The sequence below is a fragment of the Thamnophis elegans genome, chromosome 15 (genome assembly GCF_009769535.1).
Source record: "Thamnophis elegans isolate rThaEle1 chromosome 15, rThaEle1.pri, whole genome shotgun sequence".
NCBI lineage: Eukaryota > Metazoa > Chordata > Lepidosauria > Squamata > Colubridae > Thamnophis > Thamnophis elegans.
In genome coordinates this window covers 19073409-19195304 of record NC_045555.1, presented here as the reverse complement: position 1 = coordinate 19195304, position 121896 = coordinate 19073409, and the positions used below count along the sequence as shown (strand labels likewise).

Here is a 121896-nt window from a genome sequence, read left to right as displayed (position 1 = left end):
TTGAATATTCTGCTCCTTTCAATTAATTTCCTGGTTCTTTTAACTCTGGCAAAATGTATACAAAAATAAACTCTTCTTCTAGATGACCTGAATGTCAAACTATTGTCAACAAAGTTTAATAAAGATGTCCAAACAGAATATTAAAAAGAAACAAAAACAGTATTAGTTGATGACAGTAAAATAGCTAAAGGAGTCAGATAAATATGATGTATTGCAACTCTTATACAATAGGTAAATAATACTTGCCAGGAGCAGGAATTAAACAAAACATTTCAAGTAAAACAGCATTTATTTGTAATGACAACACAAACTGAAGTAATCAAGGGTTGTAAACAAATCCTCTGAACGTCTTCTGTTCATAAAACATACTAAAAGCGAAGGGTAAACATTAGAAGTCAAATTTCTTCAGCAAAAATTCTGCAGTAAAGTGTACAGATTACTCAGTTATCAACTACTTAAGACAAAAATAGAATCTAAAAATTTCTCCGGTATCAACAAGCAGCTCCAAAATTTGCTTTCCATATACAAAAACTTAGCAACTTACCTCTTCAGAGTTTTTGACAATAATGCTTTTTGAAACAGATACCAACAATAAGGTAACTGTTTTAAAGAGTATCCAGGTTCAGATTACAAAGAGATAGAAATATTATTTAACTGTCCAAATTCTGAAGTATAATTTACATGCCAAGATCATTGGTGTTCTCTGGCATCACAAACTTGCCCATTTCTTCTTTCAGTTTCTCAGAGGTTTTCATCTGATCTGGAAGAAATGAAGCACACGGCTCAGAGGACCACAGACAAACATCTAAACAAAATTGGCCTCCTTAAATGTCTGAAAATTCCATCATTTTTCGTGTGGAATTTAAGCTTCATTATTTTGAGATCATTATTTAATAGATCTTTTGAAATTGGGTCTATTACTTTCAGGAATAGAGATAAAACTGCTTCTTTTCACATTTGAATGCACATTTATTGCTATAGGGAAAAAGTCATCTGAAGAAAAACTCATCTCATAGCCATTTATTAAAATGACATGCAATGTTTTACCATTTCAAGATTTGACCCTTATTAAAGATGCTTACATTTTTGGAACATAATGTAGGAAGATTTGGAAACAATTTAATGCCTAGAGATGTCCAATTCAATGCAGAGGATGATAAGCCCCAGGAAACTGAGTCTCCAAATGCTGGCGCCCCCCCCCCCCCCAAATTTTATCTCACTCACTCGGAGGAAGCAGGAATTTCCTTTCCTTACAGCAAAGAATGTGTGGCAAGTATGTCTGGAATGGAAAATTCATCCAGAACTGGTCATGCACTTTGATGCTCTGCAGCCAAATCAACATTATGCCAGGTTATGTGGATATAGTAAGCTTTCCATTTAAGATATATTGGTTTGTTTATACAGAATTTCTTTCTGCAGTGTATAAACTCCATCTGTCATTTGATACATGATGTACAAAATCTCATTTTTGAAGCAGACCACCTGCTTTAAAGGGTACTCCTGTGCCCCGATTAGTCCATTAAGTGTAATCAAGCTGTATATGGCTATTTTAGTGTGTAAATGGAAATGTAATTGACTGGTGTACGGGTAAAGAGAATCAGAAGGAAAGGTTTGCCTGACCACAGCATCAGCAATATATCCCTTAGAACAGGGGTCAGTGACCCGTGGCTCTAGAGCTGCATGTGGCTCTTTCATACCTCTGCTGTGGCTCCCCGTTGCTCAAAATATGTGTCACAACCACCAATGTGCAACGCCTGCTGGCACGTAATTTATTGGGCTTTTTAACCCCGGTAGGCCAACCATGGTTAAATCCAAGAAAAGAAAAGTTTCAGAAGAAAACAGAATGTTTCATTCAACTACATATACTAGTTTTGTGGCCGTTCAGGAAATAGTCAAGCACAGGAAGGATTACATGAACAGCAATTTAACTGAAGTCTAATCTCCAGGTATCTCACCTGTGTGGTACTTACACATTTAAGGCAATTTTGATGCATGCAGTAAGGTGGAGAATTGAGACTTGGAGTGGAAAATTTTTATTTAGAAAACCTGATATTTGCTGGGGAGGATGAAACAGTGGGTTTGCAAGGATTTAGAAAAAGACCAATATAATTACTAGAGCCCAGCGAGGGATTGTTAGAAATAGACTCTGCCAAACAAATTTTACTCTAACTACAAGGTGATTAATATATCAAGAGAAAGCAATGGACACAATTGACCTAAATATTAACTAAGACATTTGATAAAATTGGCTACAGTCACCACCTTGTTAAAATGGAATGGTAGTAACCTTGGTCTTATTACCAAATACCGTATTTTTCAGAGTATAAGACACTCTGAAGTGTAAGGCGCATCAGCTTTTGGGGTGGAAAACAAGAATTTTTTTTTTGCCTCTGCCTCCCAGCTATTTGCCTCCTTGCAGCAAACAGCAAGTTTCAGTTTCAGTACAGCCTGATTAGCAAAAGCAGCTGATTGTTGGGCCTCCTGACCATCAGCTGTTTCAGGCTGCAGGGATTGCCATAGCCTATTGCCGCCGCCCCACACTCCACTTTGGGTCTCCGCATCCCATTTTCAGCCTCTGTGTGCCCCATTTTCCACCCGTTCCGGATGGTGGGGATTGGAATGGATCAAAAATGGGGCGCACAGAGGCAAAAAAATGGGATGCGGAAGCCAAAAATGGGGCATGCGGAGGCGGCAATAGGCAATCGCTGCTGCCTGAATTAACTGATGGCTGGGAAGACAACCAACAACCAGCTGCTTGTGCTAATCAGGCTGTGCTGAAGCTGAAACAGACTGCTCGCTGTTTGCTGTAAGGAGGCAAATTGCTGGGAGGCAGAGGCCAGCGGGTGGGCAGGACTACATTCAGTGAATAAGATGCACACAAATTTTCAACCTCCTTTGAGGGGGGCCCCTGCAAAAATATGTCTTATACTCTGCAAAATATAGTAGATTGATTCATATTTGGTTATACATGTGCTCTATGCATGCGCCTTCGGGGATCAATTTCTACATGGAGAGAGGAGCGCAACAGGGTACTTCAGGGTTTTGTCCCGAGTCCAGCGCTCTTCAACATTTTTTACAAATGATTTTGATGAGGGGATAGAGGACACAAGTCTGGGCAATTGCTAACATCTTAAAAGGCAGATCGGAGGTTGGGAGAGCCCTGCTTTAAAAGCACACTTGAGTGGTTTACAGTGTCAGCATATTGCCCTCAAAAATCTGGGTCCTCATAGCCGGTCAAGTTCAAATTTCTGGATGTGTACAGAGTTAGTCTACAATGCTACATTCTAACCACCACCACAGCTTCTATATAGCAATAGCAGTAAGACTTATATACCGCTTTGCAGTGCTTTACAGCCCCCTCTAAGCGGTTTACAGAGTCACCATATGGCCCCCAACAATCTGGGTCCTCGTTTTATAGACCTCAGAAGGCTGGAAGGCTGAGTTAACCTTGAACCAGTGAGAATCAAACTGCTGGCAGCCAGCAAAAGTAGCTGCAGTACTTCATGCCACAGTCCATGGCTCAGTGGTGATATAAACAGTGTGATGATAACTACTCTATATTGCACTGGGCAGCCCAACCAGCTTTGGTTGATTGCCAGAGTATAAGAAGAATGCCGAGGAACTGGAAAGAGTGCACAGGAGAGTAACAAAATTATGAAGGACTGGAAGATTAGAACTATGAATAGTTAAAAAAACTGGGTGTGGTCTGCGTAAAGGAGAATGAAGGGAGACCTGATACAGGTATTCAAGATACTTGAAGGGCTTTTCCCACAAAGAGGGTTTGTGTTACAGTGTCCACAATTTAAAGTTTATTCATAGGGAATGGAGCTGAAGCTGTGTAAAATTAATGTAATATAAAACTATGCCTCTTTTAATCAACCCAAATACCAGCTTTATGGAAAATGACTCCTTTAGACTTCACAAATTCTATTACCGGATCTTTAGGATGGGCAGATTTTAAAAAAATTAATAATTAAAAAAATATTAGACAATGGTTGCTTAATACATACAGGGAGAGCAATACTTGGTGGAGATAGGCCCAAGGCAGGGGGTTGGACTAGAAGACCTACAAGGTCCCTTCCAACTCTGCTATGGTTCTCGGCCCAAAACAGAATCTATTACATGATTCCCTCCATGTAAATGTAGTTCCATTCAGGACTACGCACTGATTGTGGTTGGTCAGCCAATTTACATCTATTTGTGATGGTAGTGTCCATCTTTACCAAGAAGTATCTGTGGTCTACTTGTCAAAGGTCTAACTTGAGTCCAAGTATCCTATTACCACAGAGTTTCTCTGGTCCACTAATTTAGTCACTTTATCAAAGAAGGATATAAGGCGTGTTTGGCATAGTTTGTTTTTAACAAACATTCTGACTTCTAATAACCTTGTTCATTTCTAGGGGCTCACAAATCTTATCTTTTACAGGATTTCCCCAGGTATTGAGGTCAAGCTTACATTACATGGAATGTAAAGGATGCATGCTTGTGTTTTTATTTTTATAATTTTAATGTACACTGAAGACGGCATTTAATTTTGTTGTACCATGTGCAATGACAATAAAGTAAATTAAACTAAACTAAGCTAATTGGCCTATAAGTGATGGGTAATCTTTTCCGGACTGAGTGCCCAAAATGTGTGTGCGTGCGCCCGAACCCCCAAAATGCAATGTGCGACACACACACCCCGCACGGCATGCGGTCCCCCACCCTTCACACATGTGCGGCAGACCTGATGACCAGCTGGCTGGCAAGAGGCATGTGCACATGCACAGTTGAGCTGAACTAGGGCGATGGCCCATGTACCCTGAGAGGGCGCTGCGTGCCACTTGTGGCACACGTGCCAAAGGTTCGCCATCATGGGCCTATAACTTCAATGGATCCATTTCCCCGTTTTTATACACTGAAACCACATCAGCTCTTTTCCAGTCTTCTGGTAGCTCTCCTGCCCATAGGAGCTTTGAAAGATTATAACCAGTGGCTCCAAGATTACATCTTCCACCTCCTTCAATACCCTGGGACCCAAACCATCTGTTCCAGGTGATTTGTACTCGTTCAGGGTGGATAGGTATTCTGCTTACTATTTCCTTGTCTGTCTTGATTTGTATACCTGTTCTATTTCCTTCAAGGCTGCTCTTGTTAAGTTGGGCATTTTTTTTTTCATTTTGTATAAAAAGATGCAAAAAGGGATTAAACAGTTTTGCTTTCTCCCTGCTACCGGGCACCTTCTTGCTATCTGCTTCCATTAGGGGTCCTATTGTTTCCTTGACTTTCTTCTTGTTCCTTGCATAATGGGGAGGGGGACCTTTCAATATGGTGTGAGCAGGACACACTCTGGAAGGAAGTCTGTACTGTGTTTACATGTAGTTGCTGCGATATATGTCAGAGAGCTAAATGTGAAATAATAACCTGGAGAGAGCAAGAGGATATTCATAAGCATACTGGTGCTCACCACATCAGTACTACATAGAATAGAATAGAATAACAGAGTTGGAAGGGATCCTGGAGGTTTTCTAGTCCAACCCCCTGCTTATACTGAAAACCCTACACCACTTCAGATAAATGGATATACAACATCTTCTTAAAAACTCCCAGTATTGGAGCATTCACAACTTCTGGAGGCAAATTGTTCCACTGATTAATTGTTCTAACTGTCAGGAAATTTCTCTTTATTCTAAGTTGCTTCTCTCCTTGATTAGTTTCCACCCATTGCTTCTTGTCCTACTGTCAGGTGCTTTGGAGAATAGCTTGACTCCCTCTTCTTTGTGGCAGCCCCTGAGATTTGGAACACTGTTATCATGTCTCCCCTGGTCCTTCTTTTCACTAAACTAGACATACCCAATTCCTGCAACCGTTCTTCATATGTTTTAGCCTCCAGTCCCATATAAGTTGATATTTAAAATGAATTTCTTAAAAGAAAGCAATAAAACAGAAGGCATACTAATATATCCAATACTTACTGATAAGGTCACTTCTGTCCAGCAGTAGCTCTAAATCTTTGTCAGTTATTACTTTTTCTCTTGAACCTTTAATCTCTCTAGAAAAAGAAAGGAGGAAATATTTTTATTAAGTTCCCTTGTATTTAAGGGCTTAACTTCTTGGCAATGACTTTAGCTTTCGTTGTGAAAACGCTTCCTTCGTGTACTCATTTGTTCCGTATGGGGAGCCAGTGTGATGTAATGATAAGGGCTTGGACCAGAAATGGAAAAATTCAGGTTCTGGTCTATCCTCAGCCATGGAAACTTTCTGGTCGGGCTGGTTACTCTGCTTTAACTCAACCCAGCCCACCTCACCTTACAGGGTGGATGTTGTGGGATAACAGGACTAAGCGCTATGTATGAACTAAAAAAACAGAAAAAATTAAATAAACCAGGAAGCAAGCAGATCATACCTGTCATAATCCCTGGATTGCATCAATTCTATTAACTCTTTGGGATCTAAGCAGCTCTTTGACTGGTTTATTCCAAATTTACCGCCTTTGAACTGATCTTAAAGGGAAACAAGAAAAAATATCTTACAATAATACAATACAATACAATACAATAGCAGAGTTGGATTGGATTTATTACATTTATATGCCGCCCTTTTCCCCGAAGGGGACTCAGGGCGGCTCACAATTCAATCAGGGAAGGGGGTACAGACAGGGGGATAAAAAAGACGAGACATAACAATACAAAATTTAAAAACACACAACAACTATACCATTCGAGAAGGGGGGCAAAAACTCTTTAGCCCCAGGCCTGTCGGAACAGCCAGGTTTTAAGGGCTTTGCGGAAGGCCTGGAGGGTGGTGAGGGTTCGAATCTCCACGGGGAGCTCGTTCCAGAGGGTCGGAGCAGCCACAGAGAAGGCTCTCCTCCAGGTAGTCGCCAGTCAGCATTGGCCGGCAGATGGAATTCGGGGGAGGCCTAATCTGTGGGATCTGATCGGTCTATTGGAGGTAATTGGCAGCAGGCGGTCTCTCAAGTACCCAGGTCCAATACCATGAAGGGACCTTGGAGGTCTTCTAGTCCAACCCCTTGTCTAGGCAGGAAACACTATACCCTTTCAGACAAATGGCTATCCATCTTCTTAAAGACTTCCACTGTTGGGGCATTCACAACTTCTGGAGGCAAGCTGTTCCACTGATTAATTGTTCTAACTGTCAGGAAATTTCTCCTCAGTTCTAAGTTGCTTCTCTCCTTGATTAGTTTCCACCCATTGCTTCTTGTTCTACCCTCAGGTCTCTTGGAGAATAGTTTGACTCCCTCTTTTTGTGGCAACCCCTGAGATATTGGAACACTGCTATCATGTCTCTCCTAAGTCCTTCTTTTCATTAAACTGGACATAGCCAGTTCCAGCAACCGTTCTTCATATGTTTTAGTCTCCACCCTAACCTTAACCCTAACCATCTTTGTTGTTCTTCTCTGCACTCTTTCTAAAGTCTCCACATCTTTTTTACATCGTGGCAACCAAAACTGAATGCAGTATTCCAAGTGTGGCCTTACCAAGGCATTATAAAGTGGTATTAACACTTCACGTGATATTGATTCTATCCCTGTTTATGCAGCCTAGAATTGTGTTGGCTTTTTTGGTAGCTGCTGCACACTGTTGGCTCATATTTAAATGGTTGTCCACTGGGGCTCCAAGATCCCTCTCACAGTTACTACTATTGAGCAAGATACCACCTATACTGTACCTGTGCATTTTATTTTTCTTGCCTAAATGTAGAACCTTACTCTTTTCACCATTGAATTGAATTTTATTATTCACCTTTATTGAACAGCAGTTATTTTTAAAATTAAATATACGGTATAAACTGACAATCATTTTTTAAATTCTAAAATAGAAGGATGATAGAAGTATAGTTATAGGAAATTAATACAAACACAAAAATTTTCCAAAAGGAGCTCCTTGATATTATATATGTATATCAGATTATTTGATATTGTTCCTGGATCTCCCAAGCCAAGAAAAATTAGTTTTTTGTAATCATAAACATGGATGCCAAAAATGGAAATTAGCCTCCTGCACATTCAGACTGTTAATATCCACTTTTCTGTAACCCCTCTAAGGTTTCAGTCATGGTGTCAGTAGAATGTCTGAAAGGGTTGCCAGAAGTAACAATGTATCTTGTTTTAACCTTGGTCAAATAAATCAACTTGATATTCCTTCCTTTTACTTCTAACAGTCTTAATTTTTAGTTCAATCTAAATCAGATTTGAGGATTTGATTTATTTTAATTTCTTCTTTGTCCCATTGCACTTAATTCTTTAAAATTTTAGTTAAGTGTCTTGGTAAACCCAGCAGGAAAAAATTATATGGGTCACTCTCTTTTGGTTTATCTTTTGTAACATATCTTTTGGACATAACATATCCATAGAAGCTAGCATCATTATTGACATTGTTGATATGACATTGTTGATACTGTAGCTACTTTTTTCTGATTCTGTTTTTCAAGTCTTCTTATATATTTTCATCATTAGAACATTTTAAAATTTTATAAATCTTTCCTCCACCTATAAATGTTAGTCTCCTCTAGTGTGCACTTTTGAAATTATGAATTGAATGTCTTTTAAAATTCTATGTTCTAGTGAGCAAAATAGCTTATCCCATCGTTTCTTGGATTTCAAACCTGTAGAAAATCACTGTCCTGCAATCTCCTTGTGAAGAGCAGCCATCCAGAACACACACCAACAATTTCCTGCCCTTTCCTTATCCAGAGAAGTTTGAAGGAACCAGACTACTCTCTAGTTCCTTGGTCTTTGCTGCAATTAGCAGAATTCAGAGGTACTGAATTTTTTGAGTTTTTACGCAACTACATTTAGCATCTGAGCTGCAAACTAGTCTAAACCTGACAACTCCAGTAAAAATCATCCATGCTTTGATTACATCATGAATATACTTATAAACTACTAGTTCTTAGGCTACCCTTTGAAGAATACATTCTGGCTTCAATTGGTTCAAAATGTAGCAACGTAATATTGAATTAATTAACTATATTAACAGTTTAGCCAGTTTAGCCATGATGCCATTCATTCTACAGAAACAATATAAACTGTTGCTTTTGATTTTTAAAGCTTGAGATGACACAGTCTAGCTGCCTAAAAATGTCTCATTATGAGCATATGGTCATTAATAGCAATAGCACTTAGACATATGCAGCTTTACAGCTCTTTCTAAGCAGTTTACAGAGTCCACATATTGCCTCCAATAATTTGGGTCCTCATTGGACCAACCTCAGAAGGATGAGTCAACCTTGAGCTTGGTGGGATTTGAACTACCAAATCGCAGGCAGCAGAAGTAGCCTGCAGTACTGCACTCTAACCACTTCGCCACAGAGGCTCTTTAAAATACGCAGGAAATGCCTCTCTGTAGCTGTCTGAGCTCCTGGGATATAGAAAGCCCTTATCAAGGATACTGGAGAAGATCTTCTCCTAGTTTGTTCCCAAGCTGTAAAAAATTCTCCATAGGACTAGAATTAGAACCCAGGGTCCTATTTGTTTGAAAAATGTTAGTAAGGGCTTTCAGCAATGATTTATATTTTATGTTTTGTGTTCTTTTTGACATATTGTCCTTGTAGTTTGTCCTGTTGGCTGTGCCAATAAAGAAACAAATAGCTTTTAAATAGACTATTAAAAGCATAATAATGTCAACAAGCAAAATCTCAAAGCTAGTGGTCCAACAAAAATTGTGAACATGATTTCAAAGAATTGTAGTAATTACTAACTTTTGTGGATAATGAGTTTCTCTAATTTCCTTTTGGCAGCAGCCCTCTCCACAATCTTCTGGTCAATTGTATTTGCGGTTACAAAACGATATACAACCACCGGCTTTGTCTGGCCAATTCTGTGACATCGGTCTTGTGCTTGAAGGTCAGACTGAGGGTTCTATGAAGAGAAAATATATGAATTTCATATTGAATGGCACATGAACATCAGATTTATCTTTTCATCTCTAATGTAAAAAATTCTTCTTAGGAAGAAAAACTTCTGACTTGTTAACCATTTGGGGAAAGGAGAGATGGGAACAACAAATTTTAGACTTATATCTTCAACAGTGTAATAATAACACATACCACACATCAAGGGAAGGGCAGCCGTGCTTGTTAAGAAGAAAATGCAGCTACTTTAAAGCATTTCTAATAGGCGCTAAATGCATGCCTCCACATGCTTCAAATCACATGTCAGCCATTGAATCTGAATCCTTATATAGCCTTTATTAAGATTTCTGAATACCATTTTATACGCTTCTTGATCTTTAAAGCATGTCAAGAAAGATTTAGTATTTTTAAGTGCTAGGTGGCCCCAAGAAATCTTCCAGAGGTATTTTTATTGGGTATTCTACCAGAGAAATATAGTAAAGAAGATTCATATTTGATTGTACAGATACTAACAGCACCTAGCATTGTATTTGCACAAAATTTGAAAGCAGATAAAATCCCATCAGAATAGGAGGTAATAAAGATATTAGACTGCAGAAATGGACAGGTTGACATTGAGAATAAAGGACAAAAAGGAATCAGTGTACTACAGGACGTGGGGGTGATTTTACGATTGGCTTGAAAAAAGATATAAATAGAAAGAGAAAGGAAGAAAACATGAAATAGACATCTCAGATAACACATTATCAAATTAAGAGGAGGGAAAATAAGAAAATATTAAAATGTAAATATACAAGCGGAACAATGACATAAATGGAGCTAATATTAGAAATAAAATGTAAACAGAGAAAATTATTTATATCAAAAGATAAAGTAGGGATTGCTGAAACGCTACCCCAAGAATCCATCAAAGAAGGTAAATGAGCAAGGGCAACAATGGAAAGGAGGGGGGATGAGGAGGGAAAAGAAGAAAGGGTAAAGCAGAGAAAGGAATGGTGGGGAATTAAGAGTAGAAGAGAGGGTAAGAAAGAGGAGAAGGGAGGAGGAGAGGAGAAAGAGAGGGGAAGAAGAAAGAAGGTTGTTGCAAAATGAGATGGAGGCATGGGGTGGCAAGAAAGTGACCCAAAGTGGTGTGTGTTTGTGTGTGTAAAAGTGAGTATAGAGACTATGATTAATAGACAAATATTAAATAACAACTGTAAGAATGTGTATCTATGAATGAATTTGAAAGGGAAAAATTAAAAAAAATTAAAAAAAGAAACCTTCCATTCTAAGCTAAAAGAGATCACAAGAGAGTTTAAAAGTATTTACATATCTACATTTTTATTTAATTCCAAGGACCTCCTATGTTTGGTTAGAGATGTTAAAGGTGCTTTGGGGCCTCCTAGCTCAACATTATTCATGCTTAATTATTGTTATTGTGACAAGCACAAGTTTTTCCTGTTCTTACATGTGCTTAAAAACATTCTTGGAGAAATTACAGAAAGGAATCTGGCATTTTCGGTATTTAAATCTTCTCCTTTGGCACCAAGCATGGATTCTGTTGGCTGTTAAATTGCAGAAAGTGGAACACGAGTACCGTTAGGGAAGGGATAGAACAAACTTCCATATGAAATTTTACAACTATGATAATGCCATGAACTGAATTTTTGACACTGTACCTATAGCTATAGATTCTCCCATACTAAGTGGCAACAGAAGAACTGAATTGTGTTAATTTTGTTATTCCTAATTATTTTGTCTGTTTTTGAAGTGTACTAAACTGAGACCTTTAATTAAGAGAATAAGAAAAAATGTAATATTCTCCAGTTAAATTTTGAATTTGAGAGACCAAGTCTTGTTAGAAACATTACATTGCATCTATTGTTGATAGAATTTGGCATGCTTAAGGAAAAAGCTACCGAACTCTAAATAGCATATCACTACTGGTAGTCCTTGACTTACGACCACAACTGAACCCCTAAATTCTGTTGCTAAGTGAAAGAGTTAACTGAGTTTTGCCCCATTTTATAACTTTTCTTACAAAAGATGTTAAGTGAATCACTGCAGTTATTAAGTTCATAACATGGTTATTAAGTCAATGGCTTCCCCATTGACTTTGCTTGTCAGAAGGTCGCAAAAAGTGATTATACATGACCCCAGAACATTGCAACTATCATAAATGAGGGTCAGTTGCCAAGCATCTCAATTTTGAACATGGGACCATAAGGATGCTGAAATGATCATGTGAAAAAATTTGATAAGTCACTTTTTCTGTGCTGTTGTAACTTCGAAGCCACTAAATGAACTGTAGTAAGCTGAGGACTACCTCTACTTACATTTAATAATAACTATATAGCTATATTTTTCTATTTGTGTGTGTGTGCGTGTTTGCAAGTCAATGTTGACTCCTGGTAACTGCCTGGACTGGTCCCTGAAATTTTCTTGGCTAGGTTTTCTGACCTGGATTGTCAATGCCTTTTTTCAAGAGTGACTTGCCAGCTTACTAGGTTACCCAGCTGGCTTTGTGCCTAAGGCAGGATTCCCAAACTCTAGCTGGTGCATTAACTACTACACCAAACTGGCTCTCACTAATTTAATTCACATTTATTCCAAGACTGTACCAGATTTCATAGGCAGGGCTTAAATTCCAAGTGGATTCTAAAACTGTACTCTATGGATGGAGTTGAATATATACTCTGTTGGGATCAGGATTTCTGTCAGAATACACAGTACTTACCCAGTCACTGTCATAAATGATGACTGTATCTGCTGCAGTCAGATTAATGCCGAGACCTCCAGCCCTTGTGCTCACCAGAAATATAAAAACTTCAGGGTCTGCATTAAAATTCCTCATCTATAAAAGAACATTGTCAAGTAACATAAAATAGGAAAATCAGCATGCTTGTGTCCTTAAAGGTAATAAACTGAAAAAAAATCTCTAGTCATCTTTTTGCTTCAACTACAAAAAATTATAGGAAGAACTGTATTTTGACATGCACCTAGATTTCACAATGTTTTGGAGGTTGAGAAGATTAAGAACATGTTAAAAACAGTGGAAAATTTAGTAGTTTTAAAAAATTCCCAATAAATTGTTTGAAAACAAAAAAAACAAAAAAAGAACCATCAGAGGATATATTTTAAAAATCGAAACAAATGAATGAAAATTTATCAAATAAAAAAGGGATGCAATCCAAAACTAATTTGAAATTATGCTCTTACACCTGCAATTATTCATGATAACCTAAATTTTGAACTAAGCATGGCTGAGGAATTCTGGGAGCTGAGCTCCGCAGTTTAAAATTGCCTAGGTTGAAAAACACTGATCTAAATACTTTTCAATGTATTTTTCATCAAAAAAGTATGTTTCAAGACAACCCATTAATCCACACTAATTTCCACACCATAATCCACACTAATTTCCAGCAATTCTATAGTAATAGACAGGGTGGATAAAAGTAGATAATCCAGATTTTTTTATTTAAATCAGATTTTTGAAAATCAAATTTATTTTAATAAAATACTTTTGGAGTAAAAATCTATCTAAAGATAGTTTTCTATTTAAGATACATTAATAATTTGATTTATTCATCATGGAAATGGCGCTATTTATATAGCATGGGGCTGTAATATTCTGCAATATTTACATTTTTGGTAGACTCATTCAATGAATCCAAGCTCTGCAAGCTAAATAGGAAATCTTCATTTTGTTTGCAAATAATAAGATTAAAGATTCTAACTACCAACAAGAATGAGCCCTTACAGTTAAGAGCACCTGTCATTTCAGATCCATCATGGCAGCGCCTGTTAGCGGGCATCCACTCACCTGCTGCCTGCCACATCCATCACCTTGCTGTGTCACCAGCCTTCCCATTAAAGTGAATGGGACTGTTGATGAGTCAACAGTGGGTCAGAGGAGGAGCTGCTGCAGGACAGACGACAGCTGCTCTTTAAACATTAGGATTTAAATCAAGTTGATTTAAATCAAGCCTTTTTACTAGAGATTTAAACCATGATTTACCATATTTTTCGGAGTATAAGACGCACCTTTTTTCCTCAAAAGAGGCTGAAAATCTGGGTGCATCTTTTAGAGAGCTCCTGGGGGCTGGGGAGGGCAGAAATGGGCAAAAAACAGCAGCACTCTATAAGCCTCCATAAGGCTTATAGGCATGCAATTTTTTTTGACAAAAAACGGGTCCATTTTTGCGAAAGACGAGCTGTTTTTTGCTCGTTTTTGCCCCCCTACCCACCCCGGACACTCTGCAAGGCTATTCATTCCTTTAAAAAAAAAATGGCCCGTTTTCATGAAAAACAGGCCATTTTTGGGATGTTTGCAGAGTGCAAAAACTTTTTCTTCTCCTTTTGGAAAGCTCTTTAACTGATTGATGAGAATTAGATTGATCAAGTGCTGTGCCAGCAGAAACAAAGTCTTAGGTGCTGCAGATTGTCAGTGATTTCCTTCTCCAGCACATGGATAAATAGACCTGGAAACATCTACCTACCTACCTACTTTCTCTCTCCCTACATACTGTATTTCTCTCTCCCTCCCTCTACCTACCTACCTACCCTCTCTCTTCCTATCTACTGTATTTCTCTCCCTCTCTATTTCTCTCTCTCTCCCTCTATCTACCAACCTACGTACTCTCTCTCCCTCTCCCCCTACCTATCTACTGTATTTCTATCTCTTTCTATTTCTCTCTCTATCCCTCTACCTATTTACCTACCTACACATTCTCTCCCTCCCTCCCTACTGTATTTCTCTCTTTCTCTCTCACTCTATCCCTCTATCTACCTACCTACATTTTTTAAAAAATTGCCTCTTCAAAACCTTGGTGCGTCTTAAACTCAGAAAAATACAGTAAATCGTGATTTAAATAAAATCTACCCTGATAATATACAACATTATCATGTCAAGAACATCTCTTCAAAATAGAGCAACAGGACTGCAGTCTTCCCAATAATTTTTTGCAGAGGTTAAGTTGAAGCCAAGTGGCTTACTCCCACAGCTTGTTTTCTTAATAGATCTTAGAAAAATTAAGCAAATCGGGTGAATGTTTCTGAGAAAAAGTCACCTACATTTTCTTCTCTGTCTATATAAGACATGCTTCCATCCAGTCGACTAAACTGGTAATCTCTCAGATAGCAGTAGTCCATTAAAATATCCAACATTTGGGTCATTTGTGAAAACAGCACCACCTAAATTGAGGAAATATTCCTTAGTTAATTTATCTCAAGAGGCATGAATTCAAAAGTAATTTATTTATCATTAAATTTATATTGCCACCTATTTGCCCATGGTGACTCAAGGCGGCTTACAGAATATAAAAAACCACATCTAAAAACAGTAAAAATAATAAAAAAATCAAATAAATTAATGTAATAAAAACATCCCCCACCTCAGCGACAGCTGATCACACGAGCCATTTAACAGGCTCTGTCCTGCTCTGGGTTCCCCAGGCCCGCAGGCAGAACCAAGTCTTCAGTGCCTTACGGAAGAATATTAGAGTGGGGGTCATTCTAATCTCCGAGGGAATGATGCTCCAAAGAACATCAATTCAAAAGTAATACCTTGTGTCCTCTCTTTTTTAGTTCTGGTAACATGCGATCCAAGAGTAATGTTTTTCCAGAATTCTTCACTAGATCCTCATCCACCTTCATATGAGAGGGGAAACAACAACAAAAAGCTACATTATGAATATAATATACATAGTGCTTTTAACATGCTGCTTTTCCTGGCCTTTTGAAAGGAATATTTGTAAATATGGTCTCATTTCCTTTATCATCAGAAAATAGCAAAAAAGACAATCTAAGATTCCAGGAAAAGTTTCCTTAGCTTGATGAAAGTTTTGCAGAATTTAAAAGCAGAGTGGATCTATGGAAATCTACAAAGCTGGATGGAACCAACAGAGGAGCTGGGACCTGGGTCTGGCAAAAGCTGGGAAATGCCAGTTGGTCTTACCTGAACTGCATGTCTCGAAGGATGGCGTGGGAGCAATCACAGCTGGGTATTGGGTTAGAGTGCAGTACTACAGGCTAGTTCTGCCGATTGCCGGCTGCCTGCAATTTGGCAGTTCAAATCCCACCAGGCTCAAGGTTATCTTAGCCTTCCATCTTTCTGAGGGTAAAATGAGGACGATTGTTGGGGGCAACAGGTTGACTCTGTAAGTCCGCTTAGAGGGCTGTAAAGCACTATGAAGCGGTATATAAGTCTAAGTGCTATTGCTATTTTAATCTTGTATTTTATATTTTAAATTTTATGTCATACAATATGCCTCATTTTAATTGTGATGTTTCTGACACAAATAAACAGATTCCAGAGATTCTAATTCTGGCAAGTATATCTTTTTGGTTAATAAACAGAATACCTGATAACTGAAATAATAGCTGTTAACAGAATTGATGTGGTCTACAAATATAAAATGTCCTGAATATTTATAAATATTTATAATTGCCTATTTACTGATGAATGGGATTGCTTTTATAAATGAAAACTTTCTTAAGTATAGGAAAATCCTTCACTTGGAATTAAGAAAATTGGATGACCTTGAAGGCAAGATTATATTTTTTTTATCAGTATAATTATGGAAGTAAAAGTGTAGACAGGAGGTATCCTTGACTGTTCCATGCTGCATGTGAACCATTCACTAAGTATTCAATTCTAACATATCTTTTTTTTCAGCATAATTTCTCTTGTTGCATCCAACAACACATACTCATGCAAAATATTTTACAATTCAAGGCAATTTACTTCATCATATTCTTTCAATCAATCCCAAACCTTTTCCTTCATTACTCAAAACCACTATCCAAAAATCTTTTTTACCCAATGTAGATAAAACTCTTTGTCAATTTACATATCTATGTTGTGATCTGGTAATGGGTTCGTAGACTGTTATCAAAGAAAAAACACTTATACTCAATTTTGGATATTTCACCCAGATCTGGGAAGCACTGCTCTAAATAAACAAATGTCCAATAAGATTTATCTTCTCCTAGTTTCTGCATGACCTGGAGGAGAACAGAAATCTAGTTTGCATATCCTCAAGTCTAGTGAAAAGCTGCTCTGCTCTTTCCCAATTTTGCCGTTTCCCACCTCTTTCAATCAAAATTCTGTCAAGCATCTTTCCAGGTGCACTTAATACCTTGGAGGTTTTCAATATCTGTTTGTGCAATACAGGGGAGCAATGGTGACTTTCTAATCTTACACTGCATCTACAGTCACAAACACAATCTACATATATATAAAAGCCAAGTACCACTCACTCACCACGAAATCTCTAGAACCGTAAAACCTACAAACTTGAAATTTGGCAAGTATGTTCCTCTTGGCTTCTAGGTGCTCGCTAAAAAGGATTTTTTGAAATGACCATCAGATCATTAGTATTTCTTATACAATAATTAACACACTCTGAAACTAAGGAGTTCTACTCCCCCTCTCCACTTGAAAAGAACTCTGTTCCAACTGCTAGTTGCCTCACATTTTGTTACCTCAGTTCAAATTGGCAGAAGTTCCACTCCTTCACTCAGGAGTGGTCTGAGGCTCCTTACAGTACTAAATGTCAGTACCTCACCAAAATGTCTACTCCTTCCACCTATGGAACTGCTTCCGAACTCAAGGCAGTGGGACCAATATTCTCTTATGTGTTTCAATCTCCGACCATCACTGAGTCAACAGATTGAACCGGATTTCTCCTGCATTGCCCGATCACATAGTTTTGTCACGAAGCTAGCATCCATATACACGTTAAATAAGGCACACAGCTCCCCCAGAATCAAACCAGTGTAACATTTCTCCAACTACACTACTTACACTTGCAGCTTACCATTTTGTAACTTTCTCAGTTTTTATCAATGCTCATTAGACATAAACAATGATTGTATTAGCCTCGGTTCCACTTTTTAACACATCACTGCTACTCGTGTAATCTAGAATATTTCCCTTTTTCTCTACACATATTATCTTTCTCTCAACCTTATTTTTGCAGTATTCTGTTACTTGTATTTTCCCCTCACCCAAACCTTTTTCCACTTCATCATTCTGATAACCATTATTTATACTTTCCTTTTAGCACAACTGCACATATCTCTGTTGTGTAATTATTTCCACTTTGTTCCATGCAGCTTCCGCACATTTCCTTGTATTCATTATTTGCCCATATTAATCATGATTTTTTTTTCACGTGGGGCTTAATATTTTCTCTTCCTGAAGTCATTGTACTTTCTCACTTTTAATTATTATTTTTTGCTTCTTTCCTTTCCCACATTCACATTCCCAGAGAATGATCTCTCCCATTTACAACCTCTCTTCAATCCTTACTAATAATGCTTTTATTTTTATATTCCTTCCTTTGCCTTCTGCATGCATAAACAGGATTATGCGTAAGTACTTCTACTTCTTTTGGCCGGCCAACAGCTTAACAATTGACTAAAGCTGTACACTATTTTTCAACAACACTGTCAAAATAGATCTAAACTAGACCCACAGCTTTATGTCTACTCGAAGAAAGAGTAAAGGTTTACCTTAAATTGCTGTGTGACAGAGTCCAGGGGATATTCAATAAGATATGGATGGTTGCAACACTTCCTCAGCAGCATCATAATGTTCTGCAACTTAAGGTTGATTTCTGAATCCAAAGGCATATCCACTGCAATCACTGGCCTTGCAAATGAAAGCAATTTGAAGTAAAGCTACAAGTAAAATCTATTAAAGATGTCAGTACAGTACTTCCCTTCAAGAGCTATTTCATCCAATTATTCTGCTTCAGTGCTGATTAATCTACAGCAGGTGTCAAACTCAAGGCCCGGGAGCCAGATCCAGCCCGCAAGGTGCTTAGATCTGGCTCATGGAAACAGCGAAGGGCTGGCCTGCAGTGCCTGTCAGAGAAAATGAGGACTGTGTGCAGCCCCCGCGAGCTGTTTTTACTGGCAGAGGGTTGCAGGAGGCCATTCAAGCTGAAAATGGAGCTTGCAAGGGCCACGCGCAGCCCCGACCTGAATTTTTGCTGGCAGAAAGTTGGCGGAGGCCATCCCAGCCGAAAACAGAGCTCAGGAGCCTGTTTTTGCTGACAGAACGCTCAGGCTACCACTGGCACCTCCTAACAAAAGTCATGCTGTCATACTGGCCATGCCCACCATGCCCCCCCCGAGGTCAAACACAATCCTGATGCAGTTCTCAATGAAATTGAGTTTGACACCTCTGATTTATAGCTACGTAGAACATTAATACAATTAAGAATGACATTTAGGTTTATTCTGAATTTCTTTCTCCATGTTATTTGGCTGCTAAAACATTTTGCAAATAATCCAAACAAACTGTAGGTTAAATACCTCTCTTTTTCAGCTTCTTCTTGTGTTTTAGTGAATAGTTCTTCCAGCGCATCAGGAAATTCATTTTCTCTGAGCTCACGATAATTAACTATTTTCCGACTGCGTCGCTTTGGCCGGCCTGTAGAAGTCAGCTCCACAACTTCTTCCTATTAAATGGAAGAACTCATTTATAGAAGTGTGTTCTTTGAGCAATGATCAGTCCATTTATACCTACGGGTCATTCACCCAGACTGCTACATTTTCCTTTCTACTCTTCAGTGGATGCCATCTCTGCTTGTTTATTCCTCACAATTCAGCTGAGTGACAGAGCAGTGAAAATTAGGGTGTGAAAATAAATAAGTGACCACTCAGATACTAGTTCTTGTTTAATGTATTTCTGGGATTCACTTTCATGAAAAAGAGAAAAACTAAAAACTGTGAAGGGGAAGAGTTGGAAATAACTAAAACATGGTCTACCATAGAATAATCCACGCTATTGGAATGCCCAGTGCTCATCATTGAAAATATTGTATATACCAGATTGTTATCCTGTAAGACTCTGGAACAGAAACATATATGGGAAAGGATGACTTTGTTTCCATTAGAAACAAACTTCTACAGCTTGTAATTATAACAAAACAGTGGAGACAACCTATACAAAGATAGAAATTCAAGTCTGGATATCCTGTTTTTCCAATATTTCCAAATATTTATCCAAGATAAATATTTGCTGTCCCAAAGATGTCTGAGTTTTGCAAAGAGACTGCCAGTTTACCTATATTTTTGAAGTAGAGAGTTTCTTAAGGGGCAGGGGGATCAGTTGGGGGGAAGAACACTTATTCCCAAGAGATTGCTTCTTCTATAACAGTAATGATGAACCTTTTCGGCACAGTGCCGATAAGGGGGCGCATGCAGGTGGCAACAAGTGCTGAAAAGGGAGCACTTCACATGTGTGCACTCATCTGGGCCACAACCAGGAAGATGAGTTGCCCAGGGGGCATGTGCATGTTGGAAAGTGTACTTCAGGGTACTGACGCACACTGATCAGATGGCTGGCATGCATGCTCACGCTGGAAAATGGACCATCTCTTCCGGTTTGCAGCACTGACACATGGTCACAATGGCCAGCTGATCAGCATGTGCGCTAGAAACCCGGAGGAATGAGCGATGCCACATATGCCAGGTGACATGACTCTGTGTGCCACTTCATGCATGTGTGCCATACAGCTCTATAATAATAAATACAATGGCCATATCAGCAATGGCTTCAAAGACTTGGGCATTAAGACTGAAACCAAAACAATAAGTACTAAGACATATGTTCTGACAGGGGAATATAAATTTGCAAAAAGTACACAAAAAAAGCTATTCCACTCATAGGAAAAGAATACCAGAGACCAAAGAGTCTCTGAAGCTTTCTCAGTCTGACAAAATATTCTTCCCTCAACTAAGACTGTAGTATCTTCAGATTGAATGTTCAAAGGATGCATTAACCCCTTCTTTTATTACTTGTAATCCAAAAACTAGGCTTAAACATGTGTGCAGAATTGTGATTAATGATCAAGACCTGTTATCCATCATTACAGAGATCCCAAAATAATTATTCTGAATTACAGGAAAAGAAATTCTGAATATTAAGAATAAAGTTCTACCACTAAGACTCATTAGACACTCTCATAAATTACTGAGAGAAGTGATGGCTTTCTTGCCCTAGATGTGTTCAGAGGAAATCTGGAAAGTCACCTTTTAATCTGGAATTTTATATTGAGCAGATTAACTTTAGTGGTTCAAATTAAAGTTGTACAAATCTATGGTGATCCAAATTGTTTATTAGTGGGCAACTGTATTGATGGAAAAATTGGTACCTGGCTTCATCACCCTATTATAATCTGTGGAATAATGACTGGAAAAGGTTGAAGCTATTTGTTAATTGACGTGTATTTGAGATGAAATGATAGACTAAGAAAGATTAATTGGACATTTCCTTATGAGGAAAAGTGGTCAGAGAACCAAGAATAACTTCAGAGAGATTTGAGGAGAGAAGCAGTTCGAATCCGCAGAGCCGCGTAATGGAGTGTGCTCCCGTTACTTGTCCCAGCTTCTGCCAACCTAGCAGTTCGAAAGCAAGTAAAATATGCAAGTAGAAAAATAAGGATCACTTTGGTGGGAAGGTAACAGTGGTCTGTGTGCTTTCAGCGTTTAGTCATGCCATGACCATAGAGACGCCTTTGGACAGCGCTGGCTCTTCGGCTTTGAAACAGATGAGCATCGCCCCTAGAGCCAGAAGCGACTAGCACACATGGGCGGGGGAACTTTTACCTTTGAAGCTAAGTTAAATGCAAATCTCATGCGATGAGGAGCCCCCCCCCCTTGAATTGCCAGAAGGTGACAGAGCCGAAAAGAGCATCTCCTGCAAAATTTAAAAGCTAGATAGGTTCGTAACAGGAGAACCAGTTCTTAATCATGATCTGAACCATTTACAGCTTTAAAAGTCAATAGCACTTTAAATAGTGCAATATTTAGATAGATCTTTCACTAATGGAATCAGATAACCTCTGTACTTTGCATCATTACCAGCTTACTTTTGAGCAAACTGCAATTTGAAGAAGATAATGGTGATTCTATCTTTACCCAAATAGAAGACAATGCCCAAAATATAGTTGCTTAGGGCCATTCCTAAGGCAAAATACTGAACCAAATACCTGGTTGTTTCCCAAAAGCTTTTGAATTGTCTTGTTTACAATGGCACTGTAGAAAATTTCTTGTTTTTTAACAAGAGGTGCATAGACCACAACTTCACGCTTGGGAGGAACTTCTACAGCTACATCTGATTTCAGTCTTCTCAATAGGAAAGGAGTCAAAATCTAGAGTAAAAAAAAATCAAAATACATTTCTATCCATTTATGATTATAAGCTTGCTTATTTCAAAAGAAAGCATTGTAATTCCAAGATTGCATGATGTGAGGTTTTTTGTACGTAATTTCTCTCAGTGGCATTTTTGACAGAAAATTCAGCCTTGGCAAAACTTCTTGTGCTTGATTTTTTTTTTTTTTTGTATAAACAGAAGACAAGATAAAAAGTTTCACTTTCATCAAAGCTAAATATTTCCATATAATAACCACTTCCTACTGTAGCTAACACAAAACAGAAGCAATCACAATCTTTGTGACTGGTGAAACAAATGACTCCATTATCTATACCAGTGTTGGCTAACCTTTTTTGTTGTTGCGTGCCAAAAGCATGCGCACAACAGTGTGCCGCCATGCCCAGTTTTGGGCCTAGTAGGCCTTTCCTGCACAAAAAAGGGCAGTGGGGGGCGATGCATACCCCACCCTCATAAACATCTCCCGCATGCACAAAGACCCGAAAATCAGCTGATTGGCAGGAACCACACACGTGGTGCTGAGCTCGGACGACAGCTCACGTGCCTGCAGAGAGGGCTCTGCATGCCACAAGTTTGCCATCACGGATCTATACTTACCAACCCATCTACCCTCCCATACCTCAACTATGCTTACACCATAGAAAGCTTCCATTGCCCTAGGCAAAGACTAAATCCTGAATGTTCAAGTACTGAGTATAAGAACAAAGTTATGAGGGGAAAAAAACCCTGAATTTCTCAGCAAATATATCTTCACTGTGAGGAATTCACAATAGGAAAGTAAGGGTGTCCGCAGATATATGTTAACAGTGGTATTTGCAAGTATATTAATGTGTGTACATATAGTTATCAATAGTATGGTTCAATAATAATAAAGAAAAGTGGCAATCTGGAAGAAGAAAAAAACAGATATTTTAAGCAATGAAAACAGACCTGGTGCAACATGTGCAAAATATTCTGTTCTCTTTCCTTAGCAACAATATCTTCAGCAATTTCAGAAATACTGGTAATATCAAACCAAGATTCAAAACTAGAAAAAAAAGTCAAGAAAAAATGAATTAAGAAGTGAGGAGCTACAATTTAGTTCAGTGCTGGGGAAAAAATAAAGTTTTGCAATGTGCACTGATTATCCAAAATGCGTTTTTTCTTATTCATATTTTTTTGCCTTTCAAGAAAGGGGACAAGAAACACAGAGTATGAAACTTTGTCCAATGACTGCAATGAAACTCTACTTATCATGTCTCCCCCCCCCAATTCTTGATGCATTTGAATTTTATATTTATTTTCACATGCATCTTCAGCTATAAAATCTAGAAGTATAATCTCAAAGAGTGCAACAAAATTCTAGACACTGGGGGATTTAGTTGGCAGATGGGAATAGCACACAACTCCGAGGCCAATTTCTGCAAGTCCAAATCGATGTACTGTTAATGAATTTGTTGGCAAGGATGCTTGATCACAAAGTAATGTTTGAAAATACAAGGAAACTTGAGAAATCTTGCTTTTATAAGCAAAACAAAGAAAAACCCTAACATCCTAAGGTGTTACAGAAAATAAGCCTTGTCATTTCATAGAAAAGTAACATAAAAAGAAAGGAGGGCTGACTAAGAAGTGAAAGCTCAAGAAAAACATTACAAAGAGGCAAAGAACTTTTCTTGCGGTATTATTGCCATTGTGCCGGAAATGGTGCAGAGAAAATTCTGGGAGATGTCCTTGATTTGTTGTCCTAGTACTGTGATGGTGAACCTATGGCACGTGTGCCCAGTGGCACGCAAAGCCATGTCACCCGGCACACGCGGCCTTGCCTGTTTGTCTTCTGAGTTTCTGGCACGCATGTGGGTGTGATGATCAGCTGTCCTTTATGTGCAGCAGTAGCAAAAACGAATGTGCATATGCACACCGGCCAGCTGATTGTTGGTTGTACATGCGCGCCAGAAAAAGTTCAGCTTTTCCGGAGCACGATCCCTTTGCGCACGCAGCAGTGCTGCAAACCGGCAAGCACATGTGCACCAGCCAGCTGATTATCAGGTGCACATGCACACTAGAATCCAGAAGTTGGGATTTTCCAGAGCGTGGCCCTGATGAGCACACACGTGCAACGTTTCCGTGCAACCTTTTTGGCACTCGGTGCTGAAAAGGTTCGCCATCACTGTCCTAGTATGTGTCAGACTGCATTTTATAACAGTGGAAACAATGCAACTTCAAGGAGGGCAGTCAATTCTTAGAACTGATGCCAATGTTCTGCTTTGCTACCGAAGATACTGCCTTTTTATATTTATATTAACTGTTCATGATCAGCTGCCTCCTAAATGCACAGGCGTAGAGGCTGTTAGTTTTGACAACTACGTTGCAGTTCTTGGGTCAAATATTTCTTATGACTAGGTAAGTCAAGGATGAAAGAGCCACATGCAGCGCCAGAGCAGTGGGCTACCGACCCCTGTCCTAAACAATGGCTTCTATGGCTTCTTTCTCCTCTATATCTATGACTTTTGTGTATAGAGATAAGTCCACAACCAAGAATGTATTTCTGTTTAGCAGTTTACCGGCCTGGAAGAAAATCCCTGTGAAAATAGGGTAAGCCACTGTTCTGAAAACAGATGGACTATCAGAGAGTAAATCTCTGGTCTTTCAGGTGTTGTTCAATACTGTCTCCATCAGCTCCATTAAACAGATGTAACAAATAAAGATAGGGTGTGGAAGAGAAAGAGTTGGATACCTTCCACACTTCTCCTGAAAAACATCTAATAACTCATTCTTGGAACTGTTAGAGTTTTATCCCTTTCTTATTTTCTCCTTTTGAAAGCATGTACAGTTAAAAAAAAACATCAACCCTAGATTTAAGTATAACTCAATCTGGCACAATCAATTCTAGTTACGATGGTGTTTGAAAGTTGAAAAAACATCATTTTAGATGTTTTTTTCTTACTTAAGAACTGATTTTTCTATTTAAATCCTGTGTAGTTGTAAAAATGTAACTTTGTATAAATCAAAGAAGCTATGGTGACCTCAGGAACTCTCTGGCATTGTAATATATGATTAAAAGATGGCAATTAAGACTAACCACATGGATTTGGATTTGTTGATATAAAATTAGGAATTTTTCCTATTGATACAGATAGTAATTCATGAAAGGTAATCTGCCTTTTTGCATATAATCCTTTGCAAATCTTTATTTGGGACTTCTGGTCTGATTAGCTAGTAGCCAAGAATCACTGTTTTAGGGAATTTCACTGAAGAAACTTTGTTTTGGATCTCTGTTGCTTTGTTTCATCCCTTAGTGGGTGATCTAGTCTTCTGTTACTGTAGAAATGAAGAGTTCTTATTCTATCATTCTAAAAATCATCACTAGAAACAAAACAGAATAGATTGGATTTTTTGTTTGTTTGTACTTATCCCTGCCTGGTAGTTCATGTAAATAAACATTACATTTTCAGCACAAACCAGATAATGTAACTGCTCAAGACAAGTCTCCCTCCATATCAGAAATATACTGTTTTTTTACGGAGTATAAGACACTCCCCCCACCACCCAAAAAAAGAGGGTGGAAATGTTGGTGCATCTTGTACACTGACTACAGCCATTTTTGGCCTCCTGAAACCCTCCCCCACGCGTCCCATTTTTGCGAAAAATGGACCTGTTTTTGCCAAAAGTGGCACGCAGATAGGATTTGGGAGGCCTGCAGAGTGCTCTTGGGGGCTGCGGAGGGCAAAAATGGGATGCATGATGGTGGTGGAAGGCTGAAAACAGGCCCATTTTTCACAAAAATGGAACGTACAGAGGGTTTGGGAAGCTTGCAGAGTGCTCCTGGGAGCTGGGGAGGACAAAAATGGGATGCGTGGGGAGTTTGGGAGTCCAAAAATGGGATGTGTGGGGAGTTTGGGAGTCCAAAAATGGGACGTGCAGAGGGTTTGGGAGGCCTGCACAGTGATCCTGGGGGCCGGGGAGGGAAAAAACTATTTTTTTTCTTGTTTTCCTCTTCAAAATCTTGATGCGTCTTATACTCCAAAAATATGGTAATCTTCCAAAGACTGTTCCCATGGATCTGCTCACTATCATATCTGGGAGGATTTCTGAACACCAGTTTGATTGCTCATTATGAGTATTCTTAGCCTTGGAGTGCTCAAGGAATGTTTGCCTTCTTTAGAAAGGGCCTGGCCATAGCACCACTTTTCTGTTCTCACAGTCCCCATTGCTCATTCCCAAGAAGCAAGCAACTGGACTGTTTTTTTGTGATGATTTGCCACCAGGGATGGTTGGAATATTCTTCACTCATTTCCTGTCCACTGAAAAGGAATAAAAAACCCTTTGGAAAAATCATGAAAAGTTACATCTCTCCTGAAGGAGGTTATATATTCATTTTCAGATGTTCAATTAATACTTATAAATCAATTCCAGCTACTTACCTTTTCAAGTCATCAAACACATCTGGAAGAAGGAAATTAAGGAGAGACCAAAGCTCAGATAAATTGTTTTGTAGTGGGGTTCCAGTTAACAGTAGTTTATTATCTGTACTAAATCGTTTTAATTCCCGAATAAGACGACAGTTCATATTCTTAATCCTATGTCCTTCATCCACAATCAAATATTTCCAGTAGAAATTCTAGAGGAATACAAGTCTTCTATTATTCCAAAAAGCAAAATTCCTCAATAAAGATTCAATTTCTTTGAAATGTATGTTCAGTTTAACGAAAGATTAAGTACATTATACTAGAATATCAAGTATGATTTTTCCTGTTATATTATTAAATCTGATTGTTTTCTATGCAAACTAATGATTTTGCATATTATATTATTCATAATTAGACTGGCTGCATCAATCATAGTAAGTATATTAATGCTTAAATGGCTCACATATTTTTATACTGATAAAGGATATTATTTGTAGCTCAGGATTGAAATAATCTTTGGTCTTTGGTTCTCTCTGAGAACTCTGGTTGTTTTCTTGCAGACATATATCATTACCCAAATAATGAACATCACCCAAAATAGGCAACATCATCAGTGCTTGTAAGGAGTGGGGTTTGCTCTCAGTTTATATTCTAGAGCACTGATGGCGAACCTTTTTCTTATGGCATGCCCACTCAAACCTTCCAACACCACCACCCCCGTGCGCATGAACACCCGACCCCTCCCCAGGCTCTGGAGGCTTTCCTGAAGCCTGGGGAGGGCAAAAATAGATTCGCCCAGCAGCGAATCATTTCTGAACTTCCGGCTGGGGACGTTTTTCGCCCTCCCCAGCCTCCAGAGGTTTTCCTGAACCCTGGGGAAAGCAAAAATGGCCTCCCCTGGACCTCTGGAAAGGCGAAAAATCAGCTGGCTGGTGTGCACATGCACACCAGAGCTGACAGCTGGTGTGCAACCAAGTATGGCTCCGCATGCCACCTGTGGCATGCGTGCCATAGGTTTGTCATCATAGTTCTTGCCTTGGGCTGGTCTTAGAGGTTCTTCGGTTGAACTATTTATTGTTGGCTTCTTGGCAGTTCCTTGATTGGGTTGTTTGCTTGATTGTTGCTGACGTTAATCTTGGGAGTTAATCTATGCTCATCTGGATGCTGATTGGATCTAATCTATTCAAAGCACCCAGATGAGCATAGATTAACTCCAAGATTAACATCAGACCCACAATAAAACAAATGAAACTCCAATCAAACAATTGCCAAACAAGCCAAAAGTAAACAGCCTAACCGAAGAACTTGCAAGACCACCCCAGGGCAAACCACCAGAATATAAACTGAGAGCAAACCCTACTCCTAAGTAGCACTGATGATGTTACCTAGTGTGGGTAATGAAACGTCTGCAAGAAAACATCCAAGCTCAGAGAGCACCAAAAACTCATTTTTATACTGGTTCTGACAGTGATGTGATGCATTTGATTCTGTATTAACTTGATTCTCTAAAAGAAAGCGACCACTATCTAAAAATAAATGACTGCACATCTACTGCTCCAAGAAACAGGAGACTTTCCAGGAAAGTCTCAATGTGTCTCAAACTCCAAATTTAATATGAAAAGTCACTTTAAAAACATTTCTAAAGACAAAATTAATAGCTCACAAATATGAGTGGGGAGAAAGAACGAGAATGGGATGGTATAAATGAAATGTGAAGCCAACATCAGGGCCACATCCTGGTCAATCTTGCACCAGGTTTGGTTAGATAAGCAGGACAGTTGTATTTCCAATTTTGGAGTGCTGAGTTAGTTACGATTCACTATTAGTTCTTAGAATAGATTAATTAACACTAATTTTGCATAAAATACCAACTACAATTCTGTAGTTGGTGAAAGTGCTAATTGAACAGCATTTTCTTACATTACCTGAAGAGAATGTCTATCTCTCATTGCAATTTCAAAAGACGTAATAACAATAGGATGGATATTCATTGAACTTTCTTTCCTTCGTATTTTATGAATGAGTCCACGTCGTTCTTGCTGGGTTCCATGGTACAGCATTATAGGAATCTAAAGTAATTTTGCAATCATTTTTGAATAACTCATATTTAAATAGTAATCAAAGATTATAAAAACATTTATAAAACATCTTGTTTATTTTAATTGATTTCATAGTACTTTTATTCAAAACCTTTAGTTGGGATGCTATTGTTTTCTCTGCAATCTTTTCACCCTTAAAGGCCTTGGAAGGATTAACAGGGATTCCCAATCTATGGACTTTTGTCTTATTAAGAGACTGAATAAGATAGCTAAAGTGGCTAGGTTTCGACAATATGAAGATCCTCCCTAAAGTGACTAGATTAGGACCACCCCTCTTAAGACAGGCAGTCTTGGCATGTGCCAAAATATTGCAATGGAGTTTGAAATGGGCAAATATGCCACTTTTACCTTCAAAGAGCGGAAAATAGTGAAAACTGAAGGAATCAAGATGCCCTATGGAAGTAACATCAAGAGTTTGGATGAAGACAATAACTGCAAATGCCTGGGCATCCTTCAAGGTGATAACATCAAGCACACTGAAGTCAAGAAGAAGGTTAGAAGTCGATACATCATGAAAGTGAAGTTGAAGTGGAACTTCAGTGGAGGAAGACCAGAAAAATAATGACTGAAACGTGTCCTTCATCCACACAGCGGTGCTGACAGGCTCTGTTTAGAAAGAAAATGGGTGGGCATGGAAGGGGGTGCATAGACAGGAAAGAAGATGTACTGAAGCTAGTATGTCATGAAAGATTTCTGAGTTCTGGAGAAACCAAACAGGCTTACAAGAAAGACCAAACAAAGAACAGAAAAGAGACAGACTGTGTGATCAGCCATAATAATAGTTTCTAGAACAAGTGTATCATTTAAAACTAAAAACATATCTCACCTCTGGTGTAAATCTTTTGAATTCAGCAATCCAGTTAGGAAGTGTGGATAGTGGCGCACATATCAGAAATGGTCCAGCAACTCCTCTTTCCACCATCAAGGCAATTGTTGCAATACACTGGATAGTCTTCCCTAAGCCCATTTCATCAGCCAAAATGCCATTGATGCCGTTTTCCCAGAGCATCTGTGTAGAAAAAGAAAAATACTGTATATATTTAAATTACACTTTTTCTTTTTATGATCCTGTAATCCCTTGCTTCGGGGTGAGAGGACATGTACTTCAGTTACACTAATGGATATAAATTGAAACATGAACACCTTGATGCAAAATGAACCCAAATAATAATTTAATCTGCTTTGTAATTAAATGAACATAAGACCCAATAATCAGGAAGATTTGATTGTTAAAAATAGCAAAGGCTAATTGCATGAGATTTCAAGTTTACAGGAAACCAGAGGATAGTTATTTTGTCACATTACATTTATGTACAACGTATATTTTACTATCTTTTAATGAACACTAACCATTTTTGTTGCATTAATCTCAAGCTGCATGCCCCTCCCCTTCCTTAAAGAATGCAACCATTAACTGAGTTGGTTTTAACTAAAGCTAGATAACAATAGATCTGAAATTGAAATTTCAACTTGAATTACCTAAGGCTCCAAACAGCTTGGAAATAATGGCTTCCATTGTACTACTTAGTAGTACGTTGTACTACTAAGACATACGTGAGTGTCTAGAAACAACTTTCCTTGCCACCATTTTCCAGAAGAGATCCTTAAAGCCGTATTTAAGAAGAGATTGGGCAGCCATTTGTCTGAAATGGTATAGGGTCTCCTATACCATTTCAGGGGGTTGACTAGAAGATCTCCAAGGTCCCTTCCAACTCTTATTTTGTTATGACTTATTTTTAAGCAATAATCCTGGAATGCTAATGTTCTCTACAGCTACATTAAGCAACAGTTAAGCTTTATCAACCATTTATTTGTACCAGAAAGATAAAATCTAAAAGAGCAATAATTCTGGCAACTACATAAAAGTGAATAAAGTAGATTGTGGTTGAAAGTTGTTTGTTTGTGTGTGTGTGTGCATACATGTGCCTTTGAATTAGTGTTGGCTCCTGGTGACTGCCTGGACCAGGGATCAGCAACCTGTGGCTCTGGAGCCACGCATGGCTCTTTCATCCTTCTGCTGCAGCTCCCTATTGCTGGTTGGCTCCACATTCATCGTGCTTTTGGTTAGGACAGTAGAGGAAATATCGTTCTAGGAGGAGACTCTATAGTAGGGGAAACGGACTTCCAATTGGCTCCAGAATTGAATAGGGGGCTTCTGGTTAGGACCTTTGTGGCTCTAAGTGTTTAAAATTGCTGACCCCTGGCCTGGACATTCCCTAGTTTGTTGGCAAGATTTCAAAAGTAGTTTGCACTGTGTTCTTCCTAAGGCTGAGATTGAATGGTCACCCAAAAGAGGTCCTGCCTAAAGTAGAAGTAGAAATCCGTCTCCTGTTTCTACTCTGGTTCATTAACCATTACACGGCTCTTGTTTAATTAATAAAATTGCTAACATTCAAAAACAACTAAAATAATTCTTCAAATGCCTACAACAAAATAAAAAGATCTTCACACTGGAAAAAAACCAAAATGTGGAGCCATGCAAGTCTTTTTCAATCTCCATCACATAAAAACCCATTTTCTCTGGTAGCCACCCACTTGAGTTCATTGAACTTCAGGTGAAAATATGGCAAGTAAATGCTGGAAGAATAAGATTGCATTAGTTGACTTAGTTATTCCAAGAAAATTGAATCTTTTTAGACAGTGGAATATTTGAAATCATTTTCATGATTAACTGCTAATGACCTAGCCAAATATGATTACATAAGAAAGTATAAATTCTTACCCTAAGCCATTCCATGCCTTCAACTTGATACCACCTCATCACTCCTCCAGTGAAAAGTTTTGGTTGCTGAAAAGGTACTGGCTGCCCATTAAACGTTCGTTTTGGGTCAACAAAATGCTTGGCACTATGTCGCATCACTTGTGCCAATCTATCCTTAATGATGCTGTTTGAATCCCCATTATTCTGGATTTCTTCTGCACACAGTTTGGGTGGATTGCTTTCAATCTATAGAAGAAAACACATAGGCAATATTATTTTTAGTGTGCAAGTTTTTATCCAGTTATGTAAGTTACTTCATCATTAAGCCAGATGAAGTCAATATTACCATACTTGTAAAAGAAACTGTTAATAAAAACTGGTCTAAATTCAAGTTGTGTTGTAAATTATAACATGAATTTCCTATGATTATAATTTATATCAGCATTCATGTAGCTTGGCACAATTGGAAAGATTCTGCATTTCATTGTTACGTGGTTATTATTATGAGAAAATGCAGCAAATGAAATATATATTTTTCCTTTCTGAAACAAATTATCTTCTCTTCCCTACAAAATACAGTACAGTACAATGGCCAAACTCAAAGAGTTTTCCATTGATATTCATAGCACTCAGAATTAACTAAAGGCACCTTTACACCTTAGCATTTCTACCATGCTCCTGAAAGCTTCCTCAGAGTAGACAAATTCTCATTTTCTTATATGACAGTAATGCAGAGGCTTTAGGCACTCTGCCTCTTACACAAACCCAATACTACAATGAAGTCATGTTTTGTTATATTAGAGAATGGCACTCCCCCAACCCTACTTTAAAATATTAAGCTTTAAGATGGCATTTGCCTTTTTAAAATTATTTTGGTCTTTTAATGACCCTGTCATTCAGTTGCCCCAACTCTACCATTGGGGTGGAGTTGGGGCAACTGAATGGAGCTGAGTGTTTACTGGCCGGATGCCCTTCCTGTTGCCAATGCAGAGTTCGCAGCTGATATTTACTCATTGCCCAGAGAAAGAAATACCTGCTGCTACCTAGGATTGAACTCATAACCTTCTGATTGTGAGGGTGAGAGCTCCACCTCTAGGACACTACGCCACTCATGGCATTTGCATCTATGTATCTAAGAAAATATCTTTAATTACTTTCAGGATCACAATCAGTTTAATATATGCTTCTGCCATTTCCTTTTTGTACTAAGGTTTTATGATTACAAATAAGTAGTAATTGAGTCAAGCCTGACTGCTGGTAACTCCATGGGGACATCCAGACTGCTCTAAACACACACACATACACAGTACATGTCATTTTTTGGTAGCAATATGGGGAATATTTTTACCATTGCTTTCCACTTGTTTTTAAGACGATTAGCAAAGAAAAAGAAACATGCCTAGTTGGTATTCTCTTGAAATTGTTTTGAATTCATAGTGCTTCTAAAGTAAATATTTAAAATTCTTAAATGAAAGTTTTAAAAATGAATATAAGGATAGCCGATTATAACAGCAATATTCAAAACTTGAAATATACCTGATCATTTTCCACTTTGCTTTTTTTGGCTGCTAATAAAATTTCCTGTGGAAAAAGGAAGAAATAAAGTTATTGAACAACTCACAACTGCGAGGTGGGCGGCTATATAAATTTAATAAATAAATAAAATTTCTCATTGAATCATTCAAAAGTAGCATTTTATGGATTTGCATTAAGCAATTTACCTCTTTTGAAATGACATCAGAAATATTGTATGTTTTGTCTTCTCGATCTCTCTTTCTTTTAACTATAAGAAAATACAGTATTGATTTCAGCACTCAGTTTCTAGATACATAACAAAATATTTTCAGTGCTTGACCAAACTTACCGATTTTCTGATTTTTCTGACCACTTAGTTTTTCATTCTATAAACCAAAATATTAAGAACAAAATAATTTTAATGTTAATATTTGTATACATAATAATTAACAGTTGTAATTAGATTCATCTTGCACAATTGATTTTAAGACTCCTGGCCAAAATTTTAATGTTATTTCTCTAAGCTAGGTTGCAAAATAGAAACAAGATAATGTATTGTATCTCTACTTGTAACAAAGTTGAATATTTATGATTTTTGTATATATATATTTAAACCAATTCTCAAGTCTACTTCACAGATAGTTCCTTAGACTAGGGATCTTAGACCAGCTGGCTGAGGAACTCTGGGAGTTGAAGTCCACAAGTCTTGAAGTTGCCAAGGCTGGAGACCCCTGCCTTAGACCCATTCTCTGCTCCCTTTTTCTAAGAGTACAATTCATGCATCTCAGAAATCTCCATGGGGCAGCAACCTGTTAGGCGGAAGGAACTGCCACTGTGGAGGAATATTCACATTACAAATATTTCAATATCACAGATTTGATTTGAGTATATCTATATATCACAATGCATGCCTTTCAATTACCCATCAAAGGATATGTAATCTGAACAAAGAATGCACATTTGGCATCAATAACAATTTGAACAGAGTATTTATTCAGTTATCTAACATTTAACGTTGATTTTACCTTTGCAGTGTTCAATGTTCCTTTTCTTTCAAGTTTTTCTTTCTTTTGTTGCTCCTAAAATCCAAGATTTTTACAAATCAGTTGTTTCTTTATGCACAGACAAGTGACCTTTGATGTATCTCTACTTTGGTATTTAAGTATTTTCATTTTAATAGCAAATACCTTACAGCCGTGATAGCGAACCTGTGGCACGCATAACCATATCTGAGGGCATGTGAGGCGTTGCCCTAGGTCAGCTTCAATTTGCATGTGTGCGCTAGCCAGTTGATTTTCGACCTTCGGGAGGGCAGGGGGAGGCCGTTTTTTGCCTTCCCCAGGCTTCAGGAAAGCCTCCGAAGCCTGTGGAAAGCCTCCGAAAAACAAACTCAATGAGCTTAACGGAAGTTCAGAAACGAACTTCCGGTAGGCTCTTTGGGCTGTTTTTTGCCCTCCTCAGGCTTCAGGAGGCTAGCCTGGGGACGGCAAAAAATGGCCCAATAGACCTACTGGAAGTCCAGAGGCTTCAGTAAGGCCTGTGCGCAGGAGAGGGGGAGAGGACATTGCATTATGGGTGTGGGCCCGCATGCATGTGCTATCACACACACCCCCGTCCTTTTGGCACCTGAGCAAAAAAACCTTTGCCATCACTGTCTTAGAGGTTTAGGTAGCACTTGGAATAAAGCATTCAATTTAACTAAGAGGTTTTTTTCTAGCATGAAACAGAATAGAGCTGGAAGGGACCTTTGAGGTCTTCTAGTCCAGCCCCCTGTTCAAGCAGGAGATCCTATACCATTTCAGACAAGTGATTGTCCAGTCTTTTCTTAAAAACCTCCAATGATGAAGCACTCGCAACATCTGAAGGCAAGCTGTTCCACTGGTTAATTGTCCTCACTGTTAGGAAGTTTCTCTTTAGTTCCAGGTTGCTTTTCTCCTTGACTAGTTTCCATCCATTGTTTCTTGTCCTGCCTTCTGGAGCTTTGAAAAATAAATTGACCCCCTCTTCTTTGTGGCAGTCTCTCAAGTACTGGAATACTGCTATCATGTCACCACTAGTCTTTCATTTCTCCAGACTAGCCAAACCCAAATCCTCCAACCAACCGTTCTTCATGTTTTAGCCTCCAGATCTTTAATCATCTTAGTTGCTCTTGCACTTTTTCCAAAGTCTTAACATCTTTTTTGTAATGTGGTGACCAAAACTGGTTGCAGTATTCCAGGTGTGGAAGCCTCTTACCAAGGCTTTATAAATTATTAATACTTCATGTCATTTTGATTCTACACCTCTATATATACAACCAAGCATTGTTATTAGCTTTCTTTGGCTGCCGCCACACACTACTGAATCATGTTTAAATGTTTGTCCACTAAGACTTTGAGGTCCCTCTCATAGTTACTGTTTTGGAGCATGATTTTGCCTAATCTGTACCTTTGGTTTTTTCCCCTGCCCAGTTGTAAAACTTCACTTTTCTCCACATTAAATTTCATTTTGTTTGATAGGGCCCATTGTTTAAGTCTGTCAAGATGTTTTTGGATCCTGAGCTTGTCTTCTGGGGTCTTGGTTGTTCCTGCCAGTATAGTGTCATCTGCAAATCTGATGAGATCTCCTTCTATTCCCTCTCTAAGTCATTTATGAAGATATTGAAGAGTACTTCCCTCCATGTGGATGTGGTATCATTAAGGACTACTCGTTGAGTACGGTTTGCCATCCAGTTACAAATCCATTTGGTACTGCTGCTGCTGTGTATCCCACATTTTTCTATCTTACCAAGAAGTAGGTTGTGGTGTACTTTGTCAAATACCGTATATACTCGAGTATAAGCCGAGTTTTTCAGCCCACTTTTTGGGCTGAAAAAAGCCGGCTCGGCTTATACTCGAGTCTACAACTGGATCCGGCAGTGCTGTTGCCTGTTGGAGGAGGAGGGGATTCCTTCCTGCGAGACCCCGTCCAGAAAAATGCGGGGAGCGGCATTTGTGGGAACTCCGGCCGCTGCCCACCCGTGGGGAGAGAGGGAAGAGCCCCGAGCGAGCCGCCTCGGTTTGGCAACCAAACCCATCCAGCCTTTTACCTCCCTTCCCCCCGCCCGCCCGCTCGCAGCCCCCTCCCCGGGCTGGCGCCAACTCCTCCCCGTGCCCGGCCTCCAGCCGAGGCAAGTCGGTGTCTCTTTAAGCTAGAGAGAGGAGGGGAGGGAAGGCAGGGACCAGCCGGCTGACAATGGGCCGGAGCGGCTGAGTTGGAGCAAATTCCGCGGCGGAGGCGGCGTCCCAGCTCCAGCGGCTCCGAGGCGAGCGGCTTGGCCCTTCCGCTGGGCGCTCGGAGATGAAGGCGCGCTGGCGCTGAGTTGAGCGGCGAGCTTGCCGAGCGCACGGCTCCGGGAAGCCCCCCTTCTCCTCCCTGCTGGAAGCCGAGTGAGCCCCGCCGCCCACGGACTCCCGCGGCCGCCCCAGGGCTTCGGGAGGCAGGACCCGGAGGCAGCCCAGCCCTGCCGCCGCCCCGCGCCCTCCACCCGCTGCGCGAGAGGGGACCCCGCTTTCCCCTTGCCGGATGCATCCCTGGCGGAGCTGAGCCATGCGGCGGAGGCTCCCGCTCTGGTTCCGGAGCTTGCTGTGCCTCTGGCCGGTCCTGGTGGGACCCGCGGCAGGTAAGAGGCGCTGTCGAGCGCCTCGTACAATGATTTATGTATGAGGTTTAAGTGACTGAGACACACTCCTGGCTACGCAGCAATGTTATTTCTGACTTAGTATACTATGAAATCCCCCAAATCCTCCCCACTCCAGGGGAAGGATACTATGAAATCCACATTCCCTCCCCACTACAGGGGTAGGATACTATGAAATCCCCCAAATCCTCCCCACTCCAGGGGAAGGATACTATGAAATCCCCCAAATCCTCCCCACTCCAGGGATAGGATACTATGAAAGCCACATTCCCTCCCCACTACAGGGGTAGGATACTATGAAATCCCCCAAATCCTCCCCACTCCAGGGGAAGGATACTATGAAATCCCCCAAATCCTCCCCACTCCAGGGGTAGGATACTATGAAATCCCCCAAATCCTCCCCACTCCAGGGGAAGGATACTATGAAATCCCCCAAATCCACCCCACTCCAGGGGAAGGATACTATGAAATCCCCCAAATCCTCCCCACTCCAGGGGTAGGATACTATGAAATCCACATTTCCTCCCCACTCCAGGGGTAGGATACTATGAAATCCCCCAAATCCTCCCCACTCCAGGGGAAGGATACTATGAAATCCCCCAAATCCTCCCCACTCCAGGGATAGGATACTATGAAAGCCACATTCCCTCCCCACTACAGGGGTAGGATACTATGAAATCCCCCAAATCCTCCCCACTCCAGGGGAAGGATACTATGAAATCCCCCAAATCCTCCCCACTCCAGGGGAAGGATACTATGAAATCCCCCAAATCCTCCCCACTCCAGGGGTAGGATACTATGAAATCCACATTCCCTCCCCACTACAGGGGAAGGATACTATGAAATCCCCCAAATCCTCCCCACTCCAGGGGAAGGATACTATGAAATCCACATTTCCTCCCCACTCCAGGGGAAGGATACTATGAAATCCCCCAAATCCTCCCCACTCCAGGGATAGGATACTATGAAAGCCACATTCCCTCCCCACTACAGGGGTAGGATACTGCAAAATCCCCAATTCCTCCCCACTCCAGGGGAAGGATACTATGAAAGCCACATTCCCTCCCCACTCCAGGGGTAGGATACTGCAAAATCCCCAATTCCTCCCCACTCCAGGGGAAGGATACTATGAAATCCCCAATTCCTCCCCACTCCAGGGGAGGAAATAAATATTCAAAAACATTATTGGTATCTATTTTTATTTTTGAAATTTACCGGTAGCTGCTGCATTTCCCATCCTAGGCTTATACTCGAGTCAATAACTTTTCCAGGTTTTTGTGGTAAAATTAGGTGCCTCGGCTTATATTCGGGTCGGCCTATACTCGAGTATATGCGGTACCTTACTGAAATCTAAATATACTATGTCCACAGCATTTCGCTAGTGTACTAATTTAGTCACTTTGTCAAAGAATGAAATAAGATTGGTTTGGCATGACCTGTTTTTCTAGATGTTCACAGATCGGTTTTTTGATCATCTTTTCCAGGATCTTCCCAGGTATTGATGTTAGACTGATTGGTCTGTAGTTTCCTGGGTCTATCCTCCCCCCACTTTTTTTAAGATGAGAACCACATCAGCTCTTTTCCAATCCTCTGGTAGTTCCCCAGTGCTCCATGATTTTTTAAAGATATGATACAATGGTTCTGAGATGTCTACATTGGAGAAAATATGGTCTAAAGTTAGAATCTCTATAAGATAGTTTGCAACAGTGCACCTTCCCATGAACATTCAAAAACTCTACAAAGAATCCTGTCTAAAATTGGATGTCCCATCAAGAAAGAGACAATATCATGCATATAATCAATTGTCTGGGTTGCAGCCAACCTACACAGGGCTGTCAGTAATGACAACCACCCCAAGAAAAATCACTATCTAAAAACCAGCCATTCTCACAGAATGAACCACACATTTGACCAAAATATGCAACTAATAGACCATGTGAATAGTAGACCAGCCAGTATTTGTGAAAGCCTAGCACTCAAAATAAGCCACAAACAGATTGATGGAACTACATACACCCTATTACCCAGTCAAATGCCTGATTCAAATTGTACACGATGGACTGATAAGATCTGCTAATCATAATACAACTGACATTATTCCCAACTAGCGGATACTTTCCAAGAAATTTCCCATCACCAACCAACTTCAAAGAATTCTATACAGAATATAATTGCTGGAATTGCAAGGTGAAACATCTGCAATAACCTTTAATTCTAACTTGATATGGATTTTCCCAGAGAAATCCAAGTAAAAGTATGAATAGTTCACGTCGGCAGACTCTTCTGAAATCTTAGAATAGCTCTTCTGTTTCTATTCTTTTTAGAGATCATAATGAAAAATGAAAGCTCTGGAATAACTTAACTGCCAGTAGAACCAACCTCCTGGTTTTAGAGCCAATTTAAAGCAAATGTAGGGCGCTTGTCCTGTTGCTACTGGGGAAAATAGGAAATCTATCGAATGTTTCCTCAGAATACAGTGCATTCATGAGAAATTGAGAGAAGCACCCAAGCATCTGAGATGACAAAGCTTCTGGGTAAGTAAGCGGATTTTAATAATGTTATATGGATGCACTGTTGTGGACAGAAGGAAACAAAGGTGACTTTGGAGCTACTGCTGATCTGCTGTTTTAGCAGGAAGTTTTCTTATGTACACTGAGAGTATATGCCCCAAAGACAAATTTCTTGTGTGTCCAATCACACTTGGCCAATAAAGTATTCTATTCTATTCTATTCCTTGGAGTTCAATATACCTTTCCACTAATTGAAGTACTATTGCACTTGCTATTGAAGATTATTTGCTACTAAGCAGTTTATTACAATTTAACCATTTTAGTCAACTACAATGCAATTGTTTCATTTGATTAATCAATACTACATACTAACTCACCAATTTATTATGCATTAAAGATATTGGTCTGTTATTCCAATACTTTTAAGTTGATTATTTGTGGGTGGAATCTAATCAGATTCCTGGAATAACCCAGATCAAAGGATATGGCTTTCAGGGCCACCACACCTTGGGTACCTGAAACAGAAATATTAGTGTGTGCTCCTGTCTGTCCTATCTGGGAACAACGTTGTGATCCTGAATCAGATGCATGATGGCCTGGCAGCCGCTCACCCATAATTACAGTGGCAGCTGAGGGGTAGAGAATTACATTCAAGGTTTACATGCAAGGCTTCTGTCAGGCCTGCAGCTATCCTTTCTTTTGGATCTTTGCCACTTTCTATTATTCTACTATGCATTTTCTATTGTGGGAAAATGAGAGAGGGGATGGCACGGAGTTAGATGATATCTAGTCATAACAAGATTCTTTCTAGAAAGCCAAGGTTATCCCTTGTCTTTGCACTTCTGTACCTGACCAGAACTGGATGGGTGGAACTGCTAGCATGGCAGTGGAACATTGGACCATGTGATGGACTTGTGGGTGTGGGGGCAAGATCTTGAACTTTCAACTGGGTGAGGAAAATCAGGAAGCTTTTAGATTTGGGTTTTCCCATATGTGCCAACATGGCTCTCTTAATAAATTGGAACTTTGAGCATACTTTGCCTCGGACTCTGATTTACTTTTGGATGCTATTTGGAACCCTGAGAGCTTGATTTTGAGTATAAGCTGTTTCACCTATGAATTCAAGGCTTATTGTAGAAAGATACTTTTGATCTGGCCAGGAATTATAATGGTATGTGGGAATGACCTTGGGAGACAGAAGACTCACAAACTGCTCAATCAGACAAATGGCATTTGAGGCCACCAAAGGAATGGAGGCCTGGCAAATATCTCACAAGACAGGTCCCTTAGATCCCTATTGGTACGCTGTCATTCTGGCAGGGGAGGGGGGTATATTTCAGGAAGAAAAATATTCCAGTAGCACTAAGTTCCTTATCAATCCAGGAGAGAACAAATAGGAACAAAAAGTGAGAATCAAGGCTATCATAGTAGAACAGCAATAAAATAGGACATTAGGATGAAACTTGGTTCTGCTTACACTGAAGGCAAGATAACAAGGCCATGAAGCAGAGGCTTTGTGACAATAACAAAACATAAGAGTTTAGCTGCTAGTTTAAGGAGGTAAACTTCTATAAAATGAAGAAAAATTAAAGCCAGACCAATAAATATAAACTGTTAGTCAGAATACTGTTCCCAGGAATCATACATAAACACAACCTCATGAGTTGGAATAAGATCTGAAAGCTTGTAAAATGAAGTCCCTGCACCCTCCTCATTCTGAGCCCCTTATTTCAGTAATTTCATAACAGCTTAAAAATTGGAGGGAGGGGGGCCTCTGTGACTTTTCAAGCTCTATTTGTAAGAATTTAGAACTGAAAGAAGTTGACCATCCAACTTAGGCATAAGCAGCTATTTATGGATTAGATATGGTGCTACATCTAGGTGGTTCTTTCTGACTTAGCTCAAAAGTCTTAGCAGCTCAGCATCAGCTTGCTAAGGCTACATGCACTCTTGCACACACATGAGTTTGTCTTGAGTAACTATAAGGACAAGTCTAGGCAACAATTTGAAAGTGGATTGCCAATGCCTTCTTCCTACAGCTGAAAGAGAATGACTGGCCCAAAGTTATCTGGTTGACTTCCATGAATAAGGCAGGACTGAAATTGAGATCTCCCTTTAACCTGAAGGCCAAACTGGCTTTCTGTGATGTATATTTGCATGTGTCCACAAATACAGGTGGATTCAGTTATATTAGTCTGAAACTATGCCATCAAATCAAATAAAAGTAATCAGAGCCTAGATATTGTTAATCACAATGACAAATTATGACTATATTATGAAAGCTTTATCTGAAATGCATTACTAGATAGATATATCTAGCTTCTAATTTTAAATGCTGCTAACCTCCAATTGTTGCTGTTCCATTTTAGTCAGCAAGAACTTTGAATAGATGTTGCTTTTTTCAAGCAAGTGTTGAAGTCTCTTGTAGCGCATTTCATTTGTGTCTCTGTCCCGATTCATGTAAGCCTATAAGAAAAAGAAATAATCAATTATAAATATCAACATTAACTGACTATACTATTGGAAATACAAAAGTTGCTATTATCTTTCACCAGTTAAATCTAAATGAATAGTTCAGCCCTACTATTTTCAAGGACCCACTGGAAATACAACTTTTTACTCAATCAGAGCAGCTACTCATCCAGAGCAGCTGGTCTGCTCTGAATTTTCTACATATATTTTAGTGCATGGTTTTATTATAGTAGATATATTAGTGTCAGGTAAATAAACATGCTATATTATTGTAATGGGAGTGTTCAGAGCATACCATATTTGATTTATTTTCTAGTCGCTAATATATAATTTCTCTGTTGATCATGATTGTAATTGTCTTTTATTTCTTTTTATTATTTGATGTAGCTGGTCATTGACTGAATAAATAAATAAATAAAAATAATAAATTTCCTAGTTTCTAAAATTAGATGTCAGGTTTCATCAAGGTAGGAAAAGCCTAGGCTTGCAAGCAGTTGGTGGAGTTAAAGCTTTCATTTTATTTGCATACTTTTTACAAGAATTTTACAAATAAACCTTTTTTTTAAAAGGGATCTTTTTATTTTGTACAAAAAAAAACTGGACCAAAATTAAAGTCTGGATAAAATTGTAGTGAAAAAAACCCTAAAAATAAGCAGCCTTTAACTCTTTATTTCACTCTAAAAATAAAGAGCCCAGCTCCCACCTTGCCTGCCCCGAGTTGAAGAAGGAAACTACCTGTGAGGAAAAACAACATTGAGGGGAATAAGGAAACCCTTCATGAAGAGAAACTCAAGACTTGCTCTCTCTTCCTCGTCCTAGAGGACAAGTTAAGAAGCTAAATTCCGCTTTAATGTTTTCGGAAAAAAGTTCCTCTGAATAGGAGCACTTCAAGGGCGAAACCAATTCCCTGGTGGTCCATCGTCCGTCTCCCCCCCACCCGGCATTGGAATGGGAGCGGGGACCGCCGCTTCTCCAGGGCGACGACCCCGAGGCTGCTTCCAAACAAGCCGACGCGCCACTCAGCGCGGGACCGCCCTCCTCCCGCGTAACCCGGCCGCAACACCCGGCCCGAGCCCGCCTTCCTCTGGCTTTAGCCCCCAGCCGCACGGCGGGCCTCCTGTCCCGGGGCGCGCACCTTCTCCATCCTTTGCCGCTCCTTCTCCCTGCCCTCCGCCTCCAAGCGCTCCTCCTCCTGCTGCATGGCCGTGGTGATGACCGGCGCTGCATCCTCCGCTCCGGCCGGCTCGGCCATCGTGGACTCTGCAAGGGAAACAAAAGGTGGGCAAAGACCGGCGGGGGCTTTTCCTCGCTTTCTTCGCCCGCCCGCCCAGCGCTCCTCTCTCTGGGCGCAAGGCAGGTGCCCTTTACCTGCACTTGGGACGCTGGTGCTGCTGCTCTCGGTCGGCATGGCTGCCCACGCGCTTTTCCCCTCACTCCGAACCGCACGAGAAGCGACCGCCCCAGTCCCGCCCACAGGAAAAACTGGCGCGCTTTTCGGCTCTTGCGAGAGGTCGGCCTTCCCTGGCGCGAAAGCTGCCTCCGCCTCCGCCGCCCCCCCAGGAGCCCGGAAGGAGGATCCGGACCGCGGGAGGGCGAGTAGGAAAAGAGGGGAGGGGGTCCTTCGGCGAGCCCCTTGCCGTCGGGTCTCTCTCTCCTGGGGCTCCGCAGCCGGATCCCACCAGGCCGCCTCTTTCGGTGAGAAGGGGAGAGGGCGGAGGAGCTCAGCAGGTAGTCCGCTTGTGGCTGAAAAGGAGGAATTCTCTAGGCCTTTAAGGACTCCGCTCCTGATCTTCGGAGAACAGCGGCCTTCCGCCCCGGAGGCATCCCTCCTCCCTTTTTAATAATAATAGTAATAACAATACTATTTTTATTATACTTTATTTATTAAACATGAAACTCAGTCAATTGAACATTCAAAAACGCATCACAGTTACCATTGACTGGTGCTAATGGTTGATACGGGTTTCTGCCACCATCCTTGGTATCAACCAAGTACCTTAAGATGTACGATGCTCCGAGTAGATTAGTTTTGCTATTCGGAGCATCGTACATCTTAAGGCACTTGGTTGATACCTAGGACGCTGGCATCAACCCTTACCAACCATTAGCACCAGGTATTTGTGACACATCTTTAAATGTTCGCAACTGAGTTTCATGTTTAATGAATAAAAGAAGTAATTATTTATTGTCAGTGCACAACATATGTACAATGAGATTGTTGGAGCTCCCTTCCTGGGGTCATCTGCATAGCAATTCGGCGTTTTTTGCGCTCTAACTAGACACAAGGACAGTTCTCCCCACCCCACCCCGCCCCATGCCATCACTCTGCTAAACAACTAATTCCCCAAACACTGAAATTATTTACTAAGACTATTACTATTATTCTTCCCATCTTTCCTAGCACCCATCTCCTTCCACTTATGACTATAACCATGTTGCTTGTATCTTTACAATTTATATTGTTTTGTTTCCTAGTATGATTTGATTGCTTATTAGTAACATGACTATCACTAAGTAGTGTTGTATCTCATGATTCTTGTATTTTTTTATCTTTATGTACACTGAGAGCATATGCACCAAAGACAAGATTCCTTGTGTGTCCAATCACACTTGGCCAATAAAGAATTCTATGCTATTCTATTCTAATTCAGATTAATGTTTGAATCCAATGCCTGCCCTGGCCCAAAGACAGGCAAAAACTGTCTTCCTGCTGCCATAATGCTACCAGTATTGTACGTGGGGAGGCATGTATTGTGATCATCACCTACAATTATGACAGCCGTAACTATGTTAAGGGACGCAGTGGCTCAGTGGCTAAGACACTGAGCTTGTTGATCAGAAAGGTCAGCAGTTCGGCGGTTCGAATCTCTAGTGCCACATAATGGAGTGAGAGGTTCCACCACAAAACCGCGGTAGACTAAAGCGCGCTTGACGAAAGCGCATACATGACGTCATCACAGCGCGACGAAAACAGCACGCTGTGATCGGTAAACTTAAAATTAACGCGTAAATCTAAACCTAACCCCCCCAAACCTAACCCTAACCCTTAACCCTAACCCTAACCCTATACCTAACCCTTAACCTAACGCTAAACCTAACGCTAACCCTTAACCTAAACCTAACCCTAACGCTTAACGTAACCCTAAACCTAACCCTAACCCTTAACCTAACCCTAAACCTAACCCTTACCTTTATGTGAATCGGCTTGCTTTAAAAGCACTTTTTAAAGCGCCCTTTTTTCTTCGCGCTCGTATTTGTCGCGCTGCTGATGCGGGCTTTAATCGGACGCACTTTAGTGGACCATGGTTTTGACGGGTCACGGGAGTAGAAAAATAGGAACCTCTTTTGGTGGGGAGGTAACAGCATTCCATGCACCTTCGGCATTTAGTCATGCTGGCCACATGACCATGGAGACATCTTTGGACAGCGCTGGCTTTTCGACTTTGAAACGGAGATGAACACCACGCTCTAGAGTCAGGGACAACTAGAACGTATATGTGAGGGGAACCTTTACCTTTTTAACTACGTTAAGAATTTTAATGGGGTGGGGGGAGGAAATAATCCACAGACCTGCTATTTCTGGTTTGTGCAAGGGTGGCAAGAAGCCTGGTTGCAATTTTTTTGTCCTCTTCCCTCCTGAAAACGGCTTCTTCCTCTCTTAGAGCAGAGCCCTGATGCTGAATATATTTGGCATGTGACTGTTTACAAATTATGTAGTGGTTCCCATGCATTATAACTGTTGTGAAGATACTTCCTTTGAAACTAGAGTGGACAACATGGCTGATTACTTCACAGGAAAAACATTTATTATTACCGAAAATATTAAAGTTGTAAGCTCAACATTATAGCTAGCATGCCAATATTAGCTATTGAACCATACAAGCATTTAACATTTCTTTCATGTTCATAGGAAGATCCTGAACCAGCAACGTTCACTTTGAAAGTGTTAATTGCTAAAATTGAAAGTGGAAACAATATGATTATCTCGCCTACATTAAGATAATGCTTGTTTTCATTTTCAACAACTTTCATTTTGGGGAATATCTTTATATTTCTGAGTTAGGTGTTTTTTTTTAAATAGCAGCTGACATTCTAGCAATTTATCTGTCCTACTGAAATCAATAAATACGGAATTTTTATATTCGTCTTCAACTCATGCAGATAAGTGCTGATACCATATCAGAGTTCTTCTATAATACACTCATGCTAAATTAGGGCTAATAGTTAAGCCTCAAGTGCGTCAAACTATCCTTCCTTGATTTATTCACGAAAACAAAAAAATTAAAACAAGGCCAAGAAATATGTTTTTAGCAAAGCTATGGTATTTTAGTGGCAATCAGGAGACAACAAATTTTGATTTACAAGTGACAGGATTTACAGAGTGCAGAAGTGACCAATTTTTTGCTTCATAACATAAACTTATAAAAATTACACTGGTAGAATTGAAGCAGTTAAAAGTGATTTCTATGTTCTCAGTAAATGAATATCAAAAAAATAAAAAGGGAATAGACTCTACAATGACAAAAGTAGTTAATTCATAGACTTGTGTAGCCTCTGTTACTTTTGAATGTTCTTAGATTATTTTAGTCCAAATGCATTGCTGAGGCATAAATTCTGTTTCAGAAGTTCAATAGCAGAAATCTTGAATTTTGCTTCCTGGAAAAAAGTCATGTATTCTAGAAGCAGATTAAGACCCTTCTTTCATCGCTTTTCCATTTTTTTGTACTTTGCTTCTGTAAGGGACAAAAAAAACATAGTCTTAATATAAACATTTTGTTTACATTTTAGTTGTAAATCTAGTAGCATAGTCAGTCATGTTTAAGAAGAAGGGACAACAAAACCTTGAAAGCAAGTACATTCAATGTAATTTCTTCATGTAATCAATAGAACAGGTTAGAATATCATATTTTATTTGGCCAAGTATGATTAGACACAGAAGGAATTTGTCTCTAGTGCAGAAGTTCTCTGTACATGCAAAGCAACTTATGTCAAATTACAAACTTATTCTTAAAATTGACTTCATTTCTTAAAAGAGTTAGGAGTACAAGAAGTCCTTGACTTACTGACAGGTTGCTTAGCAACTATTTATGATAGACCTTCCCAGGGCCACTTGTGGCCCAAATTCAAAGTTCTAACACATCCCCCTCCCCATTACATCATTACGTTTTGGGTGCTTGGCAGCTGGCCTGCATTTATGGCTATGCAGTATTCTGCAGTGAGAATGGGTTGTGATTTACGGCTTTTTTTGCCTGAGACATTGGTTTCCGGCAAAAACCGTCCATTACGGACAATGGATTTACCTAATGACCATGGAATTTGCTTAAAGATCACAAAAAGGTTGTAAAATCAGGTGTGATCCCATGACCTGCTTGATGTCCAACGTTACTTCAGAGACAAATTCAGGGCTCAGTTACGGTTATAAGTCAAGGACCACCAATAATGCTTTTGAAGGAATATATCCAAAATTTCCTTGGTTATCTAAAATTTTCCTATTTGTTGTAAAATTAAATTTCTTGAGACAGAGGGAGAGAGTGAGGGGATCAGCTGCCATGTGCTTAATGTGTTGTTTCTTGTCTGTTTAAAACTTCTGAAACTTAACTTCTGAGTTTTGGAGTTAAAAACAGAAGTGTCCAGGGAAGGCAGGTGTAAAAAATAGTCTAAACTAGCAGCCGCACCTATTTGGATGCCCTTGGTTAAGAGTGGAAACACAGCCATATCCTGTCATAACTAATAATGTATAATATATAATAATAATGTAATAATAAAGTAGGGAAGAGAAATTGGGAGAGATGAGAATACAAACATACAAATATATAAGAGCTGAACTGATTAATCAGGAGCTTGAAATACTAGAAAATGTATGTATGAAAATAATCTAAATAATAATATAAAGGAGAAAAGCAAATTGTGTACTGATTGGATCAAATCATGATAAAAATCTTATCTATATAATAGGATGTTAGCAATTGTCCCAATTTTGCTTTAATTGGCCTTTGCCTAAACTCTTAATCTATACCCTTCTTTTAAGGGAAAAAAGCATTTGGTATGAGATCAATGTCACAATGTATTATCCTAATAATAATGAAAATGTAATTTGGGGCTTTTAATCTGTTGGGCAAGATACTCAGTACAAAGCTATGTTTCTCAGCTATTGTTGTATATTGATTTTTGCTTTGAATTTATTTCAGGGGAAACTAATAAGAATCAAAAGCATTTTTTTTCCTTCTTGTTCACTCCTTAAATTATGTCTGACTCTGCTGTACTTTGCTACTTTGTCCTCTGCTATCTCCTGGAGTTTGCCCAAATTCATGTTCCTTTGTCTTCCAATATTTCAAACCAGTAGTGGACACAAGTGACCAGATGGTATGGTCACCGTCCAAGTCAAAAAAAAGATAGCTGTTTTCAGCTTTGCATCAAATCCCATTGTATGTCTCAGCAATTTGTGTGAATTGAATCAAAAAATATCATAGATTAATAAACCGTAGTTTAGTGAAATATGGAATGCTTTTGGCCGTAAATGAATAGGTGAGAACTAGTTTACAAATAGATCTCTGTAGTAATCAATAACACAAGAAAAAAATACGCTAAACTTCAGTTATTCTCCATGGATAGGTTTATGGAATGCTGAATCAAATGTCCAGTTTTTCTTAGATCAGGCATTGTCAAGTCTCATTCTCTGCAGTTTGAGAGGTGTGGATGTTGGCATCGTAAGATAAAACTTACTAGTATTAAATAGATAAACTAGAAATATATTTCCTTACCAGATTCCATAACTGTAGAGCTTTTAATGTACTTGAAAAGGTCTTAAAAATTCAGAGATATATTCAGAGATGTATCTGCCTTGAAAATAGCCCATGTTGAACTGTGTAACACAGTCAAACATTATTACAGAAAATTATGTATGACACTTTGTATTACCATAAATCCCTTATGGTTAATTTTATGTCATAAAATTTTTCATGAAAATTTGCCAAATTTTACTTCCCTGGGCATCTTGGGCCCTGGATTTTAGGCACATTCTTTAAGTTATCTCATTAGAAGTTCAAAAAGTTTTGCCCTTATAAATACAATGTTTTGATTACAGCAAGGGTGTCAAACTCAAGACCTGGGGATGCTTAGATCTGGCCCGTGGGCCTGCCCTGGAAACAGTGAAGGAGTGACCTGCAGTGCTTCTGCCAGAGAAAACAGTTCAGAAGAACCATGCATGATCTATCTGGGCTCAGTGTTCAGCCACGACAACCTCCAGCCCTCTGCCAATAAAAATGGAGGTTGGGGAGGCCGCATGTGGCCCCCCCGGCTCCGTTTTCAGCCGCAACAGCCTCCTGCAGCCCTCTGCCACCAAAAATGGAGGCCAGGCGGGCCATGTGTATCCTCCCCGAGCTCTGCTTTTGCTGGCAGAGGGTTGGAGGCCATCACAACCAAAATCGGAGCCTTGATGAGTGACGTTGAGTTGGCCACGGCCACACTGGCCACGGCCACCCCCAGTCCTCCGAAGTCAAAGACAACCCAGACGTGTCCCTCAGGGAAATCGAAATTTAATATCCCTGGATTATAGGAATGAGCATTTTTGTCATATATATTGTATTTATAAAAATTTATTTGGGAAAAGGATAAAACCAAAACTTTAACACCACTGTTCTAGTATTAATTAGCGTTTCTTTGAATAGCTACCAAGTTTCTTGGAATATGCATCCAGCTTGTAGGCAGCCTGTTCCAAAGCTGCAACTTGTTCTTCAATCTGATTGATTTGTTCCAGGTATGGCTGAAGTGCAGCATCTTGGGGAAAATGGAAAGGGGAGAAAAAAGTAAGAATTTACTGAGGATTAAAAAAATCCCTGCAACTTGTCAGGAAGATGCCTTCTACTGCAGAGGTGTCAAACTCAAGGCCCACAGGCTGATTCCGGCCCATGGGGTGCTTAAATCTGGCCCACAGGGCTGCCCTGGAAACAATGGACTGCCCCGCGGTGCCTCTGCTAGCAAAAACAGCTCCATTTTCGCTGGCAGTGGGCTACAAGAGGCCGTTGCGGCCAAAAACGGAGCCTTAGTGATAGCGAGCTGGCAACACCCACCCTACCCAAGTCCCCTGGCCCTCCCGAGGTCAAACACAACCGAATGCGGACCTCAATGAAATCAGGTTTGACACCCCTGTTCTGGATCAAACCACTGCCCAGTCTTAATGAACAGTGGTTCGCTGGATCTCACCGTGGCCTGCCATGTTATTCTGGAAATTAAAAAAGCTGCATGCATGCAAAGCTATGTCTCTTTTTCTATTGAGTAATACACATCACTATGAATATTGGATCTTAAGAAACAGATCAGTGTTCTCCATTATTTTATTTTAAAATATGTGTTGCCTCTTATGCTGTAGAATTTGCTGGAGCCTTCCTCAGGCTTTCTTTGGGCATGTTGTATTTAGAAATTGATCAATTGCCTGGTTGTAGATTAACACATCCATGTGGGAAAGGCTGGCTAAAGAAGTACTTTTTGTTTCTTGCATATTTTTCATATTCAATTCTTTTTTGGATATATTTTAACATACCTCCAAAATGCAAGTAAGCATGAAAACACCCTATGTTTGAACGCAATTAAAATTTGTTTCTACTTACATTTCTGATTTAAGTCTTTCAAATTCCGACTTATGTTTATAGCAATGTCTTTCATTTCCAGATACTTCAAACTAGTTAGTTTGTTCATGTTTTCCAGGAGTTTGTAATCTTCACTAGTTGCTAAAAAATAGAAGAGGAGGACGTGGGTTCACATACTGCATTATGTCAGAGCTAGTTTTAACTATGATTTATTAATTACCGGCATTTATTCATTAAATTCATTGGCCGTCTATCTCGCAATGGAGCTTCTCTAGGTGTCTTTATTGAATACTAGCTGATAACCCGGTGTTGCCCGGGTATTTATTTATAGGGGGGAAATGTCCAGACCAAACGTAATTTCTAATGTTGGATTTTCCCCCTTACCAGAGAAAGCACCCTTGTAAAGCTGTTACCAAGGCAACTCCACTGCACTGTACACTAGAAGCCATTTTAAGGTACAACAGACTGTATCTTAACAGAACACACACCCCTGGGGGGTTATAGGGGTGTCTTACCCTCACAATATTTGTTTCCAGAGAATAAGTCAGAATTATACTGGAACATACACACACACACACACAGAGCCGTTTTTATATATATAGAAGAAACAAATGGCTGGCTTCACAAAATGCTAAACTCAAATCACAGTGGTTAATTTCACATATCAGTTGAGTTGAGTTGAGTTTATTATATTTCTATGCCGCCCTATTCCCCGGAGGGGACTCAGGGCGGCTCACAACCAAGTCAGGGGGGGTGGGGGCTGAAACAAAAACCAAACCAAGCAAGTGAAACTTTCCTTTTATAAAATGTAACCACAGTTTTAGTTTCAACAATATTCATAATATGTCAATAACTTTCTCATAGCTGATTATGAAATATGAATCCTAAAATCATCAGAAACACTCAGAAGAAAGTTTTTCTTAAGAGAGGAAAGGATTAAGTTGACAAATGAACAGTTTCCTGTCTAGACTGGGCCACAATTAGAAGCCTGACAAAAGTGAGTGTGGCTAAACTATTAGCAGACATCACTCTTTTTTGGGATGCTGTGAGGAAAAAGTGGGTTGGTTGACCACGTAATTGATCGGTCATGTTCTGATTCCATTTGAAATTTCCTCTTTTTTTTAAAAAAAGAAATTTTCTCAGTCCTTTTTTACACCTATTAAGGATTTCAGGAAAATTTGCAAAGAATAACACAATATGTTACAGTTAAATTTAATGTTAACTCACCAGTCAGTTCACCCGTTAGGTAGATTGCCATTTTATTGAACATTTCCGTACAAAGTTCATTAATATCAGCTTCTGCTGGCTCTGTGGCTTCTTCTGCAGTTTCCACAACAGGTTCTTCTATTCAGAAGTATAGAAGAAAACATTATATATTTTAGCAGTACAAACCAACTTAATGTTTTATTAAGTGGTTATTAATTTTGGAAATCACTGGAAGGATGAAATCTCAGTGGCCCATTTAAGGCTGAGAATAATCTAAAGAATAAATATTGGGATAAACATAAAAAACCGTAGTCACTTCCTGAAGAGCCATACACTAAATAAATAAACTTCCTGAAGAGACAAGCAATACAAATGACTCAAGAGCCTCTAATCCATTTGTATCTAATTATGATCCAGCATAATATCTTGTCTCACAAGATGTGGCATTTTTACTGGGAGCATAATCTGATTCATTTTATTGACCATTTTTTCAACAGTCCATCAAGAGAGGCAATATTACAGGCCCTGCTAGCTAAAGACTTCTATTTTATGCAATGAGATTCCTGTTTTTTGGGATAGTTGCAAACTGTGAACTAACCATGGTTAGTTGCAACCTTTTGGTCCTTTTCAAAATCTCTTTTAAAACATGGTTTATTTCAGCCGGCTTAGGGATCTCATGATAACCCCATAATCCTAAATGATCGTATTTGTATGAGATTTTGGTGCATTCTCCTGGGACCTTATTTATATTTAATGTTAACTGCTTAATGGATAGGATTTGATTGTTTTATTGTATATCAGCCAATAAGCCGGCATTGCCTGGGGAATTTATTTATAGGGGGTAAATGTCCAGATCAAACATAATTTATAATGTTGGATTTCCCCCCTTACCAGAGAGAGCCCCTTGTGGAATACTGTGAAGCAGTTACAATGGCAATCCCACTGTGCCATTATGAATATTATATTACATTCTAGTAATATTACATATTACTAGAAGCCAGTATGGCAGTACAGCACAACAGGATGTATCTTAACAGAATACACACCACGAGGAGTGTTAGGAGTGTCTTACTTCCACAGTATTTCTCTCCAGAGAGTAAGTCATCTATGTACCAAGTTTGGTTGAAATTGCTCGAGGCGTTCCAGAGTTATGCTGGAACAAATACACACACACACACACGACTCAAAATCACATTAGTGAGATGGGTGACTATATAAATTTGATAAATAAATCTGGACAATGCTAAGAATATCCAGTAATCCAGCTGGCCTCTCAAAAGAGCTACAGAAGAAAAGTTTGAAGCTCCATCTTCAATTCCACTGAAGATGATCTCAGAGGAGACTTCTCATGCTTATAGTCATTTGGATAACTACAAAAAAGTGTGTAAGTGCTGACTTAAGTGCTTAAAATCTATCAGCAAATCTCTTGGTATTGGTGGTGTTCAGTGACTTTGCACCAGTGCTGCATAACGAGATCCCAACTCAAACAGAAAACGACAAAGTTCTTTGAACACAGATGGATGCTTCAAAACTCCTGCTGCCCAGTAATCAGGGCCTGGGAAGGGGAAACCTGCCAACCAGCAAAAGGATCTGGAGAACAAAAATTCAAGGACAGATATAAGATGGGTCATGGGCCATATGCTGGCTCATATCATTCCTCATGCCAGCCTCCAAGAGCTTTTTGGCATCAAAGGCCACTGGAGAATGGTCTATAAAGAAGGGCATATATTGAAGACATCATGAGCAACTTGCTTTACTAAATTGCTATGAATTTTAGATGATGCACGTCTTACCCATCCCTGAACCAACTGAAAGGTACACCATCAAACCATTTGTTATATCCACTGTCAACCCCCCTTTTGCATTTATAATCTTGGCTCATCTTGCCTATCAAGTGACCTGATTTAGATGTGCAGGACATGATAAGCAAAGCTATGGGGTTTCTCTGGCCCTATCCATATTCAACCACTAGCTCACACTAGCTGTTCTTCCTCTCCTGGAACCAGGGCTAATCTGCAGAGGATAGGGATAGAGAGAGGGAGAGGGACAGAGTAGAGTAGAACAGAACAGAATTCTTTATTTGGCCAAGTGTGTTTAGACACACAAGGAATTTTCTCTGGTGCAGAGGTTTTCAACATGAATGCAAAACAACAGAAGAATAATCCTAATACAAATCAGAGCTGGTGGTAGAGAGGATGAAAAGGATAATAATACTAAGCCATGCAACATACTTAAGACATAGAACAATACTGTGAGGATTAGGTGTTCAGCAGAGTGATAGCACGAGATAAAATTGTCCCTGTGTCTAGATGTTTTTAGCATGCGATGCCCTATTATAGTATAGCTGGCTGGAGAATTCTGGGAGTTGAAGTCCACAAGTTTTAAAGTTGCCAAGTTTGAAGACCTCTGCACTAGATGGAAACAGTTCCCACCTGTGAACTGGCCACAACACAAGACAGCAAGCACCTTAGAATTTGCACCATTTCCATTGGGGTGTTGTTGGAGGGGGGAGGGAACCACAGCCTAGGAAGCCAAAAAGGGTGGCCTGGAGAGGCACAAAATCAATGGTTCGAAAATACACCAGACTGAAGAAGAAATATGTAAATACAACAACGGAGAGAGTAGTAAAGGGAAAGGTAGGAAGAGGAGAGGAGAAGAGAGAGAAAGAAGAAAGGGAAAAGGAGAGGAAGAAAGGGCGTGGAAGTAAGAGAAGAAAAAAAGGGAGAGGAGAGGAGGAAAGAATTAGAGAAGAAGGGAGGGGAGGAGAAAAGGAGAGGGAAGACAAAGTAGGGTGGTTGTAAAACAAGATGAATGGATGGGATGGCAGGAAAGCAATCTCGATTACATTTTTATTTTTAGGAGGAGAAGTGAATTGTTATCCATGTCAAAAGATAACACATATTATTAATAACAGCTATGAGATTGTATAGTTGTGAATATGCATGAGAAATAAAACTAAAAAACTTTTTGGAAATAATAAAAAAAAAATCAAGGTCGCGGGATGGTTTGAAAATACAACAGATTGAAGAGGAAATATATAAATACAACGGAAAGAGGGAACGGAGAGAGGAGGAAAAGGAAAGGGAAAGGAAAGAAGAGAGAAGAGAGGGAAAGAAGAAAGGGAAAAAGAGAAAAAGAAAGGGAGGGTGGTTGTAAAACAAGATGGATGTATGGGATGGCAGGAAAGCAATCTCGATTGTATTTTTAATTTTAGGAGGAGAAATGAATTGCTATAAATGTCAAAAGATAACACATATTATTAATTGTATAATATAAATAATTTATATATTTATAAATTATATTTATAATTATATAAATATAAATAATTGTATATTTGTTAATGCATGTATGAGAAATTAAAAAAACTTTTTTGAAATAATAATAAAATAAAAAAACGTCGCGGGATGGTGAAGATGAGACCAGCTGACCGCCGGGCAGGACCTGGGGAAAGGCTCCAGAGGCATTGGGGGGTTGGCCTTGCAGGGGCCTAGCCGCCCCGTTTCCTGCAGGGAAGAGACGCCTCCAATGCTCGGCGTGGGTGGAAGGCGGGGTGTCGAGGCTCCTCCGCAGAGGCGGGCAGCGGAAGAGCTTCCCGGCCTCCGGGCCCAAGGGCGCGCCGAAGAGGCACTCCAGGAAGGCGCTTACGTGTGGAGCCTGGGCGGCGGGCCTCCAGACCGTCTTCCAGCGAGGCGGCGGGCGCGGCCATGGCGGCCTTCCCGGGAAACGGAAAGGAAGGCGGGCGACGGTAGCGGCTGCCGAGCGTGCCTGGCGTCTCCGGGGTGGTGCGCGCTCTTGGCTAGGCTCGGCGCGGCCGTCGCCCTCGGCTTCTCGGAGGCTGCGCTCTCGGTCCAGAGCTCCCCCGCTGCCTTACGCCGCCGCCCGAGCCGAGGGGCAGATCCCTCGGACGCCTCTTCCGGGGCGCAACCGTTGGGACTCTCGTACGGGCGCCTCCGCGGGAGTCGCAGCGGGTTAAAATCCCTTGGCCGCCAAAGGAAAGGCGGAGTCGGATGCGCGCTGGCAAAGCCCGGGCGCATCGGGCCGCTTTGGAAAGCGGGAAAGCATCGCTAAGGCGGAATCCGGCCCCGAAGCCGCCTTTGGCCCTACTTCCCACAGGTGCCTGGGTGCCTTTGATAACTTGAGGGGGAGAATTGCGTGGAACGCCGTCACTCTGCTAAACAAATAATTCCCTCACCACTCTCAGACTATTTACTAAGGCTGCATTGCTATTACTATTAATCTTCTCCTGGTTCCTATCACTCATCTCCTCCCACTTAGGACTGCAGGACTGTAACTTTGTTGCTTGTATCCTTACGATTTATATTGATTGTTTCCTGATTGCTTATTTGCACCCTGTGACTATCATTAACTGTTGTACCTTATGATTTTTGACGAATGTATCTTGTCTTTATATGTACACTGAGAGAATATGCACCAAAGACAAATTCCTTGTGTGTCCAATCACACTTGGCCAATAAAGAATTCTATCTATCTATCTATCTATCTATCTATCTATCTATCTATCTATCTATCTATCTATCTATCTATCTATCTATCACCTATCTATCCATCCATCCATCCATCCCAGTGGTCAACAACCTTAAACAGTCAAAGAGCCACCAAGTCCTAACCAGAAGCCTCCCCTCCCCCTGTTCAATTTTGGAGCTGAGCAGATGTCAGGTTCCCCCACCATAGAGTCTCCTCCCGGTGTCCTTTTACCTGTCCTAACTGAAAGCCCTATTAATTGTGGAGCCGACCAGCGACGGAGCCGCAGCAGAGGGATGAAAGAGCCACATGCAGTTCCAGAGCCACAGGTTGCTGACCCCTGATCTAACCAAAGGAGAAAAGTCCCATTCTCCTGTGTGCTGCTCAGGGAATCCAATCATGGGTTAACTTTGTCCATTAGCCTAGAGACTGAGTATGTAAATTTTGACCACGCCTCCTCTGACTGAACCGAGTCAGTTTTTTTACTCAGTCCAGCCTAACAGGACCTCTCTCAATTCTCTCTTGACTAATTGACAAATTTCTCATCGTTTTTATTGGATTCAGCAGTCACTCTCAACTTTCAATGGATTTCTAACTCTCCGAGGTGGAGGCGACAGTTCTGGGCATTGAGAAACACTGTTCTAGATGTTAGTGGATTAAAGCGTACATGGGATAGTGTCACATTTATTATATGAAATGGCATATAAACCTGACAAGTAAGAATGGATCTGCATATGTTTGTATGGTTTTTAAAACTTTAGATAATAAATGTAAAAGCAAGTAGTTAGGTAATATATTCTGGAGTGGCAGAAACGAAAGCTAACCCTGGCACACCCAGCCGTGCGTGTGTAGGGAGCCCTCCCTTCTAAAAGAAAGAAATATTTTGGGAAATATTTTTTTAAAAAGGCATTTCTCCCCTAAAGGAGAAATAAAAATATCTTAAGGGAGGCAGAATCCTGCCGCTGTTTCCCTGCCTCAAGCAGAAACTGAGGAGGCCAGCTTTTAGAAAAGCAGATTTGGGAATTCAGAAAGACGGTCAAGACAGAAACTCAGATAAGCAACAAACAAAAGGATGACAAAATTAGCTCAGACAATCACCTAGGATTTGCATTTCTTCTTTTGCCTATAGAGCCAGCTATGACCCCTACATGACCCCCATCGGAATCTGACAACAGTCAACAAGATATTAAAGGACATATTCTTGCACAGGAACAGGAAGCTCAAATACAAAGCCTAAAGAAGGTATAAAAACCCCACTCTCTTAACTCCATTTTTGTCAGCTTCACAGAACTATAAACACAGGTGGTTCTGTTCATCATTAAATCATCTTTCCAATATGTCTACATGTTTTCAGTGTCTTTCTCCCAGCTTGAATTGAACCAGATGAATATTTCTTCCAACATGTGTTTTGGCATCACGACAATTGAATATATGAGTGTAGGCAACACAACTTCCTTTTTAAAAAAAATGACTTGTTTTATTTATCCTGCTGAACAGTCTGACACACAGTCCTCCTTTTTGTCCTACACACACACAGACACACACTTGAAATAGATTAGATCAAGAAGGAAGGGATGACCCAAAATCTCACAAGGAACGTCTGTGGCTGAAGTGGCCTGGAACTCAGGTCTCCTTGTTTTTAGCTCAATATTCTAACTTTTACTTCTTGTTGGCTTTCAGGAAGTGGCTGAGCAATTTCTCTAAGGATTACCTATTAATTGCAATTGAAGCCAAAAGGGAAATGATCAAAACGAATATAACAGCATTACCGGGCAAATGTTGTGCTAATGTACCATGCCGCTCCATATAAGTTAGATGGGTACAATGGCATCATTGCATGGGGGTTATAATTTTGGTATCCTTACAATTTGCAATAGAAGTCTCTGACAACCTAGTAAGCTATTTTTAATGATAGTTCAGTTTTTCTTGTCTTGAAGAAATCCAGTGTTTATAAGATTTCTCTTGCAAACTTCCAGACTCGAAAACTCTTCTTTAGGCCCGATCCTGGGTTTCTACCAGTGGTGAAATCCAATTTTTTTTACTACCAATTCTGTGGGCGTGTCTTGGTGGCTGTAGTGTAGCTTGATGGATGTGGCTTGGTGGGCATGGCGGAGGAAGGATACTGCAAAATCTTCACTCTGGACCAGCCAGAGGTGATATTTGCCAGTTCTCCTAACTACTCAAAATTTCTACTACCAGTTCTCCAAATTACTCAAAATTTCCGCTACCGGTTCTCCAGAACCTGTCAGAACCTGCTGGATTTCACCTCTGGTTTTTACACCAAAGAGACCTCGGTTCCAGCCCTTCCAGGTCACCAAGGCTCCAGCCTATTGACTGCCACTCCCTCCTTTGCTGTAACCCTGGGCGCCAGCATTCTTCTGCAGGCTTGTGCAGACAAAGCAGAAAGCAAAGCATAGAACAGTGATGGCGAACCTTTTTTCCCTCGAGTGCCAAAAGCATGCATGCCCACACCTGTAATTAAACCCACACCCGTAATTATTTAATTCCGTCCCACATTGTGTCCATTTGTGCATATGCGCACGACCCCTCTGCTGCCCCCTGTGCATGTGCACATGGCTTTCTTGGAACTGGGGGAGGGCGAAAACAGCACATTTCCCGACTTCCGGTGGGCCTGTTTTTTGCCCTCCCCAGGCTCAAGAGCAGCGGGTCTCAACCTGTGGGTCGCGACCCCTTTGGGGATCGAACGACCCTTTCACAGTGGTCACCTAAGTGACTTGAGTGTGGCTCTTCCACAACTTGCGTGCCCTGAACCCGCGCTGGTGCCAGCTGGAGAGTCATGGCAGCCGGCGGCAATGGAGCCATGGCGGGTAGAGGTGGAGGCTGTGGCGATGCCGGGCGCTTCTGCTGGGCGCGCTGCTCTTGCTCTCGGGCACCTGCCTCTACTACAGCCTGCTGCTCCTCTGCTGTGCCCCCAGCCACACCCCGATGCCACCCCCGCCCCCTGCCTGCCGCCCGCAAGAAACTTCGGTGGGCTGCAGGGGTGGCGGGAGCAACTGGGCCAAGGCGGCGGTGGCCAGATGGCTCCCGCACATGCTGATTGTGGGCGTCAGGGGGTGGCACCTGCGCCGTGCTGGAGTTCATCCGCGGCCACCCGGGTGTGCGCACCTTCGGCACCGAGGCTCACTTCTTCAACTGGCACTACGAATGGGGCCCAGAATGGTACAGATGAGGTGGCTCAGTGGAGTTTGGGAAGCAGCCACTGCGGGGGACAGGCAGGGGGAAAGCTGCCCAGCGGCCCCTGCCCATCGCACCGGGTCTCCTGGCCATGGCGCTCTGCTTTCCATCGGGGCCGGAGCGTCGGAACCTCACAATGCTGTTCTGCATCTCAGGCTCCCCGCGACCCGCCAGCTCACTCAGGTGCCTGTCCTGTGCTCCCCGTGCGCTTTCCCAGGTGCCCCGCTGACCCTCCTCCTCCTCCTCACCTGGTCTGAGGCAGGGGGAAACGGTGCTCCTGCTCCCCATCCGTCCCCTGTTTCCCGGGCGAGAGTTCCTTTCGGGTGACCCCCTCCTCTCGCAACCCCCTGGCCAGCTATGGTGGGGCTGGGAGGGTGCGCACACATGGGGAGACCACCCACAAGCAAGCACCAAATGAGCTGGCTGCTCATTTAAGGAGGGTCTTAACAGGGCACAAAAGGATGTGGCTTCTTTCCTGCACTGAGGCTCCAGCCATGACCTTGCTGTGTCCTCCATGTCTTTGGCCAAGTGCGGAGGGCACAAACTCAAACCTGAAATGAAAGGAAGCGAAGGCTGCCTAATGGGCGAATGTGGTGCAAAGGTGGGTACAGGGCTGCTTCGCTCCTGCACTAAGGCTCTGGCAACCCTCCTCCTTTTCCCTCTCCTCGCGTGTGAGGGGGAGGGATGATACAGCAAGGCCAGAAGATTGTGAGAAGGTTACCTGAAGGAAGGCCACCACCTGGGTGGCGACTATTCCTCAGCAGAGAGAGAGAGAAGGGGAGGGAGAAAGAGACAGATGGGGAGAGGGAGGGAGAGATAGGAGGGAGGGAGAGAGGGAGAAAGATGCGGAGGGGAGTAGAGAAATGAGAGGGCGGGAGGGAGATAGGGAAAAAGAGAAATGGAGGGAGGGAGAGGTTGAGAACCACTGCTCTAGAGGCTTTCTTGGAGCCTGGGGAGGGCAAAAACAGCCTCCCCCGCCTGCCCAGAGGCCCTCCGGAGGCCGGAAACAGCCCATTTCCTGACTTCCAGTGGGCCCAGTTGGTCCGTTTTTCACCCTCCCCAGACTCCAGAGCTTTTCCTGAAAATCAGCTGGCCAGCGTGCTTGCGTGCTGGAGCTGACATAGGGCAACGCCTCGCGTGCCCCCAGATATGGCTCCGCATGCCACCTGTGCACTGGCCAGCTGGTCTTCATGCATGCATGCACGCAAGAAACTGGAAGACCAGGTGGCTGGTACACATGCACATGCCGGAAACCGGAAGATCATCTTCCGCGCATGCGCACCAGATGGCTGTTCTTCTGGTTCCCAGCATGCATGCACGCCGCCCCCTTTTCAGCATTCGGTGCTGAAAAGGTTCAGCAACACTGTCTTAAGATCAGTGATTCCTCCAAAGTTTTTACTATATTTTCTTTTATGAACTTCCTTTTTTGTAATAATTAGCACGGAGTCCACAATAATTGATTACTTGTCTTCTTGCAACTGAAGGAGAAAATTGTTAGGTAGGAAGATAACTTTAGATTTTTCTGGTAAGATGATGCTTCCCAGATTCTGCCTCCTAGAGAATGGCAGAGTAACTAAAGATCATCATCAACACTATTTCGCACATCTTTGAAAATATAATTTGTTTCTAGAAACTGCCATCCAAAACTCATAATAAAATGTTTCATGAGATTGTGGATACCTCAGAACATTGATAAAAACTGAACCTTATTTGCTTTTTTCCCTTTTGCTGCAGATTATTCAATTCAGGAATTAAAACATTAATTTACATAGTCTGGCCTTTTACTATGGCCGTGTTTTGGCCAAAATATATAGAATTGTCAACACGACTGTACAACTCCTGTTACGTATGTATCAGTTGTACCTTTTTCTAATAGCAAGTACTGTATGTCCAATTTGTCAAAGAATCAAGAATTCATTCATACTTCACAAGAATACCACATTGCTAATTGTTAACTCAGATCATGTGGCTTGCTAACACTTATATAATACTGAAAGATGACTGACATTTGTTAGGTTGGCATCATTACCTCATTTACTTAATAAAGCAGAAAGTACAGTATGTACAGCAAATCTATTCTGCAGTAGCTATCTCTCTCACTGTCTATGACAAGAAAGGTTCACACAAGAAGATGGAAGTGAAGGATGAGTGTTTGTCTGTAAAATCGTAGTGCATTCATCCTCCCGCCAAGATAATGACCTTTATTAACACCCGTAGGCTCCCTAATCTTTTGAGTTTTCTTTCTTTGTGTGAGGAGAAAAAGTACAAAACAACGTTGTTCCCTGAAAAATGTTTCATTTTTTCAAGTTACATGATACATTATCAGTAGAAGCACAATATTGCTGCACTAATGCAAGGAGTTACAATAGAAACGCAGACGATTGTACCAGCACACAATAGTCACACAGGAAAAGGTTCCTCAGAATTACTGCTTCACTGACTTGAGGAGATTGTCTTGATGCATCGCACAAGAACTACTACGGTATAGCAGAGATGGAATAATGTGGCATTATTGGATCTAGTTTCTTTACTAAACGCCATTGGCTTTGTCTTATCAGTTTACATAAATGACAAACGGATCTATCCAAGCAGGACTAATGGAGCTTCACTGGGTCAGGACAAATAGCAAATCTATACAAGGCATGAAAGTGCTTTTTCTTGGGTGCTTTTTCAACTGCCTGGTCTAGGCCACACACAAATTCCAGGTTAACCAAATACTAACTTAGTCTAGCCCAGGGGTGTCAAACTTGATTCCATTGAGGACCGCATGACAGTTGTGTTTGACCTCGGGGGGGGGGGGGGGGCTTGACATCACTCACCGAGGCTCTGTTTTCTGCCGTGACAGCTTCCTGCAGCCCTCTGCCAGGAATTCTAGAACGCTTCAGGAAGTGAATTGCAGTTTTTATATCCGTTAACCCCAACGTTTATTCGTTAGATTGTTCTCAGCTTAGCCTTAAATAGACCTCTGAGACTTCATCCTTCCAATGATTTCCAAAATTAGCACTCTTGCGCAGAAGAGTTCCACTTAAAGAACATGATTTTGAGATCCGGCCTGCGGGCCTTGAGTTTGACACCCCTGGGATAGCCTTACTTTGCTTCTGAAATCTGCCAAAGACGTCAGAGGAAAGATTAATGATGCTTAGCATATAATGGATTGATGTATTGCCTGGACATTAAAAACTACTTGCACTTCAGTTCAGGACATTTATAAGATAACTAGACAAGGAGAAGGCATTTAATAGTCAAGAGGCAGTGGATTTCAATCCTATGTACACATGGGAAAATAATAGCTGCATGTATTTCGTCATCTGAATATCTGGCAGAAAAACTTCAGCCTCAGTTTTGTTAATGGTTGTGCATATTATCCTTACCTACTAACTGATTTTTATTTTATTGTTAGTGCGTATGATACATAGGTAAAGGTAATGTGCTACATATGTACTAGTTATTCCCGACTCTAGGGGGCGGAGCTCATCTCCATTTCAAAGCTGAAAAGCCAGCACTGTCTGAAGATGTCTCCATGGTCATGTGGCCAGCATGACTAAATGCCGAAGGCACACGGAACGCTGTTACCTTCCCACCAAAGGTGGTTCCTATTTTTCTACTTGCATTTTTACATTCTTTCGAACTGCTAGGTCGGCAGAAACTGGGACAAGTAACGGGAGCTTACTCTGTTACGCAGTGCTAGGGATTCGAACCGCCGAACTGCCAACCTTTCTGATCGACAAGCTCAGCATCTTAGCCACTGACCATTTAAATATGCTAATCATCATGCAGATCTTTAGCCAGGTTTTAGAACTGTCACACATATTTGAATCCTAGCACTATTGGTGTAACAATAATATACCAGCTAATTACAATTTCTAGTATGAACTTGGTTTTCCTACAAGAAGTGAAACCTGTGCAGAAACATTCCTTCTGCAAATTTTGACAATACCAAATTCAGGGATTGCCGTGAAACTTTTAAAACCTAATGCAAAATTTGAGTCCAGTTGGTGATTTAAAACCAACTGAATTCATATTTTAAAACCCAGGAAATGTTTCCTTTTTAATTTAATTTGGTCCTATATGGCAAAATACTGTAGATAAATCTGCCAAGGCCTTCATTCTTTGTCCCTTCTGCATCCATCACCCAACAATAAGACTAGTAGAGTTTAGAAAGGTTAAAACAGGGGCATCAAACTCTCGTCTTCACGGCAGTGTCACGTGACATATTGGGACTTTTCCCTCCTTCCCTAAACCGGGTGGGGGCAAAGCCAGCACATGACACATCTGGATTGCGGGCCACGAGTTTGACACCCCTGGGTTAAAAGAACCGCTTGCCCACTCAGTTCTGAAATGAATGAGCTCCCTATCCCAAAAGCTCCTTTTAGTAAAGAAAGGGGCAAAAATATTCCTAGAGGCAAGATGAAAACGTAATTAAATGATTTACTAATCTAAATATAGTGAAAAAGCAAGAGTAATGAATGCTGCATGTATTCAGCAATAAGCTAGAAGTTTCTGTTAGATTTGAACTGGATGGTCTTGGGAGTTTGAGAGTTTAATAGGTCTAATCTGGACAGAAGGGGATAGACCCCCTGACTCCTATTCAGAGAGTTCACACTGATATAATTCTCCTGCACATGGGCCGCTTCCAATCCATTCTCTTCTGCAACAGCACGTTCAGCAGTCTGTGGAGCCAGATTTTCTTGAATCAGCTGGTCTCCCTGCAAACAAGGAGAGGCAAAAGACACTGTGATATGAAGGAAAGCCTAAGCCCGTAATGGCCACCTATGGCACGCATGCCACAGATGGCACGTGGAGCCATCTGTTAGGGCATGTGAGGCGTTGCCCTGTCAGCTCCAGCGTGCGCATGCTGACTTCGTCCTTCTTTTTTGGCCATTTTTCACCCTCTGGAGACTTCTCTGAAGCCCCCGGAGGGTGAAAAACAACCCAAAGTGCAAACCAGAAGTTTGGGAACTGGCTTCCAGTTTGCACATTGGGCCATTTTTCACGTTCCGGAGGCCTCAGGGTGACTTCCAATTTGCCGGTAGAGCCATTTTTTCCCACTGGAGCCTTCAGGGAAGCCTCCGGAGGGCCTCTGGGAGTGCAGGGGAGCCTGTTTTGACCCTCCCCAGGCTCCTAGAAAGCCTCTGGAGCCTGGAGAGGGCAAAAAAACAGGTCCATTGTGAGCCAAAAGTGAGGGGCGGAAGACGGGGGTAATGCACATAGCATTATGGGTGTAGGCAAGCCATGCACGACTCCTCTGCGCTCCCCCTGCTTTTGGCATGCAATGGGAAAAAGGTTAGCCATCGCTGGCCTAAGCCATTCTTCCAAAAGCAAGATATTTCCCTTTATCTAGGGTGGCAATCAGATATTTGCATTGCTCTCTTAGCTTTTGGGATATATTGAATGTAGTGTCTTGAGTTTCAGGGAGAAAGTAAATGGCATAGATCAGTGATGGCTAACTTTTTCCGGACTGAGTGCCCAAAGAATGTGTGTCCAAACCCCCAAAATACAATGCGTGTGCGGCCCCCACATATGCCCTCCCCCACATGCACATGTGCCCCCGTATGTGCTCTGCCCCCCCACATGGGCACAGCACATGTGCATGTATCCCCTGAACAAGCCCCACCCACCCACATGTGCACGCACCCCCCACACATTCCCTGTGCATATGCAACAGAGACCTGATGACCAGTTGGCTGGCGTGAGGTGTGCGTGCATGCACGGTGGAGCTGAACTGAGGCGATGGCTTGCGTGCCCACACAGAGAGCGGTGCATGCCACTGTGGCATGTGTGCCATAGGTTTGCCATCAAGGCATAAATGAACTGAGTGCCAACAAACAGCAAAAGAAAGGTGCTAAATAATTTTTGATACCCGAATTCAGTACAGATTCTTTTATTGGTCTGGGAATTGTAGATGTGAGATGAAATATATCCGGTTGTCAAAAATGAATTCATACTGACAGGAGAGAGCTGACATCACAATGATACAACGTGCAATCTTGGAGCTCCAAGATTGCAGTCAATATTTCTGTCACTAGACGGTCCTTTTTGGACCTAAACCATCCCGTAGAGATGGTGATAGAGAAGAGCATGTCCTGCTGATCTCAGGGACACCACAAAGTCCCTGATCAATCCAGGAAAAGCTCTTTTTCCGATGACAGAAATGCAGCCTTGAAGCTGAAGTTGGGACAGCTCCAGAACGGAAAGAAAGCGGAAGAGAAAGTGTGTCGAATTGGTGAAGAAATTTTATTATTAGAAAAGAGATTACCCATAGAAAATCATAACTAAATTAAAATTGAAGACAGAAGAAAATAAGTGGCGAGATTAAGGTACATTAAACTTAGTGTGTTATCTTTTTTTTAATTTTTCTTTTTACGGATGGAATCTCTGCAATTGTTTCCTATTTTTAAAAATGGATGGGTTAGTTTTTCTTCTACTTTTTCTTCTTTTATTTTTTTCTTATACTTGTGGATTATAAATTTCTTTTTTCTACAACGCTTGATTGGATTGTTTTTCTCTTAAAAAATTTTCTCTGTAAGTTTGGAATATAAAGAATATAAAGAGGGCTTTAACAGCAGAGGAAAAAAAGTAACACTGCCACTTTAAGGCTGGAGGCTTGGAAACATTGTTTTTTCTTTCTTTTCTTTGATCATTAGATTTACATTTCAAGGCATTTCACTTTGTTTATTGAGAGAGATAGTGGGAAGAGCACTGATTGTTTACACAGGTGCTCTTCGGGAGCTCTATAAGTTGTTGGACTGGAGTGAAGACAAAGCCTTGAACTGAAAGATTATAATGAACTTGCTTGAAATATAACAAAACGCTTTGAAAGCTATAGTGGCAGTGTTTATATGTTGGAAGAATGGCGCAACATGAAAAACATTAATATTGCAAATGATTATGTTTGAAATTCAAAAAATATTAGTAATAACAGAGAAAATTGAGGAGAGAATGGACAATGTAGAATGAAGATCAGAAAAAAGAGAAGGGAAAATTGAGGACATTTATCAAATGAAGAAAGTTGAGGACAGAGTTCCAAAAATTGAAGAAAAAAAGGAGCAAAGAGATAAGAAAATTGTGGATGCTGACAGTAAACTGAGCGTGGTTGGAAATAGCAAGAGTGGACTTTGGAAAGGGGAGGCAGATGGTCTGGAATTCTATCTCAGACTTCAAAGTACAGAAAAAGAAAAGAGAGAAAAATTGATGGAAGTAAGGAGAGAAATCCTTAGCCTCTCCATGAGCCCTGCACTTACCCTGCATCCAAAATGGGCCATGTGGAGACTCCTGTGAGGGGAAGGGTGGGAGTGGCCAGCCAGGGGTGGGATTTGGAGGTTCTCCAAACCGGCCATAATGTTAGCTACGGGTTCTTCCAAACCCGGGCGAATCCGTAGCAGCCCTCCCCTGAGGCCAGGGCTGTCTAACCTTGGCAACTTTAACACTTTTGGACTTCCAGAATTAGCTGAGGAATTCCTCATATTGGCTGGGAAATTCTGGGAGTTGAAGTCCAGGAGTCTTAAATGTTGCCAAGGTTGGACACTCCTGCTTATATAAACCATCTCCAAGCCATCCCTGATAGTCTGCTGACATACCTCAGGTACCGAGTCTTTTTTCTTCATTTTGTTCCTTTCAAGGTCTTCAAATTTAATTACCAAGGCTTCGGTCTTGGATATGATGCCACCAACAGAATTCTCCAACTTTAGCACTCGCCGCAGGAGTCTGTTGAACGGGAGAGAGGGAATGAGGGAGGCTTCGAAAACCTACTTTTAAAATAGTATCTAGGATAGAACATAGCAACAGTCAAGGCCATTCCCTGCATGTTTTATCCAGTTCTGATGCATGCACGATATCTATTTGATGTTCGTCCATCTCCTGGTCACAAGTGTTCCTGAGAGCAGGAATATAATTTCGGCAAGAATTAACGGAAGTGGTTTACAATTTTAAACAAAAAGAGAGAAGAAGGTCCATTACATACAAAGCAATACATTGGATTGAGGAGAAAGAGCTATGTCCTTATATGCCATGAACAAAGGCATGGAGGATCCTGAAATTAGCAGTTTCCTGGACAAAGACCAGGGAGAATAAAAGAAAAGACAGTACTGTAAACCCCCAACTTCCAATTTGAAGAGCCTCAGTGGCACAGTGGTTAGAGTGCAGGACTGCAGGCTACTTCTGCTGCCTGCTGTCTGCCTGCAATTTGGCAGTTCAAATTCCACCAGGCTCAAGGCTGACTCAGCCTTCCATCCTTCTGAGATGGGTAAAATGAGGGCCAAGATTGTTGGGGGAAAATAGGCTGACTCTGTAAAACTGCTTAGAGGGCTATAAAGCAGTATATATATATATTGTATTTTTTAGTGCATAAGATGCTCCGGAGTATAAGATGCACCTTAGTTTTTAGGGAAGAAAATGGGGAAAAAAAATCTGCCTACCAGGTATTCATCTGGCTAGCGTCCTTCAGCACAGCTTCAGCAGATTAGTTTGCTGTTTGTGAGCGAGCAGTGTGCATCGCTTGCATGCACCTCATTGGGGCTAAAAAGCAGCTTTTAAGGCACAACTGATCATCATAGGGAGCTGCAATTAGTAAAGCAGGCAAAGCATGGAAGAGATAAAAGAAGGCAGCAGCTGTTCCGGGTTGCCATTTTGGGCTCCACATCTTGCATTTTCAGCCTCCATACACTCCAACTGCCGCCTGAAAACGCAACATGAAGAGGTGGCGACTGGCAGTGATGTGCTCTGGCGATTCCAGCTGCCTTGAACGTGTCTCAAATGGAATATTTGGAGGCTGAAAACGCGAGGTACAGAGCCCAAAAACGCAAGCCACTGTCTGTGGCAATCTCTGCAGCCAGGAAGAGGATGTGTGGAGGCTGAAGGGTGTTGGGCGGCGGGTGAGCAGGGCTACATTTGGAGTATAGGACACACTCATATTTTCAGCCTTTTTTAGGGGAGGTGGGAATGGGTGTTATACTCCAAAAAATATGGTAAGTCTAAGTGTTATTGCTATTGCTATTTATAATTCATTACCTGTTGTAGGCAATAGGTTGGGAGGCGTAGAACACTGAAGGTTTGAAAAATTGGTACTCATTTTTGGTACTCATAATCCCACGCCTAACACTTCATAAACAACTTGCCTATTCAGCTGGAAACCTACCGCCTTGCTTTACTGTGCTCTGCCAATGAAACAGGTTTCATATTAATCAACACTAGCAGATTTGTTGGTCTCCAAGTGCTGCCATTTGTGTATGTTCATTTAGTAAATGTTAACATTTTCTTTCCCTTTAGGGCCTGTGAATTTTACCTGTATATTTTGATATGTATTTGGTTATTGGTTAAAATCAAATGAAATACTACACACATTTGGAATTCTTCCTCAGAAATTCGGCTGCTTTTGTTTGCTTGATTATTCTTTGCCTCTGCAAAACCAAGAGTATTGTCTAAAGTGTTGTCCCTGAAGGATTTCCCCAAATTTTCAATTTCTTCATTCAGAGCAACCTGAGGAACAAAATTTAATCAGTTATTTAATCATAATGAGATTTCACTGTAATAATTTAAAATCTTGCAGACATGTATTTGTGTGTTTTCTTCCACTGGATTTATTACTGACCTACGAGGTTCACTTTAACTCTCTGTACAGCTAACAAATTTATGCCATAGCAATCTTCTACTACTTGATCCTGAAGTCCTATCTTTAGCGGGCTCTTCTCAATAACTGCTCCCGATCCCATAACTTATTTATTGTTCATAGGTAGAACTGTCCATAGTTGTCACAAGTTCATATGCATTTTCACTCACATTGATCAGAATATGCATATTATACATATTATGCCTGTGAGTCCCTTGGACTGCAAGGCGATCAAACCGGTCAGTCCTAGAGGAGATCAACCCTGACTGCTCTTTAGAAGGGCAGATCCTGAAGATGAAACTCAAATATTTTGGCCACCTAATGAGAAGGAAGGACTTTTCCCCTTGAGGGGAAAAGAAGAATAGGACAACAGAGAATGAGGTGGCTGGATGCAGTCACTGAAGAAGACAATGTGAGCTTAAATGGATTCCAGAGGATGATAGAGGACAGGAAGGCCTGGAGGAACGTTGTCCATGGGGTCGTGATAGGTTGGACATGACTTCGCAACTAACAACAGCACATATTATTCCTAATATGAGCATCAAAAACTCCACAGTAAAATGCATTTTTGCATGTAATACTAATATATGCAGTTATTTCTACTTTTGTTGTCAGGGAGAAAAGTATAATAGAGATGAAGAGTAGTTGAATATTGGTTTGCATATTGCTTCCGCAAAGTATTAATTAACTTAAAAATGAATTACACTCAGCTTTCTCCCTTTTCTTACTAAATGCGAAGAGCCCAAGATAGAGAAATCATTATATGGCATGAGTCCTATCCGTAAAGCATTTCTTATTTCAGACCATAGAATATCAATATATGAAAGTTTAAACAGTGTATACAAACCAGATGTCAGGCTCAAAGCTAAGAATGTCATGAAGAGTTCTTCCAATCGGAGTCCCAGGAGTGGGATTCAGCCGGTTCAGATCAGTTCAGGTGAACCAGATGCTAGTTTTACACCTGGTTCACTGAATTGGTAGTTGCAAGGACTGGCTGGCCCTGCCCTGCCCACCCCCCACCCCACCCCACCCCTCCCAGGAGTCTCCATGTGGTCCATTTTGGATGCCAGGTAAGTGCAGGGCCTGTGCGGAAGCTCTGGGAAGGTAAAAAATGACCCTCTCAGAAGTCCAGAAACAGGCCCGTTTCTGGCCTCTGGAGCCCAGGGAGAGAGCTATTTTCGCCCTCCCAGAGGCTCAAGAAAACCCTCCAGAGCTTGGGGAAGGTGAAAATGCACCCCCACCGCAGTGCAGGAGGCCAAGTAGGCCACGCCCCCCCAGCAAACAGGCAGAGAACCAGTTGCTAAAATATTTAAATCCTACCCCTGCTGAGTTCCTTATTGTTCCATACCTATAGAAAAAAAACTTGCCAGACTGAGGACTCTACTTACCTGAATCTACAATATACTCTGTGAAGTATTCACCTTTTTTCTCCCACACATGATACCTGAGCCGAGTTGCCTCTCCCTCCCTCCCTCCTGGTGGTCCACCTCCTCATTATATTCCATCACAGATCACCTTTCCCCCTTACTTTGTTCTCCTCTAGATCATTCCGCATTCTCTTCTGCTCTTCCTCGTCAAGGATCTGGTTACCATCCTTATCAAATTTTGCAAAGGCTGCTGTGATTTCATGTTCCGCATGACCCAGCCTGAATAAATTGAGGGTAAGGATGGAGAACAGAGAGAAGGGTGAACACGAAATCTGAAAATGTAACACTTGATGCATAAATAGCAAGGTTGATACTGAAGCACACTGCTTGACTGGTATGATGGTATAATGCTATGATGGTGAACCTATGGCATGAGTGCCACAGGTGGCATGTGGAGCCCTCCCTGTGGGCATGCTAGCCATCACCCCAGCTCAGCTCCACCTCACAGCACACGCCTCCTGACAGCCAGCTGATTTTTGGGTCTCTGCTGTGCATGCGCAGGGGCGCATGCAGGGTGTTGCATGTGCCTGCACTTGAGCATAGAGGGGATGCACTCCCCCCTGTTCCCTGTTTTTGGTCCCAGGAGGCTTCAGAGAAACCTGGGAGGCACAAAACAGGATGGGCGGCAGCGCCCCTCCCCCCATGGCCTATTTTTGGTCCAAGGAGGCTGCAGGGAGGCCTGCTAGGTCCAAAACAGGGTGCGAGGGCATTGCTCGTGCATGCACAGGGGTGGGGGGAACATGTGCACATGTGCAGGGGCAGGGGGCAGGGCGGTTGTCACATATGCATTGCATTTTCGGCACGTGGCAACAGAAAGGTTAACCATCCCTGGTCTAATGAGGGAGATTTGTGAATTTCACTGGAAAGATGCTTACTCTCTCAAACTGTTCTTAAAGTCTTCATATTCCAGCTCTTTGGTTCCTTTCTGCAAAGCTTTCTGTACATCAGAGATTCGGTCTTTTTTCAGCTTCAGCTTCATCAGTGTCCGGTTATAGCCCTTTTACACAAATAATGCAAAAGAAAGTTATCGTCATTGTTTTACACTGTGGCCATCACAATACACAACATTAGCAACTACTGGGACAGGCTGCACAATGGCAGACACCCCAGCGAGGCCTTAATTCACAAGTTCCTTTCTACCCTACACTTTTTCTGAAATTACTTGAATAAGGCACAGTCACAAATATTGGAAAGAAACTGATACTATCAGTTTCACTTTTATATAACTATGTTTGTATAAAGTACAGGTAATTCTTTATTTACAACTTTTTGTTTAGTAACCATTCAAAGTTACAATGGCATTGGAATACATATAACAATACTCTTTCTTCATCTAATATATTTAACAGGAACATAAATAAGTGAATATAATAATAAATGTGGTTAGAATTATTTTGTTATATCACTATTATTGCTATCAGTATATGTGCTATCTTTTTTTCTTTTTTTAAATGGTATGCCCGGACAATACACTATATTCAAAATACTTATCTATATATCTAAAAATGGCTGTGTGTGTATGTATGTTCCAGCATAACTCTGGAACATCTCGAGCAATGTCATCCAAACTTGGTACACTGGTGACTTACTCTCTGGAAACAAATACTGTGGGGATAAGACACCCCTAACACGCCTCGGTGTGTGTCCGTGTGTATGTGTGTGCATGCGGGTGTGTGTGTGTATCCATGTGTGTGTGTGTTCCAGCATAACTCCAGAATGCCTGGGCCACTGAAATGAAAAGGACTATATACATAGCATCAACAGTAGCTTTGACAGTGATAGTGTGCATTTTGGATTCAGGATTCAAGTTCTGTTAAGATACAGCCTGTTGTACTTTAAAATGGCTTCTATTGTACAGCACAGTGGAGTTGCCATGGTAATGGCTTCACAGTACTCCACAAGGGGGCTCCCTCTAATCCAGGATTGGGATAAATACATACCCGGGCAACACTGGGTTATCAGATATGTGGGGTTCGCCCACATAACACCGATCCTCCGTGAGCTGCACTGGCTACCTGTTGATCTCCGGGTGCACTTCAAGGTCCTACTCACCACCTATAAAGCGCTCCATGGTAGTGGATCTGGCTATTTGAGAGACCGCCTTCTGCCAATCACCTCCCTGCGTCCCATCAGATCGCATAGAGTTGGCCTCCTCCGTATTCCATCCGCCAGTCAGTGCCGACTGGCGACTACTCGGAGGAGAGCCTTCTCTGTTGCGGCTCCGACACTATGGAACAATCTCCCCGTGGAGATTCGTACCCTCACCACCGTCCAGGCCTTCCGCACAGCCCTCAAGAACTGGCTAGCCCGTCAGGCCTGGGGATAATCTTATTTTTGCCCCTCCCGAATGTTGAGTGAATGTTGAGTTTTACTGTCTAATTTACTTTGTGCACATTTCTTTTTGGTATTGTCCTACACCCCCCTTCCTTTTTGATTGTAAGCCGCCCTGAGTCCCCTCAGGGAAAAGGGCGGCCTATAAATAAATAAATCAAATCAAATCAAATCAAATAGTATATAAATTTTAAAAACTTGACAGAAAAGTTATAATGGCATTGAAAAAAGTGACTTACAATCAAACCTATAACATCACAGCATCCCCATGGTCACGTATTCAGAATTTGGCTGGATGGATACTGGCATGTATTTATTATGGTTGCAACTTCCCATGGATGTAATTGCCATTTATGACCTTGTCAGCTGGCTTCCAACAAGCAAAGTCAGTGGGGGAAGCTGGAGTCGCTTAATGACTGTGTGATTCACATAACGGCAGTGATTCATTTATCAACCATGGCAACGTGGTTGCAAAATCAGGCACAACTCACGTAACAGCCACTGTGCTTAGCCATAGAAATTCTAGTTCCAATTGTGATAGTAAGTTAAGGATAGCCTGTGGTTCACTTCGGTATTGGAATGACTGGTGTCCCTGGCTTTCACTATGGGTCCAGGCAAAACACCAGAGAAGTTTTTATTACAGGTTGGAAACAAGGGGTAGGTTCCGGCCACCATTACTACTGGTTTGGTCGTAAAATTGTGCGCACGTGTTTTCTTTGCTCACATGTATACCAGACAGGGTGTCTTATCCCCTCAGTGCCCATTTCTGTTTTGAACAATCTGTGCATGCACACAACATTAAAAAATGAATAAAAATCACATTTTTAAAATGAAGATTGTTCTGTGCATGCGCAGAAGAGAAAATCAAGATGGTGCTGCCGATCATAGAACCGGTACAGTCACGTGTCCACCGTAGTTACTACCTATTTGTCCAAACCGGGCCGAATAGGTAAGAACCCATCTCTGGTTGGAAACCCCCTGAGGGTTGCACCATACAGTTGCCATGGAAACGGAAATTCCCAAAGGATTTCTAGAGGTGCCAAAATGCTCCCTAGCAAGCATTCATTCAAAAACAATCTCATTCATAAAAGATGAAATAAAGGTATAAATGAATGAACTACCTGCTTCAGGATGTCCGATAGCTGCAGTTCATTCTTCTGGTTTGAAAGTTCCTCTTTTACTTCAGAGTAGGTGTCATTTATAATAGCCAGAAACATGTTCTGTAGAAAAGAAAAAATACAGTGCAGATTATCTTGAAATTAAGAATCCAGTCTTCTGAGGAAATAAGAAAATATCAAAATGTAAATATACAAGCAGAAAAATGATATGAATTGACATATGTTAAATAACAATTATAATAATCTATATCTAAGAATGAATTTGAAAGGAAAAATAAACTTTTTACAAGAATCTGCTCTTCTGAATGGTGTGGGGGGGGTGAGGGGGAATTTGCTCTGTACTTGTGGCTTTTATGTGATTTGAAGAATTGGAACTACCCTTTTCACTTGAAAATAAGACCAATAATAAGCCCAATTGGCTTTTGAGCGCATGTGCTAAAATAAGCCCTCCCCCCCAAATAAGCCCTCCCCAAAAATATTGCAACACAGCAGCAGCCCTCATGTGACCCCCGCTTGCTGCCTTCTGCACCTAAAAAATAATAAGACCTCCCTGAAAATAAGGCCAAGCGCTTATTTGGGGGAGGGGGTCAAAAGAAAATAAGACCCTGTCTTATTTTGGGGAAAACACGGTAATGCTTCAATATTAAATAGCAATTCCAAAACAAAACTTTTTTTTGGTCTGTTCTATTATTTCACTTTTTGAAAACCAGGGAAGAGATTTTATATGAAAAACTAGGAATTTCTTTTAATTTTTTTGTTAGAATTATATGTTACAGAGGGAGAAATATTTATCAAAGCATCATACAGTTGAAGAGGGCATTAAAACATCTGAGTCCTGGGCTTACTGTCTTTGCTAAATACACTACAGGAGAGATCCATATTTCCCCTCAATCAAGGGGTGAAATGCTACCAGTTTGGACCGGTTTGCCTGAACTGGTAGTAAAAATGTTACTGGTTCGGGCAAATCGGTATTTCCAATGATCAACTGTCTCACCCTAAATCTGCTTTTACCATTAGTCCTCCTCACTCTTCATCCAAAATCTACCCTTCTTTTATGTTCATTAAATCAAAATCAACTTACCAATAGCACAAAGAAGACGAAGAAGACGTAAGTGACAAAATATATGGGTCCCAAGATTCTGTTGGCATTGTCAATAGCATTATAGTCAAAATCACCAAGAATGATGCGAAATTGTGTGAAGCTGTAGAATGGAAAAAGGAAATGAGTTGGCAATATGATTTTTCAGGAAAAGAGCTGAGATGGAAGGATTTAGATAAGCAAAAATATTTCTTCTTTCTGAAATACAGAGCTAAGTAGTTGAGTTAGATCTCCATATAAAGTCTCCTCCTTTAAATTCCTGGGAGTCCATCTCAGCGAAGACCTTACCTGGAAACACAACACGACCCAGGTGGCCAGGAAGGCCCAACAGAGACTCCATTTCTTTAGGGTCTTGCCTAAAAACAGGGTGGAAGAACAACTGATGACCAATTGTTGGAAGAAATGTCCTTCTGGATTCAGTTCCAAGTGGGGAAAAAGACACTGGAAACAAGAAGGCTGCTTGGAAAGATGGTTTTAATGGTGGACAGGACCACATGGCTTGACTTCCTGAACAGACAGGGAGTCACATGCTTCCAGATGTTGGGTGAAGAAGAAACGAGAAAGAAGGGGCTTACTGAGAGTTCCTGGGTTTTTTATACTCTCTATTCAGCCCCACCTCTCCATTTCCTGTTCCTGTGTAAGAAATGTATTCTGATTGGTTGTCAGACTCCCAGGGGCTGGGGGGGGGGTCTTAGCTAACTTTGTAGGTTGTGTGCCTTTTTGAGTCCCAAGCTTGGTTGAGTTCCCAGATGCCATGTGGTAAGTTTCTGTAGAAGGCTAATGCTACCTTTGTTATGTAGACTAGCTCAGGCTTTTTTAAAATGGCCCATTAACAAAGGTGGGGGCTATTAAGAGTGAGTCTATTTCCTGCCTAAAAACATGTTTCTCCATTTTTTATCCAAGGAAATATAATATTCTGCCTTTACAATATTTCCCAAGATATTTCATTTTTCTAGGAGGGGGTTAGGTGCTAACTTCCTTCATTCCTTTTACCGGTCCACAATAGAAAGCATCCTCGCTTATTGCACCACAGTATGGCATGCCTGTTTGACATCCACGGATAGAAAACCACTACAGGGTGGTGAGCACAGCACAAGACATCATGGGCTGCCCCCTGACACCACGAGATGCCTTAGAAAAATGAGGAAAATCCTCAGGGATGAATCGCACCACATCAGTCCTTCTTTATTCTCCTACCATGTGGAAGGAGATATAGAAGCAGAGGAAGCCATACAAACCGGCTGAAGAACAGTTTTTATCCGTGGTCTGTCAGACTCCTGAATGCGAAATAACATCATAACTATGTAGTGCAATGGACTTGCAGGGACAGCACAATGTGTAACATGTTCACACTGGTGTAATGGGACTGAGTGTTTGTTAATATGATTTATTGGTTTAGGGATTTTGTTTTGTCCTCACTGTGTTGGCGGGGGGGTATGCACTGAGGGTATACAATGCCCTCATTGTACATATGTTGTGCGCTGGCAAATAAAGTATTATTACTATGAACCCATTAAACATGGAAGGAAACCTATGCAGAAAGTTCTGTGTCTACAATTCTTCCTGAAACATGAATAACCCACCACTACCACCACTGTGGATCATGTGGCTGATAGGGAACGGGATCTTGGCATGGGTATTATTAAATCTATCTATTTAATTGTACTATTGTAATATATTACACTGGCCACATTTCACAGCTCCTTTGGTAGGTAAGAAGAAGTGGAAGGACAGGTGAACGATGAGTTGAACCATCATGGCTGCCAGCTCCCTGATACATTCTCCTCTGAAAGACCAGATGGCATGGGAAAGATGGAGGAAGAAGTAAGAAAATGGAAATGTGGAAAGGGAATTAGATTCCTCCTAATCATCTACCGTATTTTTCGGAGTATAAGACGCACCGAGGTTTTGAAGAGGCAAATTAAAAAAAAAAAGTTTTGCACTCTGCAAACCTCCCCAAAACAGCCCATTTTTCACAAAAATGGGCTTGTTTTTCCCCCCAAAAAAGGGCATGAGTAGCCCTTAGGAGGCTTGTAGAGTGTTCTGGGGGGGCGGGGCAAAAACGAGCAAAAACTGACCCATTTTTTGCAAAAACTGGCCCATTTTTTGTCAAAAAAGGGCATTAGGAAGCTTATAGAGCGCTTCTGAGGGTTGAGGGGACAAAAATTGAGCAAAAAATGGGCTGTTGTTTGCTCATTTCTGCCCTCCCCAGCCTCCAGGAGCTCTCTGAAAGCCTCCTACAAGCTATGCATGGCCATTTTGGTGAAGGGGGCAGGGTTTCAGGAGGCAAAAAATGCTGCATTCAGTGTATAAGATGTACCCCTATTTTCAGCTTCTTTTTTGAACAAAAAAGGTGTGTCTTATACTCTGAAAAATACGGTAATAGAGACTTGAAAACTCACCTGGATCAGCAGTTCTTCCATTCCCACAAATCCTGCAACTAGACTTCTAATTGGGTTCATAGAATAAAGTATACTGTATTTTTCGCATTAGACGGTCCAGAGTATAAAACACACATTAGTTTTTTGGGGGGAAACAAGAAAAAAATTCTGCCTCTGCCTACCAGCATCCATCGGTATTCATTTGGCTAGCATCCTTGTAGCAAACAGCAAATAGCCTGGTCAGCTTTAGCATATTATCGCAGCCTGATTCGGCACGAGCAACTGATTGGCAGTTGGATCGGTCTGCAGGAATACCACTAATGAGCTGTTCCAGGCTGTAGGGATTTCCACAGCCCATCTCCGCCTCTTTGCGTCGTATTTTTGGAGTCCTTGCATCGCGTTTTTGGCCTCTGCATGCTCCACTTTAGACCTGTTCCAGGCTTCAGGGATCACCACAGGACACCACTGCCAATAGCTGCCTCAGCGTGTCGCTTTTTCAGCCTTCGCACGTCATGTTTTCAGCCTTTGCATGCCCTGTTTTTCGTCTCTGTGCATGGCATTTTCAGCTGGTTACAGGTGGTGGGGATCCCGCCAATCCCTGTCACCTGGAACCAGTCGAAAATGTGATGTGTGGAGGCCAAAATCGGAGTGTGCAGAGGCTGAAAACGCGACACATGGAGGCCAAAAACAGCCAAAGGGTGGGGACCAGCAGGTGAGTGGGGCTTCAGCAACATTTGGTGTATAAGACACACCACAATTTTCACCCACTTTTGGAGTGGGGGGGGGGGAGAAGTGCATCTTATACCCCAAAAGGTATGGTATATTACCAATCTTGCAACATCTAATCTGAAGTGGTTGTGAATCCATTGGAGAATCAGTTTAAGGAGAAGGGTTTGAGGCCAGGAAACATTAAGGATCATGTCTTTCACATGACCAGATATTTATTATTATAACTTTTACTGATACTTTTGGTCAGGGGTGTGAAATCATTTTCTTTTGGTTTTTTTGTCCTGTTTGAGGTCAGAGGAATAGGACCAAAGCCTTGTGTCGCATTTTTGGAGTTCATGCATCATTTAAACAGGCAAGAACAGCATTTCTTATTATCTGTGGGTTTGGAGTTTTGGAAAGGTTTCAAGAAAGATATGGGTACATGAAACCTCTCTAAGGCATTTATTATTTCAATTTCAATGCTACTGCACAGTTACTCTGGGCGGTTTACTGTTACAAAGCAAAAAACAAAACAACATATTTCAAAGAAAAAGAATAGAGCGGACCAGGATAACTTAACTCCTCATGCGGAATAATCAGTTCAGATTAGAAGTTAAACAGACTTCTGGATAATAAACATCTGGCTGAGATCCTTGCCATGAAGGAGAAGTAAAAAAAGGAAAGGACAACATGGGAGATACTCACATGCATTTAACAAAGGTGCTGAAGTTTTCCACTTGGGTTCCAAAAAGGAGATAGCCCAGTTGCGCATAGGCAAAAAAGACAATGAAGAACATGATGGCAAAACCCAGAATGTCCTTGGCACATCGGGCAAGAGTGGAAGACAGCTGGGTCATTGTTTTGTTAAAGCTAATATATTTGAATATCTGGATAGGAGAGGAAAAGAGAACTGCCAGTGAACTTCTTAGGTTTGGGGTTAGAATAGATGATGAAAAATAAAGAAAGACAATCTCTATCTGGACTTTAAAAATTCAGTATTCTGCATGCAATGGGATAAGGCATATATAAAGTAAATTGGCATTCTCAAATTGTTTCTCCTTTACTATTGTTTTGCAATCCAAAAAAGGGAAATGAGTGGAAATACTTTCCCAAGGCCATCTATTGAATTACTCCCCAGCTATGGAATATCTTCCTTCAGGAATTGCATTTGGCCCTGGCACTTTCAAGAAAAAGATCTTTCTCTTCCGACAGAATTTGTGACGAATGATGTTAACTGTTCTCATTTGATTTTAATTGTCTGGTGATTTATATTTTAGACTCTTGGCCACCTTGAGTGCTTTATGGATAAAATAACAGGGTATAAATCAAAACAGTAAACAGATACCAGCACTGTTCCTTTATTGCCACCTTATCACCCCAAAAGGTAAAGGTAAAGGTTCCCCTCAAACATATGTGTTAGTCGTTCCTGACTCTAAGGCGCAGTGCTCATCTTCGTTTCAAAGCCGAAGCGTCAACACTGTCCGAAGTTATCTCTGTGATAGACATGACTAAACGCCGAAGGCACATGGAATGCTGTTACCTTCCTACCAAAGGTGGTCCCTATTTTTCTACTTGCCTTTTTACATGCTTTTGAACTGCTTGGTTGGCAGAAGCTGGGACAAGTAACAGGAGCTCATTCTATTACGCGGTGCTAGGGATTCCAACCACTGAACTGCCGACCTTTCTGATTGACAAGCTCAGCGTCTTAGCTACTGAGCTGCCGCATTCCTTGCCAAGCCACCCCCAAATGCAGCCTCTTCCTCTTTCAGCTCCTCCTAAGTTACTTCCACTTCTCTTGTTCAATTTCTTCAATGCAGTTTTAGCTAAAACATAAGACGTTTTAGCGTCTTAGCCACTGAGCCACCACATCCCTTTTATCACCCCTACTGGATAGAAAATTCTTACTTTATCAAATTGGGATGAGAGACAAAGGATGAAAAGTACCTTTATCCAGGCAAAGAACAAGTTCACAGCATTCATGTTGTTGTACTGGGTTTGCCAAAAAGCCAGAAATTCAAAGTCTGCGTAGATGTTGGGATTTCTTAGCAGCTGTCCCATTAACCTGTTGACTTCAATGGTACGAAAAATGTGGAATCCAATGGCTAAAACAGAAAGCTGAGAGAAATGTGAGATTCAATAGAAAGGGCAGAGGGTGCAAAAGCATTTCCTTCTCCTCCCCTTTCAAATATCTGCCGAGGGATTCCAATGCACAGGAGCAAAGGGGGCAGAAGCCTCACCTCATTCCCATTTTCAGCTGTGATTTCCTTACTTGGCCCTTATAAATAGCTAGCTGATAACCTGGCGTTGTCCGGGTATTTATTTATAGGGGGGAAATGTTCAGACTAAACGTAATTTCTAATGTTGGATTTTCGCCCTTACCAGAAGGAGCCCCCTTGTGTAGTACTGTGAAACCGTTACCATGGCAATCCCACTGTGCTGTACAGAAGAAGCCATTTTATGGCAGTACAGTAGAATCAATTTTAAGGCACAACAGGCTGTATCTTAACAGAATGCACACTCTGAGGAGTGTTAGGGTGTCTTACACCCACAGTATTTTTTCCCAGAGAGTAAGTCAATTGTGTGCCAAATTTGGTTGAAATTGCTCAAGGTGTTCCAGAGTTGTGGTGGAACATACACATACACAGCCACTTTTATATATATAGTCAGTGTAATAATAACACATAGGCACCTAAGTAAATGTCTAGTTAACTAATCATTTCAAAATCAATGAAACTTTTAAGTCTAATCTTTCTTCTCCCATTTTAACTATATTAATTATTACATTGCTTTAATATGTTTACTATTATAATCCTATTAGAAGAAATCTCGAGTGGTGTGGTGCAATGGTGGGTTATGGCCAGAACGCCCCGGTACAGGCGAACCGGTGCCCTCTGGGAGCACCAGGTACCGTTCCGGTACAATGCTCCGAAGGGCCCATCCACCCGCTCACTCTCCTTACTTGTATTTGATACAGGTACACCCAACTGGGCATTTGCGCCTGTGCATGGAGCATACGGCGCCCCACCGAGCAGCTGGAGTATTGCGGGTGGTGGGTGGTGGACACCCAGCCCATTGCAGCGTACCGGTTGCAAAGGGATCTGGAACCCCACTGGTGTGGTAGCCTAGAGGTGGAGCTCTCACCTCACAATCAAGAGGCTGTGAGTTCAATCCTAGGTAGAGGCAGATATTTCTGTCTCTGGGCACGATGAGAATATATCTGCTGAGAACTCCGCATTGGCGACAGGAAAGGCATCCGGCCAGTAAACACTCAGTTCCATTCAGTTGTCCCGACTCCACCCCAATACTAGGGATTATGGGGTCATTAAAAGACCAAAAAAATAAATATAGGAGAAATCTCACCAAAATGACCACTATATCCAAAATGTTCCAGATGCTGGTGAAGTACTGAAGCCTGTGAATGTGCAGTTCCAAGATTTCTTCCACAACATAATAGAAGATAAAGATGCAGAAGACAATTTCACAAGAGACAATGAAGAAATCCCAAGTGCTGACATACCGGAGTAGTTTCACAGTCCGGATCTGCCATGAAGGAATGGCACCCCCAGTCGCAGGGAATTCCACCACCAACCTAGGCAGCAGAGAAGATAGTGTGTAAACATACCTGGTAGCAAGGGCTAATATTCTTTTTATATTGACTATTTCCTGTTGGAAAATCAGCTACTAGATATATAGAAACATTTAAAATAGAAAGATCAATCTATTTGGAAGCTAACTTCTTATTTCTTCCACAGTCCCTGGGGAATTGCAATAAGACTGGGTGATTCACTTTTGCACGAAAGTGAAGAAAACAAAAGAAGCAAAAGCCACTTTTGAAATTAATTAATTTGGTAGTAATCCTGATGTTAAGATGTTCAGCCACGTTGTACTTTAAGAAGTTAAAACCCACCCTTCTCCTAGAAAAATGAAATATCCTGGGAAATATTGAAAAGGCAGAATATTATATTTCCCTGGATCAGAAATGAAGAAACATGTTTTTAGGCAGAAAGCAGACTCACTCTTAATAGCCCCCACCTTTGTCAATGCACCATTAAAAAGCCTGAGTCTATTCTACATAACAAAGATCTCCTCCCTTCAGCTCCAGGGTGATGGGATTAAGGTATGATAGTATTAGCTCTTTACCCATCTCACCACAGGGCACCTGGGAAGAAGCAATGCTCAACCAAACCTGGACTCAAAACACAGCCTAGAGAGTTGCCCCTGCATGGCCCCATGGGAGTCTGACAACCAATCAGAATACAAGATCAAGATCAAAGGCCAGAGAGGGTATAAAACCAGGAACTTTCAGCATCTCAGTCTCTTTTTTCTTCTTCAGCCAACATCTGGACACATGTGATCCCCCTTTTCTGTTCAGGAGCTCAAGCCATGTGGTCCTGTCCACCGTTAAACTATCTTTCCAAGCAGCCTCCATGTTTCCAGTGTCTTTTTCTCCACTTGGAACTGAACCCAGAAGGACATTTCTTCCAACAGTACTTTTACCAGCCAAGGAATCCACTCATTAGTTCCCGCATTCCATCTTTACAGTGTTTTGTTTCACCATTCCACTGTTTCCAATGCTCTGCTATTTATGTAGGCTTGGGGCTACTTTTTCTCCACTTCTATGCCATCACCAGCTCTACAGGTTTAGGACCCTATCAGCATTTCAAGGTATGAATGGGGTATAAGGAGAGAGAAGGAGAGAGCATTTGACTGGGGCTAGTTCTCCTGAGTTGGTTTGGCCTCCATACTGCAGTTTTTCTCAACCCTGGGAACTTTAACACATGTGGACGTCAACACCAAGATTTCCCAAATCCATACATCTTAAACTCCCCAAAGTTGAAAGAACTGCCATATTGAAATAAGATCTCGATCTTTTTTGATCAAAAGAATGGCATATTCAGTTAGGCTTGTTTCCATGTAAATATTGTCTGTTTATTAAGGTAAAAGTTCCCTTCACACATACACTATATTGCCAAAAGTATTTGCTCACCTGCCTTTACTCGCATATAAACTTACTGTAAGTGACATCCCATTCCTAATCCACAGGGTTCAACATGACGTCGGTCCACCCCAGGGGTGGGTTTCTGCCAGTTCTAACCTCTTCTATAGAAGAGGCTCCACAAATCTACAGTGCCGTTTAGAACTGGTTCCAGCTCCCCCCACCCTCTGTCCGCACATCATCAAGATGAAGAGTGAGAGGAGGAATTCTGGGAGTTGAAGTTCACAAGTCTTAAAGCTGTCAAGTTTGAACACCCCTGGGGTTTGTTTTTCTAAAGGGTTAGGGATGCAAGGGTCTTGTAACTTGAGAGCTTTAAGACTTGCACACTTCAAATGCCAGAGTTTCTGAGCCAACATTTTGGTTGCTAAGCAAGAGCGTTGTTAAGTGAGTTTCACCACAGTTTACAAGTTGGCCATGCCCACCCAGTCACATGGCTGGCAAGCCACTCCTACCCAGTCACATGGTTGGCAAGCCACTCCCACCCAGTCACATGGCTGGCAAGCCACTCCCACCCAGTCACATGGCTGGCAAGCCACTCCCACCCAGTCACATGGCTGGAAAGCCACTCCCACCTGGTCACATGGTCGGCAAGCCACTCCCACCCAGTCACATGGCTGGCAAGCCACTCCCACCTGGTCACATGGCCGGCAAGCCACTCCCACAAAGCAGGCCACACCTACAGAATAGGTTCTAAAAATTTTTGAAACCCACCACTGGTCCACCCTTTGCAGCTATAACAGCTTCAACTCTTCTGGAAAGGCTATCCACAAGGTTTAGGAGTGTGTTTATGGGAATTTTTGACCATTCTTCCAGGAGCGCATTTGTGAGGTCACAGACTGATGTTGGACGAGAAGGCCTGGCTCTCAGTCTCCACTCTAATTCATCCCAAAGGTGGTTTATCGGGTTGAGGTCAGGACTTTGTGCAGACCAGTCAAGTTCCTCCACACCAGACTCGGTAATCCATGTCTTTATGGACCTTGCTTTGTGCACTGGTGTACAGTCATGTTGGAAGAGGAAGGGGCCAGCTCCAAACTGTTCCCACAAAGTTGGGAGCATGGAATTGTCCAAAATGTCTTGGTATGCTGAAGCATTCAGAGTTCCTTTCACTGGAACTAAGGGGCCAATCCCAGCTCCTGAAAAACAACACCACACCATAATCCTCCCTCCACCAAACGTTACACTTGGCACAATGCAGTCAGACAAGTACTGTTCTCCTGGCAACCGCCGAACCGAGACTCGTCCATCAGATTGCCAGATGGAAAAGTGTGAACGCGTCTCCATTACTCTAGAGTTCAATGGCGGCATGCTTTACACCACTATATCCGACGCTTTGCATTGCACTTGGTGATGTATGGCTTGGATGCAGCTGCTTGGCCATGGAAACCCATTCCATGAAGATCTCTGTGCACTGTTCTTGAGCTACTGAAGGCCACATGCCGTTTGGAGGTCTGTAGCGATTGACTCTGCAGAAAGTTGGCAACCTGTTCGCACTATACGCCTCAGCATCCACTGATGCTGCTCCGGTTGTTTACGTGGCCTACGTGGCTGAGTTGCTGTCGTTCCCAAACACTTCCACATTCTTATAATACAGCTGACAGTTGACTGTGGAATATTTAGGAGCGAGGAAATTTCACGACTGGATTTGTTGCACAGGTGGCATCCTATCACAGTTCCACGCTGGAATTCACTGAGCTCCCGAGAGCGACCCATTCTTTCACAAATGTTTATAACAACAGTCTGCATGCCTAGGTACTTGATTTTATACACCTGTGGCCATGGAAGTGATTGAAACACCTGATTCTGATTATTTGGATGGGTGAGCGAATACTTTTGGCAATATAGTGTATGTGTTAGTCATTCCCGACTCTAGGGGGTGGTTCTCATGTCCGTTTCTAAGCTGAAGAGCCAGCGCTGTCTGATGACAATTCCATGGTCATGTGGCCGGCATGACTAAATGCCAAAGGCGCACAGAACACTGTTACCTTCCCACCAAAGGTGGTTCCTATTTTTTCTACTCTCATTTTTACATGCTTTCGAACTGCTAGCTTGACAGGAGCTGGGACACCGTTATGTGGCACTAGGGATTCGAACTGCTGAACTGCCGACCTTTCTGATCGGCAAGCTCACCGTCTTAGCCACTGAGCCACTGTGTCCCATGTCTGTTTATCACTTATCAGTAATTTTATTCTTGCTTCTGAGTAAGAAATGTTATGGATCATACAGGGGTATTTCAAAGTTGATTTTCTGAATGAAAATGGTTTAATTAAAAAAAATTGTAGGGAAAAAAATTAAAGACAAGGAAAAGTTCAAAAAATAATTTCAGAAGAATGAGCCAGAACTGCCATGTTCAAATGCTACTTACCTGAGCACACAGAACAGGTTGATGTTGGCATTATATACGGAGAAGTCCATAAAAACAGCACGGGTTCCACGATCCAGCCATAGGTTTTCTTTCAAGACTTGTAGAGTTTCTGCACTTTCCTCCCGGGTTATTTTGAGGTCTACATAATAGCCTCCTCCACTGTAACTTGTTAATCTGCCCCAGTGGGAAGAGCCATCGAGTTCTTGCTCTGTGTAATATTGCCACCTGTGCCACAAAAGTTTTTATGGAGGAAAAAAAGAGAGTGAGAATTGGTGAAAGGAAAATGCACAATGTCTTGAATTGGCTCAGCTTGAGCTGCATCCTTCATCCATGATTTCCTGTCCAAGAACAAAAGTATTGTTCAACTGTCTCCTGGATATAGAGATGATATGATTATAGCCTCAAACCTTCACAGCTTCAACTTCAAACTGTCTAGCGTGGACTTCATCACATTCCTAAGAGGTCGTAAAGGGGGTGTGCATAACCGCACTAGTGTGCCTACTGTCCAGGGGTGGGTTGCTAATCCCGTTCCAACCGGTTCGGTTGCAACGGGGCCGGCGGCGTCCTTGTGCACGCGCGCAGTTCACGCATGCATCTTAGCGCCTGCGCGATGCTCCAGCTGCTCACAGAGACTCGCACAGGCGCTATATGTGCCATCCAGCTGCTCGCGGAGAATCGCGCAGGCGCTGTATGTGCCATGCGCCTGCGTGGAAGCGCAGAAGCCTTCAAAGACCGGTAAGGAACACGGGCGGTCGGGTGGGCCCTTCGCTGTTCCCGGAAGTTACTTACTTCCGGGTTCGCCGACCAACCGGTTCGCGGGGACCGCCGCGAACCGGTTGAAACCCACCCCTGCTACCGTCCCTGTCTTACTGTCCCCATTTATCTGTATTTACTTCCTTTGTTCATGTTTATGTTTATACCTATACCTGCTATCTTGTACATGTTTGACAAACAAATACATACATAAAGATATCATTTTTGAAGAAATTAACCAGTAATCTATCAGCAGCATTCCCGAAATACTATCTGAAGTACAAGGTTTAACTTTTCTCCCTTGACTATTTATTTTGATGACGTGAATTAGAGGTGGGTTACTCCTGGTTCGGCTGGGATTGGGCAAACCGGTAGTAGTGGCGGCGAGTAGTAGCAGCGGCCCACCAGCCCGGATGCTTCTGTGCATATACAGAAGTGTTGTGCATGCATGGGCGCGCTCACAGGAGCGCATCCAAACCGGTAGTAAAAATATTGGCAACCCACCACTGACGCGAATGCTATGAATATTAGGAGAGCTATGAAGAGGAAAGAGTTATGGGAAAAAGTCAGAATCTTGGATCTGGAATCCAACCCCCTTCTCAAGGCAGGAATCTAAATTCAGATCCTCTTGATTCATTGACAACCCTGCAAAGTAATCCAGACAAGAAATACATCCAGAAGCACTAGCTATTATTTTATTGTAAGGCTACCTTAACAATATTTTGCAAGTGTGAAAGTACATATTTCCACCTTGCCTTAACAATGCAAGAAATCAGGGAAGGTCCCTTCTGAGCCTCTTATCCCATCTGTTGGTGTGTATGAGAGTTCATGACTTGGCAGAAATATGATAACAAGGTAAGCCAACGAATAGACATGGCAAGTGGGTCAGCCAATGAGGGCTGTTTGGAAACTGAAACAGTATTTGCTGGAGACAGCTAGGAGCCTGAACTGAAACTGAAACTTCTCTCCTCTGTCTAGGTTTGCTTGTATTTGCTATCACGTTGGAGAAACCTGTTTGGGTATTGTATACTTATTTCATGTGTTATATTAAATAGAAAGAGAAGTTAATGAATCCTGCTGTGTGTGCTTTCTGGATGTGATTGCTGCTTCAAACTCTGACACCATCCACTATCCAGCTGTAGGCTGTACTCTGTCTTATCTGACCATCTCTTGGCAATATCTCTGCTCCCTATATCCCATGTCTTTCCCACTTACCGTTATATATTTTTCCCAGTGAGGATTTTTAACAACAGTCTCTTAAAGAAATACTTGATTGACAGTTTTGCAGATTGCATAGCATATATATATATATAAATATAACATGCTGTAGCCAGCATGTTATATTTGTGTCACCGGGATGAAAAGAAGAAAAGAGCAAGTGCTTTTTCTACATGCCCATGAGCTCTATGGTTTATTTTAAATTTTGTTTCAATGGTACGTAGACTAATTATTTTGAGTTTTTAAATGTTCTAATTAGCGGTGAGATTCAAAAAATTTTACTACTGGTTCTGAGGGCGTTGTTTTGTGGGTTTGGCATGGCTTGGTGGGCATGGCAGGGGAAGGATACTGAAAAATATCCATTCCCTCCCAAAATGGGACTTGGGAGGCAGAGAATAGGTGGGAGCAGGGCCAGTCAGAGGTGGTATTTACCGGTACTCCAAACTACTCAAAATTTCCGCTACTGATTCTCCAGAACTCGTCAGAACCTGCTGAATGCCACCTTTGGTTCTAATGAAATATTTTGAGCAGGGTTCTTTCTCGCAAGCTCAAAACAGAAAACATTTCTCACTTCTGACAGTCCTATTAATTTAATATTGCCTTACTTATAGTTATATTTAACAAAGGTTATTCATTCTGATGGATTTTATGTTTTCTGTAATTTTATGATTTTGTTATCGGTGTTTTGAAAGCTTCCAAGCTCATGATACATGATTTTAAAATAAATGAGGCAGCAAATTGAGATATTGTGCCTCTGAATCTATACAATAAATTGACTGCAATCTTATTTTCTGAAATTGATGTGTACTTCAAAGCTGTCATTTATGAAATTCAAAAAGGTTATCCTCTACTTACGCTGTCCCATTCAAAAGTCCAAAGGGTGATGTGTTCTCTTTCTCTTCACTGTATACATCATAACAACCAGCAATATCTTCTTTGAAATCATCATGCACCACGCATGAGTTGTTCTGGACCTTGAGTTGGCGTAGCCGTGGGACGCCAAGCAGTAAGTTTTCATAATAGATATAGGATTGTGCATTGTGGCCCAAAGATTTATTGTTATACCACTTAGTCCAATATAAACTATCCAGGAAAGGTCCTTGTGTATACTACGGAGATAAAGAACAAGAGGAATGTTATCTGAAACAGCCACATGGCACAGAATGACATTAATGTAATTCGCTTTTTGTGTATGTCAAAATGGAAGAAGTCGTATTAATGCAAGAATGAGCAATTGTGGCTAGTTCTTAGATATTTTTTTTTAAGCTAGCTGAAGTCGCTTCTAGGGGTTACAGGAGAGATTTATGGTGTTTTCAGTTTCAAAAGTTCAGTTCAAAAGTTCAGGAAATGGTCCTGACAACTTTGCTGTTTATGATCCAAGGAGCTTCTGAGATGGCCAAAAAGGTTTGCAATCTCCAATTACTGACTCAGTATGATTGAATTTCAATTGCATAGGAAGAGAGTTCTTATTTGTAAATTGGAATTGTTTAGTGCTCTTTCTTTGCATAATAGTATAAAGGAAGAAGTATATATGATCTTTGTCTGTCTGTCTGTCTCTCTCTCTCTCTCTCTATGGCTCTTTGTGTGTGTGTGTGTGTGTGTGTGTGTGTGTGTTCCAGCATAACTCTGGAACACCTAGATCAATTTCAACCAAACTTGGTACACAGATGACTTACTCTCCAGAAAAAAATACTGTGGGGGCAAGACACCCCTAACACTGCTCGTGTGTGTGTTAAGATGCAGCCTGTTGTGCCTAAAATGGCTTCTACTGGGTTTTTTATTGCCCACAGAGAGTGAGTTGGCCAGCCATATAAATTTTTATTAAATAAATAAATAACCAAGCCTCACATGGAGAAATGGGTGAACTGATTATAACTTAGTCCTAGAATGTGCAGATATCACAATAGGATGAACTGTGTCCATTTATTTTCATTGCAATTGCACATAAGCTATCTGGTAATGAAATGTGGTTTCCACATGTGTACAATTCATTTAGGCAGATTAAAGTCAGTTCAAAAGAATCCTAGAAGCTTTCAGTCCCTGAGCCATATTTAAAATGGCTACAAGTCAGCACCCAAAACTTCTTGGCACTCACTCGCCAAAAGTCAGCCATGCTTCCAATGGTCTGGAAGGAGACGCCACTGTCTGAAGGAGTCTGCAGAAAGAGTTCAGACATCACTTTGGTATAGTAATAGGCATTTGAACTCGTCATCCCATAGGTCACTAGAGGAATTTAAGAAAAGAAGGGGGGGAAAAACAGGAAATGTATCAGTAACATCGAAAATGTATTTTTAATTAAATGCCTTGAGATATGCAATGCTGATTAGGGATGATCTTGATTTTTACTGGATCTTATTCCATAAAAGCATTAGCTGGCACAGATGTGGCATGTGTGTTTAGGTGCACCAGATATAGCTACTCAACACTACTGCCATGTGAACTGCACTTACCCCCAGCAGGCTACTGTGTGAAAATCAAGGTGCTGGTTGCCATCTTTAAAGTTGCATGTGACATAGGGCCAGGTTATTTGTGAGATATTATTTCTCTGATAGCGTCTGCCCTTCAGATCTGTCAGAGTAGACATGATCCAAGTCCCATCGGTTGAAACAATGTCATCCAGTGAGTCCCATCGGTTGAAATAGTGTCATTCAGGGAGGAAGCATCCCTTCTCTGTCATGACACATGCCTTTTGTCTGAAATGGTATAGGGCAGTGATGGCGAACTTTTTCAGCACCGAGTGCCCAAATTGGAATGTGCATGCATGTCAGAGGTGGGTTGCTATCAGTAGTGGACATTGGGACTGGGTCATCAAACCAGTTGGCCACGCCCCCAAACCAGTTTGGCAGTCACCCATGCCATTGCCGGCATGTTTTTACTCATAATTATTAACAGGCAACTGCGCATGTGCAAGCAATGCGTGGCGGGTGCACATGTGACCGTGAAGTGAACCAATAGTAACTCTGGCAGCAACCCACCCTGGTGCATGTGCGTACATATGTGTATACTAGAAACCCGAAGACCAGCTGGCTAGTGTGCATGTGAGTGCCGGCCAGCTGATCTTCAGGTTTCCAGCATGCGCATGCATGCCAGCCAGCTGGTCTTCACACGCTCTGTAGCACCAGAAACCCAAAGACCAGCTGGCTGGCGCACATGCCAGGTTTTTTGGCTGGTTTGGGGGCCATTTTCAGGCTGTTTTTCGGGCAGTTTTCAGGCTATTGGGGGGGGCATTTTCTGGTGCTCTGGCGCCTGAGAACAGCAGCTGGCAATGGGATATGTGCCCACAGAGAGGGCTCTACGTGCCACCTCTGGCACCCATGTCATAGGTTTGCTATCACAGGTATAGGGTCTCCTGTTTAGGCGTTTGTGTGTGAGAGATTGGAGGACCGTCAGAATCCATTCAAATTCAGTTATTCTATTACTCTTTCTATGATTACATGTATCAGTGGTGGGATTCAGCCAGTTTGCATCACTTCAGGACAACCAGTTGTTAACTTTCTGAGGAGTTTGGTGAACTGGTTGTTGGGAGAAATCATTAGGGCAGAGGCACAATTATTAAATTATTTGAATCTACTGGTGGCTCACTCAGGGACTCACTGCGCACATGTGCGCACTTTGTGAGTGTGCATGCACACTACAAAAATGTTTTTGCGCATGCACAGAGGCAAAAAACAAGATGGTGGTGCCATAGAGAGAACCAATTTGGGGGCGTGGCAGATCAAGTTACTACCTACTTGGCCAAACCAGTCCAAATTGGTAGGAACCCACCTCTGATGCCCACCCCAGCCCCTAAGTCGAACACAACCCGGATGTGGCCCTCAATGAAATCGAGTTTGACACCACTGGACTAGAAGACTTTCAAGGTCCCTTCCAACCTCATTATTCTATGTTATATCCAGGTAGAACACCCTCACCCCAGCTATGAACAATCCAGAAAGTTGTGAGGATCTGGCTTTTTCCTCAGGCATGAGGCAGGATTTTGATAAAACTCTAACATAAATGTGAATGTGTTTGATGAGAATTTTAGTTTTCTGTGATTGCAAATTGAATTAAAAAAACTTTGTTCATTGCCCAGAATTCCATGGATAGATGTGCAGCTGTACAAATGTATTAAATTAATATATGAATAAATATTGAATTTATGAATGTAGAATTATACAAATTATATTATATTCCAAGCAGAGGTGGGTTCCCACCGGCTTGGACCCAGGCCTGCCACGCCCTTAAACCGGTTCTTATTTTTGCCTTCTGTTGCACAGAGCAATTTTTGTTGTACTGTGCATGCGCGCGGAGCGCACATCAATCGCGTCTGGGCGCGGGACGCCTCCCTGAGTGAACCAGCAGTAGCGGCAGCCGGAACCCACCCCTGATTCCAAGTGAAAGTCTTGGTTGTACCACCAATATATAAAATACAAATCTCACTTTGACTTCTTTTTTTTAAGGATATGTCCATGAAGAATATAACAATTGTTATATCTGGAACGAGCAAAACAAGGCAGGTTTTGAAACATTTTCTACAATCCCGGTGCCCTTCAGATGTATGAACATCTCCAGTAATTTCCAGCCTGGATAGACCTTGAGAAGTTCAATCACTAGAAGGCAGATCGGTTTGAAGAAATGTGATATGGACATTTGATGAACAAGTGAGTTCTCTGAATACTTTAACCACCTCTTAGGGTTGATCCATACATCTGTCAAAATTGTAATAGAATATTGATTCTCATCATTTGCCACATACATTTTTTTAAGAGATCCCATCATATTAAAAGCCTAAAGTAACTCCTAACAGAAAAATGATAAATTGAGAATATATTCTTGGCATATTTAGATCTGAAATAATTATGAAGAAAAGAAAGTAGTTTTACCATCCAAAAATATAGGAAAGAGGTTTGCAGTATTCAGAAACGTGGAAAGAAAAATATTTCCAGCTACTGACTGGAAATAATTGAGAAGTTGGCATTCTAGTCACCAGTCTTGGTATTCCAGACGTCAGGCATGCCAATACTTCAACTCAAAAACCACACATCTGCAACTATTATAGTGTCATAGTTAAGTGTTAAACATTAATTTAGGATTAATAATTTCACTTGGCAAATTTTAGCTACTCACAAAAGGATGTCTCTCCAGAAAAATTCTGGCTGATGGCACCTGAAGAGAAATTGTTAGGTTGAAGAAGACATTTAATAATGGCATGAATCAATAGGTGCACATATGTGCTAGTCTTCCTGACTCTAGAGGGCGGTGCTCATCTCTGTTTCAAAGCCGAAAAGCCAGGCTGTCTGAAGATATCCCCATGGTCTTGTGGTCATCATGACTAAACTCCCAAGGCGCACAGAACGCTGTTACCTTCCCACCAAAGGTGGACCCTAATTTTCTACTTGTATTTTTACATGTTTTCGAACTGCTAGGTTGGCAGAAGCTAGGACAAGTAATGGGAGCTCACTCCATTACGCGGCACTAGGGATTTGAACCGCCAAACTTTCTGATCGACAAGCTCAGCTTCTTAGCCACTGAGCCACCACGCCCACCCCCCATGAATCAATACTTCTTGATAAATAAAATGACAGTTCCCACATAGGAATCAAAGGCTTGAGTACAAGCCTTTGCTGTCTGCTCTTGATGGAATAGCTTGATGTAGGCTTTGGTGTTTTAAAAAGAAGCCAGCAGAAGATTGACTTTCAATTGTTTCTATGTAATCACTAGTTAGTAGGACTAATTTAGGAGATCCACGTATTAGCAATATGCCTCCTCTTGACTTCCATTAAAACATCCATTTTTGAATTTTACAGTTCTAAATCTACCATATTTTTCGGAGTATAAGACCCACCCTTTTCCCTCAAGAAAAGAGGCTGAAAATCTGGGTGTATCTTATACACTAAATACAGCATTTTTTGCCTCCTGAAACCCTGCCCCCTTCACCAAAATGGCTGTGCATTGCCTTTAGGAGGCTTGCAGAGTGCTCCTGGGGGCTGGGGAGGGCAGAAATGAGCGAAAAATGGGCCTTTTTGGCTCAATTTTGCTCCCTCCCGGAACACTCTGCAAACCTCCTAAAGGCTAATCATGCCCTTTAAAAAAAACTGGGGCCGTTTTTGGGAGGTCTGCAGAGTGCAAAACCTTTTTTAAAAAATTTGCCTCTTCAAAATCGTGGTGCGTCTTATACTCCGGTGCGCCTTTAACTCCAAAAAGTACGGTATGTGGTGTCTAATATGCCAGACTAATCTTATTGCATTCTTTGACAAAGTGACAAAATTAGTGGACCAGAGGAATGCCGTTGATATAGTTTACTTGGACTTCAGTAAGGCATTTGATAAGGTAGACCATAACCTACTACTAGATAAAGTAGAAGAATGTGGGTTGGACAGCATCACCACCAGATGGCTTCTTAACTAGCTGACAAACCGCACTCAACGGGTAGTCCTCAATGGAACTGCATCTACATGGAGGGAAGTATGTAGTGGAGTGCCCCAAGGCTCTGTTTTAGGCCCAGTACTCTTCAACATCTTCATCAATGATTTGGATGAGGGAATAAATGGGGAACTCATCAAATTTGCAGATGACACCAAGCTGGCAGGAATAGCCAACACTCCAGAAGACAGGCTTAAGACACAGAAGGATCTTGACAAACTTGAACATTGGGCACTATCTAATAAAATGAAATTCAATGGTGAAAAGAGTAAGGTTCTACATTTAGGCAAGAAAAATGAAATGCGCAGGTACAGTATAGGTGGTACCTTGCTCAATAGTAGTAACTGTGAGAGGGATCTTGGAGTCCTAGTGGACAACCATTTAAATATGAGCCAGCAGTGTTCAGCAGCTGCCAAAAAAGCCAACACATTTCTAGGATGCATAAACAGAGAGATATAGTCAAGATCACGTGAAGTGTTAATACCACTTTATAATGCCTTGGTAAGGCCACACTTGGAATATTGCATTCAGTTTTGGTTGCCATGATGTAGAAAAGATGTGGAGACTCTAGAAAGAGTGCAGAGAAGAGCAACAAAGATGATTAGGGGACTGGAGACTAAAACATACTGTATGAAGAATGGTTGCAAGAACTGGGTATGTCTAGTTTAATGAAAAGAAGGACTAGAGGAGACATGATAGCAGTGTTCCAATATCTCAGGGGTTGCCACAAAGAAGAGGGAGTCAAACTATTCTCCAAGCCACCTGAGGGTAGAACAAGAAGCAATGGGTGGAAACTAATCAAGGAGAGAAGCAACTTAGAACTGAGGAGAAATTTCCTGACAGAACAATTAATCAGTGGAACAGCTTGCCTCCAGAACTTGTGATTGCCCCAACATTGGAAGTCTTTAAGAAGATGTTGGATAGCCATTTGTATGGAATGGTATAGGGTTTCCTGCCTAGGCAGGGGGTTGGACTGGAAGACCTCCAAGGTCCCTTCCAACTCTGCTATTGTATTGTATTGTATTAATACTTTCTGAATCATCTTCTTTTTCATCATCATCCTTGGATCCATAGTGAAGGTATTCACCAAATATTTGAATTTTTTAAATTGATTGAACCTGAACACCACTGATTTATAAAAAACCATCTTGTTTGAACCTTCCTTTATTCTACAGGAATAAGTAGAATAAGTAACTCCATGAGTTCTAGACTGTTGATTAGAATCCAAAAATTTGAAAATACCAATAATAACCATGATAACAACAGCACATTTGGAGTTCTATCACTGGCGATCAGGAGCCAAAGATCCTTCTAATCCAAAGATCCTTTGTTCCCATCTTAAATTATGATATTAAGAGATTAACAGAGTTGGAAGGGAGTTTATAGGTCATCTAGTCCAACCCCCGCCCAAGCAGGAGACCCTACACTGTTTCTGACAAATGGCAGTTCAATCTCTTCCTGAAAACTTCCGGTGATGAAGCTCCCACAACTTCCAAAGACAAGCTGTTCCATTCGTTGATTGTTCTCACTGTCAGAAAAATTCTCCTTATTTCTAGGTTGAATGTCTCCTTGTTCAATTTCCATCCATTATTCCTTGTCTGGTGTTCGGGTGCTTTGGAGAATAGCTTCCTCCCCTCCTCTCTGTGGCAGCCCCACAAATATTGGAACACTGCTATCATGTCTCCACTGGTCCTTCTCTTCACTAGACTAGCCATGCCCATTACTTTCCAAGTATTTGAAACTATGATTATGAAGTGGCCCTCTAATAGAAGAGAAATGCATTTAGCTCAGGGTTGAACTGCGGAGTCCCTTTGTACTCTCTAAGCTTGATTTTTTTGCTTGGAGATCATTACCCAAGTATGTAACATAGTTGGGTAATCATCAGTGTTAGTAAGTGGGGTTTGCTCCCTGTTCATATACAGTAGCTTGCTTTGCCAGATCTGTGCCGCAAACACAACTGTAGAATATATCTATCTCCATAGGCATTCATAGTACTAGTTCAAAACTGGCACCTTTTTTGTGGGGTCATGCATATGTCTCCCTATATTTAGATGTTTAGCAACTCATTTGGCTTTGCAGGGGGAATCAATGTTAAAGTTGTTGGGCAGATATTGCACATGTGCCAGTGTGGACTTCCTGGATTTGAGTCTTCCTGCCAAGAAATGAGGACATGCATTGGTAGGAGCGAAGCCACACTTCAATCAAATTGACAGCCCTACCCTTTAATAACCTACATCTCCCCCTTCTTTTTTAGAAGGTAGATCTGGTGACCAGGCAATTGTACTGCCTAATGGCTGAGTCCACTTTTCTCATTCAAATCTATATGTAGCGCTATATAAACTTTCAGATTTGAAAACCAAAAGCAGCACACAAGGCTCAAAAATAACCCCCTTAATTGCAACTCCTTAAAGCAGATGGAATTTTCAGGAGATTCTGCAACGTCTTTGCCATCAGAAAATGGTAACCATGAGAAAATCGTGCAGCAGATGCTTATTCACCCACAAGTTCTTTTGCTTTTGGAATCCAAAATGTTGCACAGCTTATGGACCATATCTTTCTATTTGTTGCAAAAATCAGGAACTGAAACTTGAAGAAATCAGTTTTTTTTTTACAGACTATAAGTACCCGCAAGTTTAAACTAAAAGGAAATAAACCAGTGAGGCAAACCAATCAATACTCATTTCCCTTGGCCCAGCTGTGCTATGTTGATAGAGAAGAAAAATATGGTCAGTGATGCACACACTATATATAAATTTGCTATATTTTTCATCTGGCTTTGCAACTCCGTATGACTGAAACTGGATTTTGGGAAAACTTCTGATAATAGAAATGGAAGTGTGAACACAACACAGCCATGGCAAGCAAAAGCAAAAAAATATTGGACAAAAATACACACATGGTTGGAAAAAATGGTAAAGTAACATATTGATTGAAAACCAGAAATATTTTTGTTGGGCATTTTACCGCATAAGTATAACAAGGGGAATACATATTTGATTTTACATGTATTAACTGCAGCAAGAATTGCATTTGCACAACAATGGAAAAATGAAGAGATCCCTACAGATGAAAATGTGATTAGCAATAGCAATAGCACTTAGACTTACATACCACTTTACAGTGCTGTACAGCCATCTCTAAGCGATTTACAGAGTCAGCATATTTTCCCCACCAATTTGGGTCCACATTTTACCCATTTCGGAAGGATGGAAGGTTGAGTCAACCTTGATTAACTCTTATAATTAAGGAAAAGACAGAAACTGAATACTTTTTTACTTGGGACTTATTTTATTAATGGTTAGCTGACAAAAACAGATGTTAGAAACATGGAAATATAAGAAAAGGACCAATGAAAAAAAGAGACGATTGTTAAAATGGATAATCAAGTATCAGTATTATGATGATGATTACACTAGAATGAATATCAATGTAATGAACATTGTTGTGAACATTTTGATGATTATTTGCTAAAACTATTTATACCCAGACAACACACTGTTTAACCAAAAATGGAATTTTAATCCATTATAAAATTAAAACCTTTATGCAAAAAACAAAACAAAACAGAGCCAAGGCATAAGATTCACTTTGGTTGCCTGGGCAGTAGGAATGCACACAGCGTGTACCCCATCAGTCATAGTAAACGCAATGAGAGGGCTATGTTTTTTTCAGTGATATCAGGATTGATGGTTGTGACATCACATTTGCCAGGTGACTCTTGATAGGGTGAAGAAATGTCATTTAGAAATAAATGGTGCAGTAGAACAAAAGGGATAACAATGACTCTTTCAGTAAGTTAATGGCCTACACAAATCTGATTTCTGGAATAAATGTCTCATCCATTCAACGAAAGGGCCATCTTTTGCTTACTCCCCAAGGTGTAATCAGTTGTGATTGGGATCAAACTTATCACACTCAGGCATATATACCAAGAGAATCCAGCATTTACTAAGCTAAAACCAATAGCTAAGTTATCAGAAAAACCTGATGAGCCTCTTACTCAAACAAATGTTCAAAGCTCCCGATTTGCAATGAAAGGAACATCACTTCTACATGAGAAGAATGATTTCAGCTTTCCCTTGTGGCGCACAGCCGAGCTCCAGTGTTCTAGGCATGAAATACAGCCTTCTGTGCAGAGAGAACACAGGTGCTCGGTTGAGATAATGATGAATTTGCCAAACACAAATAGCCATTGTGTCACCACACAACAAAAATTGGTAAAGAGCTGCATTAAATCTCTCCAGAAAGTACAATAGAAACAACCCTCTATGTTATCTCCCTTTGCACTCTTCCTGTTCTGAGATTTAAAAGGCAATCTTCAGAGTACTGTGAAAAGTTTAGCCTAGGAGGCAGGAAAGAGAAATTTGAGGTTCCTTGACAGGTAGATGGGTCCTTCTTTCCATGACACAAGCCATCTACTGATGATGCAAAGGGGTACAACTAGACTTACGGTAGGTCTGCTTCTCCCATGATCTAGACCAATGATGGCTAACCTTTTCAGCACCGAGTGCCCAAACTGGAATGTGTGTGCATGCGTGTGCACCGGAGCACCGGATACCCGAAAAGCAGCTGGCCAATGCATGCATGCCTGTTTTTTGATAGTTTTTGGTCATTTTTCTGGCCGTTTTTTGGGCTGTTTTCAGGCCGGTTTTGGGCCTGAAATCAGCCCAAATAACGGCCTGAAAACAGCCCAAAAAAGGCCTGTAGACAGCCCGAAAAATACTCTGTATTTGGGGCATTTTTCAGGACATTTTCCAGCGCTGCGGTGTCCACAAAGACCATCTGGAAACCAGAAGAGCAGCTGGTGATGGCACACATGCCTACAGAGGGCTCACTATCTGGTTCACCACCACAGATCTAGGCCAATTAGAGCCAAAAACTCCACCACTGTCTCATCTCAAAAAGGTCTTGCCATCTGCCACACCATACTTGTTGCTCCTGCAAAGGGCTGGTTACTTATGTACACAAGGTTTTGAACACCACGACTACCCATACTTCATTTGGGGCATCACATATGTCCGAGGGATTGTTCCCGACTCTAGGGGGTGGTGCTCATCTCCCTTTCAAAGCTGAAGAGCCAGTGCTATCTGAAGATGTCTCTGTGGTCATGTGGTTGGCATGACTAAACATTGAAGGCTCACAGAATGCTGTTACCTTCCCACCAAAAGTGGTTCCTATTTTTCTAATTGCATTTTCACATGCTTTTGAACTGCTAGGTTGGCAGAAGCTGGGACAAGTAACGGGAGCTCGCTAGGGATTTGAACCGCTGAACTGCCGACCTTCTGATTGACAAGCTCAACGTCTTAGCCACTGAGCCACCACGTCCCTAAAAATAAATACTTAGTACTTATTTAAAAGAATTCAAGTCTCAATGCATTATAACTTTAAGTGCTGAAAGAGCAAGAAGCGGTGATTGCAGAATCATTAGCTTATATAGCTGATAACCCATGGAAGACTTTTGGAGAAGTCCCAAAAGACTGGGGAAAAAGAAATCGTGACCCGACAAATGCGCGAACGACAAAAGCGCGCCGACAAAACCGCGGCGCTAAAACCGCGATGTCATCAACGCGCCGACAACAGCGCACCGACAACAGCGCGCCAACAGAAGCGCGATTTAAGTTAAGGTAAGGTTTAGGGTTAGGGTTACAGCGCGCTTCTGTCGGCGCGCTGTTGTCGGCGCGCTTCAGCACTCATTCGTCGGCGCGCTTTAGAACTCGCGGTTTTGTCACCGCGGTTTTGTCAGGTCGTTCGCGCATTTGTGGGTGAACCAAAGAAATGTCATCCTGGTCATCAAAAAGGAGAAGAATTACCAAGGAAACTAGAAACATGTCAGCTTGATATTTATCCTTGGCAAAGCAGACGCACAGCATATCTGGGAGCATTTGGAGAAGAATGAAACAAGCAGCAAAAAGCAGCATAGGGATTGTCACAAGCAAATAAGGTCTTATTAACCTATCTCCTCCTTCAATAGAGTTATTGGAGTTTAGTAGATTGGGAAACGCTGGGGCGATATTGTGCCTGGGCCTCATCAAAATTTTTGACAGTGCCTCAGAATATCCTCATCAATAATATGGTGAAATATGGGCTAGTGCAGGGTTGTCAAACTCGATTTCATTGAGGGCTGCATCAGGGTTGTGTTTGACCTCCAGGAGCTGGGGTGGGGATGGCCAGCTCAGCAGCACTCATGTCTGGAGCACCTGTGGTGGCTGAGCACTCTGCCAGTGGAAGAGGAGCGGCCCTCCCCAGCTCCATTTTTGCTGGCAGAGGCACCAGAGGCCAGTTCTTTGCTGTTTCCAAAGTGGTCCCACGGGGTCACCTTGAGGTTTTTTTTGCAACATCCTTCTGGAGTGGGGAGGATATAGAGATTTACAGTATCCTTCCCCCAAGAGTGGGGAGAAAATGGGGATTTTGCAGCAAGCTTCCCCTGCCACACCCACCAAGCAACGCCATGCCCACAGAACCAGTAGTAATTTTTTTTTTAATCCAGCCACTGATCGTGAGTTTTCCTTTACCATCCCTCTGGCTGTCATCTTTAATGCGTTATCACCTCCAATGTCCTACAATCAGGGAAATCACAGGTTGTATTCACACAACATGCATTGTCAGGTCATCAACAAATCTGGTAGATTCATTTGACAACCTGCTAAGTTTGGTTAGTTTTAACTTTATTTCCATGTAGTTTTCTTAGCACCATTAAGGAAGTGGTTTACCATGGACTTTTTTGGGGATGTAAAGGGCTGATAAAAATTATAAATTTGCAGTTTCCATTAGCTATGATGCCAGTAAGCAGTAAAATATGAAATAATTTTTATTTATGTTTTAAAAATGATCCCATGTGAGCCCAGAAAGAGACTAATGTAAAGGATTTTAAAAAGCATAATCAGGAGAATAACAGAAAGTATGAAATACTGGTATCAAGACTCAAGCGCAGCATCCACACTACTCACATAAACAGATGTCCACTAAGAATACAATATAGACCAGAAGTTCGCGCAGTGTAGTCTTCACATAAAGCTCTCGGTTCTCACTGGTATTTTCGGTCAAGGTTGTGCCCCAAAGCCCTGTAAAAAAAAGAAGGAAAAAATGTGCATTGTGTGGATTTATTCCAACCTCAGTTGCTCCAGCATATCAGCGTGTTCCTAATGAATTGAATGTATTTGCCTTACAGAAAATGGAGCTGTAGGTGAGAAATTTGAATCCTAAGGCTTAGCTTGTAGGGATGATGGGATTCTAAGCATGTTACGATTTTTCAGACTTTAGAATATATTTTTTGAGAAGTTTTTCCCCCCATAACCACTTACATCATTAATCTTACAGTGTGTCATCTGGGTACAATCTTTGTGTCATCATATTTAACAGTTACATCATTTTAAATCTATTTTTATCTTACCTTTACATTTATATTTCAATTGCCTTTTAATTCAACTCCTCCCCTATCATTCTGCGTTCTTTTCCAAATTATTCAATTTCTGTTTCTTTTGGTCTATATTTGTTTTCTATCCAGTGATAAAAACATCCCCATATCTTATAATACTCTGATTCTTCCTTCTCTTTAATTGCCAACATTAATGTGTTCATTTCTGCACAGTCTAATATTTTTTTAATTACCTCTCCCTCTGAGGGAATTTTTTCCATTTTCCAATTTTGTGCAAATACAATTCTAGCTGCAATTATTACATGAATAATTAAATATACATTTTCTTTACTATATTTCTCTGGTAAAATACACAACAAAAACAGTTTTGGCTTTAAATCAATATGTGGCTGTATCATCCTTTCCAACCACATACGAATTTTTTCCTAATATTTTTTTGCCTCTGCACATGTCCATCACATATGATAATATCATCCCGGCGTCTGGTGACACTTCTAACACTTGGTTGATTTATCTTTAAACATTTTTGCCAATCTTTCTGGTGACATATGCCACCTACAAAACATTTTATACAAATTCTCTTTATATGCTGTTAATTTATAATTTCTTTCCCATAATTGCTGCCACTTCTCAAGTTCTATTGTATATCCAAATTTTTTTACCTGTGCTATCATTGTTTCTTTTACTTCTTCTTCTTTTAACTTAACACAAAGTAAATAATTATATATTTTTTAATCATTTGCTTTTCTGTTCCTGTGAGTATTTCATCTAATTTTGTCAACTTCAAATAAAAACCATAAAGCTTTCCATCTTTTTTATATCTTGATTGTATTTGCAGCTTTGTATACCAAACCATATCTATCCCTTGTTCTTCTAACTCATTTCCTTTTTAGAATATTTTTAAAAAAGAATTGTCTTTATTTTTAGACAAGGAAACACAAATAAACATAAAACCATCTTCCAGTTACATTTTTAGAATATTTTAAAGGGGTACATCAATGTTTAAGACTAATATCAAAAAGAAATTCGACTGTATAGTGTTTTAAAAAGTGTACTGTGGATTTTGCGTTGTAATTCTTCAAAGCAAAATTGTGCTCATAATGTATATGTTTTAGAAATGATATGTTTAAAATTAAATAAAGTTAATTTAACTTTATTAAATTACTAATTAAATAGATAATTAATAAAAGTATTGTTAAAAATAGTGTTTGAATTATTCTCTCTTCCCAAAGGCACATATATTAGGGAAAATGCAAATGAAAAATTATAAATTATAATTACAAATATTTAATTATTTAATTTTCAAAGTGATGCAAAACATGAGATAGATTACCTTGAGAACAGGAAAAATCAGCAATTGAGAGATACTGGAATGGTTATGTATTTAATAATTTTCCTCTTGGTCACTTCAAAAATTAGCTGTTGGGTGACAATTCCTGGAATTGCCATCAAGATCTTCAGGAACTGGCCTTGTCTCTGGAGCTTAACAAACTTCCTCTGAATGCTATGGATTTTACACTTTCAAAAGTAAACAACTTTCAGCCCATTTGATGAGATATTTTAAAACCATTGCCAATTATCTCCCTCATTTGCTCAAGATATATCCTTATTTCTTCCCATTGTGTTTATTTCCACACCTCGACTGCTATTTTCTTATTTATTCTTTTACAATGAAAAGATTCTACATTTAGACAGGAAAAGCAAAATGCACAGGTTCGGTATAGGTGGCACCTTGCTCAATAGTAGTAACTGTGAGAGGAATCTTGGAGTCCTAGTGGACAACCATTTAAATATGAGCCAGCTGTGTGCAGCAGCTGCCAAAAAAGTTCTAGGCTGCATAAACAGAGGGATAGAATCAAGATCATGTGAAGAGTTAATACCCCTTTATAATGCCTTGGGAAGGCCACACTTGGAATGCAGCATTCAGTTTTGGTCACCACGATGTAAAAAAGATATGGAGACTCTAGAAAGAGTGCAGAGAAGAGCAACAAAGATGATTAGGGGACTAGAGACTAAAACATATAAAGAACGGTTGCAGGAACTGGGTATGTCTAGTTTAATGAAAAGAAGAACTAGGGGATGACATGATAGCAGTGTTCCAATATCTCAGGGGTTGCCACAAAGAAGAGGGAATCAAGCTATTCTCCAAAGCATCCGGAGGCAGGACAAGAAGCAATGAGTGGAAACTAATCAAGAAAAGAAGCAATTTAGAACTAAGGAGAAATTTCTTGATAGTTACCACAATTAATCAATGGAACAACTTGCCTCCAGAAGTAGTGAATGCTCCAACACTGGACTTTTTAAAGAAAATGTTGGATAACCATTTGTCTGAAGTGGTGTAAGGCTTCCTGCCTAAGCAGGGGGTTGGACTAGAAGACCTTCACGGTCCCTTCCAACTCTGTAATTCTATATTTTTGCAAGAATATTAATAACTTTAAGAAAAACTTAATTGGCAGGAAAAAGGCTGTGAAACTGGGAAATGCATGCAATCTGATTTCAACACCTGATTGTAAACATAGGTTTTCAATAATTTAAATATTCAGATACAATGCCACCTCGCCATTTTCCAAGAATTGCTGCTACAATGGATAAATTAGGAATTGGCTCTGGATGTTTTCTGCGGTTATAGATGCAGGGATAAAAAGGGGTGAGTGGGCAGGTGGCTCAGGGGCTAAGATGCTGAGCTTATCAATCAAAAGCTTATTGGTTGGCAGTTCGATGGTTTGAATCCCTAACGGAGTGAGGGATTGAGCTCACGTAACGGAGTGAGCTCCCGTTACTTGTCCCAGCTTCTTCCAACCTAGCAGTTCGAAAACATGTAAAAATGTGAGTAGAAAAATAGGGACCAACTTTGGTGGGGAGGTAACTGCAGTCCGTGCACCTTCAGCATTTAATCATGCCGGCCACATGACCACGGAGACGTCTTCAGACAGCATTGGCTCTTCGGCTTTGAAACTGAGATGAGCACTGCCCCCTAGAGTCGGGAACAACTAGCACATATGTGCGAGGGGAACCTTTACCTTTACCGGGCATGGGAAAAGGTATGTAAATGTAACAGAGTCTCTGAAGGACATTTAGGAGAGGAAACATAAATATTTCAGAGAACCAAACCTTGCTTTACTTGTTTGATCCTTCACCTTCAAGCTTAGGTCCAAATCAATTTCTCCTCTTTCATTTTAGTGATGTAGCGTGAATTTTGAGTTCAAGACAAGCTGGTTCCTTTGAAACGTTCTTCATTTCACTTTTCTTGCATTGCTCATTGCTAATGAACACCATTAAGGCTTAATAGCTTGCCTCTCTAATGGCTTGATGTTATTGCTCTTCTCCTCTAAACCTTCATCCCAAGTTGGTGTGAATTCCTACTTGAAAGTGGAGTAAATGTTCTCGCATCAATATCCAAAGGGGTTTCTGTTCCTTTCAGGCTTAAAGGACGCTCAGAACCACAGCTCTGTGATAGATGTTCCTCCACACCCTCGATCGAAAGCTCTTGAGATGGAAGAACACAGGCAATTCGTGCCAGGAACTGCTAAAAGCTCTTTGGGGTTCCTGCTCTTGGTTCAAAAAGTTACTCTTTTTTTTAAAAGTGCCAGCACTGATTCCAAACTCAACTTTTAATTGAAAAAGATACAGTGGATTATAAAAAGTAGCAATTTGATAAGGCAACTTGTTTGAAAATAATTCTTGATTTTTCCCCACTTTGGTTTTACGCTTCTCTCTGTCCACACACTTTTTGATCTGTATCAGTGGTAGGTTCCTATCGCTTCGGACCGGTTCAGAAGAACCGATAGTGGTTTAGTGGCCTGGGTCACTGGAACTGGCAGCGACCCAGGCCTGCCATACTCCTAAACTGGTTCTCTGGGCGGCACCATAGGCACCGCCTGCGTATGCGCAGAACAATTTTACTGTGCTGTGCATGCATGCGCAGCATGCATTGAGCGCACACACAGGGGGGCGTATACAAGTGAACCGGCAGTAGTGCCTGCTGGAACCCACCCTGGTCTGTATGAACACAGAATAGAAAGGATGGAAGGGAGTGGAAGTTGCCATTCTTAAAGTTATCAAGGTTGAGAAGCTATATAGGGTTTGCAGCAAGGTGGATAAAAATAGATGATTTTAAAAAAAAAATCAAAAAGATCTGATTTTTACATTTAAATAGGATTGTTAAAAAATTTAAATCGGAATTTTTTAAAAATGAAATTTATTTTTAATAAAATTCTTTTAGAGTAAAAAGTCTATCTAAAGGTATTTTCTATTTAAGGTACATTCATAATTTGGTTTATTCTGCATGAAATGGAGCTTAGTTATGAAGCATGAGGCTTTATATTCTGCAATATGGGGACTGTCGGTGAGTCAACAGCAGGTCAAAGGGGGAGCCGCTGCGGGACAGAGATGACAGTTGCTGTTTAAAAATTATGATTTAAGTTGAGTTGATTTAAATCAAGACTTTTTACTAGTGATTTAAACCATGATTTAAATCAACTTGATTTAAATCAAATTCACCCAGATTTAATTAAATGAGGAAATTTAAAAAGTCAAGATAGTGGTTGCCCCTTCCACGCATGACCAAGTTCTCCAATTGCTACAGGCATCGCCCCTGATTTCAACATTTAGATAGGAGAAAATATGTCAATCAAGACATTTTACTAATGATTTAAATCATGATTTAAATCGTGATTTAAATTAACTTAATTTAAATCAGATCCACCCTGGTTTGCAGTCTCAAAATTCAGAAGGGAGAGAGAGAAGGGGGGAGGGAGGATTCAATGAGGACATTTAAAAAGTCAAGACGATGTTTGCCCCTTCCACAGTTGACCAAGCTCTCCAATTGCTACAAGATTGCCCCTGATTTCAACATTTAGACAAGAGAAAATATGTCCAGCACAAGGTGCCGTCCTACTACTATTGTAATGATACATATATGCGAAGGACTTTACAGAAGGGAGACCTGCATACTGGGTGTAAAACTACCTCAGCCCACCAAAAGAGGGAGAGTATGAGAAACATTTCCGAAGAGGACCCTCCCTAGATTTCTACATAGTTAAAAGGAAAGGAAAGGAGAAATATTTTCAGACTTACCACAAGAGTTTATTAAGCAATCTTACAATAAAGATAGAGCTAGTACTCCTCATTGTGCTTCTTGTCTGAACTCCCTTGTGTGGGGCTAACAGTTGCAGACTCACGTTCACAAGATATTTCTGTATGGCCATCTCCAGAGAGAGACATTCATTCTACAAAAATCTGGTTTTCTCTACTTTTTTTTTTCTTGTGGAGATACCGTGTTTCCCCCAAAATAAAACCAGGTCTTATATCAATTTTTTCTCCAAAAGACGCATTAGGTCTTATTTTCTGGTTTGGTTTTATTTTCAGGGAAATACGCTACTAAATGCATCCATCTGGCTGACAATCTTAACTGGGGCTTATTTTGGGCATAGGGCTTATATTACGAGCATCCTGAAAAATCATGCTAGGATTTATTTTCCAGTTGGGTCTTACTTTCGGGGAAACAGGGTAGTAATCATTATGACAGAGGTTAGGATTCAAAACTGGGTTTTACATGAACCAGGCAGTCCTACGTATGTGAGCAAAACTCACAAACTGAGCACTATGAACGTGGCCTTGAATTTCTGAAAGAATGTCAGGGTAGAAACTAATCAACCAACAAATTCCAGACTGCATAGATGTCCAGTTGGCCCTGAGCCATCCAGCATAAAACAATCAGTTTGGTCAAGTGATTAAGGAACCAGACTAGAAACCAAGCATCCCCAAATTCTAGTCCGAACCGAGACATAAAAGCCAATTGGGTGACCTTGGGCCAGTCTCTCTCTCTCAGCCCAGCTCACTCACAGAGTTGTTGTTGTGAGAAAAATAGGATCAAGAAGGAGAATAAGATATGTTCGCCACCTTGTGTTGCTTATTAAAAATGGTGGGGTATAAATAAAATCCTAAATAAATGCATCAGACAAACTCATGGTTTTACAATGTTATTTATTAAATTTATATGTTTGCCCTCTTACTTGTCAAGTGACTCATATGGTGAAAAAGATGGGATTTATTGGGAAGGCTCCCTGTCTTTAACTGAAAGAGATGTAATTCCTGAGGAAACTATATTAGAATCAGGTTTGCCTCAAAATATTGTGGAAATAGTACCTTGTTTCCCCAAAAATAAGACCTCCCCAGATAATAAGCCCAATTGGGCTTTTGAGCCTAAAAATAGCCCCTAAAAATAAGCCCTCCCTGAAAATATTGCAACACAGTAGCAGCCATGAGGTGACCACACTCGCTGTCTCCTGCACCTCAAAAATAATAAGACCTCCCTCAAATTAAGGCCAAGCTCTTATTTCAGGGGTCAAAAGAAAATACGACCCTGTCTTATTTTTGGGGAAACATGGTAAGAGAGGAGAAGAGATAGGGCCTTTAAAATACCTGAAAAGATATCACACAGAAAAAGATCTCCTTTATTCTAGAGCGCAGGACATGGAGAAAAGGGTTCAAGTTACCGGAAGACATCAAGACCCATAACAACCAGAAGAGTGTTGTATTACAGCAAAGTGGTGGGCTTAAGAAATCTTTCTAACTCTGCTCAATTGTAAGATCATTGGATGATTTGGAATTTAGACTCTCTGTTCAGAAAGAATAGACAACTATTCTTCATGTCTATAAACTATCGGTCTTCCATCAATTGCTGAAAGCTAATCTAAGTCATCTTTGAAGAAGTGGATTCAGACATATTCCATGACAAGAACCATTTTAGTTCTGAGGTTTTTTTAATGCAAATTAGAATAGAATTCTTTATTTGCCAAGTGTAACTGGACACACAAGGAATTTGTCTGTGGTGCATACTCTCAGTGTACATAAAGAAAAATAAAATAGAATACATTAATCAAGAATCATAAGATACAAACTTAATGATAGTCATAGGTTACTAATAAGCAATCAAATTATACTAGAAAACAAGTAAAACAATATAAAATTTAAAGATACAAACATGGTTATAATCATAAGTCGGAAGAGATAGGTACTAGGAAGGAAGAGAAGAAGAATAGTAATACAGTCTTAGCAGTGGTGGGTTTCAATTTTTTTTTTAGAACCTCTTCTGTAAGTGTGGCCTGCTTTGTGGGAGTGGCTTGCTGGCCATGTGACCAGGTGGGAGTGGCCAACTTGTAAAATGTGGTGAAACTCACTTAACAATGCTCTTGCTTAGCAACCAAAATGTTGGCTCAGAAACTCTGGCATTTGAAGCACGCAAGTCTTAAAGCTGTCAAGTTACAAGACCCTTGCACCCCTAACCCTTTAGAAAAAACCCCCCAGGGGTCTTCAAACCTGACAGCTTTAAGACTTGTGGACTTCAACTCCCAGAATTCTTCCTCTCACTCTTCATCTTGATGATATGCAGACAGGCAGGGGGAGGGAGCTGGAACCAGTTCTAAATGGTACTGTAGATTTGTGGAACCTTTTCTATAGAAGAGGTTAGAACTGGCAGGAACCCACTCCTGAGTCTTAGTACGGTGTTGTGGGAATTAGTTGTTTAGCAGATGGCATTCGGGGAAAGACTGTCCTTATGTCTAGTTGTTCTGGTGTGTAGTGTCCTATAGCTTTTGAGGGTAGAAGTTGAAACAATTTATGTCCAGGATGGGAGGGGTCTGTAGATATTTTCACAGCCCTCTTTTTGACTCGTGCAGTATATAGTCCTCAATGGAAGGCAGGTTGGTAGCAATTGTTTTCTCTGCAGTTCTAATTATCCATTGAAGTCTGTGTCTGTCTTGTGTGGCTGCAGAGCCAAACCAGATAGTCATAGAGGTGCAGGTGAGAGACTTAATAATTCCTCTGTAGAACTGAATCAGCAGCTCTTTGGGCAGTTTGAGTTTTCCGAGTTGGCGCAGAAAGAACATTCTTTATTGTGCTTTTTTGACCTAACATCAAAAAATGTTAAGTGTCCATTTTAAGTCTTGAGATATGATAGAACCTAGAAACTTGTAGGTATCTACTGTTGATACTGTGTTGTTTAGTATTGTAAGAGGTGGTACTATAGGAGGGTTTCTCCTAAAATCTATGACCATTTCTACGGTTTTGAGTGTATTTAGTTCAAGATTGTTCTGGTTGCACCACAAGTTGTTCAACCTCCCATCTGTATGCAGATTCATTGTTAATTAAGAAATTAACAATCCTACTCTCAAATGATCTCCGTAGCAATTCTTGCATAACAAAATGTTTTCACATTCACAATACTGCCAATTGCAATTGTCATTGCATTTATTATTTCATTTGGCAATATTTAATTGCCCTTAGTTCTGTGACATGGGGTAACTCACAGCTCACCCTGTTTATTGTTCACAGAATATTGTAACCTTGGAAGATATCTTCAGTGGCTGCAGTAGAGTTTGGTTTTGGCTAACACTTTCATTAAGGACTTTGGAGGAACAGAGGGGGAAGGAATGCTTGTCGAATGTGTACAGTATACAAAATTGGTAAGTGTAATAAGAATGGTTAATACAGCATCCCCAAAACTAGAAGCAACATTAAAAAATAACCTTGAGAGTTTAGCATAAAGGCATGAAAATAGCACAATGAAATTTAATTGAAAATTGTAACATCCTTCAGTTAGGAAAAGCAAAGCATTGTGCAATAGTTCACCATAATATTTGTGAAAATGTTATTGACGTTACATTAAAAAATAGGCATTTTAAAAAATGTAAACAACCAGATATACATTTTTCAAACTAAGTACAAGTTTATTGATATACTTAAACTACAAAAATCAATTTTTGGTCACATCAATCTAGTATAATTTTGAAATCGTTCTATTCTAAAAACATTCTAAAAAAGTTCCCTCTAAAAAAGAGGGCTGTGATAATATTGGAAAGATATTTTGAGATAGTCCATCAACCACAAATATTTGCATCCTGGACATAAATTGTTTCAATTCCTACCCTCAAAACGACGCTATAGAGCACTGCACACCAGAACAACTAGACACAAGGACAGTTTCCCCCCCGAACGGCATCACTCTGCTAAACCAATCATTCCCTCAGCACTGTCAAACTATTCACTAAGTCAGCATTATTATTAATCTTCTCATCGTTCCTATCATCCATCTCTTCCCACTTATGACTGTATGATTATAACTTCGTTGTTTGTATCCTTACGATTTATATTGATTGTTTCTTAGTATGATTTGATTGCTTCTTTGTACCCTATGATTATCATTAAGTGTTGTACCTTATGATTCATGACGAATGTATCTTGTCTTTTTATGTACACTGAGAGCTTAGGCACCAAAGACAAATTCCTTGTGTGTCCCATCACACTTGGCCAATAATGAATTCTCTTTTCTTCTCATCTACATTGGTCAGATTCTACCTTGACTTATAGGCTGTTCAAGAAGAATTCTGTGGAAATGGAATGGGCTTTGAGAAAGGGAATGGAATAGCTCCAGCCTTCCTCAGCTGACTCATCCAGCCGGATGGAGGGAAATATGCCTGGGAGGATATTTTGAGATGGTCTACCAACCACAAAGCATCTTGAGCTGGCAGTGAATGCTACAATGAGCAAAAATAGTGACACCCTTAAGAGCTTTAGAGATTTCAGTGTCTTTATTTCAACCCAAGGATGTCAGCAATATATTATAAAATATACAAATAAGGTAAGAAGTATAGTTCTTTGAAAAGAAAGCAGGCCAGGGGGTAAAAATCACATCATTAAACAGAAAGCAAAGATGCAAATCAGATCACTCGTTCACAGAAACAATGATCTTGGCTCCAAACATGTCAGCTCTAGAAAAGGATTGAAATTCTCCATGGATTTCATAAAAATAAATCCAATCAATCTGACTCCCTTTTCATGTTTTGAAAGCTATCTCTGAACATTCGCCCCCTTGAGTTACGACAACATTTGACAAAGATTGCTTCATTAATTAAGCTCAATGTCAAGCATGCTTGATAAAATCTGCTCCAATTTTTTTATGCACAATGTTCAGATTTGCAACTAAGCTAATTGGCAGCTAGGCACGATGCTAACTGATATTTTGCCACATGCTCCTATCCACCTTTTGAAGCTCAGGCAATCAACGTTGCCATTGATATCCCCAACTAATTTCAAGGCAATGGTCTCACCTTTCCAGCTATAAAAAAGGGGACAGTAACTTCTGTAACCAAGGCTCACCAATAGTTCACATTTTCCTTTCCGTCATTTCCATGATTTTTAAATGTGTAACTAACACATTAGGGGGATAGTAAAGCAAAGTCTACTGCAAAGTATTCCTTCATTAGTTGTATCCTTTCCCCCTGCCTCTTGGTGGAGCTAACACATATGTCCACCTTCTCTGTATTTAATCCCACCCACCCACCACCCCAGTTACCTCGGATGCCTTTGAAGACATAGTAGCAGCATCCTGGGCTTTCCTTCTTCTTTGCTTCCTCAGTAGCTTTCCTATCCTTTAGGTAGGATAAGGAGCCGGTCAATTTTTCAATGTTCTCGTAGGGATTTTCCAAAATGGATTTTGGGTTGTAGATTGCTCTGATTTTCAAGGAGGAGGAGGAAGGGGATCCATTGTAAACAGGGTTGTCCCATGCCTTCTTCCCCAGAGTTTCCAGTTCATGTTCTTCTTGTGCCTGGAAGTGGCTCTCGGCTCTGTTGCTTAGGTGAGAAGTGCTCATGATGCTGAATCAAGCAATGGTTTCTTGTAGGAGGACCCCAAGTTACCAAGCAGTCAGAAGCATTCGTCTGCTTGGCACTTTTGCTCCGAGGCCTCTTTTATATTCAGCCACTGGGTGACAAATAGAGAGTGGAGGCCATTGTTGGGAGCAGCTATTAACTTCTATTCTTCGGTGAATCCAGCTACACCCAGGGGTGGATCTCTTCCTCTCTGCAGATAACAGTCATGAAAACCTGCATGGAGAGAGAATCTGGCTGTTAAAATATTGGTTCTTGTGGCTAAATTCTCAGGGAAATTAGAGGCAGGATGTTCATTGGACACTTTGGGCTGAGACAATGCTGAGTGACACCTGGCACATCCCCAAACATTACAGGCGCTCAGTTTTAAATAGAGCTGCACCAAGAGAGCATTTGGGATCCATAAATCAAACTTTACACTTGCTTCTTGCAACTAGACTTAGCTGGGCTCTTAAGATTCTCTAGATCTAAAATAGCCATTTTTTTCTCTATGAACCAGCAGCATTTGCAAATTCAAGTAATTTCCTAGTCAGGGTTTTTATTATCGCAGTCATGGTGATTATTCAAAAGGCAACATACAAGCCAATATCAAAGCAAAATAATTGCTGGGGGGGGGGCGATTTTGTGCTTGCCACTATGCAAAGAGTTGAATTGATCAACCCTGCCTCTCCATTTATCTGCATGGTGTTTAAAAAGTTCGAAAGGAGAAAATGGAAGAGGAGGAGAGGCCGATTTTCTGGATGACCCAGAATTCTAGACTTGGAAGGCCATCCAATCCAGGGGTGGGTTTCTGCTAGCATTACTGCTGGTTCAGCGCACAGACGATTTTGTGTGCACATGCTCTGCACGAATGTGGAGTTGCCTATAAATAGGTCTGCGCATACAGAGAACATTTTAAAAGGCCAAAAAAAAAAGATGTCGCGGCGACTGGGGAATCGGTTCGGGGGCATGGCAAGGATGCTGTCCCTACCAGTTCGGAGACCCAGTCGCCATTTCCACTACCAGTTCCACCGAACTGGTGCGAACCGGTAGGAACACACTTCTGATCCAATCCAATCCCTGTTCCAAGGAAAAATCCAAATTAAATTCAGTTATCCTAGAACAATGATGGCTAACCTTTTTGTCCTCGCGCACTGAAAGCATGGTGCACATGCGTGACAGCATGTGTGCGTGCCCACACCCATAATACAATGCACATCACCCCCTGCACATGTGCAGGAACCCCCTGTATTCCCCCCATGCATGTGTACAACTCCCTGTGCCCTGTTTTGGCCCTAACAGGCCTCCCTGAAGCCTCTTGGGACCAAAAATGGGGTGTGGGGGCACGCTGCACTCCCCATGCTCCCCCTGCCCTCGTCCATGCATGCACTTGCTTCTCCACGCATGCGCACACATCTCCCGCATTCATGGCAGAGACCCGAAAATCAGCTGGCCGGTGGGTGGCATGTGCGCATGCATGGTGGAGTTGAGCTGGGTGATGGCTGGCGTGCCTGCAGAGTGGGCTCCACAGGCCACTGTGGCATAGGTTGCCACAGGTTCACCATCACAGCCCTAGAAAGACAGTTCTTTAGATCTTACTTTACCTCACCCATGCTAAATGATCCCACAGTCAAACTGCTTTTGCCGTTAAGCAATTCTTCCTAATATTAAAACCAGAACATGCCTTTGTGTAACTGAAATCTATTTTTCTCAATATTTCTCAAAGTTCTTTGTCTCAGGACCCCTTTTAAATTTTTTGGAAGACCCCCCAAAAGAGCTTTGTTTATAGGGGCAGTAGTTATTTATATTTTCTGATTAAAAATGAAAATAGATGCATTGCCACTGCTATCACTTCTCAAGGTTGTCTGATGGGATTTTAATATAGTATTATTTTTCAACATAAGCTGGCAAATAATTTTAATTCTGAGGAGTCGCCAGAGGGTCTTGGTGGTCTCTTTGTCATTTAATGCATCAAACAAGAAAAGATTTGCTTTTTGGGGTAGGAGGCAGAATTTTATGAAAATTTATGACAATATAAATTTTGCTCAGGAAAAAATGATTTCCTAAATTTAATCCATTATTTGTATAACTTTTCATGGACTTCTAAAATGGAATATTTGCCCGTGTGAAGACATGCTAATTTATTCTAGTCTATTTTCAGATACAGGGCAATGTTAGATCCCTACCACTTTATGTATGAAGTATTTTATCATCTCTCCCTCCCCCACCCCAATTTTCACAATTAAAAAAAGAAAAAGGAAAGGAAAGGAAAAGCTTTAGAGTGAAATTGGGAAAATTCTGGACTTTCTCTTTTTTCTCTCTTTCCATTTTTCAAGTTTGTTGTGTCTGCAATTATAGATAATGGTGTCATTTTGCCTCCACTCATGATATATTTGATCTTTACTTCATATTGTAAGGCAAAATAAAGCATATACTGTTGGAGAAGAAGAATGTGTGCTGAGTCTGTAAGAAAGACCTGGGACATTCCCTGTGTTTTCGCATAACAATCACCCTGTTATCTGCGACGGATGGATGAAATTCATGGATATGAGTAGATTTGCTGAACTGGACGGAAGTTTAGAAAGTTGATCTCAAAATATGGTTCGCAGATGTTAGATTCCCAAAAATCTGTTTTTAACCTTTTTGGCAACTGCGGAATCCAATCTAAACCAAAAGGACTGGTATGATTCCAACATGATATTACTTTGGGAAGATGGAGAAGGAAGCAAATCAAATACCAATCACCCCCCCCCCCCCCGAAGCATGGAGAAGAATCCATCTGCCACATCCACGCAGGGAAAACTGCCAGAACTCTTCCAGTTTAATATCCTGCAGTAAGTTTCAATGCCAAGGCAAGCGACAGGAAGGAAAAGCAATTCTGCATGTAATGCGTATGCAGATATTCCCCCCCCCTCCTTTTTCCTTGAATATAACAACTAGCCTTTTACTGAAGACAGGTTGGGGTAGGGAAGTTCATCTGAGAGGCTTTTTTGGAGTCCTGAGATGCTAATTATGCCTCTGGCTGGCTAAGAGTACAGTAATTGTTACCTAAACAGTATTGGAAGAAAAATCCAGTCCGGCTCCAAGACAGGAGAAAGACACTGAAAATAAAATGGAGGCTGATTGGAAAGGAGGACTCTGTTTATTGATGAGCAGAACCAACTGCTCATGTAGTTCTGGGACAGCTGACAAATTGGTTTGATGAGTACGTGGAGATGCTACCAGGGCCATCTTAACAGCATTATGGGCCCCTGGGCAAAGCAGTGTATTGGCGCCCCTACAGCAACTACTCACAGGAATAAAAATGTAAATGGTCAATAAAATTCAACATAGATTTCTTTTATTGGCACTTCCAACACAAGAATACTCAGTAAGCCATGCAGTTGCTGTATTTATATAATACAAGGTACATTGAAGGGTTAATGTACACTGATTAGTACACTGATTGGGCCCATGAGTTAAGACATCCCTGGCTGCTAGGGGATTGTGTAATGTAGTGAGCCTTGTGCCTTTTGCTATTCTAATGGTGGTGGGTTAATCCTATTATGCCCTAAAACTCATGCCCTGTCCTTCTTAATCCCATCAATAGGATGACAACTTTCAATTGCAGTACAATTTTAATGGTGAAGTGGGTTTGATGTCTTATTTTATCAACTACACCACTGTTTTATTTACACACACACACACACACACACACACACACATTCTTCTCTTTTATCCAGTTTATTCTTTGTTAATCCAGTTTCTACCAACACCTTTAGAATATAACTCTGTTTTTAGGTGGAAAGTTGAAAGAAGAAAGGCAGGTTAGTGAACTGTTGTGGTTCAGAAAACATAAGGCCTTTTAATAAAACTTGTGAGTCTGCTTTAAAGCTGCTACCAAACGCATGAAAGCCTCCAGGGGTTTCTTTTCCTGCATATGTTTTGGGTTAATAATACCCATTATTATTATTATTGTACAATTGTATCACAGCGGCCAGTTGTTTCGCCGGATTTGGCATTGGTTACTAGTCGGGCCCCACCCATTATTATTATTATTATTATTATTATTATTATTATCATCATCATCATCATCATCATCATCATCATCATCATCATCATAAAAACTGATGCACCCTTATTTAGTTGTTATGTATTCATTCATTCCATTCGTTCCCAAAGTCACAAAACTTTGAGGGCGTTGATGTCCCTTTTACAGTTAATGGATATTTTCAAATTGAATTGGTTTGCCCTCAGACCATAGAGTATGATAACACTCTTTCTGAATCCCAGATCTCTATTTCTATCAGATTTGCATGGGCCTACTTTTAGCTACACAGTAAGTAACTGCACAGTAACCCTAAATCTAACCCTTTGGTATCCAGGATATGACTTATTATGAGATGGCCCCAATACTGTTCTCATTCTCTTAAGGTGCATGAGTGAAGTTTGAATGCATACCATATATCCCAGTGATCTTTTTGTTGTTGCGTGTGCGGCACTCATAATGCAATGCACATGTGACACCCGCCCATGCCCCCCCGTGCATGTTCACGCAACCCCACTGTGGCCTGGTTTGGGCCTAGTAGGCCTCCCTGCAGCCTCCTGGGACCAAAAATGGGCTGCGGGTGGAGGAGCATCACTCCCTCCGTGCATGTGCAAGTGACCTCCCTGCTCCCTGTCTACCACATGCGCCCCCCCCAATGTGCAGCAAAGACCCGAAAATCAGTTGGCTGGTGGGAGGCACGCACGCATGCATGGTGGAGCTGAGCTGGGTGACGGCTCATGTGCCCGCAGAGAGGGCTTTGCGTGCCACCTGTGTCACACGTGTCATAGGTTCGCTATCATGAATATATACCATATTTTAAAATGCAGGCTATGAGGGGGGGGGAGATCCTAAAATCTCCCAAAAGGGGAAATCTGATCACCTCCATGTTCTCATTAAAAAATTAATAACTTCTGCTCTTTTCTTTTAATTATACTGAAGATGATCTTATAATGTTTCAGATGAAGGAAATGTAAAACCTAGATGTATAAATAATTTTGCACAATCTAATATACTTTAGCATAGCAATTAATGGATTACATTTGCTCCAAATGATTGCTTGTTTCATTTGGGATAATTAACTTCTAAGTAGCTTGTTCACAAATTTTGATGCCTCAGTCATTCTTGTAAAACAACTACAGAACAAAGAATAAGGGATTGCAACTTTTTTTTTTTTTAAAGACACAATAGTGACTTTAGATTTTGGAATATAACTAAGCTTTGAAGCTGTTTCCATTTGCTTCCTTATGAACTACTGAAAGTATTGTGTTCCTTAAAATATGTATGTTATTATAGAATGTTATGACAAAATTAACTTTTAATTTCTTTTACATATAAAAAAAAAATCTAAAAGTGCTGAATTTGCAGCAAGAACCTGAGTTTCAAATACCCTTTCAGCCATTGAATGCTCAATGAATGACTATGAGCCAATCCTTCTCCCTCAGCCTGACCTGCTATGCAAGGCTGTTGCATGGAAAGACTTGAGCTCTTGAATGAAAGTGGTTAGAGATCTAATCAATTAAGCTAATAATAACATTCAAATTGCCAGTATATCAGAGGTGGGTTTCGGGATCTATTACTGCTGGTTTGCTTGTGGGCGCGCAGCGCGATTGATGTGTGCTGCACGTGCATGCACAGTACAATAAAAATTGTTCTGCGCATGCGCAGAAGCCAAAAACAAGATGGACAGGAGAACTGGTTTAGGGGCATGGCAGGCCTGGGTCGCTGCCGGTTCCAGTGACCCAGGCTGCCAAACCACTACTAGTTCAACCGAACCGGTCTGAACCGGTAGGAACCCACCACTGCAGTATATAAACGTACCAGCCAGGTTCATAACTCAATCTCTTTCCTGGGATGTAATTCAGCATCTTTAGAAACTTTGATTTTACAAACTTCTGTTTTGTAAAACTTTAGTTTCACAAACTAAATCAGCTAGATGGATCATAAGCTTTCTAACAGACAGGAAGCAACAGGTGAAGCTGGCAAAATCACCTCAGATACCTGTACAATTAGCACAGGAGCCCCCCAGGGTTGTGTGTTCTCTCCACTTCTCTTCTATCTATACACCAATGACTGCATTTCAAAAGATCCCTCTGTTAAAATACTGAAGTTTGCAGGTGATACAACAGTGAGTGGTCTCATTTGAGATAACAATGAATCTGCATACAGAAGGAAGGTGGAAGACTAGCCTTGTGGTGCAACCAGAACAATCTTGAACTAAATACACTCAAAACTGTAGAAATGGTGGTAGATTTTAGGAGAAACCCTCCTATACTACCACCTCTTACAATACCAGACAACATAGCATCAGGAGTAGAGACCTTCACGTTTTTAGGTTCTATCATACCTCAAGACTTAAAATGGACACCTAACATCAAAAATGTCATCAAAAAAGCACAACAAAGAATGTTCTTTCTGCGCCAACTCAGAAAGCTCAAACTGCCCAAAGGGCAGCTGATTCAGTTCTACAAAGGAATCATTGAGTCTGTCATTTGTACCTCCACAATTGTCTTGTTTGGCTCTGCAACCAAACAAGACAGATACAGACTTCAATGGATAATTAGAACTGCAGAAAAAACAATTGCTACCCACCTGCCTTCCATCGAGGACCTGTATACTGCACGAGTCAAAAGAGGGCTGTGAAAATATCTACAGACCCCTCCCATCCTAGACATAAATTATTTCAACTTCAAAATGAAGCTATAGGGCACTGCACGCCAGAACAACTAGGCACAAGGACAGTTTTTCCCCGAATGCCATCACTCTGCTAAACAACTAATTCCCACAACAGTGTCAAACTATTTACTAACACTGTATTGCTATTATTCTTCTCATCTTTCCTAGTAGCTATATCCACCCACTTATGCCTATAACCATGTTGCTTGTATTTTTACGATTTATATTGTTATGTTTGTTTCCTAGTATGATTTGATTGCTTATTAGTAACCTATGACTATCACTAAGTGTTGTATCTTATGATTCTTGATGAATGTATTTTTCCTTTTTTTTCCCTTTTATGTGCACTAAGAGCATATACACCAAAGACAAATTCCTTGGGTGTTCAATCAACTTGGCCAATAAAGAATTCTATTCTATTCTATTCTATTCTATTCTATTCTATTCTATTCTATTCTATTGTACAAATTTCTTCAAAGAGTATATAGTTCTCTGTGAATATTCAAAACATCAGGGCTTCTTTTGAGGGGGAACTGTGTTTGCTCAATAGAAATATCCCTTCTAAAACAATATAAAATAGAATTTTGCCCAGGAGGTGGCAGCAAAGTATTTTGCTTCGTTAATGCTGACTTTTGTCTTTGACTGGGAAATAGATGCTGCTAAATTCAACTCTGTTCCAACCAACATGTTAGCAGTATTTGAACTGTGCCTATTTGTCAAACTGATTAGGTGGCAATGAAGACTATTTGGGGCTATGGTTCTGCTGTGACATTGATAAACGTCACATCACCTCTCCTGCGACTCAATAGGGTTAGTGACTCCCATTCTACAATGTGAAAATATATTTAATTCCAGTTTTGTACAATTCAAATTTGTATGATTTTTAGAATTCTGCCACCTCCCATTCTACATTCTGAAGAATTGGAGAGCAACCCATAGGCAACCGGGTTGGATGCCATGATAATCTATAATAATTTGGCATATAAAAGAACAGTCACTAAATGCCCGATATACTAGATGTCTATGATCTGGGATTTCTGGATTGTTATTGTTATACTGAAGCACAATGATCTCATGCACATGACTAACATTTTCATCCCCTTATCTGCAGCTTACACACCTTTGATAAAGAGACAGATAAATATAAGCAAGGTTGCGAAAGATATTAAATAATAGCTTTATTTATTTATTTAAATGAAAGATCGGAAATATATAGTCCTCTCTGTTACTGCTTGAGGCGCTCCGACAGCACCATTCTGATGTTACTTAACTTTCTCAATGTTTGGTCTTGGCTCCCATAAAAATTAATACTGGGACTGCTGAGATTTAGGATATTTTACCTTCTACAGGTGAAACTCAAAAAATTAGAATATCGTGCAAAAGTTCATTTATTTCAGTAATGCAACTTAAAAGGTGAAACTAATATATGAGATACTCATTACATGCAAAGCAAGATAGTTCAAGCTGTGATTTGTCATAATTGGAATGCTTATGGCTTACAGCTGATGAAAACCCCAAATCCACAATTTCAGAAAATTAGAATATTACATGCAATCAATAAAACAAGGTTTGTACATAGAACAATATTGGACCTCTGAAAAGTATAAGCATGCATATGTACTCAGTACTTGGTTTGGGCTCCTTTTGCAGCAATTACTGCCTCAATGCGGCATGGCATGGAAGCTATCAGCCTGTGGCACTGCTCAGGTGTTATGGAAGACCAGGATGCTTCAATAGTGGCCTTCAGCTCTTCTGCATTGTTCAATCTCATGTGTCTCATCTTTCTCTTGGCAATGCCCCATAGATTCTCTGGCCAATCAAGCACAGTAATCCCACGGTCATTGAACCAGGTTTTGGTGCTTTTGGCAGTGATATAGCACTTTGGGAATATCCAACTTCTTTTGCAATTACCTTTTGAGGCTTTCCCTCCTTATGGAGGGGTTAAATGATGGTTTTCTGCACAACTGTCAGGTCAGCAGTTTTTCCCATGATTGTGATTCCTACTGAACCAGACTGAGAGACCATTTAAAGGCTCAGGAACCCTTTGCGGGTGTTATGGCTTAATTAGCCAATTAGAGTGGGACACTTTGAGCCTAGAATATTGCACCTTTTCACAATATTCTAATTTTCTGAGATTGTGGATTTGGGGTTTTCATGAGCTATAAGCCATAATCATCCAAATTATGACAAATCACGGCTTGAACTATCTTGCTTTGCATGTAAAGTCTATCTCATATATTAGTTTCACCTTTTAAGTTGCATTACTGAAATAAATGAAATTTTGCACGATATTCTAATTTTTTGAGTTTCATCTGTATATGTGGCTGACTTGCTGTTCTGTTTCTTTGATGCTTAACTCCCACCAGAGAAGCTGCGGATATCTCAAATCGGAAAGGTGACAGAAACATGGAAACTATAAGTTTTCTGAACTGGTGTCTGATAGCAACAATGAGTTGGGTAAGAGCAGGGCTGTCAAGCTCTCAGGCTGCGGGCTGGATGTGTCACGCACTGGCCATGCCCACGCCCGGTTTAGCAAAAGGGAAAAAAGGTCCCGATATGTCACGTGATACAGCTGTGACACCATGAGTTTGACACCCTTGGATAAGAGGTAACAAACTAATTCTTACTCAAGGCAAGACAGAAGTGCTGTAGGGGAATAGGATAGAAATCAGTATCCTTTGGATGCAATAGTTCTCTCCCGGAAAAATTCAGGATGCACTTGGATCAGGGGTGGGTTGCTCCCGGCATTTCTGCCAATTCGGTGCGTGCAAAACATTTTAAAAAGAAAAATAAATACATTTATGCAACCACAATTGTTCTGCGCATGCGCAGAACCGAAAATCAAGATGGTGGCCCCGTAGAAGAACCGGTTCAGGGACGTGGCAGACCTGGGTTGCTGCCGGTTCCAGCGACCCAGGCCACCAAACCACTACAGGTTCAGCTGATCTGGTCTGAATCGATAGGAACCCACCTCTGAGTTGAGTCTCAAATGACAACTGTGTAGGAATTGCTTTGGCCAACTGTGTGGTCAGAGGTGCTCTAAGGTGAATTCATCTTTGAAGAGTCTTTAGGAATTTGAATGGGCCCAAAATTCAGCAGCAATAATGGATACAGCAATTGACAGAATTGAGATCTAACCTCTTTTTGAAAAAATGTATATTCTTCCAACATTTGTCAGGGTTTGTCTGATGAAAACTAATGTAGTTGCTGGATGCCTGTTCCCGTAATTATCTATTAAGAGCTAATTAAAATATGTTATTTTGTACATTCTTAAGCTATTTTATGATTAGCCTTTCATCAGAATTTCTACAAGAGAACTTTGTGGCAAATTATGCAATTGGCATTGGATGTGGACAGAAAGGCACTTGCAAAACACAGTGTTGAAAGAACTTGGCAGTACAATATATGCACTGTTCCTTCTAAAGGGAGTCAAAGGAAGCATGACAGATCCGAAAGAGCTACTGAACAAGCCAAGGGGGCGGCTTCTGAGATCATCTGGGATGAAGGCACATGGCCAGAACCAACAACACCAACTATTGTGTAGCTATGTTTACACAGTATCACCTGGTTGTGTCCAGGTCTCTCGGAGCACTGGACATTAGAACTAAGATCAAAGATTTCCAAGACTGGGGTGGTGGGGAGGTGGATTGTGTTCTAAAAGTGGTACCAGAGGTGGGTTCCTAGCGGTTTGGCCCGGCTAGGCCAAATACGTAGTAGCTCGGCTGGACATGTGACTGAACCAGTTCTATCCTGGGCGGCGCCGTCTTGATTTTCTGTTCTGCAGACACACAGAACAATATTTATTGAAAAAAATGTAATTTTTTAATGTTGTGCACATGCACAGACCTGTTTATGTGCAAATGCACACACATGTGCAAGTAAACCGAGCACCGCATGGAACATTTTTCGGGCGACGAACCTGTAGTAATCCTGGCAGGAA

General features: G+C 41.0%; 3 protein-coding genes and 1 long non-coding RNA gene across 5 annotated transcripts; 1 reads left to right on the top strand and 3 right to left on the bottom strand.

Annotated features, from left to right (window-relative positions):
- Window positions 1-232: 232 nt before the first annotated feature.
- HELLS (helicase, lymphoid specific) lies at window positions 233-42807 on the bottom strand. Its single transcript, XM_032231475.1, has 22 exons — window positions 42736-42807; window positions 42503-42627; window positions 41239-41361; window positions 33753-33806; window positions 33077-33113; window positions 32934-32995; window positions 32749-32793; window positions 31234-31458; window positions 29338-29520; window positions 28338-28481; window positions 26428-26624; window positions 22958-23054; window positions 21846-22007; window positions 19165-19310; window positions 18358-18496; window positions 15406-15489; window positions 14914-15033; window positions 12578-12694; window positions 9706-9865; window positions 6389-6485; window positions 5958-6034; window positions 233-760 (listed from the first exon to the last, which is right to left on the bottom strand). The coding sequence occupies exons 1-22, from the start codon at window positions 42773-42775 to the stop codon at window positions 678-680; spliced, it is 2517 nt and encodes an 838-aa protein (XP_032087366.1). The 5' UTR covers window positions 42776-42807; the 3' UTR covers window positions 233-677.
- Window positions 42808-45667: 2860 nt separating this feature from the next.
- On the bottom strand, window positions 45668-55064 carry BLOC1S2 (biogenesis of lysosomal organelles complex 1 subunit 2). 2 transcript variants are annotated; one of them, XM_032232089.1, is made up of 5 exons: window positions 54804-55064; window positions 51180-51296; window positions 49974-50093; window positions 49039-49143; window positions 45668-46100 (listed from the first exon to the last, which is right to left on the bottom strand). In XM_032232089.1, the coding sequence occupies exons 1-5, from the start codon at window positions 54862-54864 to the stop codon at window positions 46069-46071; spliced, it is 435 nt and encodes a 144-aa protein (XP_032087980.1). In that variant the 5' UTR covers window positions 54865-55064; the 3' UTR covers window positions 45668-46068. The 2 variants fall into 2 exon arrangements, with proteins under 2 accessions (XP_032087980.1, XP_032087981.1); XM_032232090.1 differs by having other exon boundaries at window positions 51180-51293; window positions 54804-55063.
- A 118-nt stretch (window positions 55065-55182) lies between these two features.
- LOC116518588 lies at window positions 55183-56979 on the top strand. Its single transcript, XR_004256570.1, has 2 exons — window positions 55183-55271; window positions 56770-56979. It is a non-coding gene; the product is annotated as an uncharacterized LOC116518588 (long non-coding RNA).
- Window positions 56980-63325: 6346 nt separating this feature from the next.
- PKD2L1 (polycystin 2 like 1, transient receptor potential cation channel) lies at window positions 63326-111374 on the bottom strand. Its single transcript, XM_032232233.1, has 15 exons — window positions 110964-111374; window positions 100182-100295; window positions 88928-89055; window positions 87688-87941; window positions 84862-85086; window positions 80864-81092; window positions 79448-79618; window positions 78209-78390; window positions 74397-74517; window positions 73319-73417; window positions 70742-70863; window positions 69968-70085; window positions 68173-68309; window positions 66413-66539; window positions 63326-63541 (listed from the first exon to the last, which is right to left on the bottom strand). Exons 1-15 carry the CDS (start codon window positions 111259-111261, stop codon window positions 63326-63328), a joined length of 2541 nt encoding a protein of 846 aa, XP_032088124.1. The 5' UTR covers window positions 111262-111374.
- Between the last annotated feature and the right edge of the window lie 10522 nt (window positions 111375-121896).

Excerpts from the sequence above, each read along its gene's own strand:
- PKD2L1 (XM_032232233.1), bottom strand. The coding sequence starts at position 111,261 with ATGAGCACTTCTCACCTAAGCAACAGAGCCGAGAGCCACTTCCAGGCA. Across the intron at positions 89,056-100,181 it reads CTTAGTGGACATCTGTTTAT|TGACCTATGGGATGACGAGT; the intron begins GTGAGTAGTGTG and ends AAATTCCTCTAG. Across the intron at positions 70,086-70,741 it reads TTTAAGAACAGTTTGAGAGA|GCTGGGTCATGCGGAACATG; the intron begins GTAAGCATCTTT and ends CAATTTATTCAG.
- HELLS (XM_032231475.1), bottom strand. The coding sequence starts at position 42,775 with ATGCCGACCGAGAGCAGCAGCACCAGCGTCCCAAGTGCAG. Across the intron at positions 32,794-32,933 it reads CTGATGTCATTTCAAAAGAG|GAAATTTTATTAGCAGCCAA; the intron begins GTAAATTGCTTA and ends CTTTTTCCACAG. Across the intron at positions 23,055-26,427 it reads GTGTTTGATGACTTGAAAAG|TTTTGAATCTTGGTTTGATA; the intron begins GTAAGTAGCTGG and ends TTTTTTTTCTAG.
- BLOC1S2 (XM_032232089.1), bottom strand. The coding sequence starts at position 54,864 with ATGGCCGCGCCCGCCGCCTCGCTGGAAGACGGTCTGGAGGCCCGCCGC. Across the intron at positions 50,094-51,179 it reads CCTAACGGGTGAACTGACTG|CAACTAGTGAAGATTACAAA; the intron begins GTGAGTTAACAT and ends TCTATTTTTTAG. Across the intron at positions 49,144-49,973 it reads GAAAGACTTAAATCAGAAAT|ATGCTGCACTTCAGCCATAC; the intron begins GTAAGTAGAAAC and ends ATTTTCCCCAAG.